The 144,179-nt window shown below is 46.4% G+C and overlaps 2 protein-coding genes across 3 annotated transcripts; one reads left to right on the forward strand and one right to left on the reverse strand.

Annotated features, from left to right (window-relative positions):
- Positions 1-860: 860 nt before the first annotated feature.
- On the reverse strand, positions 861-44,424 carry MEA1 (male-enhanced antigen 1). The gene is made up of 4 exons (XM_077281865.1): positions 44,287-44,424; positions 37,125-37,316; positions 2,681-2,771; positions 861-1,094 (listed from the first exon to the last, which is right to left on the reverse strand). The coding sequence occupies exons 2-4, from the start codon at positions 37,311-37,313 to the stop codon at positions 937-939; spliced, it is 438 nt and encodes a 145-aa protein (XP_077137980.1). The 5' UTR covers positions 37,314-37,316; positions 44,287-44,424; the 3' UTR covers positions 861-936.
- A 24-nt stretch (positions 44,425-44,448) lies between these two features.
- On the forward strand, positions 44,449-95,542 carry KLHDC3 (kelch domain containing 3). 2 transcript variants are annotated; one of them, XM_077281864.1, is made up of 12 exons: positions 44,480-44,579; positions 85,439-85,559; positions 87,061-87,268; positions 87,491-87,655; positions 87,725-87,840; positions 89,588-89,659; positions 90,103-90,316; positions 92,077-92,163; positions 92,236-92,344; positions 94,572-94,645; positions 95,069-95,147; positions 95,229-95,542. In XM_077281864.1, the coding sequence occupies exons 3-12, from the start codon at positions 87,115-87,117 to the stop codon at positions 95,293-95,295; spliced, it is 1,137 nt and encodes a 378-aa protein (XP_077137979.1). In that variant the 5' UTR covers positions 44,480-44,579; positions 85,439-85,559; positions 87,061-87,114; the 3' UTR covers positions 95,296-95,542. The 2 variants fall into 2 exon arrangements, with proteins under 2 accessions (XP_077137978.1, XP_077137979.1); XM_077281863.1 differs by lacking the exon at positions 85,439-85,559 and having other exon boundaries at positions 44,449-44,579; positions 95,229-95,389.
- Positions 95,543-144,179: the final 48,637 nt, after the last annotated feature.

Below are 144,179 nucleotides of genomic sequence, written 5' to 3' on the forward strand. Positions count from 1 at the left end.
CGAATACTGCAAAGAATTGTGGGAGTTTCCATGTGTATAAAAGGGATCAGTGAGCAGCAACAATGTGGAGAGTTGTGAGGTCTTGTCTGTGACCATGATAAAGGGATCTGCAACAGCCTGAAGGAAAAGGCTTAAGCTGAGCAAAATGTGGATTTTTACTGAGGAAAACAAACTCCTTGGGATGATTTTTGCATCTATCAATGACTTTCATTTTGATAAACCCCGTGCCTCACAGTTCTCTTTCTCACATGCTCAGACATCGCTCTAAACCTTTTACCATAAACTTCTATTTAGGAAAAATAAGACCTGAAATCATGTGAACAGAAAACACCAATGGGGTGTGAAAGAAGGAGAGGAGAGTCCACCGCATTCCCCCAAGTGGAGCAAACATCTCTCCATGCGGACTGTCTCCAATCTGTTCAGCACCAGGCCCAGCGCACCAGGCCCAGCCCCACGATATGTAATCTGCACTTAGTAGGATCAGATCCCTGCCACGCCAAGATTTCAGGCGTTGAGCCGTCATTGGTCGATACATAATCTTCACTTATTAGGGTCAGATCCCTGCCACGCCCAGATTTCAGGGGTTGAGCCGTCATTGGTAGATACATAATCTTCACTTACTAGGATCAGATCCCTGCCACGCCCAGATTTCAGGGGTTGAGCCGCCATTGGTCGATATATAATCTTCACTTAGTAGGATCAGATCCCTGCCACGCCCAGATTTCAGGAGTTGAGCCGCCATTGGTAGATGAATCTGCAGCCTCTGAATTCTTGCAATGACATTTTTTATATGATATGCGTGTCAGACTTAACCAATAATCAGGATGGCGGTGTGATGGGAGTAATGCGGAGCCCATAGGTCATAGTGCATTGTCAAAATGTATTTACATGGAAGGATTACACACAGATATCTACACAAATTCTGTAAGTAAAGACTTATTTCTTGCTGGGTGGAGACAGCGTAGAGCGAGACTGGATGGTCTGATGAACAAGATGCTCCCAGTCTGCATCTGAAAGCTTCTGAGCCCAAACAGGTACTGAAAGAGATGGAAGCTTCACCGCGGCCATCGTCTTCTTCACCAGCTCCACGTGATCTGCAAACGGTAACAGTCACAATTAACGGAGAACAGGAAATCAAAATCATCCCTTCCTTCCCCCAACCCAAACACCTTATAAACCACCAAAGTGTGAGGGTGAAACCATATCTGAGCAAATATTGTACAGCACTGACCCTCAGGAATCTTACACCTATAACATCCTAACACTGACTGTCATAGAAACAAACTAAAAACCATCACACAACTCCAGCAGGAGAAGGAGCGGACAATCCAAACTGCTTTTGGTAGTAGGACAAGAGCTTACACTTAAAACTCTGAAATAGACCTCACTGGACATTTGTAAAGTGAGGAAATTATGAGTAGCTTGGAAGTGAGAAAAATTCATTAAAATAGTCAGTGAAGCTAGTGTGGACAGGTAAATAAAACTGGTATATTTGAGGGAATAGACATGAAGTCTGGGGTCTGTCTATTAAAAGGCGAACCAGCTTGTTCAGTTTAAAAGAATGCTTCATACACTTGGGCACCGGTGGGAAGTTATCAATATTGGGTTTTGTGTAGATCCGATATTGATGGGATATAAATTTTCAACTTCAGGACTGATAGGGGAAGAATATGCATATTTGTTCATAACAGTGAGACATGCCAATCAGCCCAAAATCAATAGTGGTGTCACGGGGTTACCGCAACGGAGCAGAGCCAGAAGACCGCAGCGTCTGGTGGCTCTTCCTACTCCGCCGCTGAGAAGAAGCACGTCTTCCTGTATTAAACGTGTTTATTTCTTTCAGCAGGACAGGGGTTAATCGGCCATGTTGGAAACTCCTGCATTCAGCTGTGCTCGGTTAGCCACTCCTTTCCCCTATAAAATCTAGGCTCGATTACCAAGTCCTTGCCAGAGTTAGCTCTTGCTGCAAGACATAGGAGTGGGAGAAGATGGTTTTGTGAAGGAGTGCTGGAGGAATTTATTAGCGACTGTCGCCTGTTTTGTATTCTTGGAAATTCTTTATCCTTTCCTGTTTTGCTTTCTTCCCCCTCCCTACGCACCCTGGTGAATACCTCTGTTATATGTGAGTGTATATTTGGTGTGTATGGAGTTTTCAGTTTACCCTTGTCTGTGTTACCCTGTCAGGTTGGTGTACTGCGGTGCACAGTAGTGCCGTCTCTTCCCTGGGTGGGGGAAGGGCTAATCTATGAGATAGAGCAGGGGCCCTGGCGTTTTCGCCATCTGAAGTATCCTGGGGAATAGGGCGAGCTAGTGTTAGGGCCAGGAAGGGTGTCCCTGGTCACTCGCCAGTCGAATCATGACAAGATAGCTGACAATAGCCATGCTTCCTATGTAGGAACAGATAAAATTGTGATAGGAAAGATGACTAATCTCTCCAGCGCACACAGCCCCGGCAGCGAGTGTCCACAGACCTCCTGCATGACCCATGAGTGTATCCGGTGTATTTCCACAGCTGACTGTCAGGTGTCCACAGTTCGTCCCCATCTTTCTGTTCTCATTTTAGAGCCAATGTCTGTCCAGGCTACAGTCTCTCCCCTATACAGCCTGAGAACGTTACGAGGGGTCTGCACCTTCAGCATTGCTCAAATGGGAAGTCACCTGGCACCACGCTGATAAATACCTGCATCCATGGGAATAGAGTTCTGTGTGGCTGGGCCGTCGTCCTCATCATCACTGTCCGCAGGGGGATCCGGTAGGTGCAGACGCATGGCCTAAAAGAGAGCACATCACTTTCACTGGAGCAATGTAGCATTCAGCATGGGGGGACCCAGAGCTACACTGTCAATCTGCGGAAAGCACTCCTGCTCGTAACAGTGCACACAGACACAACAACGGGCCAGCAGCCATATTGTGCTAGCTGCACGCCGCCCCTTTTATGTTGTACGATTCAACAAACCAGCAGCACCTTCCAGTTCTGAGTGAGAGACAAAGTGACAGGAGTGACTAGCAGCAACAACAGTCATGAGAAATAGTAAAAAGCAAAAATAATCACCGCACTGCTCTATATGAATGTGATTACATCAGTGATAGAACTTCTGTGAATATATGGGATATATATATATATATATATAATGAGAAAAACTTACTGTTGTTGAGCCAGAAATCCGGCTTTGATGCAGGGTGCTTCGTCAGGACTACCCTGACGAAGAGGGCTGGCGTCCCTCAAAACGCGTTGGTTAATTGTCCCTTCTGCGCACCCGTCCTTCTGTAACCGGTGACGTCACCCCAAAACAACCTAGCGGTCGCCCTCTACAGCACAGCGGCCATCTCCCTGGACCCGAGGTACATCACACGCTTCTCTACACCAGCGTTTAAAGCAGTGAGTACCATTAATCCTCAGTCCCTATTATTAGCTATATACTCACCGTTTCAAATCCCTATTTTGTCAACTTACTGCTACAGTCTAATGCTCAATAGATCTACATCTACACAAAAGGTACAGTCATACCAGTGAGCATACTGACCACAGAGCTTAGAGCAAATAACTATCCTGCTCAATTAGGGAAAATCCATCGGAAACTACATCTCCTACCACTACCATCACGAACAGTGTAGTCTATACACGGACGATCCACGGACTACACCATCAACTATATATTGATACGGATCATCAATGTGTTACACCATCTATTGTCACCCCAGTAAGTATAACTGTATAGCCATCATCATATGTCATCGCTCTGAACCAGTGGCATCACCAAGTCTCACGAAAGTCCTGTCAGTGAAATTCTCCTCTATATAGTGGAGAACACATTAACCCTCGGGACCATTACATCTTTAGCACCCTGCATCAACTCTGGATTTCTGGCTCAACAACAGTACGTTTCTCTCTGTATATATAGCCCATATATTCACACAATCCCTTTTCTATCACTGATGTTATCACATGCATATAGAGCAGCGCGGTGATTAGTTTTGCTTTTTACTAGTTCTTGGATTTTAGCAGGTCTACACAGACCCTGTTCTCACCAGCAGCAGCTCCTCTCTATATAGATCCTAACCACGTGGAGCGCCAGTGTTTATCCGTACTAGTCATGAGAAAGGTTTCTGGTTTTAAGGACACGCACCTATAAATCTGGCATGATTACCGGACCCTCGGTCTACATGGGGTCTCGTGTCAGACTGATATATAAATTGCTTTGGAGCAGCAACTACCCTAATGGGATATCTATCTGGGGATCCATGATGCCTTTATGGGTAAATAATGAGCATCTAAAATTCTTCTCTCTAATGACTCATTAGAATTTCACCACCCCTCCCTCGAGAGTCACAGGTAGTGCTGTATTCCCCTTTCTCCTCCTCCTGTAATCTGCAGCTCAATGTGCTGCTACTAATAGTGATGTCTGGCCGGAGAGAGGTCACTGAGCACAGCCGAGGCGCCACCTCTCCTCCCTCAAGTCACAGGTAGTGCTGTATTCCCCTTTCTCCTCCTCCTGTAATCTGCTGCTACTAATAATGATGTCTGGCCGGAGAGAGGTCACTGAGCACAGCCGAGGCTCCACCTCTCCTCCCTCGAGTCACAGGTAGTGCTGTATTCCCCTTTCTCCTCCCCCTGCAATCTGCAGCTCAATGTGCTGCTACTAATAATGATGTCTGGCCGGAGAGAGGTCACTGAGCACAGCCGAGGCGCCACCTCTCCTCCCTCGAGTCACAGGTAGTGCTGTATTCCCCTTTCTCCTCCCCCTGCAATCTGCAGCTCAATGTGCTGCTACTAATAGTGATGTCTGGCCGGAGAGAGGTCACTGAGCACAGCCGAGGCGCCACCTCTCCTCCCTCGAGTCACAGGTAGTGCTGTATTCCCCTTTCTCCTCCCCCTGCAATCTGCAGCTCAATGTGCTGCTACTAATAATGATGTCTGGCCGGAGAGAGGTCACTGAGCACAGCCGAGGCGCCACCTCTCCTCCCTCGAGTCACAGGTAGTGCTGTATTCCCCTTTCTCCTCCCCCTGCAATCTGCAGCTCAATGTGCTGCTACTAATAGTGATGTCTGGCCGGAGAGAGGTCACTGAGCACAGCCGAGGCGCCACCTCTCCTCCCTCGAGTCACAGGTAGTGCTGTATTCCCCTTTCTCCTCCTCCTGTAATCTGCTGCTACTAATAATGATGTCTGGCCGGAGAGAGGTCACTGAGCACAGCCGAGGCTCCACCTCTCCTCCCTCGAGTCACAGGTAGTGCTGTATTCCCCTTTCTCCTCCCCCTGCAATCTGCAGCTCAATGTGCTGCTACTAATAATGATGTCTGGCCGGAGAGAGGTCACTGAGCACAGCCGAGGCGCCACCTCTCCTCCCTCAAGTCACAGGTAGTGCTGTATTCCCCTTTCTCCTCCTCCTGTAATCTGCTGCTACTAATAATGATGTCTGGCCGGAGAGAGGTCACTGAGCACAGCCGAGGCTCCACCTCTCCTCCCTCGAGTCACAGGTAGTGCTGTATTCCCCTTTCTCCTCCCCCTGCAATCTGCAGCTCAATGTGCTGCTACTAATAGTGATGTCTGGCCGGAGAGAGGTCACTGAGCACAGCCGAGGCTCCACCTCTCCTCCCTCGAGTCACAGGTAGTGCTGTATTCCCCTTTCTCCTCCCCCTGCAATCTGCAGCTCAATGTGCTGCTACTAATAGTGATGTCTGGCCGGAGAGAGGTCACTGAGCACAGCCGAGGCGCCACCTCTCCTCCCTCGAGTCACAGGTAGTGCTGTATTCCCCTTTCTCCTCCCCCTGCAATCTGCAGCTCAATGTGCTGCTACTAATAGTGATGTCTGGCCGGAGAGAGGTCACTGAGCACAGCCGAGGCGCCACCTCTCCTCCCTCGAGTCACAGGTAGTGCTGTATTCCCCTTTCTCCTCCCCCTGCAATCTGCAGCTCAATGTGCTGCTACTAATAATGATGTCTGGCCGGAGAGAGGTCACTGAGCACAGCCGAGGCGCCACCTCTCCTCCCTCGAGTCACAGGTAGTGCTGTATTCCCCTTTCTCCTCCCCCTGCAATCTGCAGCTCAATGTGCTGCTACTAATAGTGATGTCTGGCCGGAGAGGGGTCACTGAGCACAGCCGAGGCGCCACCTCTCCTCCCTCGAGTCACAGGTAGTGCTGTATTCCCCTTTCTTCTCCTCCTGTAAAATGCAGCTCAAACTGCGTATACTATTGTGGATCACACATGGGAGTCACTGAACACAGCCAAGGCGTCACCTCCCAAGAGATGCTTACATAGAGAGGTGGTTGCTATGATCAGCCAGGATGATACTACAAGGTAGGTGTGCACACAGGAAGTGTACAGGGTGTCATGACAATGACCGAAAGTGGCGAACACATAACCACGACGAACAGGAACTCACTGAGAGCACTATGGGAGACACACATGACCAGGACATGACATCTCGGAGCTAAGGGTAGAAATCAAACTTGCCCACGTATATGACTCAAACAGAGAAAAGGATAACTTGGGAAAAAGCTGGTAAACAATATAAAATCCACTGAGAAAGGAAACTGAAAACCTTAAAGAGGAGCAGAGAAAGTGAAGAAATTCTGCCCCCACCTCCCCGGAGGTGAGGTAGGACGCCCTCCAAGAAGAGGGAAAGCTAGACGTAGGACGCCCTCCGAGAAGAGGGAAAGCTAGACGTAGGACGCCCTCCGAGAAGAGGGAAAGCTAGACGTAGGACGCCCTCCGAGAAGAGGGAAAGCTAGACGTAGGACGCCCTCCGAGAAGAGGGAAAGCCAGACGTAGGACGCCCTCCGAGAAGAGGGAAAGCTAGACGTAGGACGCCCTCCGAGAAGAGGGAAAGCTAGACGTAGGACGCCCTCCGAGAAGAGGGAAAGCTAGACGTAGGATGCCCTCCGAGAAGAGGGAAAGCTAGACGTAGGACGCCCTCCGAGAAGAGGGAAAGCTAGACGTAGGAGGCCCTCCGAGAAGAGGCAAAGCTAGACGTAGGATGCCCTCCAAGAAGAGGGAAAGCAATCCGGTGGGAGGAACCTAGTGGTTGTGATGCCATCCGGTGGGAGGAGCCTAGTGGCTGTGATGCCATCCGGTGGGAGGAGCCTAGTGGCTGTGATGCCATCCGGTGGGAGGAGCCTAGTGGCTGTGATGCCATCAGGGGGAGGAGTGTAGGGGCTGTGATGCCATCATGTGGGAGGAGTGTAGGGGCTGTGATGCCATCCGGTGGGAGGAGTCTAGCGGTTGTGATGCCATCAGGTGGGAGGAGTGTAGGGGCTGTGATGCCATCAGGGGGAGGAGTGTAGGGGCTGTGATGCCATCCGGTGGGAGGAGCCTAGGGGCTGTGATGCCATTCGGTGGGAGGAGTGTCGGGGCTGTGATGCCATCCGGTGGGAGGAGTGTCGGGGCTGTGATGCCATCCGGTGGGAGGAGTGTAGGGGCTGTGATGCCATCATGTGGGAGGAGTGTAGGGGCTGTGATGCCATCATGTGGGAGGAGTGTAGGGGCTGTGATGCCATCCGGTGGGAGGAGTCTAGCGGTTGTGATGCCATCAGGTGGGAGGAGTGTAGGGGCTGTGATGCCATCAGGGGGAGGAGTGTAGGGGCTAGGTCAGCTGCCCGGTAGGATGTAGCAGAGCTCTGCAATTAGGGATGAGCGAGTACTAAAGGATTTTTTAAAAATTACACTGTTACAAAAGGTTTTGTCCCTCAGACAATTTTGAGTGCTCCTGATAGATTTTTTCATGCTGATTTCAGAAATGACTTCAGATTTTTCCTATCATGTAAGGTTTTTGAGAAATGATACGAAACATTATAATAGTCTGTTATAATTCTAAAAACAAGGATTACACTGCACAAGTTTCAGGGAAATTTCCTGAGAAAATGGTATTGTATCCTATAGATTTTGATCTGCTGAACACGAATCTGTGCCCCAAAAGTCTGTATCACGTAAGGTTTTTAATCCCTTCCTGACCAGAGCCGTTTTCGATTTTTCATTTTCGTTTTTCGCTCCCCTCCTTCCCAGAGCTATAACTTTTTTACTTTTCTGTCAATATGGCCGTGTGAGGCTTATTTTTTGCGGGATGAGCTGACGTTTTTCATCATACCACTTTAGTGCAGATACGTTCTTTTGATTGCCAATTATTGCATTTTAATGCAATGTCGTAGCGACAATGTAGTGGTGAAGATACGAGGGTTGTGAAGTCGCCAGTTTAGCAGAGGTGAGAGCAGATTTGATAGCGAGTGATGCCTGTGTGAATGCAGAGAAGTCTACTGAAATACTTAATAGGCACGGGCAGATCGAGATTCTGCTTGCGCCTATTGCGGGCACATGTGAACTGTTAAAAACAGCTGACATGTCGCGGCTTTGAGGTGGGCTCACCGCTGGAGCTACCTCAAAGTGGGGGATAATGCAACTGACGTACTATTCCTTCAGCTGGCAGGAAGGGGTTAAGAAACCACAGTTTATAGTCTACTTCAGGGCTCCCCAACCTGTAGCTCGGGAGACATGTGGCTCGCGGTCCCATGAATTGTGGCTCGCGACTGTCTGCCAATTTGTTGCATTAGGTCCAGGTCTAGCAAACAGGTATGAAGAGCACATCTCAAAATGGTGAATTTTGTGAGTAGCCCTGCACAGAAGGGCAGATCTGGATGCACACTTACTGGTCTTTGGGGTTTAGAGATGTTTTTTAGGTATGGTACGCTGGAGGATGGTACTACCTGTTAGAGGAGGTGCTCAAAGCTGGATGTGACAGTGTGTTGGGAGTCCTTGCTGGGAGAATACTAAATGGGGGTATCGTGGGAACCCCTAGATCTCAGTCTACTGCTTAGGAGTGATTTCTGTGGAAAAGCTTCGGTTATCAATATACCTGTAATGGGGGCTTTGGTTGACACTACTTTGAAGGGGGTGGGGAGCTAGATGTGGCTCACGACCCTCTCTCAGTGCTGTATGTGGCTCGCGACCCTCTCTCTTAGCTGAATGTGGCTCTCAAGGTCAGAAAGGTTGGGGACCACTGGTCTACATTATGACGTCCGAGACACAACATACAGGTGCACCGATGTCAGGAGCCATTGTTCAAAAGGGTTTTGCAGACGACTTTCATTTATAATATTTGAGTAAGCAAAATAGATTTTTTTTAAATTAAAAAATATGAAATTTCAGTGTAATTTATGAAGGAAGCAAGAACAGCCAAAAATAAGGGAGTCAGATCCACCCTGTATTAGACAGAGGAGGCCTCATACACACTCTAGTCATATTTTATTGGTCTCCTAAAGGCTTCTGAGGGTTATATACTGAGGAAATGTCCTCCAGACCCATAAGTGCCGATAATGTGCACTTCTGAGGGTTATATACTGAGGAAATGTCCTCCAGACCCCAGAATAGTCTATGGGGGAGAAATAAATGCCGATAATGTGCACTTCTGAGGGTTATATACTGAGGAAATGTCCTCCAGACCCCGGAATACTCTATGGGGGGCAATAAATACCGATAATGAGCACTTCTGAGGGTTATATACTGAGGTAACGTCCTCCAGACCCCGGAATACTCTATGGGGGGCAATAAATGCCGATAATGTGCACTTCTGAGGGTTATATACTGAGGAAATGTCCTCCAGACCCCGGAATACTCTATGGGGGAGCAATAAATACCGATAATGTGCACTTCTGAGGGTTATATACTGAGGAAATGTCCTCCAGACCCCGGAATACTCTATGGGGGAGCAATAAATGCCGATAATGTGCACTTCTGAGGGTTATATACTGAGGAAATGTCCTCCAGACCCCGGAATACTCTATGGGGGGCAATAAATGCCGATAATGTGCACTTCTGAGGGTTATATACTGAGGAAATGTCCTCCAGACCCCGGAATAGTCTATGGGGGGCAATAAATGCCGATAATGTGCACTTCTGAGGGTTATATACTGAGGAAATGTCCTCCAGACCCCGGAATAGTCTATGGGGGGCAATAAATGCCGATAATGTGCACTTCTGAGGGTTATATACTGAGGAAATGTCCTCCAGACCCCGGAATAGTCTATGGGGGAGTAATAAATGCCGATAATGTGCACTTCTGAGGGTTATATACTGAGGAAATGTCCTCCAGACCCCGGAATACTCTATGGGGGAGCAATAAATGCCGATAATGTGCACTTCTGAGGGTTATATACTGAGGAAATGTCCTCCAGACCCCGGAATAGTCTATGGGGGGCAATAAATGCCGATACTGAGCACTTCTGAGGGTTACATACTGAGGAAATGTCCTCCAGACCCCGGAATAGTCTATGGGGGAGCAATAAATGCAGATAATGTGCACTTCTGAGGGTTACATACTGAGGAAATGTCCTCCAGACCCCGGAATAGTCTATGGGGGAGCAATAAATGCCGATAATGTGCACTTCTGAGGGTTATATACTGAGGAAATGTCCTCCAGACCCCGGAATACTCTATGGGGGAGCAATAAATGCCGATACTGAGCACTTCTGAGGGTTACATACTGAGGTAACGTCCTCCAGACCCCGGAATACTCTATGGGGGGCAATAAATGCCGATAATGTGCACTTCTGAGGGTTATATACTGAGGAAATGTCCTCCAGACCCCGGAATACTCTATGGGGGGCAATAAATGCCGATAATGTGCACTTCTGAGGGTTATATACTGAGGTAACGTCCTCCAGACCCCGGAATACTCTATGGGGGAGTAATAAATGCCGATACTGAGCACTTCTGAGGGATATATACTGAGGAAATGTCCTCCAGACCCCGGAATACTCTATGGGGGAGCAATAAATGCCGATAATGTGCACTTCTGAGGGTTATATACTGAGGAAATGTCCTCCAGACCCCGGAATACTCTATGGGGGGCAATAAATGCCGATAATGTGCACTTCTGAGGGATATATACTGAGGAAATGTCCTCCAGACCCCGGAATACTCTATGGGGGAGCAATAAATGCCGATAATGTGCACTTCTGAGGGTTACATACTGAGGAAATGTCCTCCAGACCCCGGAATACTCTATGGGGGAGTAATAAATGCCGATAATGTGCACTTCTGAGGGTTATATACTGAGGAAATGTCCTCCAGACCCCGGAATACTCTATGGGGGGCAATAAATGCCGATAATGTGCACTTCTGAGGGTTATATACTGAGGAAATGTCCTCCAGACCCCGGAATAGTCTATGGGGGGCAATAAATGCCGATAATGTGCACTTCTGAGGGTTATATACTGAGGAAATGTCCTCCAGACCCCGGAATAGTCTATGGGGGGCAATAAATGCCGATAATGTGCACTTCTGAGGGTTATATACTGAGGAAATGTCCTCCAGACCCCGGAATAGTCTATGGGGGAGTAATAAATGCCGATAATGTGCACTTCTGAGGGTTATATACTGAGGAAATGTCCTCCAGACCCCGGAATAGTCTATGGGGGGCAATAAATGCCGATACTGAGCACTTCTGAGGGTTACATACTGAGGAAATGTCCTCCAGACCCCGGAATAGTCTATGGGGGAGCAATAAATGCAGATAATGTGCACTTCTGAGGGTTACATACTGAGGAAATGTCCTCCAGACCCCGGAATAGTCTATGGGGGAGCAATAAATGCCGATAATGTGCACTTCTGAGGGTTATATACTGAGGAAATGTCCTCCAGACCCCGGAATACTCTATGGGGGGCAATAAATGCCGATAATGTGCACTTCTGAGGGTTATATACTGAGGTAACGTCCTCCAGACCCCGGAATACTCTATGGGGGGCAATAAATGCCGATAATGTGCACTTCTGAGGGTTATATACTGAGGAAATGTCCTCCAGACCCCGGAATACTCTATGGGGGAGCAATAAATGCCGATAATGTGCACTTCTGAGGGTTACATACTGAGGAAATGTCCTCCAGACCCCGGAATACTCTATGGGGGAGCAATAAATGCCGATACTGAGCACTTCTGAGGGTTATATACTGAGGAAATGTCCTCCAGACCCCGGAATACTCTATGGGGGAGCAATAAATGCCGATAATGTGCACTTCTGAGGGTTACATACTGAGGAAATGTCCTCCAGACCCCGGAATACTCTATGGGGGAGCAATAGATGCAGATAATGTGCACTTCTGAGGGTTATATACTGAGGAAATGTCCTCCAGACCCCGGAATACTCTATGGGGGGCAATAAATGCCGATAATGTGCACTTCTGAGGGTTATATACTGAGGTAACGTCCTCCAGACCCCGGAATACTCTATGGGGGAGCAATAAATACCGATAATGAGCACTTCTGAGGGTTATATACTGAGGAAATGTCCTCCAGACCCCCGAATAGTCTATGGGGGAGTAATAAATGCAGATAATGTGCACTTCTGAGGGTTATATACTGAGGAAATGTCCTCCAGACCCCCGAATAGTCTATGGGGGAGTAATAAATGCAGATAATGTGCACTTCTGAGGGTTATATACTGAGGAAATGTCCTCCAGACCCCCGAATAGTCTATGGGGGAGTAATAAATGCCGATAATGAGCACTTCTGAGGGTTATATACTGAGGAAATGTCCTCCAGACCCCGGAATACTCTATGGGGGGCAATAAATGCCGATAATGTGCACTTCTGAGGGTTATATACTGAGGTAATGTCCTCCAGACCCCGGAATACTCTATGGGGGAGTAATAAATGCCGATAATGTGCACTTCTGAGGGTTATATACTGAGGAAATGTCCCCCAGACCCCGGAATACTCTATGGGGGGCAATAAATGCCGATAATGTGCACTTCTGAGGGTTATATACTGAGGAAATGTCCTCCAGACCCCGGAATAGTCTATGGGGGGCAATAAATGCCGATAATGTGCACTTCTGAGGGTTATATACTGAGGAAACGTCCTCCAGACCCCGGAATACTCTATGGGGGAGCAATAAATACCGATAATGAGCACTTCTGAGGGTTATATACTGAGGTAACGTCCTCCAGACCCCGGATTACTCTATGGGGGGCAATAAATGCCGATAATGTGCACTTCTGAGGGTTATATACTGAGGAAATGTCCTCCAGACCCCGGAATACTCTATGGGGGGCAATAAATGCCGATAATGTGCACTTCTGAGGGTTATATACTGAGGAAATGTCCTCCAGACCCCGGAATACTCTATGGGGGAGCAATAAATGCAGATAATGTGCACTTCTGAGGGTTATATACTGAGGAAATGTCCTCCAGACCCCGGAATACTCTATGGGGGGCAATAAATGCCGATAATGTGCACTTCTGAGGGTTATATACTGAGGTAACGTCCTCCAGACCCCGGAATACTCTATGGGGGAGCAATAAATGCAGATAATGAGCACTTCTGAGGGTTATATACTGAGGAAATGTCCTCCAGACCCCGGAATACTCTATGGGGGAGCAATAAATGCAGATAATGTGCACTTCTGAGGGTTATATACTGAGGTAACGTCCTCCAGACCCCGGAATACTCTATGGGGGGCAATAAATGCCGATAATGTGCACTTCTGAGGGTTATATACTGAGGAAATGTCCCCCAGACCCCGGAATACTCTATGGGGGAGCAATAAATGCCGATAATGTGCACTTCTGAGGGTTATATACTGAGGAAATGTCCTCCAGACCCCGGAATACTCTATGGGGGGCAATAAATGCAGATAATGTGCACTTCTGAGGGTTATATACTGAGGTAACGTCCTCCAGACCCCGGAATACTCTATGGGGGAGCAATAAATGCAGATAATGAGCACTTCTGAGGGTTATATACTGAGGAAATGTCCTCCAGACCACGGAATACTCTATGGGGGGCAATAAATGCCGATAATGTGCACTTCGGAGGGTTATATACTGAGGTAACGTCCTCCAGACCCCGGAATACTCTATGGGGGAGCAATAAATGCCGATAATGTGCACTTCTGAGGGTTATATACTGAGGAAATGTCCTCCAGACCCCGGAATACTCTATGGGGGAGTAATAAATGCCGATACTGAGCACTTCTGAGGGTTACATACTGAGGAAATGTCCTCCAGACCCCGGAATACTCTATGGGGGAGTAATAAATGCCGATAATGTGCACTTCTGAGGGTTATATACTGAGGAAATGTCCTCCAGACCCCGGAATACTCTATGGGGGAGCAATAGATGCAGATAATGTGCACTTCTGAGGGTTATATACTGAGGAAATGTCCTCCAGACCCCGGAATACTCTATGGGGAGCAATAAATGCCGATAATGTGCACTTCTGAGGGTTATATACTGAGGTAACGTCCTCCAGACCCCGGAATAGTCTATGGGGGGCAATAAATGCCGATAATGTGCACTTCTGAGGGTTATATACTGAGGTAACGTCCTCCAGACCCCGGAATACTCTATGGGGGAGCAATAAATGCCGATAATGTGCACTTCTGAGGGTTATATACTGAGGAAATGTCCTCCAGACCCCGGAATACTCTATGGGGGAGTAATAAATGCCGATAATGTGCACTTCTGAGGGTTATATACTGAGGAAATGTCCTCCAGACCCCGGAATACTCTATGGGGGAGCAATAAATGCCGATACTGAGCACTTCTGAGGGTTATATACTGAGGAAATGTCCTCCAGACCCCGGAATACTCTATGGGGGAGCAATAGATGCAGATAATGTGCACTTCTGAGGGTTATATACTGAGGAAATGTCCTCCAGACCCCGGAATACTCTATGGGGGGCAATAAATGCCGATAATGTGCACTTCTGAGGGTTATATACTGAGGAAATGTCCTCCAGACCCCGGAATACTCTATGGGGGAGCAATAAATGCCGATAATGTGCACTTCTGAGGGTTATATACTGAGGAAATGTCCTCCAGACCCCGGAATACTCTATGGGGGGCAATAAATGCCGATAATGTGCACTTCTGAGGGTTATATACTGAGGAAATGTCCTCCAGACCCCGGAATACTCTATGGGGGAGTAATAAATGCCGATACTGAGCACTTCTGAGGGTTATATACTGAGGAAATGTCCTCCAGACCCCGGAATACTCTATGGGGGAGCAATAGATGCAGATAATGTGCACTTCTGAGGGTTATATACTGAGGAAATGTCCTCCAGACCCCGGAATACTCTATGGGGGAGCAATAAATGCCGATAATGTGCACTTCTGAGGGTTATATACTGAGGAAATGTCCTCCAGACCCCGGAATACTCTATGGGGAGCAATAAATGCCGATACTGAGCACTTCTGAGGGTTATATACTGAGGAAATGTCCTCCAGACCACGGCATACTCTATGGGGGGCAATAAATGCCGATAATGTGCACTTCTGAGGGTTATATACTGAGGAAATGTCCTCCAGACCCCGGAATACTCTATGGGGGAGCAATAAATGCCGATAATGTGCACTTCTGAGGGTTATATACTGAGGAAATGTCCTCCAGACCCCGGAATACTCTATGGGGGAGTAATAAATGCCGATAATGTGCACTTCTGAGGGTTATATACTGAGGAAATGTCCTCCAGACCCCGGAATACTCTATGGGGGGCAATAAATGCCGATAATGTGCACTTCTGAGGGTTATATACTGAGGAAATGTCCTCCAGACCCCAGAAATGTCTATGGGGGAGTAATAAATGCCGATAATGTGCACTTCTGAGGGTTATATACTGAGGTAACGTCCCCCAGACCCCGGAATACTCTATGGGGGGCAATAAATGCCGATAATGTGCACTTCTGAGGGTTATATACTGAGGAAATGTCCTCCAGACCCCGGAATAGTCTATGGGGAGCAATAAATGCCGATAATGTGCACTTCTGAGGGTTATATACTGAGGAAATGTCCTCCAGACCCCGGAATACTCTATGGGGGAGCAATAAATGCCGATAATGTGCACTTCTGAGGGTTATATACTGAGGAAATGTCCTCCAGACCCCGGAATACTCTATGGGGGGCAATAAATGCCGATAATGTGCACTTCTGAGGGTTATATACTGAGGAAATGTCCTCCAGACCCCGGAATACTCTATGGGGGAGCAATAAATGCCGATAATGTGCACTTCTGAGGGTTATATACTGAGGAAATGTCCTCCAGACCCCGGAATACTCTATGGGGGGCAATAAATGCCGATAATGTGCACTTCTGAGGGTTATATACTGAGGTAACGTCCTCCAGACCCCGGAATACTCTATGGGGGAGCAATAAATGCCGATAATGTGCACTTCTGAGGGTTATATACTGAGGAAATGTCCTCCAGACCCCGGAATAGTCTATGGGGGGCAATAAATGCCGATAATGTGCACTTCTGAGGGTTACATACTGAGGAAATGTCCTCCAGACCCCGGAATACTCTATGGGGGAGCAATAAATGCCGATAATGTGCACTTCTGAGGGTTATATACTGAGGTAACGTCCTCCAGACCCCAGAATAGTCTATGGGGGAGTAATAAATGCCGATACTGAGCACTTCTGAGGGTTATATACTGAGGAAATGTCCTCCAGACCCCGGAATAGTCTATGGGGGAGTAATAAATGCCGATACTGAGCACTTCTGAGGGTTATATACTGAGGAAATGTCCTCCAGACCCCAGAATAGTCTATGGGGGAGTAATAAATGCCGATAATGTGCACTTCTGAGGGTTATATACTGAGGAAATGTCCTCCAGACCCCGGAATACTCTATGGGGGAGCAATAAATGCCGATACTGAGCACTTCTGAGGGTTATATACTGAGGTAATGTCCTCCAGACCCCGGAATACTCTATGGGGGAGCAATAAATGCCGATAATGTGCACTTCTGAGGGTTATATACTGAGGTAATGTCCTCCAGACCCCGGAATACTCTATGGGGGAGCAATAAATGCCGATAATGTGCACTTCTGAGGGTTATATACTGAGGAAATGTCCTCCAGACCCCGGAATACTCTATGGGGGAGTAATAAATGCCGATAATGTGCACTTCTGAGGGTTATATACTGAGGAAATGTCCTCCAGACCCCGGAATACTCTATGGGGGGCAATAAATGCCGATAATGTGCACTTCTGAGGGTTATATACTGAGGAAACGTCCTCCAGACCCCGGAATACTCTATGGGGGAGCAATAAATGCCGATAATGTGCACTTCTGAGGGTTATATACTGAGGAAATGTCCTCCAGACCCCGGAATACTCTATGGGGGAGCAATAAATGCCGATAATGAGCACTTCTGAGGGTTATATACTGAGGAAATGTCCTCCAGACCCCGGAATACTCTATGGGGGGCAATAAATGCCGATAATGTGCACTTCTGAGGGTTATATACTGAGGAAATGTCCTCCAGACCCCGGAATACTCTATGGGGGGCAATAAATGCCGATAATGTGCACTTCTGAGGGTTATATACTGAGGAAACGTCCTCCAGACCCCGGAATACTCTATGGGGGAGCAATAAATGCCGATAATGTGCACTTCTGAGGGTTATATACTGAGGAAATGTCCTCCAGACCCCGGAATACTCTATGGGGGGCAATAAATGCCGATAATGAGCACTTCTGAGGGTTATATACTGAGGAAATGTCCTCCAGACCCCGGAATACTCTATGGGGGGCAATAAATGCCGATAATGTGCACTTCTGAGGGTTATATACTGAGGAAATGTCCTCCAGACCCCGGAATAGTCTATGGGGGGCAATAAATGCCGATAATGTGCACTTCTGAGGGTTACATACTGAGGAAATGTCCTCCAGACCCCGGAATACTCTATGGGGGAGCAATAAATGCCGATAATGTGCACTTCTGAGGGTTATATACTGAGGTAACGTCCTCCAGACCCCAGAATAGTCTATGGGGGAGTAATAAATGCCGATACTGAGCACTTCTGAGGGTTATATACTGAGGAAATGTCCTCCAGACCCCGGAATAGTCTATGGGGGAGTAATAAATGCCGATACTGAGCACTTCTGAGGGTTATATACTGAGGAAATGTCCTCCAGACCCCGGAATACTCTATGGGGGAGCAATAAATGCCGATAATGTGCACTTCTAAGGGTTATATACTGAGGAAATGTACTCCAGACCCCAGAATAGTCTATGGGGGAGCAATAAATGCCGATAATGTGCACTTCTGAGGGTTATATACTGAGGAAATGTCCTCCAGACCCCAGAATACTCTATGGGGGAGCAATAAATGCCGATACTGAGCACTTCTGAGGGTTATATACTGAGGAAATGTCCTCCAGACCCCGGAATACTCTATGGGGGAGTAATAAATGCCGATAATGTGCACTTCTGAGGGTTATATACTGAGGAAATGTCCTCCAGACCCCGGAATACTCTATGGGGGAGCAATAAATGCCGATAATGTGCACTTCTGAGGGTTATATACTGAGGAAATGTCCTCCAGACCCCGGAATACTCTATGGGGGAGCAATAAATGCCGATAATGAGCACTTCTGAGGGTTATATACTGAGGAAATGTCCTCCAGACCCCGGAATACTCTATGGGGGGCAATAAATGCCGATAATGTGCACTTCTGAGGGTTATATACTGAGGAAATGTCCTCCAGACCCCGGAATACTCTATGGGGGGCAATAAATGCCGATAATGTGCACTTCTGAGGGTTATATACTGAGGAAACGTCCTCCAGACCCCGGAATACTCTATGGGGGAGTAATAAATGCCGATAATGAGCACTTCTGAGGGTTATATACTGAGGTAATGTCCTCCAGACCCCGGAATACTCTATGGGGGAGTAATAAATGCCGATAATGTGCACTTCTGAGGGTTATATACTGAGGAAATGTCCTCCAGACCCCGGAATACTCTATGGGGGGCAATAAATGCCGATAATGTGCACTTCTGAGGGTTATATACTGAGGAAACGTCCTCCAGACCCCGGAATACTCTATGGGGGAGTAATAAATGCCGATAATGTGCACTTCTGAGGGTTATATACTGAGGAAATGTCCTCCAGACCCCGGAATACTCTATGGGGGGCAATAAATGCCGATAATGTGCACTTCTGAGGGTTATATACTGAGGAAATGTCCTCCAGACCCCGGAATACTCTATGGGGAGCAATAGATGCAGATAATGTGCACTTCTGAGGGTTATATACTGAGGAAATGTCCTCCAGACCCCGGAATACTCTATGGGGGGCAATAAATGCCGATAATGTGCACTTCTGAGGGTTATATACTGAGGAAATGTCCTCCAGACCCCGGAATAGTCTATGGGGGAGCAATAAATGCCGATAATGTGCACTTCTGAGGGTTATATACTGAGGAAATGTCCTCCAGACCCCGGAATACTCTATGGGGGAGCAATAAATGCCGATAATGTGCACTTCTGAGGGTTATATACTGAGGAAATGTCCTCCAGACCCCGGAATAGTCTATGGGGGAGCAATAAATGCCGATAATGTGCACTTCTGAGGGTTATATACTGAGGAAATGTCCTCCAGACCCCGGAATAGTCTATGGGGGAGCAATAAATGCCGATAATGTGCACTTCTGAGGGTTATATACTGAGGAAATGTCCTCCAGACCCCGGAATACTCTATGGGGGAGCAATAAATGCCGATAATGTGCACTTCTGAGGGTTATATACTGAGGAAATGTCCTCCAGACCCCGGAATACTCTATGGGGGAGCAATAAATGCCGATAATGTGCACTTCTGAGGGTTATATACTGAGGAAACGTCCTCCAGACCCCGGAATACTCTATGGGGGGCAATAAATGCCGATAATGTGCACTTCTGAGGGTTATATACTGAGGAAATGTCCTCCAGACCCCGGAATAGTCTATGGGGGAGCAATAAATGCCGATAATGTGCACTTCTGAGGGTTATATACTGAGGAAATGTCCTCCAGACCCCGGAATACTCTATGGGGGAGCAATAAATGCCGATAATGTGCACTTCTGAGGGTTATATACTGAGGAAATGTCCTCCAGACCCCGGAATAGTCTATGGGGGAGCAATAAATGCCGATAATGTGCACTTCTGAGGGTTATATACTGAGGAAATGTCCTCCAGACCCCGGAATACTCTATGGGGGAGCAATAAATGCCGATAATGTGCACTTCTGAGGGTTATATACTGAGGAAATGTCCTCCAGACCCCGGAATACTCTATGGGGGAGCAATAAATGCCGATAATGTGCACTTCTGAGGGTTATATACTGAGGAAACGTCCTCCAGACCCCGGAATACTCTATGGGGGGCAATAAATGCCGATAATGTGCACTTCTGAGGGTTATATACTGAGGAAATGTCCTCCAGACCCCGGAATAGTCTATGGGGGAGCAATAAATGCCGATAATGTGCACTTCTGAGGGTTATATACTGAGGAAATGTCCTCCAGACCCCGGAATACTCTATGGGGGAGCAATAAATGCCGATAATGTGCACTTCTGAGGGTTATATACTGAGGAAATGTCCTCCAGACCCCGGAATACTCTATGGGGGAGTAATAAGTGCCGATAATGTGCACTTCTGAGGGTTATATACTGAGGAAATGTCCTCCAGACCCCGGAATACTCTATGGGGGAGCAATAAATGCCGATAATGTGCACTTCTGAGGGTTATATACTGAGGAAATGTCCTCCAGACCCCGGAATACTCTATGGGGGAGCAATAAATGCCGATAATGTGCACTTCTGAGGGTTATATACTGAGGAAATGTCCTCCAGACCCCGGAATACTCTATGGGGGGCAATAAATGCCGATAATGTGCACTTCTGAGGGTTATATACTGAGGAAATGTCCTCCAGACCCCGGAATACTCTATGGGGGAGCAATAAGTGCCGATAATGTGCACTTCTGAGGGTTATATACTGAGGAAATGTCCTCGAGACCCCGGAATACTCTATGGGGGAGCAATAGATGCAGATAATGTGCACTTCTGAGGGTTATATACTGAGGAAATGTCCTCCAGACCCCGGAATACTCTATGGGGGGCAATAAATGCCGATAATGTGCACTTCTGAGGGTTATATACTGAGGTAACGTCCTCCAGACCCCGGAATACTCTATGGGGGGCAATAAATGCAGATAATGTGCACTTCTGAGGGTTATATACTGAGGAAATGTCCTCCAGACCCCGGAATAGTCTATGGGGGAGCAATAAATGCCGATAATGTGCACTTCTGAGGGTTACATACTGAGGAAATGTCCTCCAGACCCCGGAATACTCTATGGGGGAGAAATAAATGCAGATAATGTGCACTTCTGAGGGTTATATACTGAGGAAATGTCCTCCAGACCCCGGAATAGTCTATGGGGGAGCAATAAATGCCGATAATGTGCACTTCTGAGGGTTACATACTGAGGAAATGTCCTCCAGACCCCGGAATACTCTATGGGGGAGCAATAAATGCCGATACTGAGCACTTCTGAGGGTTATATACTGAGGTAATGTCCTCCAGACCCCGGAATACTCTATGGGGGGCAATAAATGCAGATAATGTGCACTTCTGAGGGTTATATACTGAGGAAATGTCCTCCAGACCCCGGAATACTCTATGGGGGAGCAATAAATGCCGATACTGAGCACTTCTGAGGGTTATATACTGAGGAAATGTACTCCAGACCCCGGAATACTCTATGGGGGGCAATAAATACCGATAATGAGCACTTCTGAGGGTTATATACTGAGGAAATGTCCTCCAGACCCCGGAATACTCTATGGGGGAGCAATAGATGCAGATAATGTGCACTTCTGAGGGTTATATACTGAGGAAATGTCCTCCAGACCCCGGAATACTCTATGGGGGGCAATAAATGCCGATAATGTGCACTTCTGAGGGTTATATACTGAGGTAACGTCCCCCAGACCCCGGAATACTCTATGGGGGAGCAATAGATGCAGATAATGTGCACTTCTGAGGGTTATATACTGAGGAAATGTCCTCCAGACCCCGGAATACTCTATGGGGGGCAATAAATGCCGATAATGAGCACTTCTGAGGGTTATATACTGAGGTAACGTCCTCCAGACCCCAGAATAGTCTATGGGGGAGCAATAAATGCCGATAATGTGCACTTCTGAGGGTTATATACTGAGGAAATGTCCTCCAGACCCCGGAATACTCTATGGGGGAGTAATAAATGCCGATAATGAGCACTTCTGAGGGTTATATACTGAGGAAATGTCCTCCAGACCCCGGAATAGTCTATGGGGGAGCAATAAATGCCGATAATGTGCACTTCTGAGAGTTATATACTGAGGTAACGTCCTCCAGACCCCGGAATACTCTATGGGGGAGCAATAAATGCCGATAATGTGCACTTCTGAGGGTTATATACTGAGGTAACGTCCTCCAGACCCCGGAATACTCTATGGGGGAGCAATAGATGCAGATAATGTGCACTTCTGAGGGTTATATACTGAGGAAATGTCCTCCAGACCCCGGAATAGTCTATGGGGGAGCAATAAATGCCGATAATGTGCACTTCTGAGAGTTATATACTGAGGTAACGTCCTCCAGACCCCGGAATACTCTATGGGGGAGCAATAGATGCAGATAATGTGCACTTCTGAGGGTTATATACTGAGGAAATGTCCTCCAGACCCCGGAATAGTCTATGGGGGAGCAATAAATGCCGATAATGTGCACTTCTGAGGGTTATATACTGAGGTAATGTCCTCCAGACCCCGGAATACTCTATGGGGGAGTAATAAGTGCCGATAATGTGCACTTCTGAGGGTTATATACTGAGGAAATGTCCTCCAGACCCCGGAATACTCTATGGGGGGCAATAAATGCCGATAATGAGCACTTCTGAGGGTTATATACTGAGGAAATGTCCTCCAGACCCCGGAATACTCTATGGGGGGCAATAAATGCCGATAATGTGCACTTCTGAGGGTTATATACTGAGGAAATGTCCCCCAGACCCCGGAATACTCTATGGGGGGCAAAAAATGCCGATAATGTGCACTTCTGAGGGTTATATACTGAGGTAACGTCCCCCAGACCCCGGAATACTCTATGGGGGAGTAATAAATGCCGATAATGTGCACTTCTGAGGGTTATATACTGAGGAAATGTCCTCCAGACCCCGGAATACTCTATGGGGGGCAATAAATGCCGATAATGAGCACTTCTGAGGGTTATATACTGAGGAAACGTCCTCCAGACCCCGGAATACTCTATGGGGGAGCAATAAGTGCCGATACTGAGCACTTCTGAGGGTTATATACTGAGGAAATGTCCTCCAGACCCCGGAATAGTCTATGGGGGAGCAATAAATGCCGATAATGTGCACTTCTGAGGGTTATATACTGAGGAAATGTCCTCCAGACCCCGGAATAGTCTATGGGGGAGTAATAAATGCCGATAATGTGCACTTCTGAGGGTTATATACTGAGGTAACGTCCTCCAGACCCCAGAATAGTCTATGGGGGAGCAATAAATGCCGATAATGTGCACTTCTGAGGGTTACATACTGAGGAAATGTCCTCCAGACCCCGGAATACTCTATGGGGGAGCAATAAATGCCGATAATGTGCACTTCTGAGGGTTATATACTGAGGAAATGTCCTCCAGACCCCGGAATACTCTATGGGGGGCAATAAGTGCCGATAATGTGCACTTCTGAGGGTTATATACTGAGGAAATGTCCTCCAGACCCCGGAATACTCTATGGGGGGCAATAAATGCCGATAATGTGCACTTCTGAGGGTTATATACTGAGGAAATGTCCTCCAGACCCCGGAATACTCTATGGGGGGCAATAAGTGCCGATAATGTGCACTTCTGAGGGTTATATACTGAGGAAATGTCCTCCAGACCCCGGAATACTCTATGGGGGGCAATAAATGCCGATACTGAGGACTTCTGAGGGTTATATACTGAGGTAACGTCCTCCAGACCCCGGAATACTCTATGGGGGAGCAATAAATGCCGATACTGAGCACTTCTGAGGGTTATATACTGAGGAAATGTCCTCCAGACCCCGGAATACTCTATGGGGGAGCAATAAATGCCGATACTGAGCACTTCTGAGGGTTACATACTGAGGAAATGTCCTCTAGACCCCGGAATAGTCTATGGGGGAGCAATAAATGCCGATAATGTGCACTTCTGAGGGTTATATACTGAGGTAAAGTCCTCCAGACCCCGGAATACTCTATGGGGGGCAATAAATGCCGATAATGTGCACTTCTGAGGGTTATATACTGAGGAAATGTCCTCCAGACCCCGGAATACTCTATGGGGGGCAATAAATGCAGATAATGTGCACTTCTGAGGGTTATATACTGAGGTAACGTCCTCCAGACTCCGGAATACTCTATGGGGGAGCAATAAATGCCGATAATGTGCACTTCTGAGGGTTATATACTGAGGAAATGTCCTCCAGACCCCGGAATAGTCTATGGGGGGCAATAAATACCGATAATGAGCACTTCTGAGGGTTATATACTGAGGAAACGTCCTCCAGACCCCGGAATACTCTATGGGGGGCAATAAATGCCGATAATGTGCACTTCTGAGGGTTATATACTGAGGAAATGTCCTCCAGACCCCGGAATACTCTATGGGGGGCAATAAATACCGATAATGAGCACTTCTGAGGGTTATATACTGAGGAAATGTCCTCCAGACCCCGGAATACTCTATGGGGGGCAATAAATACCGATAATGAGCACTTCTGAGGGTTATATACTGAGGAAATGTCCTCCAGACCCCGGAATACTCTATGGGGGGCAATAAATGCCGATAATGTGCACTTCTGAGGGTTATATACTGAGGAAATGTCCTCCAGACCCCGGAATACTCTATGGGGGGCAATAAATGCAGATAATGTGCACTTCTGAGGGTTATATACTGAGGTAACGTCCTCCAGACTCCGGAATACTCTATGGGGGAGCAATAAATGCCGATAATGTGCACTTCTGAGGGTTATATACTGAGGAAATGTCCTCCAGACCCCGGAATACTCTATGGGGGGCAATAAATGCCGATAATGTGCACTTCTGAGGGTTATATACTGAGGTAATGTCCTCCAGACCCCGGAATACTCTATGGGGGAGCAATAAATACCGATAATGTGCACTTCTGAGGGTTATATACTGAGGAAATGTCCTCCAGACCCCGGAATACTCTATGGGGGGCAATAAATGCCGATAATGTGCACTTCTGAGGGTTATATACTGAGGAAATGTCCTCCAGACCCCGGAATACTCTATGGGGGGCAATAAATGCCGATAATGTGCACTTCTGAGGGTTATATACTGAGGAAATGTCCTCCAGACCCCGGAATACTCTATGGGGGGCAATAAATGCCGATAATGTGCACTTCTGAGGGTTATATACTGAGGAAATGTCCTCCAGACCCCGGAATACTCTATGGGGGAGCAATAAATACCGATAATGTGCACTTCTGAGGGTTATATACTGAGGAAATGTCCTCCAGACCCCGGAATACTCTATGGGGGGCAATAAATGCCGATAATGTGCACTTCTGAGGGTTATATACTGAGGAAATGTCCTCCAGACCCCGGAATACTCTATGGGGGGCAATAAATGCCGATAATGTGCACTTCTGAGGGTTATATACTGAGGAAATGTCCTCCAGACCCCGGAATACTCTATGGGGGAGTAATAAATGCCGATAATGAGCACTTCTGAGGGTTATATACTGAGGTAATGTCCTCCAGACCCCGGAATACTCTATGGGGGAGCAATAAATGCCGATAATGTGCACTTCTGAGGGTTATATACTGAGGAAATGTCCTCCAGACCCCGGAATACTCTATGGGGGGCAATAAATGCCGATAATGTGCACTTCTGAGGGTTATATACTGAGGAAATGTCCTCCAGACCCCGGAATACTCTATGGGGGGCAATAAATGCCGATAATGTGCACTTCTGAGGGTTATATACTGAGGAAATGTCCTCCAGACCCCGGAATACTCTATGGGGAGCAATAAATGCCGATAATGTGCACTTCTGAGGGTTATATACTGAGGAAATGTCCTCCGGACCCCGGAATACTCTATGGGGGGCAATAAATACCGATAATGAGCACTTCTGAGGGTTATATACTGAGGTAATGTCCTCCAGACCCCGGAATACTCTATGGGGGGCAATAAATGCCGATAATGTGCACTTCTGAGGGTTATATACTGAGGAAATGTCCTCCAGACCACGGAATACTCTATGGGGGAGCAATAAATGCCGATAATGTGCACTTCTGAGGGTTATATACTGAGGAAATGTCCTCCAGACCCCGGAATACTCTATGGGGGAGCAATAAATGCCGATAATGAGCACTTCTGAGGGTTATATACTGAGGTAACGTCCTCCAGACCCCGGAATACTCTATGGGGGGCAATAAATGCCGATAATGTGCACTTCTGAGGGTTATATACTGAGGTAACGTCCTCCAGACCCCGGAATACTCTATGGGGGAGCAATAAATGCCGATAATGTGCACTTCTGAGGGTTATATACTGAGGTAACGTCCTCCAGACTCCGGAATACTCTATGGGGGAGCAATAAATGCCGATACTGAGCACTTCTGAGGGTTACATACTGAGGAAATGTCCTCCAGACCCCGGAATACTCTATGGGGGGCAATAAATGCCGATAATGTGCACTTCTGAGGGTTATATACTGAGGAAACGTCCTCCAGACCCCGGAATAGTCTATGGGGGAGTAATAAATGCCGATAATGTGCACTTCTGAGGGTTATATACTGAGGAAATGTCCTCCAGACCCCGGAATACTCTATGGGGGAGCAATAAATGCCGATACTGAGCACTTCTGAGGGTTATATACTGAGGAAATGTCCTCCAGACCCCGGAATAGTCTATGGGGGAGTAATAAATGCCGATAATGTGCACTTCTGAGGGTTATATACTGAGGAAATGTCCTCCAGACCCCGGAATACTCTATGGGGGAGCAATAAATGCCGATACTGAGCACTTCTGAGGGTTACATACTGAGGAAATGTCCTCTAGACCCCGGAATAGTCTATGGGGGAGCAATAAATGCCGATAATGTGCACTTCTGAGGGTTATATACTGAGGAAATGTCCTCCAGACCCCGGAATACTCTATGGGGAGCAATAAATGCCGATAATGTGCACTTCTGAGGGTTATATACTGAGGTAATGTCCTCCAGACCCCGGAATACTCTATGGGGGGCAATAAATGCCGATAATGTGCACTTCTGAGGGTTATATACTGAGGAAATGTCCTCTAGACCCCGGAATAGTCTATGGGGGAGCAATAAATGCCGATAATGTGCACTTCTGAGGGTTATATACTGAGGTAACGTCCCCCAGACCCCGGAATACTCTATGGGGGGCAATAAATGCCGATAATGTGCACTTCTGAGGGTTATATACTGAGGAAATGTCCTCCAGACCCCGGAATACTCTATGGGGGAGCAATAAATGCCGATAATGTGCACTTCTGAGGGTTATATACTGAGGAAATGTCCTCCAGACCCCGGAATACTCTATGGGGGGCAATAAATGCCGATAATGTGCACTTCTGAGGGTTATATACTGAGGAAACGTCCTCCAGACCCCGGAATACTCTATGGGGGAGTAATAAATGCCGATAATGTGCACTTCTGAGGGTTATATACTGAGGAAATGTCCTCCAGACCCCGGAATACTCTATGGGGGAGCAATAAATGCCGATAATGTGCACTTCTGAGGGTTATATACTGAGGAAATGTCCTCCAGACCCCGGAATACTCTATGGGGGGCAATAAATGCCGATAATGTGCACTTCTGAGGGTTATATACTGAGGAAATGTCCTCCAGACCCCGGAATACTCTATGGGGGGCAATAAATACCGATAATGAGCACTTCTGAGGGTTATATACTGAGGAAATGTCCTCCAGACTCCGGAATACTCTATGGGGAGCAATAAATGCCGATAATGTGCACTTCTGAGGGTTATATACTGAGGAAATGTCCTCCAGACCCCGGAATACTCTATGGGGGAGCAATAAATGCCGATAATGTGCACTTCTGAGGGTTACATACTGAGGAAATGTCCTCTAGACCCCGGAATAGTCTATGGGGGAGCAATAAATGCAGATAATGTGCACTTCTGAGGGTTACATACTGAGGAAATGTCCTCCAGACCCCGGAATAGTCTATGGGGGAGCAATAAATGCCGATAATGAGCACTTCTGAGGGTTATATACTGAGGAAATGTCCTCCAGACCCCGGAATACTCTATGGGGGGCAATAAATGCCGATAATGTGCACTTCTGAGGGTTATATACTGAGGAAATGTCCTCCAGACCCCGGCATATTCTGCGGGAGCAATAAATGCCGATAATGTGTGTTATGATCCGGTGACCTTGGAGCCGCATGAGAGACTTTCTCAGGAGTAGGTGGAACCTGTACTGACCACAAACCCTAAACTGACACCGCAACTAGAAGTAGCCGTGGGGTGTACCTAACACATCCTAGACACCTCGACACAGCCGGAGGACTAAATACCCCTATAGATGGAAATGGGAATCCTATCTTGCCTCAGAGCAGAACCCCAAAGGATAGGCAGCCCCCCACACATATTGACTGTGAGTATTAGAGGAAAGACACACGCAGGCAGAAAACAGGGTTTAGCAAAAGAGGCCACTCTAGCTAAATAGAAAAAGGATAGGACAGAATGCTAAGCGGTCAGTATTAAAACCCTGAAAATATCCACAGCAGATAATACAAAAATTCCACCATCTAACTAAAGACATGGAACGTATATCTGTATCTCCTGAGAATCCAACTTGACTGGAAAAATCCTGACACAGTCTAAGCTGGACAAGAAAATACAATGAATAGCACTGATCTGTAAAGCACACAGCATGTGTGCTGAAGAAACAAAAACCAGACACTTATCTTTGCTGATTTGGTAGCAGGGCAGGAGGACCAGACTGAGATCCAAAACTTCCAAGAACAATGGACAACTAGCAAGGACTAACGAATCCAGCAACCTTAAATACCCCAGTCAGCACTGTAATCAGCAGGGACACCTGCCCAGGATTGCAAGCCAGGGACAACTGCATTACCACCAACAACCACCGGAGAGAACCCAAGAGCAGAATTCACAACAGTACCCCCCTTGAGGAGGGGTCACCGAACCCTCACCAGAGCCCCCAGGCCGATCAGGACGAGCCAGATGAAAGGCACGAACCAAATCAGCAGCATGGACATCAGAGGCAAAAACACAAGAACTATCCTCCTGGCCATAACCCTTCCATTTGACAAGGTACTGAAGCCTCCGCCTCGAAAAGCGAGAATCCAAAATCTTCTCAACCACATACTCCAACTCCCCATCAACCAACACAGGGGCCGGAGGGTCAACAGAGGGAACAACGGGCACCACATATTTCCGCAATAAAGATCTATGGAAGACATTATGGATAGCAAAAAAGGTCGGAAGCGCCAATCGAAAAGACACCGGATTAATAATCTCAGAAATCCTGTAAGGACCAGTAAACCGAGCCTTAAACTTAGGGGAAGAAACCTTCATAGGAACATGACGGGAAGACAACCAATCCAGATCCCCCACCCGAAGCCGGGAACCAACACACCGACGACGGTTAGCAAAACGTTGAGCCTCCTCCTGAGACAACACCAAATTGTCCACCACATGAGCCCAAATCTGCTGTAACCTGTCAACCACAGAATCCACACCAGGACAGTCAGAAGGCTCAACCTGCCCCGAAGAAAAACGAGGATGAAAACCAAAATTACAAAAGAAGGGCGAAACCAAAGTAGCCGAACTAGCCCGATTATTAAGGGCAAACTCGGCCAATGGCAAGAAAGCCACCCAATCATCCTGATCGGCAGACACAAAGCATCTCAAATAAGTCTCCAAAGTCTGATTAGTTCGCTCGGTCTGGCCATTTGTCTGAGGATGAAATGCGGAAGAAAAAGACAAATCAATGCCCAGCCTAGCACAAAAGGCCCGCCAAAACCTAGAAACAAACTGGGAACCTCTGTCGGACACAATATTCTCCGGAATACCATGCAAACGAACCACATGCTGAAAAACAACGGAACCAAATCAGAAGAGGAAGGCAACTTAGGCAAAGGTACCAAATGAACCATCTTAGAGAATTGGTCACAAACCACCCAGATAACCGACATCCTCTGGGAAACCGGAAGATCAGAAATAAAATCCATAGAAATATGCGTCCAGGGCCTCTCAGGGACCGGCAATGGCAAAAGCAACCCACAAGCACGGAAACAACAAGGCTTGGCCCGCGCACACGTCCCACAGGACTGCAGAAAAGAACGCACATCACGTGACAAAGAAGGCCACCAAAAAGACCTACCAACCAAATCTCTGGTACCAAAAATACCAGGATGTCCAGCCAACACAGAACAATGGACCTCAGAAATCACTCTACTAGTCCATCTGTCAGGAACAAACAGTTTCCCCACCGGACAGCGGTCAGGTTTGTCAGCCTGAAATTCCTGAAGAACCCGTCGTAAATCAGGGGAAATGGCAGACAGAACCACCCCTTCTTTCAGAATGCCGACCGGTTCAAGGACCCCAGGAGAATCAGGCAAAAAACTTCTAGAGAGGGCATCAGCCTTAATATTCTTAGAAACCGGAAGATACGAGACCACGAAATCAAAACGGGAAAAAAAACAAGGACCATCGAGCCTGTCTAGGATTCAGCCGTCTGGCAGACTCGAGGTAAATCAAATTCTTATGATCGGTCAAGACCACAATACGATGCTTAGCTCCCTCAAGCCAATGTCACCACTCCTCAAACGCCCACTTCATAGCCAACAATTCCCAATTGCCGACATCATAATTGCGTTCGGCAGGCGAACACTTACGGGAAAAGAATGCACACGGTTTCATCAAGGAACCAACAGGATCCCTCTGGGACAAAACGGCCCCTGCGCCAATCTCAGAAGCGTCAACCTCAACCTGAAACGGAAGAGAAACATCCGGTTGACGCAACACCGGGGCAGAAGTAAATCGGCGTTTAAGCTCCTGAAGGCAGAGACAGCCGCAGAGGACCAATTCGCCACATCAGCGCCTTTCTTCGTCAAATCGGTCAAGGGTTTAACCACGCTGGAGAAGTTAGCAATGAAACGGCGATAAAAATTAGTAAAGCCCAAAACTTTCTGAAGGCTCTTCACGGATGTGGGTTGAATCCAATCATGAATGGCCTGAACCTTAACCGGATCCATCTCTATAGATGAGGGAGAAAAAATGAAGCCCAAAAAAGAAACCTTCTGCACTCCAAAGAGACACTTAGACCCCTTCACAAACAAAGCATTATCACAAAGGATCTGAAATATCATCCTGACCTGCTTCACATGAGACTCCCAATCATCAGAAAAAATCAAAATGTCATCCAAATATATAATCATGAATTTATCAAGATAAGTCCGGAAGATAAGATTATATGCCCCCCGAAGGTCAATTTTAGTAAACCAACTAGCCCCCTTAATCCTAGCAAACAAATCGGAAAGCAGAGGTAAAGGGTATTGAAACTTGACCGTGATCTTATTCAAGAGGCAATAATCAATACAGGGTCTCAAGGAGCCATCCTTCTTAGCCACAAAAAAAAATCCTGCTCCCAACGGTGAAGAAGATGGCCGAATATGCCCTTTCTCCAAAGACTCCTTAACATAACTCCGCATAGCGTTATGTGCAGGCACAGACAGGTTGAAAAGTCGGCCCTTAGGAAACTTACAGCCTGGAATCAAGTCAATAGCACAATCACAGTCCCTATGCGGTGGAAGGGAACTGGACTTGGGCTCATCGAATACATCCTGAAAATCAGACAAAAACTCTGGAATTTCAGAAGAGGAAGAAGAGGAGACTGACATCAAAGGAACGTCATCATGAACCCCCTGACAACCCCAACTAGTCACAGACATAGACTTCCAATCCAACACAGGATTATGTACCTGCAACCAAGGAAACCCCAGCACGATAGCATCATGCAAATTATGCAACACCAGAAATCGACACTCTTCCTGATGGGCCTCTTTGTACGCTTAGGGCAGACTGAAATGACATGAGAAGCATCGCCACAATAAAAACACAACCTATTCTGATGTCTGAATCCTTGTTGTTCCGTTCTAGACAGAATCCTATCACATTGCATTGGCTCAGGCATCTGCTCTGAGGACAACGCCACAGCGCGCACAGTTCTGCGCTCTCGCAAACGCCGATCAATCTGAATGGTGGGAGACATAGAATCACTCAGACCAGAAGGCGTGGGAAACCCCACCATAACATCTTTAACGGATTCAGAAAGACCCTTTCTGAAAATTGCCGCCAAAGCATCATCATTCCATTTAGTCAACACAGACCATTTTCTAAATTTCTGACAATACAATTCTGCCGCCTCTTGACGCTGAGACAGGGCCAACAAGGTCTTCTCCGCTTGATCCACAGAATTCGGTTCATCATATAATAATCCTAAAGCCTGAAAAAAGGAGTCTACATTAAGCAAGGCCGGATTCCCAGATTCCAGGGAAAATGCCCAATCCTGTGGATCACCACGCAGCAGGGAGATGACAATTTTAACCTGCTGCATGGAATCACCGGAGGATCGAGGTCTCAGAGCAAAAAACAGTTTACAGTTGTTTTTAAAACTCAAAAATTTGGACCTGTCACCAAAAAACAAATCAGGAGTAGGAATCTTCGGCTCTAAAACTGGAGTCTGAACAATATAATCAGAAATACCCTGTACCCTAGCAGCAAGCTGGTCTACACGAGAAGCAAATCCCTGAACATCCATGCTAGCACCAGACTCCTCAGCCACCCAGAGAAAAAGAGGGAAGAAAAGACAAAGCAGGCTACAGAAAAAAAAATGGCTCAACACCTTTCTTCCCTTCTTCTGAGATGCATTTAACTCATTGTTGGCCAGTTGTACTGTTATGATCCGGTGACCTTGGAGCCGCATGAGACGTTCTCAGGAGTAGGTGGAATCTATACTGACCGCAAACCCTAAACTGACACCGCAACTAGAAGTAGCCGTGGGGTGTACCTAACACATCCTAGACACCTCGACACAGCCGGAGGACTAAATACCCCTATAGATGGAAATGGGAATCCTATCTTGCCTCAGAGCAGAACCCCAAAGGATAGGCAGCACCCCACAAATATTGACTATTAGAGGAAAGACACACGCAGGCAGAAAACAGGGTTTAGCAAAAGAGGCCACTCTAGCTAAATAGAAAAAGGATAGGACAGAATGCTAAGCGGTCAGTATTTAAACCCTGAAAATATCCACAGCAGATAATACAAAAATTCCACCATCTAACTAAAGACATGGAATGTATATCTGCATCTCCTGAGAATCCAACTTGACTGGAAAAATCCTGACAGTCTAAGCTGGACAAGAAAATACAACGAATAGCACTGATCTGTAAAGCACACAGCATGTGTGCTGAAGAAGCAAAAACCAGACACTTATCTTTGCTGATTTGGTAGCAGGGCAGGAGGACCAGACTGAGATCCAAAACTTCCAAGAACAATGGACAACTGGCAAGGACTAATGAATCCAGCAACCTTAAATACCCCAGTCAGCACTGTAATCAGCAGGGACACCTGCCCAGGATTGCAAGCCAGGGACAACTGCATTACCACCAACAACCACCGGAGGGAACCCAAGAGCAGAATTCACAACAAATGTGCACTTCTGAGGGTTATATACTGAGGAAATGTCCTCCAGACCCCGGAATACTCTATGGGGGAGCAATAAATGCCGTTAACATGCACTTGTGGAGTAACATTTCTGCATAATTTCTCCAACTCTTGGCAGGAAAAACGCACAGACAATTGATGCTGAAGATTACTTTCTGCACCAAATCTGCAAGTCTAAAATACTGAATGTGTGCACGACACTAAGGTTCTCATTCACTCTGCAGCATTATGTTTTGCCTTGGGTTTTGTCAGAAATCCACAGAAAAAACGCAACACAACGCACCAAATCTGCAATGCGTGCACACAGTCTAAAGTGTTGAACAAGTTTTTTGAGGGTTATGTAACACTACAATCTACCTAAGAATATGCAGAAGTCTATGGAGGAGCAGTAGAATACGGATATATTTTGTAAACAATTTTTTAGGCCGATAGCAACGAAATGTCCTCCAATGTACTAATAATTAGTGAGAGTGCGCCGGTCCGCATTCTGTGCTGCGTATGCTTGGAGAAAGATCCAGCGGGTGCAATTAAGCATTTTCTGCTGCGACAATAGGTAATAACGACCAGTATGGTAGAAAGAATGAGGAGCTGGACGCGTTTCAGACACTGCCGCTGTTCTTAGACTCAGTCCAGAATCAGTCTGGAAATGTGCCCGTCGAGCCTTTGGGCTTGTGGGTGGGTGGGACCTTTCTTTTTCGTTCTATGGCCTGGGACAAGGAAATGGAAGTCCCTGATGATGGCAAGTCAGAATGTGTAAGAATGGGTGCAGGGCAGGAGGCATCAGCGCCAGTGTCATGGACAGGGAATTGGGAGGCACCGAGCACAGGGGAAGAGGCGGTGGTGTTACCAGTCATGGTCCAAGGTGTTCTGCCCACTGAGCCGGGTGCTGAGATGACGTGTGATCATGTTGGTGGTGGTTAGGTCCTTAGTGGGGGTTAGGTCCTTAGTGGTCAGGCCCCCGCTGATCTTCACATGGCACAGGTTGCAAATGGCAATTGTTGGTCTTAGAACGCTCTTTAAAAAAAAAAAAAAAAAAAGTCCCAGACTGGGGAACACCTAACTCCTGGACGTAGAAATTCAGCAGTGTCGGTGCTCTGCAGAACAGTTTCCCGCCTTCTCCCTGTAGTCACCCCACTGCCTCTTCCTGTCTTTTTCGGTGCCGCCGATCTCTCCTCCGCAGCACAGCTGGCCTCGCTCTGCATGCCAGCTTCTTAGGCTGGGTCAGTGCTTCGTCGTCCACCACCGCTCCCTGGTTCTCCTGACTTTGTGACTTAATAACAACAAGATTTAGCGAAAACTATGTCTCATCATCTTCCTCCTTATCCCAAATTTGCCTTTCCCCACGTTCATCTTCTTGTGGCCGTGGCTGCTCCATGTTTTGTGCATCACTAAGCAGTATGTCCTCCTTTCCCTCATGGAACATACAGGGTGATTGGTCACAATCAAGAAAGGTTGTGGTAAAGAGCTCCTCGGAGTGTACTAGTATGGGATCAATGATCTCCTGGGGCTCTACATGGGGAGGAGGAGGATCGGGGTGAGGATTAAGTGATCCAGACTGTAGGCTGGTGAGACTGGACTGTGTGGAAGACTGGGTGGTGCTGCCAAGCCTGCTGTTATCTGCTATCCATCTGACCACCTGTTCGCAGTTGTCTGGCTTCAGAAGTGGTGTACCATGCCTTCCTGCAAAGTGGAACAGGAACCTACAGGTGTTTCTCACAAAATTAGAATATCATCAAAAAAAGTGAATTTATTTCAGTTCTTCAATACAAAAGTGCATCTCCTATATTCTATAGTCATTACACAGAGTGATCTATTTCACGTGTTTATTTCTGTTAAAGTTGATGATTATGGCTTACAGCCAATGAAAACCCAAAAGTCATTATCTCAGTAAATTAGAATACTTTATAACACCAGCTTGAAAAATGATTGTAAAATCCGAGATGTCGTCCTACTGAAATGTATGATCAGTAAATGCACTCAATACTTGGTCGGGCTCCTTTTGCATCAATTCCTGCATCAATGCGGCGTGGCATGGAGGCGATCAGCCTGTGGCGCTGCTGAGGGGTTATGGAAGCCCAGGTTGCTTTGATAGCAGCCTTCAGCTCGTCTGCATTGTTGGGTCTGGTGTCTCATCTTCCTCTTGACACTACTCCATAGATTCTCTATGGGGTTAAGGTCAGGCGAGTTTGCTTCCAATCGAGCCCAGTGATACTGTTGTTTTTACACCAGGTATTGGTACTTTTGGCAGTGTGGACAGGGGCCAAGTCCTGCTGGAGAACGACATTTCCATCTCCATCACTGTGTCAAGCCACTCATGACCAATAGACATCGCCAGAAGCGTCTTACCTGGGCCAAGGAGAAGAAGAACCGGACTCTTGTCAGTGGTCCAAGGTGTTGTGTTCAGATGAATGTAAATGTTGCATTTCATTTGGAAATCAAGGTCCCAGAGTCTGGAGGAAGAGTGGAGGCCACAATCCAAGCTGCTGGAGGTCTGGTGTGAAGTCTCCACAATCAATGATGGTTTGGGGAGCCATGTCATCTGCTGGTGTAGGTCCACTGTGTTTTATCAAGACCAAAGTCCACCAGGACATTGTAGAGCACTTCATGCTTCCCTCTGCCGACAAGCTTTTTGGAGATAGAAATGTCATTCTCCAGCAGGACTTGGCCCCTGTCCACACTGCCAAATTACCAATGACAATCAAATTCAATCCAGAAAAATGTTGCAACGCTTTTTCTCAGATTTACAGATCACAGGAATGTTCACAGACCACATAACACTGTATGTCTGAGAAATGGAGGTCTTCGACATTTTTAAAAGCTTTTTAGCAGTTTAAGAAAACACAGAAATATACTCCACACTATGGAATAATGTATGGCTGAGAAGTGTAGCCCAGGAAAATGTTTCAACGATTTTTGATGGAACAAAATATGTTCAATTTTTTGTGTTTCCTGTCCCTATAAGGATAAGAAGCACAACCTCCATGGTGCTGTCAGGAGGGACGTCCTGGAAAATGCAGCTATATATTTGGCAATGGACTGTACAGCCTTAATCCCTGTCTACAGACTGCACTCAGCCACTTTCTCCACTCCTGCGACTCTCTCCCTCGGCTATATGCAGATTGTATGTGATACAGATGATTACACCTTAGAAGTGCTCTCAGTATGATGGCTCAGCTTCAGCTCCAGTATCATCACTACAGACCTCTGATCCATTATACTGTGCACACACAGACCTGGACAAGCACTCTCTCCCTCCAATATGGACTGTCACAGAGCTGTGCATTAGGGTGCCGAGCCGGGCGCCGCCTGTCCTGTTATATCCCCTGATGATGTCACATAGCCAGCCAGTCACAGTAATGCCACAACCAAGATGGCTACGGCACTACAGTGACTCACAGGCAATCCCCGCATGCTTATTGGCTGCATAACAGGCGCCAAAGATGCGGAGCGTGGATTCGAGTTTTACATAGAACACCGCGACACCCCAGTGACGGCCCGGCACCGCGACACCCCAGTGACGGCCCAGCACGTTCGCTCATTCCTACCTGCAATCTCTCCTGCAGGTCAGTTTCGGTCTGCGCTCCATCTTCTGGATCTTGGTTCAGTGGTTGATACTGGTATCCACTTTGTAGCTCTTCATCTTCCTCTTCCTCCCCACCACTCCACTCTATTGGGGGATCCTGCGGTTCCCCGAGATCCTCACTCTGGTTTGGCAAGATTCTCTCTGGACCCATTCTCTGCAAAAATACAAGTCATGTAAGCGAATAAGGAAAACACATAACACAAGTAGCAAAACCCCAGGAGAGCGAGCAGAGAAAAAAGCCAAAGAACAGGTGGGGGGAACAGCAAAAAGCTATGAAGTAATAAACAGTATGTAACCGAGCAGAGACAGGAGGGCCAGTGCAGAAATCAGCCATGCAGTAACCGAGCCGGGGAGGTCTATAGGGGGGCACAGACACCACCATAGCCGGGGGAGGTCTATAGGAGGGGCACAGACACCACCATAGCCGGGGGAGGTCAATGGGGGGGGGCCACAGACACCACCATAGCCGGGGGAGGTCTATAGGGGGGCACTGAAACCACCATAGCCGGGAGAGGTCTATAGGGGGGCACTGAAACCACCATAGCCGGGAGAGGTCTATAGGGGGGCACAGACACCACCATAGCCGGGGGAGGTCAATGGGGTGGCCACAGACACCACCATAGCAGGGAGGAGTCTATTGGGGGGCACAGACACCACCATAGCCGAGGAGGTCAATGGGGGGGCACAGACACCACCATAGCCGGGGGAGGTCTATAGGGGGGCACAGACACCACCATAGCAGGGAGGAGTCTATTGGGGGGCACAGACACCACCATAGCCGGGGGAGGTCTATAGGGGGGCACAGACACCACCATAGCCGGGGGAAGTAAATGGGGGGGGGGCACAGACACCACCATAGCCGAGGAGGTCAATGGGGGGGCACAGACACCACCATAGCCGGGGGAGGTCTATAGGGGGGCACAGACACCACCATAGCCGGGGGAGGTCAATGGGGGGGCACAGACACCACCATAGCCGGGTGTAATAATTATAGGGGATAACTCAGGAGACTCTTCGCGTGGAACAAGACAACTACAGGACACAGTTTTATACATGGTAAAGTCTATATTGTCACACGGTGATTCAAACAGGTGCAGAGAGAAACTCAAGTCCACAACACTTGGTGCAAATATTAAATGCAGCTCAGCAGTCTATAGGAAACTTCAGAGGAAAATGCAATCAAGCAGAAAGTCTATGAAGCACAATTATTCTTGAGGATACTTGACACGAACAAGTCCTTGCTTAGTCCAAAACACAGATAGATATGCTTATAAGGCAGTTCAAATAATATCTTAGCTCAACCAGGGAGGCCCGGTTAATAGTCTCAGGTTCTTGCAGAGCAGAAACATCTTACATGTCCAGCAAATGCAGATGGAAGTAACACGAGCAGCAGATGAAAGAGGATTACTGGAACTGGTGTATGCAGCAGGAACTCAGAGCAGAGTAGCAGGATCACCACACAGGTTCACAGGAGCAGGTGTATAGCCAGGGAGTCACCAGAGGTCAGGAGCTGGATGCAAGGCAGAATACTCTAGCACAGACTGAAGACTGGGGTGGAGTTTTATAGCAGGAAGACACAGTGCACATGAGACCAAAGACACCATCTTGAGAAAGGGCAGTAATGCACAAAAGGTAATAAAAAATGATCAGAGTCCTGACACCGGGAGAGGTCTATAGGGCGACACTGAAACCACCATAGCGGGGAGAGGTCTATAGGGGGGCACAGACACCACCATAGCCGGGGTGGCCTATAGGGGGGCACAGACACCACCATAGCCGGGAGAGGTCAATAGGGGGGGGCACAGACACCACCATTGTCGGGTGAGGTCTATGGAGGGGGCACAAACACCACCATAGCCGGGGGAGGTCTATAGGGGACACAAACCACCATAGCCGGGGAGGTCTATAGGGGGGCACAGACACCACCATAGCCGGAGAGGTCTACAGGGGGACAGACACCACCATAGCCGGAGAGGTCTACAGGGGGACAGACACCACCATAGCCGGAGAGGTCTACAGGGGGACAGACACCACCATAGTCAGGGGAGGTCTATAGGGGACAGAGACACCACCATAGCCGGGGAGGTCTATAGGGGACAGAGACAACACCATAGCCGGGGGAGGTCTATAGGGGACACTGACACTACAATAGCCGGGGAGGTCTATAGGGGGACACAGACACCACCATAGCCGGAGAGGTCTATAGGGGGGCACAGACACCAACATAGCCGGGAGAGTTCAATGGGGGGGGCACAGACACCACCATTGTCGGGGGAGGTCTATGGAGGGGGCACAAACACCACCATAGCCGGGGGAGGTCACACAAACCACCATAGCCGGAAAGGTCTATAGGGGGACACAGGCACCACCATAGCCGGAGAGGTCTATAGGGGGGCACAGACACTACCATAGCCGGGGGAGGTCTACAGGGGGGCACAGACACCACCATAGCCGGGGAGGTCTACAGGGGGACAGACACCACCATAGTCGGGGGAGGTCTATAGGGGACAGAGAAAACACCATAGCCGGGGAGGTCTATAGGGGACACTGACACTACCATAGCCGGGGAGGTCTATAGGGGGACACATACACCACCATAGCCGGAGAGGTCTATAGGGGGGCACAGACACCACCATAGCCGGGAGAGTTCAATGGGGGGGGGCACAGACACCACCATTGTCGGGGGAGGTCTATGGAGGGGGCACAAACACCACCATAGCCGGGGGAGGTCACACAAACCACCATAGCCGGAAAGGTCTATAGGGGGACACAGGCACCACCATAGCCGGAGAGGTCTATAGGAGGGCACAGACACCACCATAGCCGGGGGAGGTCTACAGGGGGGCACAGACACCACCATAGCCGGGGGAGGTCTATAGGGGACAGAGACACCACCATAGCTGGGGAGGTCTATAGGGGACAGAGACACCACCATAGCCGGGGATGTCTATAGGGGTACACAGACACCACCATAGCCGGAGAGGTCTATAGGGGGGAACAGACACCACCATAGTCAGGGAAGGTCTATAGGGGACAGAGACGCCACCATAGCTGGGGAGGTCTATAGGGGACAGAGACAACACCATAGCCGGGGAGGTCTATAGGGGGACACAGACACCACCATAGCTGGGGAGGTCTATAGGGGGGCACAGACACCACCATAGCCGGGGAGGTCTATAGGGGTACACAGACACCACCATAGCGGGGGAGGTCTATAGGGGAGCACAGACACTACCATAGCCGGGGGAGGTCTATAGGGGAGCACAGAGACTAACATAGCCGGGGAAGGTCTATAGGGGGCACAGACACCACCATTGTCGGGGGAGGTCTATAGGGGGTCACAAACACCACCATAGCCGGGGGAGGTCTATAGGGGGACACAGACACCACCATAGCAGGGGGAGATCTATAGAGGGGCACAGACACCACAATAGCCGGGGGAGGTCTATAGGGGGCACAGACACCACCATTGTCGGGCGAGGTCTATAGGGGACACTGAAACCACCATAACCAAGAGGGGTCTATAGGGGGCACAGACACCACCATAGCCGGGAGAGTTCAATGGGGGGGGGCACAGACACCACCATTGCCGGGGAGGTCTATAGGGGGCACAGACACCACCATAGCCGGGGAGGTCTATAGGGTGCACAGACACTACCATAGCCGGGGGAGGTCTATAGGGGGCACAGACACAACCATAGCCGGGGGAGGTCTATAGGGGGCACAGACACAACCATAGCCGGGGGAGGTCTATAGGGGGCACAGACACAACCATAGCCGGGGGAGATCTATAGAGGGGCACAGACACCACAATAGCCGGGGGAGGTCTATAGGGGGCACAGACACCACCATTGTCGGGGGAGGTCTATAGGGGGCACAGACACCACCATAGCCGGGGGAGGTCTATAGGGACACAGACACTACCATAGCCGGGGTGGTCTATAGGGGGCACAGACACCACCATAGCCGGAGAGGTCTATAGGGGGGCACAGACACCAACATAGCCGGGAGAGTTCAATGGGGGGGGCACAGACACCACCATTGTCGGGGGAGGTCTATAGGGGGCACAGACACCACCATAGCCGGGGGAGGTCTATAGGGACACAGACACTACCATAGCCGGGGTGGTCTATAGGGGGCACAGACACCACCATAGCCGGGCGAGGTCTATAGGGGACACTGAAACCACCATAACCAAGAGGGGTCTATAGGGGGCACAGACACCACCATAGCCGGGGGAGGTATATAGGGGGGGCACAGACACCACCATAGCCAGAGGAGCTCTATAGGGGGCACAGACACCACCATAGCCGGGAGAGGTCTATAGGGGGCACAGACACCACCATAGCTGGGGGAGGTCTATAGGGGGGCACAGACACCACCATTGCCGGGGAGGTCTATAGGGGGCACAGACACCACCATTGCCGGGGAGGTCTATAGGGGGCACAGACACCACCATAGCCGGGGGAGGTCTATAGGGGGCACAGGCACCACCATAGCCGGGGAGGTCTATAGGGGGCACAGACACTACCATAGCCGGGGGAGGTCTATAGGGGGCACAGACACAACCATAGCCGGGGGAGGTCTATAGGGGACACAGACACCACCATAGCCGGGGGAGGTCTATAGGGGCACAGACACCACCATAGCCGGGGAGGTCTATAGGGGGCACAGACACCACCATAGCCGGGGAGGTCTATAGGGGGCAAATACACCACCATAGCCGGGGAGGTCTATAGGGGGCAAATACACCACCATAGCCGGGGAGGTCTATAGGGGCACAGACACCACCATAGTCGGGGAGGTCTATAGGGGCACAGACACCACCATAGCCGGGGGAGGTCTATAGGGGCACAGACACCACCATAGCCGGGGGAGGTCTATAGGGGGCACAGACACCACCATAGCCGGGGGAGGTCTATAGGGGCACAGACACTACCATAGCCGGGGGAGGTCTATAGGGGGCAAAGACACCACCATAGCCGGGGGAGGTCTATAGGGATACAGACACCACCATAGCCGGGGAGGTCTATAGGGGCAGACACCACCATAGCCGGGGAGGTCTATAGGGGGCACATACACCACCATAGCCGGGGGAGGTCTATAGGGGGCACAGACACCACCATAGCCGGGGAGGTCTATAGGGGGCACAGACACCACCATAGCCGGGGGAGGTATATAGGGGGGGCACAGACACCACCATAGCCGGAGGAGCTCTATAGGGGCACAGACACCACCATAGCCGGAGGAGCTCTATAGGGGCACAGACACCACCATAGCCGGGAGAGGTCTATAGGGGCACAGACACCACCATAGCTGGGGGAGGTCTATAGGGGGGACACAGACACCACCATAGCCGGGGGAGGTCTATAGGGGGCACAGACACTACCATAGCCGGGGAAGGTCTATAGGGGGCACAGACACCACCATAGCCAGGGGAGGTCTATAGGGATAAAGACACCACCATAGCCGGGAGGTCTATAGGGGCACAGACACCACCATAGCCGGGGAGGTCTATAGGGGGCACAGACACCACCATAGCCGGGGGAGGTCTATAGGGATACAGACACCACCATAGCCGGGGAGGTCTATAGGGGGCACAGACACCATCATAGCCGGGGAGGTCTATAGGGGACACATACACCACCATATCCGGGGGAGGTCTATAGGGACACAGACACCACCATACCCGGGGGAGGTCTATAGGGGGCACAGACACCACCATAGCCGGGGAGGTCTATAGGGGCAGACACCACCATAGCCGGGGAGGTCTATAGGGGGCACATACACCACCATAGCCGGGGGAGATCTATAGGGGGCACAGACACCACCATACCCGGGGGAGGTCTATAGGGGGCACATACACCACCATAGCCGGGGAGGTCTATAGGGGGGCACAGACACCACCATAGCCGGGGGAGGTATATAGGGGCACAGACACCACCATAGCCGGGGGAAGTCTATAGGGGGCACAGACACCACCATACCCGGGGGAGGTCTATAGGGGGCACATACACCACCATAGCCGGGGGAGGTCTATAGGGGCACAGACACCACCATAGCCGGGGGAGGTCTATAGGGGCACAGACACCACCATAGCCGGGGGAAGTCTATAGGGGGCACAGACACCACCATACCCGGGGGAGGTCTATAGGGGGCACAGACACCACCATAGCCGGGGAGGTCTATAGGGGCACAGACACCACCATAGCCGGGGAGGTCTATAGGGGCACAGACACCACCATAGCCGGGGAGGTCTATAGGGGGCACAGACACCACCATAGCCGGGGAGGTCTATAGGGGCACAGACACCACCATACCCGGGGGAGGTCTATAGGGGGCACAGACACCACCATAGCCGGGGGAGGTCTATAGGGGGCACAGACACCACCATAGCCGGGGGAGGTCTATAGGGGCACAGACACCACCATAGCCGGGGGAGGTCTATAGGGGCACAGACACCACCATAGCCGGGGAGGTCTATAGGGGGCACATACACCACCATAGCCGGGGGAGGTCTATAGGGATACAGACACCACCATAGGCGGGGAGGTCTATAGGGGACACAGACACCACCATACCCGGGGGAGGTCTATAGGGGGCACAGACACCACCATAGCCAGGGGAGGTCTATAGGGGGCACAGACACCACCATAGCCAGGGGAGGTCTATAGGGGGCACAGACACCACCATAGCCGGGGGAAGTCTATAGGGGCCACAGACACCACCATAGCCGGGGGAGGTCTATAGGGGGCACATACACCACCATAGCCGGGGAGGTCTATAGGGGGCACAGACACCACCATAGCCGGGGGAAGTCTATAGGGGGCACAGACACCACCATAGCCGGGGGAAGTCTATAGGGGGCACATACACCACCATAGCCGGGGAGGTCTATAGGGGGGCACATACACCACCATAGCCGGGGAGGTCTATAGGGGGCACAGACACCACCATAGCCGGGGAGGTCTATAGGGGGGCACAGACACCACCATAGCTGGGGAGGTCTATAGGGGGCACAGACACCACCATAGCCGGGGAGGTCTATAGGGGGGCACAGACACCACCATAGCCGGGGAGGTCTATAGGGGGCAGAGATACAAGTAACACTGAGGTCCGACTACCTGCGTTGTGTGAAAGAACCAGACAGACTCAATAAAAGCAGCTGCTTCATTCACTTCCGGCAGAGAGTGTCAGCACAACACGTTTACTTCCGGCAGAGTGTGTCTGTCCAGCGGGATTACTTCCGGCAGAGAGTGTCTTTCTAGCAGGAGAAGTTCCGGAAGAGTTTGTCTTTTCAGCATGGTCACTTCCGGCAGAGTGTGGCTTTCTATCGGGGTGACTTCCGGCAGAGTGTGGCGGAAGTGGAAGTGAAATAGTCCTGAGCTCAGGCTCGTGCTGTTCCTAGTGAGGTCAGGTGGGTACAGGGAGCCGGCGGGTCAGTGACAGGGAGATGTCTGCAGTCGGGTCGGGCGCTGTGTGTGTGTACATCCAGCAATCAGCTAATGACTCCTTCTAGTTATAAGGAGGGGGCACAGCTGGTGCTCTGGGGGTCTTCTCTCTCTCTGTCCCCCCTCTGGGGTTTGTTGGAGGAGGAGGGGGGCACACCTGATGCTTCGGGGGTTGTCCGTCTACATCCTTTGGGGTTTAATAAACATTTTATTTCTATAGCGCTCACATATTCCACAGCACTGTACATTCGAGTGAACAAGGACAACACGAGTCAGATACAGGCGCAGTAATAATAAGGGTCCGCAAGCTAAAGTCTATGAGGACATGGGGGGGGCACGAGAGATGGATGGTAAAATGTGCTTATATTGTAGAATCCAGCCATGTTATATAGATAATATCTGCACATAACACTACATGATCCGGTCACCACCAGTGTATATACAGTACAGACATAATATACTAGATAATATCTGCACATAACACTACATGATCCGGTCACCACCAGTGTATGTACCGTACAGACATAATATACTAGATAATATCTGCACATAACACTACATGATCCGGTCACCACCAGTGTATATACAGTACAGACATAATATACTAGATAATATCTGCACATAACACTACATGATCCGGTCACCACCAGTGTATATACAGTACAGACATAATATACTAGATAATATCTGCACATAACACTACATGATCCGGTCACCACCAGTGTATATACAGTACAGACATAATATACTAGATAATGTCTGCACATAACACTACATGATCCGGTCACCACCAGTGTATATACAGTACAGACATAATATACTAGATAATATCTGCACATAACACTACATGATCCGGTCACCACCAGTGTATATACAGTACAGACATAATATACTGGATAATATCTGCACATAACACTACATGATCCGGTCACCACCAGTGTATATACAGTACAGACATAATATACTAGATAATATCTGCACATAACACTACATGATCCGGTCACCACCAGTGTATATACAGTACAGACATAATATACTAGATAATATCTGCACATAACACTACATGATCCGGTCACCACCAGTGTATATACAGTACAGACATAATATACTAGATAATATCTGCACATAACACTACATGATCCGGTCACCACCAGTGTATATACAGTACAGACATAATATACTAGATAATATCTGCACATAACACTACATGATCCGGTCACCACCAGTGTATATACAGTACAGACATAATATACTAGATAATATCTGCACATAACACTACATGATCCGGTCACCACCAGTGTATATACAGTACAGACATAATATACTAGATAATATCTGCACATATCACTACATGATCCGGTCACCACCAGTGTATATACAGTACAGACATAATATACTAGATAATATCTGCACATAACACTACATGATCCGCCCACCACCAGTGTATATACAGTACAGACATAATATACTAGATAATATCTGCAGATAACACTACATGATCCGGTCACCACCAGTGTATGTACAGTACAGACATAATATACTAGATAATATCTGCACATAACACTACATGATCCGGTCACCACCAGTGTATATACAGTACAGACATAATATACTAGATAATATCTGCACATAACACTACATGATCCGGTCACCACCAGTGTATATACAGTACAGACATAATATACTAGATAATATCTGCACATAACACTACATGATCCGATCACCACCAGTGTATATACAGTACAGACATAATATACTAGATAATATCTGCACATAACACTACATGATCCGGTCACCACCAGTGTATATACAGTACAGACATAATATACTAGATAATATCTGCACATAACACTACATGATCCGGTCACCACCAGTGTATATACAGTACAGACATAATATACTAGATAATATCTGCACATAACACTACATGATCCGCCCACCACCAGTGTATATACAGTACAGACATAATATACTAGATAATATCTGCACATAACACTGCATGATCCGGTCACCACCAGTGTATATACAGTACAGACATAACATACTAGATAATATCTGCACATAACACTACATGATCCGGTCACCACCAGTGTATATACAGTACAGACATAATATACTAGATAATATCTGCACATAACACTACATGATCCGGTCACCACCAGTGTATATACAGTACAGACATAATATACTAGATAATATCTGCACATAACAGTACATGATCCTGTCACCACCAGTGTATATACAGTACAGACATAATATACTAGATAATATCTGCACATAACAGTACATGATCTGGTCACCACCAGTGTATATACAGTACAGACATAATATACTAGATAATATCTGCACATAACACTACATGATCCGGTCACCACCAATGTAAATACAGTACAGACATAATATACTAGATAATATCTGCACATAACACTACATGATCCGGTCACCACCAGTGTATATACAGTACAGACATAATATACTAGATAATATCTGCACATAACACTACATGATCCGGTCACCACCAGTGTATATACAGTACAGACATAATATACTAGATAATATCTGCACATAACACTACATGATCCGATCACCACCAGTGTATATACAGTACAGACATAATATACTAGATAATATCTGCACATAACACTACATGATCCGGTCACCACCAGTGTATATACAGTACAGACATAATATACTAGATAATATCTGCACATAACACTACATGATCCGGTCACCACCAGTGTATATACAGTACAGACATAATATACTAGATAATATCTGCACATAACACTACGTGATCCGGTCACCACCAGTGTATATACAGTACAGACATAATATACTAGATAATATCTGCACATATCACTACATGATCCGGTCACCACCAGTGTATATACAGTACAGACATAATATACTAGATAATATCTGCACATAACACTACATGATCCGGTCACCACCAGTGTATATACAGTACAGACATAATATACTAGATAATATCTGCACATAACACTACGTGATCCGGTCACCACCAGTGTATATACAGTACAGACATAATATACTAGATAATATCTGCACATATCACTACATGATCCGGTCACCACCAGTGTATATACAGTACAGACATAATATACTAGATAATATCTGCACATAACACTACATGATCCGGTCACCACCAGTGTATATACAGTACAGACATAATATACTAGATAATATCTGCACATAACACTACATGATCCGGTCACCACCAGTGTATATACAGTACAGACATAATATACTAGATAATATCTGCACATAACACTACATGATCCGGTCACCACCAGTGTATATACAGTACAGACATAATATACTAGATAATATCTGCACATAACAGTACATGATCCTGTCACCACCAGTGTATATACAGTACAGACATAATATACTAGATAATATCTGCACATAACAGTACATGATCTGGTCACCACCAGTGTATATACAGTACAGACATAATATCTGCACATAACACTACGTGATCTGGTCACCACCAGTGTATATACAGTACAGACATAATATCTGCACATAACACTACATGATCCGGTCACCACCAGTGTATGTACCGTACAGACATAATATACTAGATAATATCTGCACATAACACTACATGATCCGGTCACCACCAGTGTATATACAGTACAGACATAATATACTAGATAATATCTGCACATAACACTACATGATCCGGTCACCACCAGTGTATATACAGTACAGACATAATATACTAGATAATATCTGCACATAACACTGCATGATCCGATCACCACCAGTGTATATACAGTACAGACATAATATACTAGACAATATCTGCACATATCACTACATGATCCGGTCACCACCAGTGTGTATACAGTACAGACATAATATACTAGATAATATCTGCACATAACACTACATGATCCGGTCACCACCAGTGTATATACAGTACAGACATAATATACTACATAATATCTGCACATAACACTACATGATCCTGTCACCACCAGTGTATATACAGTACAGACATAATATACTAGATAATATCTGCACATAACACTGCATGATCCGATCACCACCAGTGTATATACAGTACAGACATAATATACTAGATAATATCTGCACATAACAGTACATGATCCTGTCACCACCAGTGTATATACAGTACAGACATAATATACTAGATAATATCTGCACATAACACTACATGATCCGACCACCACCAGTGTATATACAGTACAGACATAATATACTAGATAATATCTGCACATAACACTACATGATCCGGTCACCACCAGTGTATATACAGTACAGACATAATATACTAGATAATATCTGCACATAACACTACATGATCCGGTCACCACCAGTGTATATACAGTACAGACATAATATACTAGATAATATCTGCACATTACAGTACATGATCCGGTCACCACCAGTGTATATACAGTACAGACATAATATACTAGATAATATCTGCACATAACACTACGTGATCCGATCACCACCAGTGTATATACAGTACAGACATAATATACTAGATAATATCTGCACATAACACTACGTGATCCGATCACCACCAGTGTATATACAGTACAGACATAATATACTAGATAATATCTGCACATAACACTACGTGATCCGATCACCACCAGTGTATATACAGTACAGACATAATATACTAGATAATATCTGCACATAACACTACATGATCCGGTCACCACCAGTGTATGTACAGTACAGACATAATATACTAGATAATATCTGCACATAACACTACATGATCCGGTCACCACCAGTGTATATACAGTACAGACATAATATACTACATAATATCTGCACATAACACTGCATGATCCGGTCACCACCAGTGTATATACAGTACAGACATAATATACTAGATAATATCTGCAGATAACACTACGTGATCCTGTCACCACCAGTGTATATACAGAACAGACATAATATACTAGATAATATCTGCACATAACACTACATGATCCGGACACCACCAGTGTATATACAGTACAGACATAATATACTAGATAATATCTGCACATAACACTACATGATCCGGTCACCACCAGTGTATATACAGTACAGACATAATATACTACATAATATCTGCACATAACACTACATGATCCGGACACCACCAGTGTATATACAGTACAGACATAATATACTAGATAATATCTGCACATAACACTACATGATCCGGTCACCACCAGTGTATATACAGTACAGACATAATATACTAGATAATATCTGCACATAACACTACATGATCCGGTCACCACCAGTGTATATACAGTACAGACATAATATACTAGATAATATCTGCACATAACACTACATGATCCGGTCACCACCAGTGTATATACAGTACAGACATAATATACTAGATAATATCTGCACATAACACTACATGATCCGGTCACCACCAGTGTATATACAGTACAGACATAATATACTAGATAATATCTGCACATAACACTACATGATCCGATCACCACCAGTGTATATACAGTACAGACATAATATACTAGATAATATCTGCACATAACACTACATGATCCGGTCACCACCAGTGTATATACAGTACAGACATAATATACTAGATAATATCTGCACATAACACTACATGATCCGGTCACCACCAGTGTATATACAGTACAGACATAATATACTAGATAATATCTGCACATAACACTACGTGATCCGGTCACCACCAGTGTATATACAGTACAGACATAATATACTAGATAATATCTGCACATATCACTACATGATCCGGTCACCACCAGTGTATATACAGTACAGACATAATATACTAGATAATATCTGCACATAACACTACATGATCCGGTCACCACCAGTGTATATACAGTACAGACATAATATACTAGATAATATCTGCACATAACACTACGTGATCCGGTCACCACCAGTGTATATACAGTACAGACATAATATACTAGATAATATCTGCACATATCACTACATGATCCGGTCACCACCAGTGTATATACAGTACAGACATAATATACTAGATAATATCTGCACATAACACTACATGATCCGGTCACCACCAGTGTATATACAGTACAGACATAATATACTAGATAATATCTGCACATAACACTACATGATCCGGTCACCACCAGTGTATATACAGTACAGACATAATATACTAGATAATATCTGCACATAACACTACATGATCCGGTCACCACCAGTGTATATACAGTACAGACATAATATACTAGATAATATCTGCACATAACACTACATGATCCGGTCACCACCAGTGTATATACAGTACAGACATAATATACTAGATAATATCTGCACATAACAGTACATGATCCTGTCACCACCAGTGTATATACAGTACAGACATAATATACTAGATAATATCTGCACATAACAGTACATGATCTGGTCACCACCAGTGTATATACAGTACAGACATAATATCTGCACATAACACTACGTGATCTGGTCACCACCAGTGTATATACAGTACAGACATAATATCTGCACATAACACTACATGATCCGGTCACCACCAGTGTATGTACCGTACAGACATAATATACTAGATAATATCTGCACATAACACTACATGATCCGGTCACCACCAGTGTATATACAGTACAGACATAATATACTAGATAATATCTGCACATAACACTACATGATCCGGTCACCACCAGTGTATATACAGTACAGACATAATATACTAGATAATATCTGCACATAACACTGCATGATCCGATCACCACCAGTGTATATACAGTACAGACATAATATACTAGACAATATCTGCACATATCACTACATGATCCGGTCACCACCAGTGTGTATACAGTACAGACATAATATACTAGATAATATCTGCACATAACACTACATGATCCGGTCACCACCAGTGTATATACAGTACAGACATAATATACTACATAATATCTGCACATAACACTACATGATCCTGTCACCACCAGTGTATATACAGTACAGACATAATATACTAGATAATATCTGCACATAACACTGCATGATCCGATCACCACCAGTGTATATACAGTACAGACATAATATACTAGATAATATCTGCACATAACAGTACATGATCCTGTCACCACCAGTGTATATACAGTACAGACATAATATACTAGATAATATCTGCACATAACACTACATGATCCGACCACCACCAGTGTATATACAGTACAGACATAATATACTAGATAATATCTGCACATAACACTACATGATCCGGTCACCACCAGTGTATATACAGTACAGACATAATATACTAGATAATATCTGCACATAACACTACATGATCCGGTCACCACCAGTGTATATACAGTACAGACATAATATACTAGATAATATCTGCACATTACAGTACATGATCCGGTCACCACCAGTGTATATACAGTACAGACATAATATACTAGATAATATCTGCACATAACACTACGTGATCCGATCACCACCAGTGTATATACAGTACAGACATAATATACTAGATAATATCTGCACATAACACTACGTGATCCGATCACCACCAGTGTATATACAGTACAGACATAATATACTAGATAATATCTGCACATAACACTACGTGATCCGATCACCACCAGTGTATATACAGTACAGACATAATATACTAGATAATATCTGCACATAACACTACATGATCCGGTCACCACCAGTGTATGTACAGTACAGACATAATATACTAGATAATATCTGCACATAACACTACATGATCCGGTCACCACCAGTGTATATACAGTACAGACATAATATACTACATAATATCTGCACATAACACTGCATGATCCGGTCACCACCAGTGTATATACAGTACAGACATAATATACTAGATAATATCTGCAGATAACACTACGTGATCCTGTCACCACCAGTGTATATACAGAACAGACATAATATACTAGATAATATCTGCACATAACACTACATGATCCGGACACCACCAGTGTATATACAGTACAGACATAATATACTAGATAATATCTGCACATAACACTACATGATCCGGTCACCACCAGTGTATATACAGTACAGACATAATATACTACATAATATCTGCACATAACACTACATGATCCGGACACCACCAGTGTATATACAGTACAGACATAATATACTAGATAATATCTGCACATAACACTACATGATCCGGTCACCACCAGTGTATATACAGTACAGACATAATATACTAGATAATATCTGCACATAACACTACATGATCCGGTCACCACCAGTGTATATACAGTACAGACATAATATACTAGATAATATCTGCACATAACACTACATGATCCGGTCACCACCAGTGTATATACAGTACAGACATAATATACTAGATAATATCTGCACATAACACTACATGATCCGGTCACCACCAGTGTATGTACAGTACAGACATAATATACTAGATAATATCTGCACATAACACTACATGATCCGGTCACCACCAGTGTATATACAGTACAGACATAATATACTAGATAATATCTGCACATAACACTACATGATCCACCCACCACCAGTGTATATACAGTACAGACATAATATACTAGATAATATCTGCACATAACACTACATGATCCGGTCACCACCAGTGTATATACAGTACAGACATAATATACTAGATAATATCTGCACATAACACTGCATGATCCGGTCACCACCAGTGTATATACAGTACAGACATAATATACTAGATAATATCTGCACATAACACTACATGATCCGGTCACCACCAGTGTATGTACCGTACAGACATAATATACTAGATAATATCTGCACATAACACTACATGATCCGGTCACCACCAGAGTATGTACAGTACAGACATAATATACTAGATAATATCTGCACATAGCACTGCATGATCCGGTCACCACCAGTGTATATACAGTACAGACGTAATATACTAGATAATATCTGCACATAACACTACATGATCCGGTCACCACCAGTGTATATACAGTACAGACGTAATATACTAGATAATATCTGCACATAACACTACATGATCCGGTCACCACCAGTGTATATACAGTACAGACATAATATACTAGATAATATCTGCACATAACACTACATGATCCGGTCACCACCAGTGTGTATACAGTACAGACATAATATACTAGATAATATCTGCACATAACACTACATGATCCTGTCACCACCAGTGTATATACAGTACAGACATAATATACTAGATAATATCTGCACATAACACTACATGATCCGGTCACCACCAGTGTATATACAGTACAGACATAATATACTAGACAATATCTGCACATAACATTACATGATCCGGTCACCCTCACCACCAGTGTATATACAGTACAGACATAATATACTAGATAATATCTGCACATAACACTACATGATCCGGTCACCACCAGTGTATGTACAGTACAGACATAATATACTAGACAATATCTGCACATAACACTACATGATCCGGTCACCACCAGTGTATATACAGTACAGACATAATATACTAGATAATATCTGCACATAACACTACATGATCCGGTCACCACCAGTGTATATACAGTACAGACATAATATACTAGATAATATCTGCACATAACACTACGTGATCCTGTCACCACCAGTGTATATACAGTACAGACATAATATACTAGACAATATCTGCACATAACATTACATGATCCGGTCACCCTCACCACCAGTGTATATACAGTACAGACATAATATACTAGATAATATCTGCACATAACACTACATGATCCGCCCACCACCAGTGTATATACAGTACAGACATAATATACTAGATAATATCTGCACATAACACTACATGATCCGGTCACCACCAGTGTATGTACAGTACAGACATAATATACTAGACAATATCTGCACATAACACTACATGATCCGGTCACCACCAGTGTATATACAGTACAGACATAATATACTAGATAATATCTGCACATAACACTACATGATCCGGTCACCACCAGTGTATATACAGTACAGACATAATATACTAGATAATATCTGCACATAACACTACGTGATCCGGTCACCACCAGTGTATATACAGTACAGACATAATATACTACATAATATCTGCACATAACACTGCATGATCCGGTCACCACCAGTGTATATACAGTACAGACATAATATACTAGATAATATCTGCAGATAACACTACGTGATCCGGTCACCACCAGTGTATATACAGTACAGACATAATATACTAGATAATATCTGCACATAACACTACATGATCCGGTCACCACCAGTGTATATACAGTACAGACATAATATACTAGATAATATCTGCACATAACACTACGTGATCCGATCACCACCAGTGTATATACAGTACAGACATAATATACTAGATAATATCTGCACATAACACTACATGATCCGGTCACCACCAGTGTATATACAGTACAGACATAATATACTAGATAATATCTGCACATAACACTACGTGATCCGATCACCACCAGTGTATATACAGTACAGACATAATATACTAGATAATATCTGCACATAACACTACGTGATCCGATCACCACCAGTGTATATACAGTACAGACATAATATACTAGATAATATCTGCACATAACACTACGTGATCCGATCACCACCAGTGTATATACAGTACAGACATAATATACTAGATAATATCTGCACATAACACTACATGATCCGGTCACCACCAGTGTATATACAGTACAGACATAATATACTAGATAATATCTGCACATAACACTACATGATCCGGTCACCACCAGTGTATTTACAGTACAGACATAATATACTAGATAATATCTGCACATAACACTGCATGATCCTGTCACCACCAGTGTATATACAGTACAGACATAATATACTAGATAATATCTGCACATAACACTACATGATCCGGTCACCACCAGTGTATATACAGTACAGACATAATATACTAGATAATATCTGCACATAACACTACATGATCCGGTCACCACCAGTGTGTATACAGTACAGACATAATATACTAGATAATATCTGCACATAACACTACATGATCCGGTCACCACCAGTGTATATACAGTACAGACATAATATACTAGAGAATATCTGCACATAACACTACATGATCCGATCACCACCAGTGTATATACAGTACAGACATAATATACTAGATAATATCTGCACATAACACTACATGATCCGGTCACCACCAGTGTATATACAGTACAGACATAATATACTAGATAATATCTGCACATAACACTACATGATCCGGTCACCACCAGTGTATATACAGTACAGACATAATATACTAGATAATATCTGCACATAACACTACATGATCCGGTCACCACCAGTGTATATACAGTACAGACATAATATACTAGATAATGTCTGCACATAACACTACATGATCCGGTCACCACCAGTGTGTATACAGTACAGACATAATATACTTTATAATATCTGCACATAACACTACATGATCCGGTCACCACCAGTGTATATACAGTACAGACATAATATACTAGATAATATCTGCACATAACACTACATGATCCGGTCACCACCAGTGTATATACAGTACAGACATAATATACTAGATAATATCTGCACATAACACTACATGATCCGGTCACCACCAGTGTATATACAGTACAGACATAATATACTAGATAATATCTGCACATAACACTACATGATCCGGTCACCACCAGTGTATATACAGTACAGACATAATATACTAGATAATATCTGCACATAACACTACATGATCCGGTCACCACCAGTGTATATACAGTACAGACATAATATACTAGATAATATCTGCACATAACACTACATGATCCGGTCACCACCAGTGTATATACAGTACAGACATAATACACTAGATAATATCTGCACATAACACTACATGATCCACCCACCACCAGTGTATATACAGTACAGACATAATATACTAGATAATATCTGCACATAACACTACATGATCCACCCACCACCAGTGTATATACAGTACAGACATAATATACTAGATAATATCTGCACATAACACTACATGATCCGATCACCACCAGTGTATATACAGTACAGACATAATATACTGGATAATATCTGCACATAACACTACATGATCCTGTCACCACCAGTGTGTATACAGTACAGACATAATATACTAGATAATATCTGCACATAACACTACATGATCCGGTCACCACCAGTGTATATACAGTACAGACATAATATACTAGATAATATCTGCACATAACACTACATGATCCTGTCACCACCAGTGTATATACAGTACAGACATAATATACTAGATAATATCTGCACATAACACTACATGATCCTGTCACCACCAGTGTATATACAGTACAGACATAATATACTAGATAATATCTGCACATAACACTACGTGATCCGGTCACCACCAGTGTATGTACAGTACAGACATAATATACTAGATAATATCTGCACATAACACTACATGATCCGGTCACCACCAGTGTATATACAGTACAGACATAATATACTAGATAATATCTGCACATAACACTACGTGATCCGATCACCACCAGTGTATATACAGTACAGACATAATATACTAGATAATATCTGCACATAACACTACATGATCCGGTCACCACCAGTGTATATACAGTACAGACATAATATACTAGATAATGTCTGCACATAACACTACATGATCCGGTCACCACCAGTGTATATACAGACATAATATACTAGATAATATCTGCACATAACACTGCATGATCCGGTCACCACCAGTGTATATACAGTACAGACATAATATACTAGATAATATCTGCACATAACACTACATGATCCGATCACCACCAGTGTATATACAGTACAGACATAATATACTAGATAATATCTGCACATAACACTACATGATCCTGTCACCACCAGTGTATATACAGTACAGACATAATATACTAGATAATATCTGCACATAACACTACGTGATCCGATCACCACCAGTGTATATACAGTACAGACATAATATACTAGATAATATCTGCAGATAACACTACGTGATCCTGTCACCACCAGTGTATATACAGTACAGACATAATATACTAGATAATATCTGCACATAACACTACATGATCCGGTCACCACCAGTGTATGTACAGTACAGACATAATATACTAGATAATATCTGCACATAACACTACGTGATCCGATCACCACCAGTGTATATACAGTACAGACATAATATACTAGATAATATCTGCACATAACACTGCATGATCCGGTCACCACCAGTGTATATACAGTACAGACATAATATACTAGATAATATCTGCACATAACACTACATGATCCGGTCACCACCAGTGTATATACAGTACAGACATAATATACTAGATAATATCTGCACATAACACTACGTGATCCGATCACCACCAGTGTATATACAGTACAGACATAATATACTAGATAATATCTGCACATAACACTACATGATCCGGTCACCACCAGTGTATATACTGTACAGACATAATATACTAGATAATATCTGCACATAGCACTGCATGATCCGGTCACCACCAGTGTATATACAGTACAGACATAATATACTAGATAATATCTGCACATAACACTACATGATCCGGTCACCACCAATGTATATACAGTACAGACATAATATACTAGATAATATCTGCACATAACACTACATGATCCGGTCACCACCAGTATATATACAGTACAGACATAATATACTAGATAATATCTGCACATAACATTACATGATCCGGTCACCACCAGTGTATATACAGTACAGACATAATATACTAGATAATATCTGCACATAACAGTACATGATCCGGTCACCACCAGTGTATATACAGTACAGACATAATATACTAGACAATATCTGCACATATCACTACATGATCCGGTCACCACCAGTGTGTATACAGTACAGACATAATATACTAGATAATATCTGCACATAACACTACATGATCCGGTCACCACCAGTGTATATACAGTACAGACATAATATACTAGATAATATCTGCACATAACACTACATGATCCACCCACCACCAGTGTATATACAGTACAGACATAATATACTAGATAATATCTGCACATAACACTACATGATCCGGTCACCACCAGTGTATATACAGTACAGACATAATATACTAGATAATATCTGCACATAACACTACATGATCCGGTCACCACCAGTGTATATACAGTACAGACATAATACACTAGATAATATCTGCACATAACACTGCATGATCCGGTCACCACCAGTGTATATACAGTACAGACATAATATACTAGATAATATCTGCACATAACACTACATGATCCGGTCACCACCAGTGTATATACAGTACAGACATAATATACTAGATAATATCTGCACATAACACTACATGATCCGGTCACCACCAGTGTATATACAGTACAGACATAATATACTAGATAATATCTGCACATAACACTACATGATCCACCCACCACCAGTGTATATACAGTACAGACATAATATACTAGATAATATCTGCACATAACACTACATGATCCACCCACCACCAGTGTATATACAGTACAGACATAATATACTAGATAATATCTGCACATAACACTACATGATCCGATCACCACCAGTGTATATACAGTACAGACATAATATACTGGATAATATCTGCACATAACACTACATGATCCTGTCACCACCAGTGTGTATACAGTACAGACATAATATACTAGATAATATCTGCACATAACACTACATGATCCGGTCACCACCAGTGTATATACAGTACAGACATAATATACTAGATAATATCTGCACATAACACTACATGATCCTGTCACCACCAGTGTATATACAGTACAGACATAATATACTAGATAATATCTGCACATAACACTACATGATCCTGTCACCACCAGTGTATATACAGTACAGACATAATATACTAGATAATATCTGCACATAACACTACATGATCCGGTCACCACCAGTGTATATACAGTACAGACATAATATACTAGATAATATCTGCACATAACACTACATGATCCGGTCACCACCAGTGTATATACAGTACAGACATAATATACTAGATAATATCTGCACATAACATGATCCGGTCACCACCAGTGTATATACAGTACAGACATAATATACTAGATAATATCTGCACATAACACTACATGATCCGGTCACCACCAGTGTATATACAGTACAGACATAATATACTAGATAATATCTGCACATAACACTACATGATCCGGTCACCACCAGTGTATATACAGTACAGACATAATATACTAGATAATATCTGCACATAACACTACATGATCCGGTCACCACCAGTGTATATACAGTACAGACATAATATACTAGATAATATCTGCACATAACACTACATGATCCACCCACCACCAGTGTATATACAGTACAGACATAATATACTAGATAATATCTGCACATAACACTACATGATCCGGTCACCACCAGTGTATATACAGTACAGACATAATATACTAGATAATATCTGCACATAACACTACATGATCCTGTCACCACCAGTGTATATACAGTACAGACATAATATACTAGATAATATCTGCACATAACACTACGTGATCCGATCACCACCAGTGTATATACAGTACAGACATAATATACTAGATAATATCTGCAGATAACACTACGTGATCCTGTCACCACCAGTGTATATACAGTACAGACATAATATACTAGATAATATCTGCACATAACAGTACATGATCCTGTCACCACCAGTGTGTATACAGTACAGACATAATATACTAGATAATATCTGCACATAACACTACATGATCCTGTCACCACCAGTGTATATACAGTACAGACATAATATACTAGATAATATCTGCACATAACACTACATGATCCGGTCACCACCAGTGTATATACAGTACAGACATAATATACTAGATAATATCTGCACATAACACTACATGATCCGGTCACCACCAGTGTATATACAGTACAGACATAATATACTAGATAATATCTGCACATAACACTACATGATCCGGTCACCACCAGTGTATATACAGTACAGACATAATATACTAGATAATATCTGCAAATAACACTACATGATCCGGTCACCACCAGTGTATATACAGTACAGACATAATATACTAGATAATATCTGCACATAACACTACATGATCCGGTCACCACCAGTGTATATACAGTACAGACATAATATACTAGATAATATCTGCACATAACACTACGTGATCCGATCACCACCAGTGTATATACAGTACAGACATAATATACTAGATAATATCTGCACATAACACTGCATGATCCGGTCACCACCAGTGTATATACAGTACAGACATAATATACTAGATAATATCTGCACATAACACTACATGATCCGGTCACCACCAGTGTATATACAGTACAGACATAATATACTAGATAATATCTGCACATAACACTACGTGATCCGATCACCACCAGTGTATATACAGTACAGACATAATATACTAGATAATATCTGCACATAACACTACATGATCCGGTCACCACCAGTGTATATACAGTACAGACGTAATATACTAGATAATATCTGCACATAACACTACATGATCCGGTCACCACCAGTGTATATACAGTACAGACATAATATACTAGATAATATCTGCACATAACACTACGTGATCCGGTCACCACCAGTGTTTATACAGTACAGACATAATATACTAGATAATATCTGCACATAACACTACATGATCCGGTCACCACCAGTGTATATACTGTACAGACATAATATACTAGATAATATCTGCACATAGCACTGCATGATCCGGTCACCACCAGTGTATATACAGTACAGACATAATATACTAGATAATATCTGCACATAACACTACATGATCCGGTCACCACCAATGTATATACAGTACAGACATAATATACTAGATAATATCTGCACATAACACTACATGATCCGGTCACCACCAGTGTATATACAGTACAGACATAATATACTAGATAATATCTGCACATAACAGTACATGATCCGGTCACCACCAGTGTATATACAGTACAGACATAATATACTAGACAATATCTGCACATATCACTACATGATCCGGTCACCACCAGTGTGTATACAGTACAGACATAATATACTAGATAATATCTGCACATAACACTACATGATCCGGTCACCACCAGTGTATATACAGTACAGACATAATATACTAGATAATATCTGCACATAACACTACATGATCCTGTCACCACCAGTGTATATACAGTACAGACATAATATACTACATAATATCTGCACATAACACTACGTGATCCGGTCACCACCAGTGTATATACAGTACAGACATAATATACTAGATAATATCTGCACATAACACTGCGTGATCCGGTCACCACCAGTGTATATACAGTACAGACATAATATACTAGATAATATCTGCACATAACACTACATGATCCGGTCACCACCAGTGTATATACAGTACAGACATAATATACTAGATAATATCTGCACATAACACTACATGATCCGGTCACCACCAGTGTATATACAGTACAGACATAATATACTAGATAATATCTGCACATAACACTACGTGATCCGATCACCACCAGTGTATATACAGTACAGACATAATATACTAGATAATATCTGCACATAACACTACATGATCCGGTCACCACCAGTGTATATACAGTACAGACATAATATACTAGATAATATCTGCACATAACACTACATGATCCACCCACCACCAGTGTATATACAGTACAGACATAATATACTAGACAATATCTGCACATATCACTACATGATCTGGTCACCACCAGTGTGTATACAGTACAGACATAATATACTAGATAATATCTGCACATAACACTACATGATCCGGTCACCACCAGTGTATATACAGTACAGACATAATATACTAGATAATATCTGCACATAACAGTACATGATCCGGTCACCACCAGTGTATATACAGTACAGACATAATATACTAGATAATATCTGCACATAACACTACGTGATCCGGTCACCACCAGTGTATATACAGTACAGACATAATATACTAGATAATATCTGCACATAACACTACATGATCCGGTCACCACCAGTGTATATACAGTACAGACATAATATACTAGATAATATCTGCACATAACACTACGTGATCCGGTCACCACCAGTGTATATACAGTACAGACATAATATACTAGATAATATCTGCACATAACACTACATGATCCGGTCACCACCAGTGTATATACAGTACAGACATAATATACTAGATAATATCTGCACATAACACTACATGATCCGGTCACCACCAGTGTATATACAGTACAGACATAATATACTAGATAATATCTGCACATAACACTACATGATCCGGTCACCACCAGTGTATATACAGTACAGACATAATATACTAGATAATATCTGCACATATCACTACATGATCCGCCCACCACCAGTGTATATACAGTACAGACATAATATACTAGATAATATCTGCACATAACACTACATGATCCTGTCACCACCAGTGTATATACAGTACAGACATAATATACTAGATAATATCTGCACATAACAGTACATGATCCGGTCACCACCAGTGTATATACTGTACAGACATAATATACTAGATAATATCTGCACATAACACTACATGATCCGGTCACCACCAGTGTATATACAGTACAGACATAATATACTAGATAATATCTGCAGATAACACTACATGATCCGGTCACCACCAGTGTATATACAGTACAGACATAATATACTAGATAATATCTGCACATAACACTACATGATCCGGTCACCACCAGTGTATATACAGTACAGACATAATATACTAGATAATATCTGCACATAACACTACATGATCCGGTCACCACCAGTGTATATACAGTACAGACATAATATACTAGATAATATCTGCACATAACACTACATGATCCGGACACCACCAGTGTATATACAGTACAGACATAATATACTACATAATATCTGCACATAACAGTACATGATCCGGTCACCACCAGTGTATATACAGTACAGACATAATATACTAGATAATATCTGCACATAACACTACGTAATCCGGTCACCACCAGTGTATATACAGTACAGACATAATATACTAGATAATATCTGCACATAACACTACATGATCCGGTCACCACCAGTGTATATACAGTACAGACATAATATACTACATAATATCTGCACATAACACTACATGATCCGGTCACCACCAGTGTATATACAGTACAGACATAATATACTAGATAATATCTGCACATAACACTACATGATCCGGTCACCACCAGTGTATATACAGTACAGACATAATATACTAGATAATATCTACACATAACACTACATGATCCGGTCACCACCAGTGTATATACAGTACAGACATAATATACTACATAATATCTGCACATAACACTACATGATCCTGTCACCACCAGTGTGTATACAGTACAGACGTAATATACTAGACAATATCTGCACATAACACTACATGATCCGGTCACCACCAGTGTGTATACAGTACAGACATAATATACTAGATAATATCTGCACATAACACTACATGATCCGGTCACCACCAGTGTGTATACAGTACAGACATAATATACTAGATAATATCTGCACATAACACTACATGATCCGGTCACCACCAGTGTATATACAGTACAGACATAATATACTAGATAATATCTGCACATAACACTACATGATCCGGTCACCACCAGTGTATATACAGTACAGACATAATATACTACATAATATCTGCACATAATACTACATGATCCGGTCACCACCAGTGTATATACAGTACAGACATAATATACTACATAATATCTGCACATAATACTACATGATCCGGTCACCACCAGTGTATATACAGTACAGACATAATATACTAGATAATATCTGCACATAACACTACATGATCCGGTCACCACCAGTGTATATACAGTACAGACATAATATACTAGATAATATCTACACATAACACTACATGATCCGGTCACCACCAGTGTATATACAGTACAGACATAATATACTACATAATATCTGCACATAACACTACATGATCCTGTCACCACCAGTGTGTATACAGTACAGACGTAATATACTAGACAATATCTGCACATAACACTACATGATCCGGTCACCACCAGTGTGTATACAGTACAGACATAATATACTAGATAATATCTGCACATAACACTACATGATCCGGTCACCACCAGTGTGTATACAGTACAGACATAATATACTAGATAATATCTGCACATAACACTACATGATCCGGTCACCACCAGTGTATATACAGTACAGACATAATATACTAGATAATATCTGCACATAACACTACATGATCCGGTCACCACCAGTGTATATACAGTACAGACATAATATACTAGATAATATCTGCACATAACACTACGTGATCCTGTCACCACCAGTGTATGTACAGTACAGACATAATATACTAGATAATATCTGCACATAACACTACATGATCCGACCACCACCAGTGTATATACAGTACAGACATAATATACTAGATAATATCTGCACATAACACTACATGATCCGACCACCACCAGTGTATATACAGTACAGACATAATATACTAGATAATATCTGCACATAACACTACATGATCCTGTCACCACCAGTGTATATACAGTACAGACATAATATACTAGATAATATCTGCACATAACACTACATGATCCGGTCACCACCAGTGTATATACAGTACAGACATAATATACTAGATAATATCTGCACATAACACTACATGATCCGGTCACCACCAGTGTATATACAGTACAGACATAATATACTAGATAATATCTGCACATAACACTACATGATCCGGTCACCACCAGTGTATATACAGTACAGACATAATATACTAGATAATATCTGCACATAACACTGCATGATCCGGTCACCACCAGTGTATATACAGTACAGACATAATATACTAGATAATATCTGCACATAACACTACATGATCCGGTCACCACCAGTGTATATACAGTACAGACATAATATACTAGATAATATCTGCACATAACACTACATGATCCGGTCACCACCAGTGTATATACAGTACAGACATAATATACTAGATAATATCTGCACATAACACTACATGATCCGGTCACCACCAGTGTATATACAGTACAGACATAATATACTAGATAATATCTGCACATAACACTACATGATCCGGTCACCACCAGTGTATATACAGTACAGACATAATATACTAGATAATATCTGCACATAACACTGCATGATCCGGTCACCACCAGTGTATATACAGTACAGACATAATATACTAGATAATATCTGCACATAACACTACATGATCCTGTCACCACCAGTGTATATACAGTACAGACATAATATACTAGATAATATCTGCACATAACACTACATGATCCGGTCACCACCAGTGTATATACAGTACAGACATAATATACTAGATAATATCTGCACATAACACTACATGATCCGGTCACCACCAGTGTATATACAGTACAGACATAATATACTAGATAATATCTGCACATAACACTACATGATCCGGTCACCACCAGTGTATATACAGTACAGACATAATATACTAGATAATATCTGCACATAACACTACATGATCCGATCACCACCAGTGTATATACAGTACAGACATAATATACTAGATAATATCTGCACATAACACTACATGATCCGGTCACCACCAGTGTATATACAGTACAGACATAATATACTAGATAATATCTGCACATAACACTACATGATCCGGTCACCACCAGTGTATATACAGTACAGACATAATATACTAGATAATATCTGCACATAACACTACATGATCCGGACACCACCAGTGTATATACAGTACAGACATAATATACTAGATAATATCTGCACATAACACTACATGATCCGGTCACCACCAGTGTGTATACAGTACAGACATAATATACTAGATAATATCTGCACATAACACTACATGATCCGGTCACCACCAGTGTATACAGTACAGAAATAATATACTAGATAATATCTGCACATAACACTACATGATCCTGTCACCACCAGTGTATATACAGTACAGACATAACATACTAGACAATATCTGCACATATCACTACATGATCCTGTCACCACCAGTGTATATACAGTACAGACATAATATACTAGATAATATCTGCACATAACACTACATGATCCGGTCACCACCAGTGTATATACAGTACAGACATAATATACTAGATAATATCTGCACATAACACTACATGATCCGGTCACCACCAGTGTATATACAGTACAGACATAATATACTAGATAATATCTGCACATAACACTACATGATCCGGTCACCACCAGTGTATGTACAGTACAGACATAATATACTAGACAATATCTGCACATATCACTACATGATCCTGTCACCACCAGTGTATATACAGTACAGACATAATATACTAGACAATATCTGCACATAACACTACATGATCCGGTCACCACCAGTGTATATACAGTACAGACATAATATACTAGATAATGTCTGCACATAACACTACATGATCCGGTCACCACCAGTGTATGTACAGTACAGACATAATATACTAGATAATATCTGCACATAACACTGCATGATCCGGTCACCACCAGTGTATGTACAGTACAGACATAATATACTAGATAATATCTGCACATAACAGTACATGATCCGGTCACCACCAGTGTATATACAGTACAGACATAATATACTAGATAATATCTGCACATAACACTACATGATCCGGTCACCACCAGTGTATATACAGTACAGACATAATATACTAGATAATGTCTGCACATAACACTACATGATCCGGTCACCACCAGTGTATATACAGTACAGACATAATATACTAGATAATATCTGCACATAACACTTCATGATCCGGTCACCACCAGTGTATATACAGTACAGACATAATATACTAGATAATATCTGCACATAACACTACATGATCCGGTCACCACCAGTGTATATACAGTACAGACATAATATACTAGATAATATCTGCACATAACACTACATGATCCGGTCACCACCAGTGTATGTACCGTACAGACATAATATACTAGATTATATCTGCACATAACACTACATGATCCGGTCACCACCAGTGTATATACAGTACAGACATAATATACTAGATAATATCTGCACATAACACTACATGATCCGGTCACCACCAGTGTATATACAGTACAGACATAATATACTAGATAATATCTGCACATAACACTACATGATCCTGTCACCACCAGTGTATATACAGTACAGACATAATATACTAGATAATATCTGCACATAACACTACATGATCCGGTCACCACCAGTGTATATACAGTACAGACATAATATACTAGATAATATCTGCACATAACACTACATGATCCGGTCACCACCAGTGTATATACAGTACAGACATAATATACTAGATAATATCTGCACATAACACTACATGATCCGGTCACCACCAGTGTATATACAGTACAGACATAATATACTAGATAATATCTGCACATAACAGTACATGATCCGGTCACCACCAGTGTATATACAGTACAGACATAACATACTAGATGATATCTGCATATAACACTATAGGATCCTGTCACCACCAGTGTATATACAGTACAGAACTAATAACTGTGGTATTTGGGATTATTCTAATTGTCCTGGGTAGTGCATTTCAAAGAATTGGCACAGCACAGGAGAAGTCTTGCAGACTAGAGTGGGAAATTTGAATTATTGAGGATTTTAGTTTTAAGTCAGCAGAACGGAGGACTCGGGTAGAGTGGTAGACTGAGACTATGGAGGAGATGTAGGTGGTGCTGAAATGTAAATAGCTTTGTGGGTGAGAGAGATGAGTTTATATTGAACTCTGTAGTGGAGGAGTAACCAGTGTAATTATTATTATTATTCATTTTTATAGCGCCTTTTATTCCATAGCGCTTTACATGTGAAAAAAGGGCGTACATTGACAAGTACAATAAACATGAGCAATACAAGGCACACCCAAGTACAAAAGGAGAGAGGACCCTGCCCGCGAGGGCTCACAGTCTACAGGGGATGGCTGAGGATACACTAGGAGAGGGTCTTGCGGCGGTTCAGTAGGTTAAAGGGCCACTGTCACCCCCTCCAGCCGTTTTAAACTAAAAGAGCCACCTTGTGCAGCAGTAATGCTGCAGTCTAACAAGGTGGCTCTTTTAGTTTTTGATTCAGTTATTACCTCAATAAAGCGTTTTAAAAATTGGCCACAAATACCCGATTTTGTACCTGGAGGCGGTCCGAATCGTCCTCTATGAATCTCCCAACTGCCGTCACTCTTCTCTTCAGGGGCGATGGTCGCCGCCCCCTGAGCGCTGTTTCTTCTTAAATCCGGCGCCTGCGCTGTGCGTGCCTGTCTGGGGCCTGCGCAGTCTTCATTGTCAGTCACAGCTCAGATGCAGGGTGCCTGACTGCGCCTGTGCGGGCAGTGCGGCCACCCTGTTGCTGAATCCCCGCCCCGCACTGTGTTATTCATTATGCACAGTGCGGGGCTGGGGTTCCTGGGCATGCGCAGTGCGCTGTTTAGACGCTCCCCAGCTCAGACGCTCCCCCAGCTCAGACGCTCCCCCAGCTCAGACGCTCCCCCAGCTCAGACGCTCCCCCAGCTCAGACGCTCCCCCAGCTCAGACGCTCCCCCAGCTCAGATGCTCCCCAGCTCAGACGCTCCCCCAGCTCCCCCGCCTTCCCAGGAACCCCAGCCCCGCACTGTGCATAATGAATAACACAGTGCGGGGCGGGGATTCAGCAACAGGGTGGCCGCACTGCCCGCACAGGCGCAGTCAGGCACCCGGCATCTGAGCTGTGACTGACAATGAAGACTGCGCAGGCCCCAGGCAGGCACGCACAGCGCAGGCGCCGGATTTAAGAAGAAACAGCGCTCAGGGGGCGGCGACCATCGCCCCTGAAGAGAAGAGTGACGGCAGTTGGGAGATTCATAGACGAAGCTCCGGACCGCCTCCAGGTACAAAATCTGGTATTTGTGGCCAATTTTTAAAACGCTTTATTGAGGTAATAACTGAATCAAAAACTAAAAGAGCCACCTTGTTAGACTGCAGCATTACTGCTGCACGAGGTGGCTCTTTTAGTTTATAACGGCTGGAGGGGGTGACAGTGGCCCTTTAAGGATCACTGTAGGCTTGTCGGAAGAGGTGAGTCTTCAGGGTCCTTTTCAAAGTTTCTGTGGTAGGCGAAAGTCTGATGTGTTGCGGTAGAGAGTTCCAGAGTATGGGGGAAGCACGGGAGAAGTCTTGTATGCGGTTGTGGGAAGAAGAGATGAGAGGGGAGTAGAGGAGATCTTGAGAGGATCGAAGGTTGTGTGTAGGTAAGTAATGACTGGCACTGGATGGAGGCATCGTTATAAAGGTTGGAAAGGAATATGATCCTGGCTGCTGCATTCATGATGGATTGGAGAGGGGCAAGTATAATACGAGAGTTACAATATTTCAGACGAGAATGAATAAGAACGACAGTAAGAGTTTTTACAGAGTCGAAAGATAAAAAAGGGGCGGATTCTGGAGATGGTTTTGAGGTGTAGGTAAGAAGAGCGAGCCAGTGATCGGATGTGGGGGGTGAATAAAAGCTCTGAATCAAGGATGACCCCAAGGCAGCGGGCATGCTGCTGGGGAGCGATGGTCGAACCACACACAGAAATGGCAACGTCAGGCATAGGTAGGTTGGTGGCGAGAAGAAACACAAGGAGTTCAGTTTCTGGTAAAGGGAGGACATAATGTTAAAGACAGCTGTAAGACGATCACTGGTATTTTATAATAATGCAGGGGTGATGTCAGGAGAAGGTGTATAATTGGGTGTCATCAGCATAGAGATGGTACTGGAAACCAAATCTACTGATTGTCCAATAGGGGCAGTGTAGAAAAAGAACAAGAGGGGCCTAGGACTGATCCTTGAGGAACCCTGACAGTAAGGGGAAGATGAAAGGAGGAGGAACCAGCAAAACATACAGTGAAGGATCGGTCAGAGAGGTAGGAGGAGAATCAGGAGAGAACGGTGTCCTTGAGGCCGATGGAGCGGAGCACAGTGAGGAGGAGCTGGTGATCCACAGTGCCGAATGCTGCAGAGAGATCCAGGAGAATCCGCACAGAGCAGGATCCATTAGATTTAGCTGTTAGTAGATCATTATTATTATTATTTATTTATATAGCACCATTAATTCCATGGTGCTGTACATGAGGAGGGGTTTACATCAAAATACAAATATCAATTACAGTAAACAAACTAACAATGACAGACTGGTACAGAGGGGCGAGGACCCTGCCCTTGCGGGCTTACATTCTATAGGATTATGGGGAAGGAGACAGTAAGTCGAGGGTTGCAGTAGCTCTGATGGTTTGTTGAGGTGGCCGTGTGGTTATTACAGGCTGTAAGCTTATTTGAAGAGGTGGGGTTTTCAGGTTTCTTTTGAAGGATCCAAATATGGTGGATAACCGGACATGTTGGGGCACAGAATTCGAGGATGGGGGATTTTCGGGAGAAGTCTTGGAGGCGATTGGGTGAGGAGCGAATAAGTGTGGAGGAGAGAAGGAGGTCTTGGGAGGACCGGAGATTACGTGAGGGAAGATAGAGATTAGTTTGGAAATGTACGGAGGAGAAAGGTTATGGATGGCTTTGTAGGTCAGTGTTAGTAGTTTAAACTGGATACGCTGGGAAATTGGGAGCCAGTGAAGGGATCTGCAAAGAGGGGAAGCAGGAGTGTAGCGAGGAGAGAGATTAATTAGTCGGGCAGCAGAGTTAATGATGGACTGGAGGGGTACGAGAGTGTTAGAAGGTAGGCCACAGAGGAGGATGTTGCAGTAGTCGAGGCGGGAGATGATTAGGGCATGCACAAGCATTTTGGTAGAGTGAGAGTTGAGGAAAGGACGGATTCTGGAAATATTTTTCAGCTGGAGGCGACAGGAGGTGGCGAGAGCTTGGATGTGCGGTTTGAAGGACAGGGCAGAGTCAAGGGTTACTCCGAGGCAGCGGATTTTGGGGACAGGGGAAAGTGTGATTTCATTTATTTTGATAGATCAGGTAGGGAAGATATGCGAGATGGAGGAAAGATAATTAGTTCAGATTTTTCCACATTGAGCTTGAGGAAGCGAGAGGAGAAAAAGGAGGATATGGCTGATAGACACTCTGGGATTCTGGAGAGCAGAGAGGTGACATCTGGGCCAGAGAGGTAGATTTGAGGGTCATCAGTATATAGATGGTACTGGAAGCCATAGGACCTTATGAGTTGTCCCAGGCCGAGTGTATAGATTGAGAAGAGTAAGGGCCCAAGGATAGAGCCTTGAGGGACACCAACGGAGAGGGGGTGAGATGAAGAGGTAGTATGGGAGTAGGAAACGCTAAATGTGCGGTTGGTAAGGTAAGAGGAGATCCAAGATAGGGCAAGGTCTTTGGCACCAAAGGAAGAGAGCATATGTAGTAGGAAGCAGTGGTCAACTGTGTCGAAGGCAGAGGACTGGTCTAGAAGGAGGAGTATAGAGAATTGTCAGTTAGCTTTGGCTGCAAGTAAGTCGTTAGTAATTTTGGTCAGGGCAGTCACAGTGGTATGGTGGGGACGGAAGCCAGATTGTAGGTTGTTGAAGAGAGAGTTAGATGCAAAGTGAGAGGAAAGTTCAGCATGGACATGCTGCTCAAGGAGTTTGGAAGCAAATGGGAGCAAAGATATGGGGCGATAGCTGGACATAGCGCTTGGGTCAAGGGAAGGCTTTTTGTGATTGTGGCATGTTTGAAAGCAGTGGGGAAGGTACCAGAAGTTAGTGATAGGTTGAAGAGATGAGTTAGGAATGGGATTAGTGTGGTGGTGAGGTTGGGGAGGAGGTGGGATGGGATGGGGTGAAGTACATAAGTGGTGAGGTGTGATTTGGAGAAAAGATGAGCAAGCTCCTCGTCAGTGATTTTGGAGAGGGAAGTTATGGGGTTTGGGCATTGGTCTGGTGTACAAAGGGGTTGTGGTGGCTTGACCGCAAAGACTTACCTTGTTTGGTCTATCTTATTTGTGAAGTGCGTGGCAAAGTCCTCGGCAACTATTTGGGAACACGGAGAAGGGAGTTAAGTGTTGAATAACTTTTTGGGGTTGTGGGATAAGTAAGATAGGAGGGTTGTGAAGTCGCCTATTTAGCAGAGGTGAGAGCTGATTTGAATGCGAGTGTTGCTTGTTTGAGTGCAGTGAAATCATCTTGCGAATGCATTTTCTTCCAACGCCGTTCTGCAATTCTGGATACTTGCCGAAGCTTTTTAGTGATGTTACTGTGCAAGGGTTGTCTATTGGTTCGTCGCACTCTGCTATGCATGACAGGGGCGACTGTGTCAATAGCTGATGCAAGAGTGGCATTGTAGAAAGCAGTGGCAGTGTCTGTGTCGTGGAGTGAGGATATGGATGCTAGTTGTAGGATAGTCAGAGAGTGTGTGGGTGTCTAGGTGTGCGAGGTTCCTGTGTGGGGGTGCGCATGTTGCTGCACATGGGTGACAGGTGAGGAGGACAGGAATGAGAAAGTGAGTAGATGGTGGTCAGATAGAGGGAGAGGGGAGGTTGTGAAGTTAGATAGGGAGCAGAGACGGGTGAAGACCAGGTCTAATATGTGTCCGTCTGTGTGGGTGGCTGAGGAGGAAGACTGAGTAAGTTCAAAGGATGAAGTAAGGGACAGGAGTTTGGAGGCTGCTGACTTGTGGGTGTCAATGGGGATGTTGAAGTCACCCATGATGACGGTGGGAATGTCAGCAGAGAGAAAGTGAAGGAACCAGGTGGAGAATTGGTCAATAAAGGCAGTGGTCGGGCCCGGAGGTCGGTATATGATGGCCATTTGGAGGTTGTAGGGGGATTAGATGCGGACCGAATGGACTTCAAAAGAAGGGAGTATGAGGTAGGGTAGAGGCTCCAGGGCAAGGATCATGGATGAAGTGGAGGCCACCGTAACATAGTGCATCAGGGGAGGCTGTGTCAGAGGATGTCAGCCATGTTTCGGTGATACCCAGAAAAAAGATAACGAGAGGTAAAAAGGTCGTGAATTACGTGGAGTTTATTGCAGATGGAGCAGGCATTCTGTCACGAACCCCTGACCGCTTTCACCAATATGTCAGGGATCCACACCGTGACCGTCACCCCTACGTCACGGATCGGGGTGACTTTAGACCAACAGACGGCTATCACAGGTGCAGGGGGGCTTATCTTAGTTATCCCTCCACTGCCACAATGTGATAAAAAAAACACACACAATGCTAGTGACCTCTTAGTTTACAGCAGGGGCTTATTTTAGGTATCCCACTGCTCTTCCATATACCATGAACTGCAGGGATTTGTGTATATCCCGCTTACAGTTCCACTTAAACCTTGCAGCTCTCTGGCGCCCCCCTTACTGTCAGGTCAGATTAGGTACTGCACCTAGGGTAGTCGCCAGAAAGGCTGCCTGCTATGTACTGGCTATTGGGCACGCTGCAGCGACGCGATAAACTACTCCCACTCAGGCAGGAACAATAATTATCAATGCCGCAATCGTTGCAAAGTCACCCAAAGGCCTGCACACAGTAGTGCCGCCACCAGCTTCAATTAAACGGGTCCGAAGCTAACCCAAAACAGTAGCGTAAATTCCCTTCAAGAGACAGGGTACGTTTTTAGAGCAGGAGAACGAGTCTAGTATTAATTATTATACTCAAAGTTTATGCAGTATTTATAAAAAGTTCTATAAAGATGTTACAACATGAGACAATTGCAAATATGTACAAGGTAATTATAACATAAAGAGGATTAAAGGAGAAAAGATAACACTCACATGTTCTTAGTTCATATCAGTTCAGGCAAAAACCATGCTGGTGGGCGGAGCTCCCAAAAATCCCAATGCATGAGGTACAGCTCTTCAGATCAGACTCATATGTTCTTCAGGCAGCAGACTGACTCCTTGAGTCTGGCCAAAACAGTTATAGCTCAGCTTGGTGACATCACCAAAAAGGGCTGGCTATCCCAGACCCTCCTACCTTTTCAGTCTAACTAAATGTAAGCTAAATTAGTCTAAGACTTGTAATTCCGCTACAAAACATGTCATAGTCCTAACAAACCCAGCATTCATCTCGTGTTATCGCTGGCATTCTAGTGAGATCAAATATGTCCTATGTGGGATGTATATTTACAGAGAAATCCCTACTTCTTCACCTGATGGAGTTATAAGCTCCTGTTTAGAGTGCTGGATAGATGCTCCGATGGGGATTAAGAATATATATTTTCGTGTTCTTAACTTAAATGATTTGCCTAATATCTTACAACAACAGAACAAAAGACTTTCATGATTCTGGAAGTTTCTAATCCAGTTGAAGCTGGTCACTTTCCACTACAGGAAATGCCGGTCGTAAATACCTTGGCGAGGGGTGAGGGCTTGTGAGCTGAAAGTCAGGAATTTGCAGCTACAAGCTGCAGAATCACTCCAAGAAGGGGGGCTTAGCCCACAGCATGCTAGCAAGAGAACTAAACTTATATGATATTTCATACCATATCGTGACACATTCCATAGTGATCCAGAGAGAGGGTGCAGGGGGGTGGGCTTCATGGACATGGATTTGAGGTGGGCAAAATATCTGGTATTGGGTTGGGAGCGATAGGAGGGGGTAGTAATGGGAGGTATGAACTGTGGGGGTGCAGGATTGGGATATATATCGCCAGCAGTGAGGAGAAGCAGAGAGAGGGAGAGCAGGTGGGAGAAGGAGAGTGGGCGGCTTGTTTTGTGATTTATTAGGAGAGATCTGAGGTTGAGGAGCAGGTCAGCGGAGGAGGTCAGGTGGGGAGGCAGGAGGGAAGGAGAGATTATTACTTGGTTAGAGGGTGCTGGGGTTTGGGGATAGTGAGGAGGCTGAGGAGTAATGGAGCCAAAACTGTTAGAGCGTATGTTAGCATGATGAGAGTAAGTGTCGTGGAAAGGGAAAGAAAAATATTGTTTTAGATTATTAGAGACTTTAGTAAGGGCAGGTCCAGTAGAGTGTAAAGAGCGGAAACAGGATTGTAGAGGGTTAATAAGAGAGTTATCTGAGAGATAGCGGTTTAGATGGCAGTGGACCAAACGTTCCAGGAGTTTAGAGATGAAGGGAAGATTAGAGACAGATCTGTGGCTAGCAGTGCAACGCTGGTCCAGGGATGGTTTTTAAGTAATGGATGTATGTTGGCATGTTTAAATGAGGAGGGAAATATACCAGAGGAGAGGGAGAGATTAAATATTTTTGTTAGGTGAGTAGAGACAGTAGGTGCAAGGGACAGGAGGAGATGTGAGGAAATAGAGTAACTGGTGCAAGTAGTAGGATGAGAAGATTCAAGGAGCCTGATCGCTTCTTCCGTGACTGGTTCAAAGACAAAAAAGTGAGCAAGATGCAGTGCAGGAGAGAGGAGAGTGCATGATGTTAGGGAATTGGGAGAAAATTTCCTGTTGGATATGGTCAGTTTTTTCTTTGAAATAATTAGCCAGATCATCAGCGCTAAGATTGGTGGTTGGGGCCTGCACTTTTTGAGAAGCGAAAAAGTGTCAAGTCGTTTAGGATTCTTGGACAGTGAGGTGATGAGGGCGGTGAAGTTGCATGTTGGAGAGGTGAAGGGCAGAGTTGTATGTTTTAAGCATAAATTTATGATGGATGAAATCTTCGAGCAGATTGGATTTTCTCCACAGACGTTCGTTGTACCTGGAGCACTGCTGTAGGAAACGTGTTTGCAGCGTGTGCCAGGGTTGTCGCCGTCTGTGCTGAGTTGTTCTACAGTGCTGTGCAAATTAATTGGGACAAAGCAAAAATATAAAATGTTATAATGCACTGTTACATACTAATTCTGAAAATACCTTTTTCCTCTGGCTAGTTGACCAAGATTTATTTATTATATATTAAAACTGGTTTGAATCACTGACTGGTAACCAACTTACGATTTTACTTAAAAAAGTGCTTTGTCCCAATTAATTTGCACAGCAATGTATGTATAGGAGGTGCAGCTTCATCCAGGGCACTTTGCAGTGTTTCATTATGTTTCAGTGCAGAGTCAGGACATGAGAGGGAGGAGATTGGGGCCAATGAGGACTGCTAATTCTTCATGAGTTTCTGGATGTTAATGGCCTGGATGTTTCTATAAATGTGGAAAGTGGGGATGTCCTGAGCGGGATGACCGTTACTGAGAGAGAATGAAAGAAGGTTGTGGTCAGAGAGAGGAAGAGGGGAGTTAGTAAAATCATGCACTGAGCAGAACAGAAACAAAACCATGTCCAGGGAATTTCCATCTTCTTGCATAGGAGAGTTAGCTGTGAGGGGCTGAGAGGAGGTTAGTGATACAAGTTGGGAGGCAGATGGGGAGAGGGGATCACCAGTGGGGATGTTAAACTCCCCCATGATGAGTGGGGATGTCACAGGATAGAAAGCCAGGTGACAAAATGATCGAGGAACCAACTGCAGGATGCTAGTCGTCGATACACAACCGCCACTCACAGGGAGAAGGGGATATAGAGTCTGACTAGACAGTGTGCACCTCAAAAGAAGGGAAGATAAGGGGAGGGTACTGGGAGGAAACCTGAACAGTACATTTTGTTGAAAGGGGCAGACCAACGCCTCCACCTGATCTGTTGTCAGGCCTCAGGGTATGAAAAAAGTTTAGGCCACCATATGGGAGAGCAGCAGCGGTGGTGGTGTCCAATTGTTCAAGATTATTGTACTTGTTTTTATTATGTATACCCCTCCTCACTTGTAAAGCGCCATGGAATAAATGGCGCTATAACAATAAATAATAATAATAATAATAATAATTGCTGGATCCAGGTTTCAATAACAACCAGAAGGTTAAGGGAATTTGAAAGGAAAATGGACAGAAATGTCCAAGAAGGATGGGAGATTTTGCTAAATGAAATTCTCACTGCACAATCGGTAACAATCCTGAAAAGAAGGAAGAATTGGAAGCATTTAAAGAGACCAGGGTGAATAAACACAGAACTTAATCTCTTGTTAAAAAGGAAAAATGTATATCAAATGGAAAGAGGGGGACATATCTAAAGAAGAACATAATGTTGTCTGCGAGGAATGCAGGGCTAGAGTTAAAGAGCTACTAAAGCCAGTAATGAAGTGAGGCTTGTAAGCAGCAAAAATAGGATTTTAGGGGTATGTCAAAAGCAAAAGAAAAGTCAAAGATGCTATAGGATTTTTACAAGATGAAAAGGGTGAAGTGGTCAGAAATTATGTTGAGAAGCCAAACTTTCATATTCCTATTTTGCATCTGTATTCTCTAAGATAGCAAATGTAACATCAACTGATCTTCATGGTGCTATCAAACGAATAAAAGAATCCACACTATCCATAAATAGAGAGATGGTGAGGAAACACTTATCTAATTTACATGAATTTGCATCTCCTGGTCCAGATAAATTACATCCCAGGGTACTGAAAGAGTTAGCAGAGGAAATTGCAGAACCACTAGCAAGAATCTTTGAAAAATCCTGGAGAAAAGAAGTCCCAAAAGATTGGAGAAGGGCAAATTTTGTCCCTATCTTCAAAAAAGGAAAGAAGATGAAGCCACGAAATTACAGGCCAGTGAGCCTTGCTTCTATTCCAGAAGTGATCTGTGAACTATTATACAGCATGTATGTAAATACTTGGATAAGAATACAGTAGTTAACCAAAGCCAGCATGGGTTTGTAGCAAACAAGTCATGCCAGATTAAGCTAAATTCTTTCTATGATGGAATCACTGACTGAGTGGATCAGGGAAATGCAGTAGATATAGTGTATCTGGACTTGAGCAAAGCATTTGATACAGTATCTCATACTATTCTAATTGAAAAAATTACTAAGTATGGGATTGACAAAGCTATGGTTCGGTGGATTCATAAGTGAATCAGTGATCGTACTGAAAGAATGGTAATAAATGGTTGCGCATCCAATTAGAAAAGTGTTACAAGTGGGGTACCACAAGCCTCTGTCCTGGCCCCAGTGTTACGCCTGGCCTCAGTGTTGTTCAACATTTTTATAAATGATCTAGATAAGGGAACTGATAGTAAAATAATCAAATTTGCAAACGATGCAAAGCTAGGAGGGATAGCTAATACTAGAGTAGACAGAAAAAAGGATTCAGAAGGCTCTAGATAAGTTTGAACTATGAGCATAGACTAATAAAATGGTATGTAAAAGGGAGAAATGCAAGATTCCACATATGGGCAAGAAAAATGAAAATTATGTCTACAGGATGGGAGGAATAGAACTAAGCAACAGCACGTGTGAAAAAAGCATAGAGTCTAGATCACATGAAGTAATTATACCCCTCTACTCCTTGGTCAGGCCTTATCTGGAATACTGTGTCAATGCTGTAGATAAGCCCCCGATGTAACCTGAAAGATAAGAAAAACAAGTTAGATTATGCTCACCCAGGGGCGGTCCGCTGCGATTCGGATCCGAAGGGTGTCGCAGGTCCGGCGCCTCCCATCTTCATGCGATGACGTCCTCTTCCTTTCTTCTGTCGCGGCTCCGGCGCAGGCGTACTGCTCTGCCCTGTTGAGGGGAGCGTAAAGTACTGCAGTGCGCAGGCGCTGGGCCTCTCTGACCTTTCCCGGCGCCTGCGCACTGCAGTACATTGCTCTGCCCTCAACAGGGCAGAGTAGTACGTCTGCGCCGGAGCCGCGACAGAAGAAAGGAAGAGGACGTCATCGCATGAAGATGGGAGGCGCCGGACCCGGACCTGCGACACCCATCGGACCCGAACCGCACCGTACCGCCCCTGGGTGAGTGTGATCTAACTTGTTTTTCTTATCTTTCAGGTTACACCGGGGGCTTAGCTACAGCATTACAGAATGCATTAAAGAATGCTGTAGATAAGCCCCTGATGACCCTGCACTTTGAAAAATATGGCACTTGGACAAAATCTGCACAAAGTGTCTTCCCCTTGGCTAGGTCTAAATATATAGGAAAGTACAGTGGGTACGGAAAGTTTGCAGACCCCTTTAAATTTTTCATTCTCTGTTTCATTGCAGCCATTTGGTAAATTCAAAAAAGTTCATTTTTTTCTCATTAATGTGCACTCTGCACCTCATCTTCACTGAAAAATACAGAAATGTAGAAATTTTTGCTAATTTATTAAAAAAAGAAAAACTGAAATCTCACATGGTCATAAGTCTTCAGCCCCTTTGCTCAGACACTCATATTTAAATCACATGCTGTCCATTTCCTTGTGATCCTCCTTGAGATGGTTCTACTCCCTCATTGAAGTCCAGCTGTGTGTAATTACACTGATAGGACTTGATTTGGAAAGGCGCACACCTGTCTATATAAGACCTCACAGCTCACAGTGCATGTCAGACCCAATGAGAATCAAGAGGTCAAAGGAACTGGGCAAGGAGCTCAGAGACAGAATTGTGGCAAGGCACAGATCTGAACAAGGTTACAACAGAATTTCTGCAGGACTCAAGGTTCCTAAGAGCACAGTGGCCTCCATAATCCTTAAATGGAAGAAGTTTGGGATCACCAGAAGTCTTCCTAGACCTGGCCGTCCTGCCAAACCGAGCAATTGTGGGAGAAGAGCCTTGGTGAGAGAGGTGAAGAAGAACCCCAAGATCACTGTGGCTGACCTCCAGAGAAGCAGTAGGGAGATGGGAGAAAGTTCCACAAAGTCACCTATCACTGCAGCCTCCACCAGTCAGGCCTTTATGGCAGAGTGGCCCGACAGGAGCCTCTCCTTAGTGCAAGACATATAAAAGCCGCATAGAGTTTGCTAAAAAACACATGAAGGACTCCCAGACTATGAGAAATAAGATTCTCTGGTCTGATGAGATGAAGATAGACCTTTTTGGTGTTAAGTCTAAGCAATATGTGTGGAGAAAACCAGGCACTGCTCATCACCTGCCCAATACAATCCCAACAGTGAAACATGGTGGTGGCTGCATCATGCTATGGGTGTTTTTCAGCTGCAGGGACAGGACGACTGGTTGCCTTTGAAGGAAACATGAATGCGGCCAAGTACAGAGAGATCCTGGATGAAAACCTCTTCCAGAATGCTCTGGACCTCAGACTTGGCCGAAGGTTCACGATCCAACAAGACAATGACCCTAAGCACACAGCTAAAATAACAAAGGAGCGGCTTCAGAACAACTCTGTGACCATTCCTGACCGGCCCAGCCAGAGCCCTGACCTAAACCCAATGGAGCATCTCTGGAGAGACCTGAAAATGACTGTTCACCATCCAACCTGACGGAACTGGAGATGATCTGCAAGGAAGAATGGAAGAGGATCCCCAAATCCAGGGGTGAAAAACTTGTTGCATCATTCCCAAGAAGACTCATGGCTGCACTAGATCAAAAGGGGCTTCTACTCAATACTGAGCGAAGGGGTTGAAGACTTATGGCCATGGGATAGTTCAGTTTTTCTTTTCTAATAAATTTGCAAAAATTACTACATTTCTGTTTTTTTCAGTCAAGATGGGGTGTAGAGTGTACATTAATGAGGAAAAATGAACTTTACTGAATTTACCAAATGGCTGCAATGAAACAAAGAGTGAAAAATGTAAAGGGGTCTGAATATTTTCCGTACCCACTGTATGTGCTTAGATCTAAGGCCATGTTCACACTTTGCGGTTTTTACCGCGGATCCGCGGCGATTTTGATGCTGCGGGTCCGCAGCAGTTTCCATAGCGTTTACATTAACATGTAAACCATATGGAAACCGCAAACCGCAGTGCACATGCTGCGGGAAAAAGCGCGCAGAAACGCAGCGGTTTACATTCCGCAGCATGTCACTTCTTTGTGCAAAATCGCAGCGATTCTGCACCCATAGAAATGCATTGTTCCGCTTACTTCCCGCATGGGGCTGTGCCCACAATGCGGGAAGTAAGCGGATAATGTGCGGCTGCTACCCGGGGTGGAGGAGAGGAGACTCTCCTCCAGGCCCTGGGAAGCATAAATAGTGTAAAAAAAAAAGAATTAAAATAAAAAATGCTATACTCGCCTCTCAGCGCTGCACGCGGCCGTCCGGTCTGGGTTGCTGTGCGAGCAGGACCTGCGGTGACGTCGCGGTCACATGACCGTGACGTCACGAAGGTCCTTCTCGGCACAGCATCTTTGGAACCGGAGCGCCGCGTGCAGCGCTGAGGAGATCCGGACATCAGAGGTTGAGTATAGCCAATTTTTATTATTTTTTACATTACTATTGATGCTGCATATTGCTGCATATGCAGCATCAAAAGTATAGGAGTAATCCCGCAGCGGAAACCGAGGAACAAACCGCGATAAATCTGCAGGGATAACCGCAGCGGTTTTACCCTGCAGATTTATCAAATCCGCTGTGGGAGAACCCGCAGAGGACCCCGCAAAATGTGAACATGGCCTAACACAAATTTTTCTTGTTAGTAAATAATCAACTAAAGACAGCAGGAGACAATAAACTACAGAGACCACAAACAGACTTGCAGATCGACATGGATCATAAACTGTTAGGCCATGTGCACACGTTCAGTATTTTTCGCGTTCTTTTCGCGTTTTTTCGCTATAAAAACATGATAAAAACGCGAAAAAAACGCTTACATATGCCTCCTATTATTTACAGTGTATTCCACATTTCTTGTGCAAATGTAGCCTTTTTTTCCGTGAAAAAATCGCATTGCGGAAAAAAAAGCAACATGTTCATTAAAATGCGGAATTGCGGGGATTCCGTACACCTAGGAGTGCATTGATCTGTATACTTTCCGCACGGGGCTGTGCACACCATGCGGGAAGTAAGCAGATTATGTGCGGTTGGTACCCAGGGTGGAGCAGAGGAGACTCTCCTCCACGGACTGGGCACCATATAATTGGTCAAAAAAAAAGAATTAAAATAAAAAAAAGTCCTATACTCACCCTCTGATGGCCCCCGAAGTGTTCCCGCCTCTCCGGTGCATGCTTTCTCTTCCGTTCCTATAGATGGTGTGGTTCAGGACCTGTGATGACGTCGCTGTCTTGTGATTGGTCACGTGACCACTCACGCGACCAATCACAAGCCGCGACGTCATCGAAGGTCCTGAACCACACCGGCATCTATAGGAACGGACGCCGCTGAGGATATCGGCTGTCTGCAGGTGAGTATAACCATTTTTTTTTTTTTTTATTACTTTTAAACATTCTATCTTTTACTATTGATGCTGCATAAGCTGCATCTATAGTAAAAAGTTGGTCACACTTGTCAAACGCTATGTTTGACAAGTGTGACCAACCTGTCAGTCAGTTTTCCAAGCGATGCCACAGATCGCTTGGAAAACTTTAGCATTCTGCAAGCTAATTACGCTTGCAGAATGCTAAAAAAAACGCAAAAAAAAAATGCAGATTTCTTGCAGAAAATTTCCGGTTTTCTTCAGGAAAGTTCTGCAAGAAATCCGGACGTGTGCACATACCCTTAGAGTGGTGACCTTACAGCATCAAGTAGTAAACATGGTGAATGACATGTATGTACCAATGAGTAGCAGAGCTTTACAGTCATGGTAGTGGAATGGAGGCTTCCCAAGGGTTAACACACAGTAGATGAGATAAATATATATACCTATGTGGTTTGTTGTCTTTTCTGTGTTCCCTCTCTGGAGTCTGTTGGAGAGGGTCTTCTGTCCGATCATAATAATAGTAATAATAATAATCATTTTTATTTATATAGCGCCAACATATTCTGCAGCACTTTACAATTACGCGGGGACATGTACAGACAATAAATTCGGTACGGGTTAAGACAATTTAAACAGTGACATTAGGGGTGAGGTCCCTGCTCGCAAGCTTACAATCTACAAGGAAATGGGGGGACACAATAGGTGAACAGTGCTCGTTATTTCAGGTCTGGCAATTATAATAAATAGGGATTTTCATATAAAGCTGCATGATTCGGTCATCAGCCCGTGTGTTTAAGTGCAATAGTCAAGTAACAAGTGCAGTTATCATGTGCATGGAGGGTGTGGAGACAGATGAATAGTAGGGTGCAGATTCAGAATAATATTTGGAAGGTGGGAACAGGGCAAAGTCAGTTTACTGAGTAGTTGATTTGGTAGGCTTGTTTGAAGAGATGGGTTTTCAAAGCGCGCTTGAGTAGGTCGGGGCTAGGTATCAGTCTGATCGTCTGGGGAAGTGCATTCCAGAGAGCTGGCGCAGCACGAGAGAAGTCTTGGAGACGGAGGTGCGAGGTTCGGATTACAGGGGATGCTAGTCTTAAGGTACCTTCACACGAAGCGACACTGCAGCAATAGCGACAACGATGCCGATCGCTGCAGCGTCGCTGTTTGGTCGCTGGAGAGCTGTCACACAGACCGCTCTCCAGCGACCAACGATGCCGAGGTCCCCGGGTAACCAGGGTAAACATCGGGTTGCTAAGCGCAGGGCCGCGCTTAGTAACCCGATGTTTACTCTGGTTACCAGCGTAAAAGTAAAAATAACAAACAGTACATACTCACCTGCGCGTCCCCCGGCGTCCGCTTCCTGCACTGACTGAGCGCCGGCCCAAACAGCAGAGCGGTGACGTCACCGCTGTGCTTTTACTTTCACTTTCACAGTCAGAGCAGGAAGCGGCCGGCGGGGGACGCGCAGGTGAGTATGTACTGTTTGTTTTTTTTACTTTTACGCTGGTAACCAGGGTAAACATCGGGTTATTAAGCGCGGCCCTGCGCTTAGCAACCCGATATTTACCCTGGTTACCAGCGTAAAACATCGCTGGTATCGTTGCTTTTGCTGTCAAACATGACGATACACGGCGATCTGACGACCAAATAAAGTTCTGAACTTTATTCAACGACCAGCGATATCACAGCAGGATCCTGATCGCTGCTGCGTGTCAAACACAACGATATCGCTAGCCAGGACGCTGCAACGTCACGGATCGTTGTCGTTCTCGTTGTAAAGTCGTTTCGTGTGAAGGTACCTTTAGGTCATTTGTAGAACGGAGGGCACGTGTAGGGCGATAGACAGAGATGAGAGAAGAGATATAAGGCGGTGCAGAACTGTGGAGAGCTTTGTGGGTGAGAGAGATGAGATTATACTGGACCCTGTAGCGAATGGGTAGCCAGTGTAATGACTGGCACAAGCTGGAGGCATCGGTGAAGCGGCTGGACAGAAATATAACTCTGGCTGCTGCATTTAAGATGGATTGGAGAGGAGAAAGTTTGGTAAGAGGGAGACCGATCAGAAGAGAGTTGCAGTAGTCCAGATGAGAATGAATAAGAGCGAAAGTAAGATTCTTGGCAGTTTCAACGGTGAGAAAGGGTCGGATTCTGGAGATGTTTTTAAGATGCAGGTGACAAGAGCGAGTCAGTGATCAAGAATATGACCCCAAGACAGCGGGCATGCTGCTTGGGAGTTATGGTTGAACCCTCCAGGGTAATTTCGATGTTGGGAAGAGTGAGGTTAGTAGAAGGGAGAAACACAAGAAGTTCCGTTTTGGAGAGATTTAGTTTCAGTTAGAGGGAGGACATGATGTTAGAGACAGCAGACAGACAATCCTTGGTATTTTTAATTAGGGTAGGGGTGATGTCCGGGGAAGAAGTGTATAATTGGGTGTCATCAGCATAAAGAGCATGAGGAACCCAAATCTACTGATTGTTTGTCCAATAGGGGCCGTGTATAGAGCGAAGAGGAGGGGGCCTAGGACTGAGCCCTGCGGAACCCCGATAGTAAGGGGACGAGGAGAGGAAGAGGAGGCGGCAAAGGATACGGTGAAGGAGCGGTCAGAGAGGTAGGAAGAGAACCAGGAGAGGGCTGTGTCCTTGAGGCCTATGGAGCGGAGCATAGTGAGAAGGATCTGGTGATCCACAGTGTCAAATGCGGCAGAGAGATCCAGGAGAATCACCAGAGAGCAATGACCTTTGGATTTAGCTGTTATTAGATCATTAGAGACTTTAGTGAGGGCAGTTTCAGTGGAGTGTTAAGAGCGGAAACCAGATTGTAAGGGGTCGAGAAGAGAGTTATCCGAGAGATAGCGGATTAGACGGGAGTGGACCAAGCGTTCCAGGAGTTTAGAGATGAAGGAAAGGTTAGATACAGGTCTGTAGTTAGCAGTGCAGTTCTGGTCCAGGGATGGCTTTTTAAGTAAAGGGGTTATGATGGCATGTTTAAATGAGGAGGGAAAGATACCTGAAGAAAGAGAAAGGTTAAATATTTTAGTCAGGTGAGTGGTGACCACTGGTGAGAGAGACTGCAGGAGATGTGAAGGAATGGGGTCACTGTTGCAGGTTGTAGGCCAAGCAGAAGCGAGGAGCTTGGAAACTTCTTCTCAAACAGGCTCAAAGATGTCTAGTGAGCTTGAGGTGCGGCAGGGAAGGGGATCCAGGCACTGAGGAGATTGGGCTGAGATATCCTGATGGATGTGGTTGATTTTTTTCTAGGAAATAAGTGGCCAGATCCTCACCACTGAGATTGGTGATGGGGGCCTGTACTTTAGGTTTCAGGAGGGAGTTTAAGGTTTCAAAAAGTCATTTTGGGTTGTTGGATTGTGAGGTGATGAGGGTGCTGAAGTAGGATTGTTTGGCCATATAACAGGCAGATTTATAGGTTTTGAGCATGAAGTCTTCTGCTAAGAGAGATTTTCTCCACTGCCGCTCTGCACACCTTGAGCAACGTTGAAGAAAGCGTGTTTGCATAGTGTGCCAGGGCTGCCGTTGTCTGTGTCCGGTTTTTCTGCGTGTAGAAGGTGCTGCTTCATCTAGGGCATTCTTCAGTGTATTATTGAAGTGTGACAATGCTAAGTCTGGACAGGAGAGGGAGGTGATGGGGGCTAAAGATGTGTGGAGACTGTCCATAAGCTGCTGGGTGTTAATGGTACGTGTATTCCGATAAGTGTGGTAAGTGGGGTTGTCCTGGGTGAGGAGACAATTCTTGACAGAGAAGGAAAGAAGGTTGTGGTCCGAGAGTGGGAGAGGGGAGTTAGTAAAGTCGTGCAGCGATCCGGGGCGGGAGAAAACCAGGTCCAGAGTCATGGCAGTGATCTAGTGGTTGTCGGTCCTCACACCTGTAATAATACTGTAATCTCCCTCTCCTCAGAATTGTGGACCCCACAGTTTCCCCCTTCCCATTGATGGACTCTGGTGTTGGGAGATTTCTGATGTTGTCTTGCTGGATATTAAACCACCTCCGCATTCCTCCTGTTCATTCCATGGGATTTTCTGAAATTTGGGTCTGATCCTGAGCTGGTCACCCCCCCCCCTGGCCCCTGTAACTTTGTGCTTCTCTTCCCGCAGGCTCTGGTGCAGTGACACCTCTGCCTCTCTTGTGCCTCGGCATGCATTGGGGGCATGCCTCGATGGACGGTGCACTTAGAGGGGGGACCACGACGGGTGAATCATGCAGCGGTGGCTGTGGGACATCGAGTCTTCTCCTTTGGTGGTTACTGCTCTGGAGAGGACTACGAGACTCTCCGGCAGATCGATGTGCATGTCTTCAATGCTGGTAAGAGGGAGTGTAAGCAGCTTGGGAGGTGGAGGTTGCAGGTGCGGTAACTGTGTCATTGGGTGGGTTCCACTATGGGCACCCAACAGGAATGGGTGTGGGAGGCTCCTCTGGTGGCATCCGACGGGAGGGGGTTTGAGAGTTTTGTCTGGGGGAACCTGATGTATGGGTCCACCTTCCAATGCGCTTGAGGCCACAGACATCTGGTCTCTCTTCTTACAGTGTCTCTCCGCTGGCGGAAGCTTCCACTGGCCGGATGTTTCCCGTCCAAGGTCCCTTACATGAGATATGGACACACGGCTGTTCTCGTCGATGATCTTATCTACATCTGGGGGGGCCGTAACGACACTGAGGGGGCCTGCAATGTCCTCTACACCTTCCACACAGGTGACAGACCCTCCTCCCAAAACATCCCCGACCCCCACTGCCTATTCCTGACACTCAGTCTTGTTACAGGCTCAGAGCAGTGGACGACTCCCTCTGTGAGTGGTCACATCCCTGGGGCCCGGGACGGTCACTCTGCCTGCGTGCTGGACAGGACCATGTATATCTTTGGGGGATTTGAGCAGCTGGTGAGACATCTGTTGTGTATTGAGGGGGGTTCTCCTAGCTTCTAGAGAAGGACTCATAGGGTTGCCCATCCCCTGTCTCGCCCACATTATTGATTGTCACTGTGGTCAGGCAGCGGCTCTGAGAATTGCATGTCCTATGTTGCATTACGCTGACTTAACACAGCCAGTCTTGGGCTGTCTCCCGGTGATGGGCACCTTCTGATTACAGGAAAGTAATAATTCTGGAAGTTTACATCTGTGGATGAAGGCAAGTGTAATGTAGCCATGAACTGGAGGAATAAGGGTGCACCAGGCTGTAAACCAAATATTAAATATAGAGAAAGGGTGCAGTGCCTAGTCCAATAATGTATAGAGTAACAAAACGAAGAAGAAAGAATTGGACTAAAACAGGCATGCACAACCATGAAGTATGGAAAAATATAGGAAACCTTTTTATTCAACACCACAACAGTTATCATAAAAACATTTAAAACAAGTGCATACACAACACCCCTATGTAACTGCAATAGTCATATGAATGTACACAAGGAACAGTATATATGATAAATTACAAAGACATGCTCCACCAAATCGACCGTTGGACCTAGCGCCGCCTGATGACCCATATAAACAGCATGGCTACATAGGACTTATACAGTGAGCCTAATGATGAGCCAGAAGAAGAAAGAGAGGTAATGCAATGCTACCTATACTGAAACCCTCAGTTACCAGTTGGAAAGAGGGAAAGGCGCCTGCATGAAAAGGTAACTACAACGCTGACTACCCGGTGCTCCTGTATATATGAAAGGCCAAAATTGCCATGAATACTCAACTGGATCAGGACTGGAGCAAGCCGTGGCCACAAAGTGGCTGAGTAGAAAAAGTCAGGTGGAGACACATGTCAGCAGGAATCGTAAAAATGAAGAGGGGGTGTGTAAGAAGAGAACCCCACGCGTATCGCCGCCGCCGCGTTTACGCCTCCCTGTCCCAGACGGCACACCGGTAAGCACTCAGGGCTTTCTTTAGACTTATATAAAATTGAGGTTGTTCAACATCATACCCACTTCCCCTGACGAAGCCGCTGTGGTGGCAATACGCGTGGGGTTCTCTTCTTACACACCCCCTCTTCATTTTTACGATTCCTGCTGACATGTGTCTCCACCTGACTTTTTCTACTCAGCCACTTTGTGGCCACGGCTTGCTCCAGTCCTGATCCAGTTGAGTATTCATGGCAATTTTGGCCTTTCATATATACAGGAGCACCGGGTAGTCAGCGTTGTAGTTACCTTTTCATGCAGGCGCCTTTCCCTCTTTCCAACTGGTAACTGAGGGTTTCAGTATAGGTAGCATTGCATTACCTCTCTTTCTTCTTCTGGCTCATCATTAGGCTCACTGTATAAGTCCTATGTAGCCATGCTGTTTATATGGGTCATCAGGCGGCGCTAGGTCCAACGGTCGATTTGGTGGAGCATGTCTTTGTAATTTATCATATATACTGTTCCTTGTGTACATTCATATGACTATTGCAGTTACATAGGGGTGTTGTGTATGCACTTGTTTTAAATGTTTTTATGATAACTGTTGTGGTGTTGAATAAAAAGGTTTCCTATATTTTTCCATACTTCATGGTTCTGCATGCCTGTTTTAGTCCAATTCTTTCTTCTTCGTTTTGTTAATGTAGCCATGAGACTCAGGGAAGGCTGCTTGTCTCCTCCACAGGACATGGTGGTCAGGACTGATCTCTGAAGTCTTCTGCTTTTCTTCACAGGCTGACTGCTTCTCCGATGAGATTCACAAACTGGACACCAAATCCATGATCTGGTCTCTGGTGAGAGCCAAGGTGAGAACCCTGCCATTGTTGCCTTATACCAAGCAGGTGTTAGGGTGGAGGGGGAGGAAGGACTTGGACAGCAGGGAAGGGGAAGGCGGCGGGGCCCGGAGGAGGGGGAGGCAGCGTCACAAGAACGGTGGGGCCTGGAGGAGGGGAGGCAGCGTCACAAGAACGGTGGGGCCTGGAGGAGGGGAGGCGGTGGCACAAGCATGGCAGGGCCTGGAGTAGGGGGAGGTGGCAGCGGCACTAGGACTGTGGGGCCCAGAGGAGGCGGCGGCACCAGGACGGTGGTACCAGAGAAGGAAGGGGTGACGAGACTAGAACTGCCCCTACCAGTGCCTATGTATGGGGAGACGAGGCGGACCATAGTCCGATGTGCTTGGTAGTTAAGGCTCCGTCATGCTTTTTGTTATACAAATCTGTAGTGATGCCTTCATCTTATTTGCCCACAGGGTGTGCCAGCTCGCTGGAGAGATTTCCACTCTGCCACAGTCATCGGGAGTAAAATGTTTGTGTTTGGCGGCCGCGCAGATCGGTCTGGTCAACACCACTCAAACAATGAAATCTACTGTAACCGAATCCGAGCGTTTGACTTACTAACAGAGACCTGGCTGGATGCCCCACAATGCTCGCCCCCACCCGAGGGGAGGCGCAGCCACTCTGCATGTGAGAGTATGGTATATGGAGGGGGGTCAGTGAGGGTGTGGTGTATGGTGGTCTGGGGGGTATGTGATGTTTATGGTGGGCTGGGTGTATGCTGTGTTATATGGGCTGGGAGGTAACAGAGGGTACATGTATATAGTGGGGCATGCGAGGGTGCGTTGTATAGTGGAGGGGGGGCACGGGAGGGTGCGGTGTATAGTGGAGAGGGGGCACGCGAGGGTGCGTTGTATAGTGGAGGGGGGGCAAGCGAAGGGTGCGTTGTATAGTGGAGGGGGGGCACGCGAGGGTGCGTTGTATAGTGGAGGGGGGGCATGGGAGGGTGCGGTGTATAGTGGAGGGGAGGCACACGAAGGGTGCGTTGTATAGTGGAGGGGGGGCACGCGAAGGGTGCGTTGTATAGTGGAGGAGGGGCACGCGAAGGGTGCGTTGTATAGTGGAGGGGGGGCACGCGAGGGTGCGTTGTATAGTGGAGTGGGGGCACGCGAGGGTGCGTTGTATAGTGGAGTGGGGGCACGCGAGGGTGCGTTGTATAGTAGAGGGGGGCACGCGAAGGGTGCGTTGTATAGTGGAGGAGGGGCACGCGAAGGGTGCGTTGTATAGTGGAGGAGGGGCACGCGAAGGGTGCGTTGTATAGTGGAGGGGGGGCACGCGAGGGTGCGTTGTATAGTGGAGTGGGGGCACGCGAGGGTGCGTTGTATAGTAGAGGGGGGCACGCAAGGGTGCGTTGTATAGTGGAGGGGGGCACGCGAGGGTGCGTTGTATAGTAGAGGGGGGGCACGCGAGGGTGCGGTGTATAGTGGAGTGGTGGCACGCGAGGGTGCGTTCTATAGTAGAGGGGGGCACGCGAGGGTGCGGTGTATAGTGGAGTGGGGCACGCGAGGGTGCGGTGTATAGTGGAGTGGGGCACGCGAGGGTGTGGTGTATAGTGGAGGGGGGGCACACGAGGGTGTGGTGTATAGTGGAGTGGGGCACGTAAAGGTGCGGTGTATAGTGGAGTAGGACACGTGAGGGTGGTGCGTCGTATAGTGGAGGGGGGCACACGAGGGTGTAGTGTATAGTGGAGTGGGGCACACGACGGTGCGTTGTATAGTGGAGGGGGCACGCGAGGGTGCGGTGTATAGTGGAGCACGCGAGGGTGCGGTGTATAGTGGAGCACGCGAGGGTGCGGTGTATAGTGGAGGGGGCACGCGAGGGTGCGGTGTATAGTGGAGCACGCGAGGGTGCGGTGTATAGTGGAGCACGCGAGGGTGCGGTGTATAGTGGAAGGGGCACGCGAGGGTGCGGTGTATAGTGGAGCACGCGAGGGTGCAGTCTATAGTGGAGAGGGGCATGCGAGGGTGTGTCGTATAATGGAGGGGGGGGCACGTGAGGGTGCGGTGTATATGGTGGGCTAGGGGGTACAGGCGACCACTTATTGCTGGGGTCAACTGACATGCATATGACCTGTATTGCTGCCTCCATATTCTGTTGTAACATCTAAAGCTGCCGTCACCTACTGATTGAGCAACTGCTGCAGATTGTAGGCTGTGGACTGTGGATAGGTTACAGTCGGCCAAGAATGCAGTGTAGAAGACACGTGCTCTGGGGGTCACTGGGGTTTTAATGGAGCGCTGCTCTGGGGGTCATTGGGGTTTTGTCGGAGTGTGGATCTGTGGGTTGCTGGGGTCTCGGTGGAGCCCGGCTCTGTGGGGTCTCGGTGAGGTGCAGCTCTGGGGGTCGCTGGAGTATCAGTGGTTGCAGCCAGTAACGCGGCTATCTTGCAGTCACCTACCGGGGGGAGCTGTATGTGTTTGGTGGCTACAACGCGCGGCTGAACCGTCACTTTCAGGACCTGTGGAGGTACACACCAGGTAGGTGCTGAGTGCTGACTATCCTGCTGTCGGGACCCCGTGTTTCCATCATTATGGTCTCTCTCTTCTTAGAGGCCGGCCGTTGGCAACGTGTGGAGGTGCAAGGAAAAGGCCCCTGCGCTCGGCGGCGGCAATGCTGCTGCATCGTGGGAGACAAAATCCTGCTGTTTGGAGGCACCAGGTAAAGGAGGCCGAGCTTGAGGAGTCTCTTAGGTACCAAGATATTCGTACACAAGGAGGGGATTGCGAGAGGGCCTTTGTGGGGGGATCAGTGGTGAGAATTGGGGGACGAGAGTGACTGGAGTGGACGTAATGAACATTTTATTATATTCCTACTGCAGTCCGAGCGAGAGACCAGGATGGATGAACACAGAACTTAATCACTTGTTATAACGGAAAAAAGAAATGTATATCAAATGGAAAGAGGGGGCATATCTAAACAAGAATATCATGCTGTCTGTGGGGAATGCAGGGCAAGAGTTAGAAGAGCTAAAGCCAGAAATGAAGTGAGGCTTGTGAGGGAGACCAAAAGCGGCAAAAAAGGATTTTAGGGGTATGTCAAAAGCAAGAGAAAAGTCAAAGATGCTATAGGATTTTTACAGGATGAAACGGGTGAAGTAGTCAAAAATGATGTTGAGAAGCCGAACTTTAAAATTCCTATTTTGCATCCATGTTCTCTAAGAAAGCAAATGTAACATCAACTGATCTTCACGGGGCCACCGAAGGAATAAAAATCCATACTATCCATAAACAGAGAGATGAGGGAACTCTGAGCTAATTTACATGAATTTACATCTCCTGGTCCAGATGAATTACATCCCAGGGTACTGAAAGAGTTAGCAGAGGAAATTGCAAAACCACTAGCCAGAATCTTTGAAAAATCCTGGAAAACAGGAGAAGTCCCAGAAGATTGGAAAAGGGCAAATGTCCTTATCTTCAAAAAAGGAAAGAAGATGGAGCCAGAAATATGCAAGACAGTGAGCCTTACTTCTATACCAGAAATGATCTTTGAACAAATTTGTTACACACCATGTATGTAAGTACTTGGATAAGAATACAGTAATTTACCAGAGCCAGCATGGGTTTGTAGCAAACAAGTCATGTCTGACAAATCTAATTTCCTTCTATGATGTAATCACTGACTGGGTGGATCAGGGAAATGCGGTAGATATAATATATCTCGACTTCAGCAAAGCATTTAATAAAGCATCTCATACTATTAAAAAAATGACCAAGTATGGGATTGACAACGCTACAGTTTGGTGGATAAATAAGTGGATCAGTGATCATACTCTAATAAATGGTTGCACATCCAATTAGAAAAGTGTTTCAAGTGGGGTACCACAAGGCTCTGTCCTGGAGCCAGTGGTGTTAAACATTTTTATAAATGATCTAGATAAGGGAACCGAATGTAAAGTAATCAAATTTGCAGACGATGCAAATTCTAGGGGGGATAGCAAACACTAAAGAAGATAGATGATTCAGAAGGATCTAGGTAAGTGTCAGCAATGGGCAGTGACTATTAGAATGGTATTTAACAGGGAGAAATGCAAGATTCTACATCTGGCCAAAAAAGACGAAAATTACAGAATGGGAGGAACAGAACTAAGCAACAGCACGTGTGACAAAGACTTGGGTATACTAATAGATCACAGACTGCACGAGTCAACAGTGTGATGCAGCAGCAAAAAAGGCAAACACAGTTCTAGGATGTATAAAGAGAAGCATAGAGTCTATATCACGTGAAGTAATTATCCCCCTCTACTCCTCCTTGATCAGGCCTCGTCTGGAATACTGGGTCCAGTTCTGGGCACATTTACAAAAAAAAAAGACATTGAAAAACTGGAGCAAGTTCAGAGTAGAGCTACCAGGATGGTGAGCGGACTGCAAAGTATGTCCTACGAGGAACGGTTAAAGCATCTGGGAATGTTTAGCTGCAAAAAAGAAGAATAAGAGGAGACCTAATAGCTGTCTACAAATATCTGAAGGGCTGTCACAGTGTAGAGGGATCATCATTATTCTCATTTGCACATGGAAACACGAGACGCAATGGGATGAAACTGAAAGGGAGAAGATACAGATTAGATATTAGAAAAATGTTTGACAGTGAGGATGATCAATGAGTGGGACAGGCGGCCACGAGCAGTGGTGAGTTGTCCTTCAGTGGAAGTCTTCAGAGGCTGGACAGACATCTGTCTGAGATGGTTTGTGAATCCTGCATTGAGCAGGGGGTTGGACAAGACGACCCTGGGGGTCCCTTCCAACTCTAGCAAGAAAAAATATATCTATATTCTTACACAAGGAGGGGATTGTGAGAGAGGCTTTGGGGGGGTGGGAGTGGTTAGAACTGGAGGGACGGGAGTGACTGGAGGGGACGTAATGAACATTTTATTATATTCCTCCTGCAGTCCGTCCCAGGACCAGAACCTCCAGGACGAGTTCTACCTGATGGATCACTCCGACCTCTACATCCTAGACTTCAGTAAGTTGTGGGGGAAGCGAGGGTCTGGGGCATTGTAGGTGGAGGTTGTGAAGGGTCTGTGCCATTGTAGGTGGAGGTTGTGAAGGGTCTGTGCCATTGTAGGTGGAGGTTGTGAAGGGTCTGTGCCATTGTAGGGGGAGGCTGTGGTATTGTAGGTAGGGGGTTGGGATAGGCAGTGGGCTGCTGATGGAAGGTGGTTGGGCCTCCTTTCCTGTTGCCACTGCTTTGTCCTTGGTCGCATTGGTGGGTGGTGGATGTTCTTTTCCAGAGTTAGTAGTCCCGCTGCATCGTGGGAAGCTTCAGCCCTTTATTAACCCTAAGAGGGGAGGTGACACATTGGTGTACTGGGAATGTGCTCCTGCCGCTCTGGAGGCCAGCTGCTGCCACCCAGCCGGGGCCGCTCACGTCTTCTGTCGATTCCAGGTCCTAGTCTGAAGACGCTGTGTAAGCTGGCCGTGCTGCGGTACAGTCTGGACCAGTCCTGGCTGCCACACGACATCAGGTGCGGGTACTGGGGGGCTCTTAGGATGTGCGGACCCTCATATTTTCGGACTCATTAACCTCTTTGTTCTCTGCTTTGCAGGTGGGAGCTGTCAGCCATGACCACAAACAGCAACATCAGCCGCCCCCTGCTCTCATCTCACGGATAAGACTGCGCCGCACGGAGCGTCTCTGGTGTCGTCTCTGGTGTGTGCGCCGCATGAGAATCTTATTTCATAAAAAATTAAAAATTAATTATCAACACTCTGCTCCATCCTGCCATATGTGAAAATAGATGCAATCCACAATGCAGAACTCAGTGTTGAAATCGCTACTGAAAAACAGCAGAATAGTGAGTGCAGCTCTGGGGTATAATACAGGAGGTAACTCAGGATCAGTAATGTATGTACACAGTGACTGCACCAGCAGAATAGTGAGTGCAGCTCATCATAGGTTTATGGGCACACCAAGTACATACCATATGTACATTTACCCCTTTCTTTCCTTAGTGTTTCACTCATAGCTGCTTTACAGCCTTCAACACCATCTTGGTATATTGTCTTGTTAACTCGTGCTTGATCATGAGTTATATACGGAAACAATTATTGTCCTCACCACAGGTATTTGTTCCAGCGTTTTGAAGACTGAACCATAATCCATCGTTGGGAATGGGGTCGGAACGAGGGATTTCAGTCCTCCTCCTGGCGACCACATCTCCAACGTCTGAATCATACTCCCGCCACCACATTTGTACTTTAGGCCGTGTTATGTTAAACTGGAACCAGGGATTAGCAGTCCATCCGATTATAGCCAATGAGGCAGATATATCATGGGGCACATCTTTTCCCCAGAACCTAGATTGAGTCCATGTCTCATTGTGTATGCAGTGTGGGGTTAGTACCTGCCATGGCTCCAGAGGTAAGGCTAAATCTGGCATAGTCCTTGCAGATACTGGGCTGTGTGTGCAGATCCAAGTCTTTTGGTTTCTGCCCCTCCATGTCCTTTATAAGCAGAGCATGATGTCGAATAAGCTTGTTGTCCCAGTCAACATTTAAAAGGTTATCCTGTGTCTTTGTAAAGTGCAGTAATCCTGTCACTGCCAGCAAGGTGATTAGGAGAACAGTCATTCTGCTTGTAACAGGACCTTCTTGCAGTGACTGGCGTGGATCCAGGTGGGCTTTCCCTCGAGTTTTACTGAGGTGGATGTGGTCAGCTGGACTTGGAAGGGGCCATCAAATCATGGGTCCAGGCTCCTTCTCACGTGTCTGCGTATAACCACCCAATCACCCGGATTCAGCTGATGCACATCTGCACTTTCATTAGGATCTGGAATGGATGAAAACACATGTTTATGAATCACCCTAAGTCTTTCCTGCAAGGCCTGGACATAGGCTGTCATTGCACCGTGTTGCATTTGTAGCACCTGTGGGAAGTACAGACCAGTCTTTGGGGCACTACCAAACAGGATTTCAAAAGGGGACAAGCCTGTGTTTCTATTTGGAGTGTGTCTAACTGAAAAGAGTGCAAGAGACAAGCACTCTATCCCGCTCTTTCCTGTGTCTGCCATGGCCTCTGAATTTCCAGTTTAAGTGTCCCACTTAGTCTCTCCACTTTCCCACTACTTTGTGGCCTGTATGGTGCATGATATGCTTGCTGTACTCCCAGGGCCTGCATGACTTCCCCCATTATTTCTCCCGTGAAGTGTGTGCCCCTATTGCTCTCTATGGTTTCTGGACACCATACCTGCAGATCAGTTCTTTCATCAGTTTGTCTGCAGTCGCTTTAGCATTTGCACATTTTACCAGATAGGCTTCCGGCCAACCAGAGAAGAGATCCACACATACTAGGACATTTTTCACACACTCCTACCTTAGGTAGCTGTATGTAGTCAATCTGCAGTCTCTGAAACGGGTAGAGAGGCCTGGGTGTCGCTTTCTTAGGGATTTTTACTGTTTTTCCTGGGTTGTGCTGTGCACAGATGAGGCATGACTGTACGAGCTTTGTGGCTGCGTAACTGAAACCAGGAGCGATCCAGAAGGCATTTACTATGGCACACATGTGACTTTTGGAGGCGTGAGTGGGGCCATGTGTTGCTTGCGCCATTATTAGGAACAGGGATCTTGGTAGGCACAATTTATCCTTATTCTCCCATACTCCATTTGAGTTCAACTCAGCTCCTGCTCTCCCCCATTGTTCCTTCTCTGAGGGGGAGGCTTGTTGCTGGAGGGATTTCAGGACATCCAGGCTCAGTGTGGCTGGAATACGTTGACTCCCCGCCACAGTCCACTGCTCCCTAGGCCGCCGTGCTGCTACTTTAGCAGCCTCGTCCGCTCTTCTGTTGCCCTCCACCTCCACAGAATTACCTTTCGTGTGTGCTTTCACCTTGATGATGCCAACCTGGACTGGTAACATCAATGCCTCCATCAATTGTTTCACCAGTTCTGCATTTTTAATGGGCTTACCGGCTGATGTTAGGAATGCTCTGCTTCTCCAGATAGGACCATAATCATGGGCTATTCCCCATGCACAATTCGAATCCGTGTAAATATTAGCAACTTTACCTGCAGCAGCTCTACACGCCTCAGTGAGCGCCTTCAACTCTGCCTCCTGTGCCGACATGTGAGGAGGGAGTGGTTCAGCTCGGATTACCTCATGTGAGGATACTACTGCATGTCCAGTGTAGAATCGCCCATCCTGGTGGTATCTGGAGCCATCTACAAAAAAACTCAAAATCTGCATTAGAAACAGGTCTCTCATGAACATGTGTAAAACCCACTGTCTCCTGACTCATCAGTTCTATGCAGTCATGTTCATGCGTCATGTCAAAGTACTCTTCTTCACTTGCTAAGACTGTCACCAATTCCCCCTTTTCTGAATCCACAGGCAGGAGAGTGGCTGGATTCAGAACATTGCATCTTTTTAGGGTGACACATTCAGGAATCAGTAGAGCACATTCAAGTCTGAGTTGTCTAGCCATCGACAAGTGTTTTGGTTGAACTTGTACAAGAATGGCATGGATGTCATGCGGGGAATAAATTGTCAAAGGAAAAGTCAGCGTGATCTCACATGCTTTTCCTAGTAGTGCAGCTGCTCCTACTGCACGGACACACGTAGGAGACCCTCTGATCACTGGATCTAATTGTGCTGAGTAGTAAGCTATTGGTCTTTGTTTTTCTCCATGTTGTTGCGTCAGTACTGCGGTAGCATGTCCTCCCTGCTCTGTACAAAACAAGAAAAATGGCCGATCATAGTTGGGAATGCCTAGGGCCGGGGCTGACACAATGAGCAACTTCAGAGAATAGAAGGAATCAATTGCTTCTTGAGTGAGATTGTAGGGATCTGATGGCAAACAGTCATAAAGTGGTTGCATCATTTGTGAAGCAGACCTTATCCAAGGTCTACAGTAGGTCACCAAACCTAGGATAATACGTAAATGATGGTGTGACCTGGGTAAAGGGAGATTTTGTATTGCCTGTTTTCTGTCTTCAGTCAGGTGTCTTGTACCTTCAGCAATACAATGTCCTAAAAATGTCACCTTTTGTTTGTAATACTGTAATTTGTCACGTGAGACCTTGCAACCCTTCTCTGCCAAAAAACACAGCAAGGAAACAGTAGCTTCCTTGCAGGACATCTGGTCCGGGCAGCAGAGCAAGAGGTCATCCACGTACTGCAATAGTACAGTCTGTGGATGAGGTAGTTGTCACTGCTCAAGAATCCCTGCCATCGCTGTTGAATAGATGGTTGGGGAGTTCTTTCCCCCTTGTGGGAGGACCGTCCAACAGTATTGTTTACCTTCATGAGTGAAAGAGAAAAGGTACTGACAGTCAGAATGCAGCGGTACAGAGAAGAATGCATTTGCCAAATCAATAACTGTGAAACATTTTGATGTCGCTGGAATCTGTGACAGTAAGGTGTGTGGATTAGGGACAATTGAGGTCATACTCTCTGTAACCTCATTAATGGCCCGTAAGTCATGAACCATTCTGTAAGCACTAGGGGAACCCTTGGGTCCTTTTTTCTTAATGGGATACAACGGGGTGTTGCAGGGGGAAGATTTTTGCACCAGAACCCCTGCCTTAACGTACTCTTCAATATCCCTACTCAGGGCCATTGATTTGGCCAGGCTTAAGGGGTATTGTTTTAAGCAAGGAGGAGTGGTTCCTACTTTCAATTTAATCATGACAGGCGGAATGGGCAGCCGACCCACATCAGTTTTCCCCTTTGCCCAAACTGTTTCTGGTACCTGATTCATTTCCCCATTCTCAGACATTTTGGTGTCATGTGTCACTTTCACTGTTTTTGTCATATACACCATTGCTGCAATCTTACATAAGTGTTTGTCTGAGAGGGGACTCGTGACTGTAATACCCTCAGGTGAGTACTGTATGGTGGCCTGGATAGCGCTCAGTACATCTGCTCCCAGCAGGTTCATAGGGGTATTGTCACTAACAATAAGTTTTGTAAGCACCTCTTGGCTGTCCCGTAATTTTAGTCTCATTTGTTTAGTCATTAGCGCTTCTGTCACTTATCCTTCCACCCCTACACATTCCACAGTCTCGTTAGTAATCATGTCTGGCATTATCAAGTTCTTGTGTACCACAGTCCCGGCTGCCCCAGTGTCAATCAAAAATTCTGCCTCCTTCCCTCCCGGCATTGTTATGGTGGTCATTAAGGCAGGACCAGGTCCGGAGGGGACAAGTACAGGGCACACATTTGTCACTGGGTTGCCAGTTTCCTAGTCTGAAGGAGGTGGAGGGTTGGTCTGTTTAGTCTCCTTTGTAGGATTTTTACAATGGTTGGCGTAGTGCCCATTTTCTCCACAGTTCCAACACTTTATTGTCTCTGGGTCCCTAGGCCCTTTTTTACGTCTCCACTGTTTTCCCTGTGTTTCAGCATACATGACAGATCGTTTTGTGGTCCGGGTTTGTTCAACTCCTTTAGCTACCTTCAGGAGGTCTTTTGGATCTACATTCCTCCATTCAGGTCTAGCTGTCTGTACTGCGTCTCGTAAGCCTTTGGTCATACGTCAATAAATGCATTTACCAGTATTTTAACATCAAGTGGATTTATTGGACTGTACCCCATGTCTGCCCATTTTAGCTGTAACCGTCCAAAGTACACCTCTACACTCTCTCCTTTTTGCTGTGTTACGTCAGTCAGGAGTACAGATTGTTCTGATTGTTTTACAGTCGCCCATTGTTTTAGTGATTCACAGTATGTCTCTCCAGACCGTGCAGATTTATCATCCATGCACCATGCTTGATCTTTTGCCACATCTGTATGTGTCTTAATTATGTGTCCTAGGACGTCACCTGCTTTTGAACTCACCAAGCTCTCTAGGTCTGCCCAGGTGCACTTATATGCCCGCTGTAAAGGTTGGGTCTCAGGATTAGGCAACTGTTTCAACATAGCCAGCTGGTCAGAGGGGCTCCAGGGATAATATTCCTGTATCTGTCTCACTCTAGTCACCCTCCTAGGTCTTGATGCAGATGCTTCTCTGGTGTTGGGTCTAGTGGAGGAGATGACTGGATGATGATCTATGGGGGTGACATGTTCTACATTTTCCTCTCCCTCAGAAACACTGTCAGCTTCCTCTCTAAAGGTCAATGCTCCCGCTACTGAGTCAGCTTCCTCTGTCACTACATGTGACCTTGTCCCGACAGGATTTAATGCAATTGGCTTAGGTCGGGTTGCAGCACAGGTCATACAAGTGTTTCTCCAGTCTGGGTTTGGCTGACCACAATGTTTACATGTCCATCTCTCTTGTCTCGGTCTCTGGTTACACAGAGGTGGGGCGCTAACAGTCATAATTTTCTGTGCATCAAAACAGTCATAATACACCTTGTGCCCCACTGTAGTCTCTCTACTTCCATACTGTTGCATTTCTTCTGCAACACGACACCATTTATTCACTTGTTGCTCTCTCCCCTTGTCTTTTATCCAACCTCTATTCTCTTCTCTGAATCTGTGCCATTTTTGTACATTCAAACATCCACACTCTGGCATTTTTGCCTTTTTCAATATTGGTCTCACATCTTTCACTGCTTCCTTTCCTTCTCTGTCTTTTACAATCTGTATAGCGGTTTTGGATCCCATTGGGGCCCCTGACTGCACACAGAATAAGTTGCCCATGGCTTCAACTTATCCGCTCAGACAACTCACCTGCAGTGTGAGTGTCAAGATTTAGAGGGAAGGTTATGCCACCTCTCACCCTGTAAACCTAAAGGATGTAACGAGAAGGCTAAAACTGCCTCTCACCCGTTAGATCAACTGGCTAGAAAAGGAAGGCCCAGATGTGTTAGGCCTCTGACCCACTAGCTCAGTTCCATGGACGGGAAGGTTATGCCACCTCTGACCCGTAAATTCACTGTAGAAGGAAGGCCCAGATGTGTTAGGCCTCTCACCTACTACATCAGCCGTGCAGTTGGCTACCTCCTCTGTTGATCCTCAATTTGCTATATCAATCACTCAACTTGAAGCAGGAGAATCTTTTACCAATCTTTCAAGCACTTACAAATTTTCCTCTGTAATAGGCACAATTCTTTTTCACTTTCAATTTCCAACTTCAATTGTACAGCATTCCCTTTTTCTTCAATACCTACTGTACTTATTGCTTTAACCACAAATCTCTCAGTGTGTACTAAACCAAGGACAGAGAAACTTTAGAATGCAGCTATGTGCCCCCTGCTTCCTCTGGCCCACAGCGCAAAGGGGAGAAATCTCAATCAAGTCGCGCAGGGGTGCACTTCCCTCCTCCCATCTGGTATTTCGCGCTGATAAGAGCTTGGTGCCTCACACACACAGAAACGGTCCCTTATACAGTAACAGCATGCAGCAGTTCTTAGATTTCAATCAGAATCGGACTCTGTCTCCTCAAAACCCTCATCCTCCTCTGGGGCTGGAAACCACGGAACTTCACTGAGAGAGCAAATAACTACATAATGTGAGAAGCCACACCCTGCCCTTTTCTGGCCAAATTCTTCCAGGAAACTCTCCAATGTCATGCCACATATAATACGAGCTATATCATTACTCAATTCATTCAATCTCAGATGTAAATTGAAATATCTGTAACGCACCCGTCCTGGGCCTTGCACAAGAATTGGAAAGGTAATAATATTAGGAGTCCATGAACAAATTCTGTAGGGCTCTGCCCCTTGACTCACTACACCTAAAACTCCTACGCAACCTTCACAAAATGGTCCAAATTGTGCTTCTTCTAATTCATTCATAAGTGCTTATTCACTCACCTCTTATCTCATTCAGAGGTTCTCCCAGCCTGCCTATTTTGTACTTTTGGAATTAACACAATTCTTATACGAATAAAACTGCAGCAGTGTCCACTGACACTCTGAAAACACTTTAAGGCCAAACAACAAAAACCAAGGCCTTACACCAAATACAGCTTTATATAATGTACTGTCAATCCAAAATGACAAAAATAACAACACAACACTGCAGAGAGTCTATCCCAGCTCTGTAAATAAAACTGCAGCAGTGTCCACTGACACTCTGAAAACACTTTAAGGCCAAACAACAAAAACCAAGGCCTTACACCAATACACAACCAATTAATATTTTGACAGATTTTACAGATGAGATCTTATTTCTCTATTATTCAACTCTCATACGGACATCAACAGACAAAAACACAAAAACTCACTGGTGATGTGTGGGTTCTTTGAACCGTGTTGTCCGCAGCCTTTTACCCAGAGGTATGGAGAAATCCGGAAGAGAGATTGCAGATACAAACAGATTATAAGAACAATATTTTCTCACCTTGCTGCAGCTGTTGTTTGCATGTCCAAACTCTCTGGAAGCTCCCCCATACGGATTCCGAATAGACGGCTGGTTACACGGTCCCCGTTCGGGCGCCAAACTGTCGGTGCCAAACTGTCGGCGCCAAACCTTCTGCCCCTCCTCGTAGGCCCTCAGTCTGGCATTACGGTCGTACCAGACCTTCTGGTTGATTTGGGCCTGGGTCACGTTCTCATGGGCCAGGTTGCTCAGTTTTTGCATTCTCTCTCTGAGCCTCAGTACATATTCAACCACTGAGACTCCCGTAGTTTTGTGGTCGCCCTCCCAACAGTCCTTAATCCAAACAAGTGGCCCCCTGACCCTCCTCCCATAAAGCAGTTCAAAGGGGGAGAATCCAGTAGACGCCTGGGGTACCTCTCTGTAGACAAACAACAGATGGGGGAGGTACTGCTCCCAGTCTCTCCCTTCTGTCTCCACCAGCATTTTGAGCATTTGCTTTAATGTTCCATTAAAACGCTTGCAGAGTCCGTTGGTTTGGGGATGATAGGCGCTGGCCACAACATGTTGTACTTGTATTCTTTCACAGAGGCTTTCCATCAGATCAGGCATGAACTGGGTTCCCTGATTGGTCAACATTTCCCTGGGGAAACCCACACGAGAGAACACAGTCAGTAAAGCATCCGCCACTTTGTCTGCTCGGATGGAGGACAGTGTCACAGCTTCCGGGTATCGTGTAGCATAGTCCACCACTGTGAGGATGTACTTTTTGCCAGAGCTGCTAGGGATTGCAAGTGGCCCTATGATATCAACAGCCACTCGCTGGAAAGGCTCATCGATCACAGGCAGTGGTATCAATGGAGCTTTCTGTATATTCCCGGACTTTCCAACCCTGTGACAAACTACGCAGGATCGACAGTAATTGGCAATATCTGTCCCCATCTTGGGCCAATAGAAGTTGTGTCAGGTGAGCTTTAGTCTTTTGTATTCCAAGGTGTCCGGCCAGAGGAATTTCATGAGCAATTCTCAATAATTGTTCCCTAAATAGATAAGGAACAACCAGCCGCTTTTCACAGTCCCAAGATTCAGTAGTATCCGTGGGGATAGTCTCTGTATACAGTCTGCCCTGGTCCCAGTATATTCTCTTTCTCAGAAGCAGTTTGGGGTTTGACTGCAAGACCTCTGAGCTCCTCCAGACCGACATCTGTCCGCAGGGCCTCCTGGAAGCTCTGACGGTCAGCCTGCAGGCCCTGGCCTAGTGTGACTGCCAGGCCCTGGTCTGAAGCTGAGTCTTCAGTGTCTGTTATCAGGGACCTTGGTGGGTCTGCCATGTATGGAGGCTCCGGGACCACAGTATGGGCCTCTTGTTCTGGCAGTTCTGTCTTAGAGTCATCCTCGAATCTCTGGACCTGAGTCTGAGCCGCAGCCTGACTCTGGGTCACAGCTGCCACGTATGTACAGTCCTGTGCATTAGTACATTCTCCCTCCTGGCACGGGATCTCAGGTGGGTCACTTGCTTCCACCTTCTCTGTAGCATTTACTTGTAAGGGAGGAACATAGTGGGACACCATCCTCCCCAGGTCCGTGCCTAGCAGCACATTGGTGGGAATAGCCTCTGATACTCCCACTTCCCTCAGTCCTTTCCCTTCTCCCCAGTCCAGGTACACAGGGGTCATGGGCACGGCAGGGCTGACCCCTCCAATCCCGGTTATAGACATAGTCCTTCCTGGTATGATATCGGCAGGGGTTATCATGGCTGGACGCACCAGGGTCACCTCTGCCCCAGTGTCTCTGAGACCAATGGTGACTTTATTGCAAACAGTATATAGCAAAAACTCAGCACTCAACGTAAGACAGGTGATTTAATGGTGTCCACAAAATAACAGAAACATTTCGGTCCTACATCCAGACCGTCATCAGTCACTCATGGGTCAAAAAATAAAATAAATAATATAACAAATAAACAAAGTGCATATGTGCATGAAATAACAAAAGTATATACAATGGAAAACAATGGTCAAATGAAATAACCTAAAATATAATAGAAAATAGCTATGACAAGAATTCTAGACCACAGCATAAGTAAGGAAAGTATGGAGCCTAGGAAAGTGGCAATGGACGTACCAGTTGATAAGTCGACCCACAGAATTGCTGATTGTGGAATGAAATCTGTCGGTAAAAATAGAGAAATGGAGCAATAGTGGCAGTGGAGGTTGTGAAGAAAAGGGGGGAAAAAAAGGGGGCCTGAGAAGTTGAAACCTACCACACTTGTGTGTGAGCGCTGCCTGTATGTGGGCAGTGTAGTCCCAAATGAAGCGATATACCTGGTGACAGATGCAGATGATTACAAGAATGAGGTGGCAGTGGAGTTCCGGAGTGGAAAAGAGGAGCGCATATAACTAACCTTAAAATATCAGGACAAATGTGCTGTGCCTGTGTAGGACGCGGAATCCACCGCTAGTCCATGCGGCCAGGCAGTGTGATGGACAGGGCTAGAGATAAGGAAGGGGCGAGAATAGGAACTGCCGAGAGCCAATGAGTGGCAGGGGCCACTCACATTTATCAACTGGTACGTCCATTGCCACTTTCCAAGGCTCCATACTTTCCTTACTTATGCTGTGGTCTAGAATTCTTGTCATAGCTATTTTCTATTATATTTTAGGTTATTTCATTTGACCATTGTTTTCCATTGTATATACTTTTGTTCTTTCATGCACATATGCCTTTTGTTTATTTGTTATATTATTTGTTAGTTTATTTTTTGACCCAGTAGTGACTGATGAAGGACCGGATGTAGGACCGAAACTTTTCTGTTATTTTGTGGACACCATTAAATCACCTGTCTTACGTTAAGTTGAGTGCCGAGTTTTTGCTATATACTACGGTGTGGGAACCTACTCCGGCACCTCTTTATGACTGTGCAAACGTCTACTTTTTCATTTTTATTGCCAACAGTGACAGATTGACAGTTCTCATTAGTCCTCGCATCAGAGCAGGCCACAAAGAGGACAGACGGTGGGGGCACTGATGGCAGCCTGATCCACAGTTTGTGGCTCACGATCACACACAAATTGTCGTACATCCGTGGGGCACATGTGAAGAAATTGATCCTTGACCATAAGATCCGTTAAGTCCTCAAAACTGTTAACAGAAAGTCCCCTGGTGGAACGTGGTCCTCAAAGGTGCTCACAACATCCGCATAGCTGTCAGTTGATCCACGTTGTAGGTTCCGGAACTTTCTCCAATACACTTCTGGTGTCAGGTTGTATTTCCTGATCAGAGCCTCTTTTATGGCCTCATAGTTCCCATCTAGGTCTGGTGGGAGGCCAGCAAAAACTTCCAGGGCTTTGTGTCATGATCTCTGCAGGCAGAGATCATAGCAAGCCTATAGAGGGACAAGCTCTCGGAAGATGGAACTATACTGACCATGAACTAAGCCTGCCGCGCAACTAGAAATAGCCAGGTAGCATTTCCTATTTATCGCTAGATGCCCAGCTCTGGCCTAAGACCTAAATAGCTAGCAGAGGGAAATATAAGACCTGGCTCACCTCTAGAGAAATATTCCAAAGAAGACAGTAGCCCCCCACATATAATGACGGTGAGTTCAGATGAAACAACAAACGCAGCAGGAAAATAGTCTTAGCAAATTTGAGGTCCGCTTACTAGATAGCAGAAGACAGATAGTATACTTTCATGGTCAGCAGAAAAACACTAACAAAACACCATCCAGAGATTACCTTAAACTCTGGCATTAACTCATAACGCCAGAGTAGCAATCCCTGATCAACGAGAGCTTTCCAGACACAGTAACAAAACTTCAGCTGTGAACTGGAACAAATAGGCAAAACAAAACATGGACAAAAGTCCAACTTATCTAGTAGTAGTCTAGAAGCAGGAACAAGCACTGAGAGGCATCAGATAACATTGTTGACCGGCAAGAAACCACCAGAGAAATGAGCTTAAATAGCGACACCCACTACTGATGGAACCAGGTGAAACAGGAAAGAGGATGACAAGTCCAATTCCACAAGCGGCCACCGGGGGAGCCCAGAATCCAAATTCACAACAGTACCCCCCCCTCAAGGAGGGGGCACCGAACCCTCACCAGATCCACCAGGGCGACCAGGATGAGCCCTATGGAAGGCACGAACAAGATCAGAAGCATGAACATCAGATGCATTGACCCAAGAATTATCCTCCTGGCCGTAACCCTTCCAGTTGACCAGATACTGGAGTCTCCGTCTGGAAACACGAGAGTCCAAAATTTTCTCCACAACGTACTCCAACTCACCCTCAACCAACACCGGAGCAGGAGGCTCAACTGAAGGTACCACAGGTACCTCATACCTGCGCAATAACGACCGATGAAAAACGTTATGAATGGAAAAGGACGCAGGGAGGTCCAAACGGAAAGAAACAGGATTAAGAATCTCCAATATTCTATAAGGGCCGATGAACCGAGGTTTAAACTTAGGAGAAGAGACCCTCATAGGGACAAAACGAGAAGACAACCACACCAAATCTCCAACACAAAGCCGAGAACCAACACGACGATGACGGTTGGCAAAACGCTGAGTCTTCTCCTGGGACAACTTCAAATTGTCCATAACCTGCCCCCAGATGTGATGCAATCTCTCCACCACCGCATCCACTCCAGGACAATCCGAGGATTCCACCTGACCGGAGGAAAATCGAGGGTGAAACCCCGAATTACAGAAAAACGGGGACACCAAGGTGGAAGAGCTGGCCCGATTATTGAGGGCGAACTCTGCCAATGGCAAAAAAGCAACCCAATCATCCTGGTCAGCAGAGACAAAACACCTCAGATATGTCTCCAGGGTCTGATTAGTCCGCTCGGTCTGGCCATTAGTCTGAGGGTGAAAAGCAGATGAAAAAGACAAATCTATGCCCATCCTAGCACAGAATGCCCGCCAAAATCTAGACACAAATTGGGTACCTCTGTCAGAAACAATATTCTCAGGAATACCGTGCAATCGGACAACATTCTGAAAAAACAGAGGAACCAACTCAGAAGAAGAAGGCAACTTGGGCAGAGGAACCAAATGGACCATTTTAGAGAAACGGTCACAGACCACCCAGATGACAGACATCTTCTGGGAAACAGGCAGATCTGAAATAAAATCCATCGAGATGTGTGTCCAAGGCCTCTTAGGAATAGGCAAGGGCAACAGCAGTCCGCTAGCCCGAGAACTACAAGACTTGGCCCGAGCACAAACGTCACATGACTGCACAAAGACTCGCACATCTCGTGACAGGGAAGGCCACCAGAAGGATCTTGCCACCAAATCCCTGGTACCAAAAATTCCGGGATGACCTGCCAATGCAGAAGAATGTACCTCAGAGATGACTCTGCTGGTCCAATCATCCGGAACAAACAGTCTATCAGGCGGACAACGATCCGGTCTATCCGCCTGAAACTCTTGCAAGGACCGCCGCAGATCAGGAGAAACGGCCGACAAAATTACTCCCTCCCTAAGAATACCTGTGGGTTCAGAATTACCAGGAGAGTCCGGGTCAAAACTCCTAGAAAGGGCATCTGCCTTAACATTCTTAGAACCCGGTAGGTATGACACCACAAAATTAAAGCGAGAAAAAAATAAAGACCAGCGCGCCTGTCTAGGATTCAGGCGTCTGGCAGTCTCAAGATAAATCAAATTTTTGTGGTCAGTCAATACCACCACCTGATGCCTAGCCCCCTCGAGCCAATGGCGCCACTCCTCAAACGCCCACTTCATGGCCAAAAGCTCCCGATTCCCAACATCATAATTCCGCTCTGCGGGCGAAAATTTGCGAGAAAAGAAGGCACAAGGCCTAATGACGGAGCAGTCGGAACCTTTCTGCGACAACACTGCCCCAGCTCCGATCTCCGAAGCGTCAACCTCAACCTGAAAAGGCAGATTCACATCAGGCTGACGCAACACAGGGGCAGAGGCAAAACGGCGCTTAAGCTCCTGAAAGGCCTCTACAGCATGAGGGGACCAATTAGCAACATCAGCGCCTTGTCTGGTCAAATCAGTCAGTGGTTTAACGACATCCGAAAAACCAGCAATAAATCGGCGGTAAAAGTTGGCAAAGCCCAAAAATCTCTGAAGACCCTTAAGAGAGGAGGGCTGAGTCCAGTCACAAATAGCTTGCACCTTGACGGGATCCATCTCAATGGAAGAGGGAGAAAAAATATACCCCAAAAAGGAAATTTTCTGGACCCCAAAAACGCACTTAGACCCCTTCACACATAAAGAATTAGACCGCAGAACCTGAAAAACTCTCCTGACCTGCTGGACATGAGAGTCCCAGTCATCAGAAAAAATCAGAATATCATCCAGATATATTATCATAAATTTATCCAGAAAATCGCGGAAAATATCATGCATAAAAGACTGGAAAACTGAAGGGGCATTAGAAAGACCAAAAGGCATGACCAAATACTCAAAGTGGCCCTCGGGCGTATTAAATGCGGTCTTCCACTCATCCCCCTGCCTGATCCGCACCAAATTATACGCCCCACGAAGATCAATTTTAGAGAACCACTTAGCACCCTCTATACGAGCAAACAAATCAGTAAGCAATGGCAATGGGTATTGATACTTAACAGTGATCTTATTCAGAAGCCGATAATCAATACATGGTCTCAAAGAGCCGTCTTTTTTTGAGACAAAGAAAAACCCAGCTCCCAAGGGAGAAGAAGATGGACGAATATGTCCCTTTTCCAAAGACTCCTTTATATATTCCCGCATAGCAGCATGTTCCGGCACAGACAGATTAAACAAACGACCCTTGGGATATTTACAACCCGGTATCAAATCTATGGCACAATCGCACTCACGGTGCGGAGGTAACGACCCAAGCTTGGGTTCGTCAAAGACATCTTGATAATCAGAGAGGAACTCAGGGACTTCAGAGGGAATGGACGACGAAATAGAAACCAAAGGTAAGTCCCCATGAATACCCTTACATCCCCAGCTCAACACAGACATTGCTCTCCAGTCCAAGACTGGGTTGTGAGACTGCAACCATGGCAATCCCAGTACCAAATCGTCATGTAAATTATACAGCACCAGGAAACGAATAATCTCCTGGTGATCCGGATTGATACGCATGGTTACTTGTGTCCAGTATTGTGGTTTATTATTAGCCAATGGGGTGGAGTCAATCCCCTTCAGAGGAATAAGAGTCTCCAAAGGCTCTAAATCAAAACCACAACGATTGGCAAAGGACCAATCCATAAGACTCAGAGCGGCGCCAGAGTCAACATAGGCGTCCGTGGCAATGGATGACAAAGAGCAAATCAGGGTTACAGACAAAATAAACTTAGACTGAATGGTGCCAATGGAAACAGACTTATCAAGCTTCTTTGTACGCCTAGAGCATGCTGATATAACATGAGTAGAATCCCCACAATAGAAACACAATCCATTCTTCCGTCTAAAATTCTGTCGCTCGCTCCTGGACAGAATTCTATCACACTGCATACTTTCTGGCGTCTTTTCCATAGACACCGCCAGATGGTGCACCGGTTTGCGCTCCCGCAGACGCCTATCAATCTGAATAGCCATTGTCATGGACTCATTCAGACCTGCAGGCACAGGGAACCCCACCATAACATCCTTAACGGCATCAGAGAGACCTTCTCTGAAAGTTGCCGCCAAGGCGCACTCATTCCACTGAGTAAGCACAGACCATTTACGGAATTTTTGGCAGAAAACTTCAGCTTCGTCTTGCCCCTGAGATAGTGCCATCAAAGTTTTTTCTGCCTGAAGTTCCAAATGAGGTTCCTCATAAAGCAAGCCCAAGGCCAGAAAAAACGCATCCACATCGCGTAACGCAGGATCCCCTGCTGGCAATGAGAAGGCCCAATCTTGAGGGTCACCCCTGAGCAAGGAAATCACAATCCTAACCTGCTGAGCAGGGTCTCCAGCTGAACGAGACTTCAGGGACAAATAAAGCTTACAATTATTTCGGAAATTCTGGAAGCTAGCTCTATTCCCTGTGAAGAACTCCGGCAAAGGAATTCTCGGCTCAGATACCGGAGCATGTACCACAAAATCTTGTAAATTTTGTACTTTCGTGATGAGATTATTCAAACCCGCAGTTACACTCTGGAGATCCATTATTGTCAGGTGCACACAGAGCCATACAGAGATTAGGAGGAGAGAGAGAAAAAAGACTGCAGCAAGGCAGACTGGAGGAAAAAAAAAAAAAAATTCCAGCAGACTTCTTATAACTCTCCTTTCTCAACCTGGGTCTTTAACACTTTATTGGTCCGGTCAAACTGTCATGATCTCTGCAGGCAGAGATCATAGCAAGCCTATAGAGGGACAAGCTCTCGGAAGATGGAACTATACTGACCATGAACTAAGCCTGCCGCGCAACTAGAAATAGCCAGGTAGCATTTCCTATTTATCGCTAGATGCCCAGCTCTGGCCTAAGACCTAAATAGCTAGCAGAGGGAAATATAAGACCTGGCTCACCTCTAGAGAAATATTCCAAAGAAGACAGTAGCCCCCCACATATAATGACGGTGAGTTCAGATGAAACAACAAACGCAGCAGGAAAATAGTCTTAGCAAATTTGAGGTCCGCTTACTAGATAGCAGAAGACAGATAGTATACTTTCATGGTCAGCAGAAAAACACTAACAAAACACCATCCAGAGATTACCTTAAACTCTGGCATTAACTCATAACGCCAGAGTAGCAATCCCTGATCAACGAGAGCTTTCCAGACACAGTAACAAAACTTCAGCTGTGAACTGGAACAAATAGGCAAAACAAAACATGGACAAAAGTCCAACTTATCTAGTAGTAGTCTAGAAGCAGGAACAAGCACTGAGAGGCATCAGATAACATTGTTGACCGGCAAGAAACCACCAGAGAAATGAGCTTAAATAGCGACACCCACTACTGATGGAACCAGGTGAAACAGGAAAGAGGATGACAAGTCCAATTCCACAAGCGGCCACCGGGGGAGCCCAGAATCCAAATTCACAACAGCTTTGCCTCTCAACCCTGGAGTTAGATACTGTGCCCACTGCTCATGGGGAAGATGGTATTGCCTGCAGGTTTTTTCAACACCCCCCCCCCCCCCCCCCCCAAGGAAAAGTAAGTCCATATCCTTCTCCATCACAGGGAAGTTTTCCAGGTGTGGCTTCCTTGGATTTATGTCTTGGAAGGGGGCTAGGTGAGGACTGATACCCCTTTCTATTTGAGCCATCTGAAGCTTGAAAGCTCTCTCCTCCTGACGTTCTGCAGACTCTCGGCCCGGTCCCGGCGTTCTGCAGCAGCAGCCTGTCGGTGCTGTAGAATAAGCTGCAGGCGCAGATTGGGATCACTTGTTCCCAGCTGTTGTAAGGCCATTTGTAAAGTAGAGTTCATAGGCTCCTCAGCACTGGCATTACTGGCATTTCTAGAAGGTATCTCCGGTGCAAGAGCTGGCATTGCTGGGTCTCTCCGAGGCAAACTCTCTCCTTGCCCAGATGCTCCAGTACTTTGTTCTATGTCCTGCTCGACCAAGGCGCGTATCAGCAGCTCCTTGGATCTGTCGGCCGTCTCTATTCCTCTCTGCTCACACAGGTCGGTCAGAACCCGGTCTTTGCTCTGCTTCTTGTACTGGGCTGCCATATCGATGAACAGCCTTTGCCAAATAAAAGATAGAAAAGAAAAACGGGGAGGGGAAACTGTTTGCAAGTATGTCTGAGTAAGCACTGAGTTGAACCTTGTAGAACTGGTGCACTCCTCGCAAGGATACCAATTCTTTAGTACAGGGAGTAATTGCTTACGCCATGCACTAATGCTCTAATAGAAATTACTTCTATCCCACCGCTCTGCCACCAATTTGTCATGTACCCGCTTCTCAGCACATGATTTGGGGTTGCGCCTGCAAGGATTAATCTATCTCCTCTCCTCTCAGTCCAGCATTCAACCTCTGTCCTATGCTGCAATGGGAGCCTAATTCACACCCAGACACACCCCACTGATATACGCTGCCACCACTCTCCGAACACACGGGCGATGAGTCCCGGAAATATTACTCAATTTGTCTGCCACTCAGCAGGATCACACACTCTAAGGCTCTGGATTCTTTAGAGCATACAAAATTCAAACTTATTAAAGTTTTAAACTTTAATAGAAAAGGTACAGTGTTTGCAATAAAGAGTATAAAATATGGGAATAAAAAGTGACATAGAAATATACAAAAACAGTGATAAAATAAAGGGATAAAACTTACAGAAATATCGAACTTTGCATTCTAGCACTCTGCCCCTGAGGGAGGGGGAAATATGGAACGGATCACACCAGCTTGGCTGTGTCTCACTGTGAACATCTTTCTATGTGTAAAGGCCTAAGTTATAAAGTTAGCTTGGAGGTCAGATTTCTAGACCAGCCTCTTGGGTTAATATTATAATCCTTGGTTTGGGACTTGATCCTGGCTATTTACCAATGAATACATTATTTCTTTTAAACACTTTGTGTAATCTTTCTTTCTCAGCATAAATATACAGTGTCTCTGCAATTGGCTTGTCTGTTTAAAGGAGTCAGAAGGTGTGAAGTTTGTCAGCAAGGCCCCCTAGGGTGACTGGAGCCAGGAAACTGCCTTTCTCAGCATAACATATGTTGTGACCTTTGTGAGCGCTGCAGTCTCAGGACTGATGTTGATTCTGCTGGTCATACACCCATATACAGAATATAACTCCAAGTAAATCAAACGTCTGTGAATTCAAACTGTCCACTTAGGAAGCATCCCTACTTGACAATCAATTTCACATGCTGTTGTGCAAAGAATAGGCAACAGATGGAAATTATTGCCAATTATCAAGACCCCTTCAATAAAGGAGGGTGTCAGGACTCTGAACAGATTTAATGGTGATCGCGACAAATTTCGTGGCTTTGTGAATCAATGTACGCTATATTTTGATGTGCATGCTGACTGTTTTCCCACTGATAGATCCAAAGTATTGTGTGTAATAATGCTACTGACCTCACGAGCGCTCGCCTGGGCAAATCCGATGATTGAGTCTCGTGACCCACGGTTAAATGACTTGGATGATTTCTTGGCCGCTATGGCATTAATGTTTGATGACCCTAATCGCCGTGCAACTCCTGAATCTGCTTTGTTGTCTTTACGCCAGGCTAAACGTTCTGTTATTGAGTATGCCACTGAATTCAGGAGATTAGCGGTAGATACCAATTGGGACAGTTATGCACAATTGCCTATTTTTAAAAGGGGTCTGTCTAGTATTGTAAAACATGAACTAGCCCGCTCCGAGTCACCACAAGAACTAGAGACATTTATACAGCATTGTGTGCGCATAGACATTCGCCTTACTGAGCGTAGGCAGGAGAAGTTTGCATATAACCGTATTTCTAACTTTTCCCTTCCTTCCAAAGAGCCTGCAGGTAAAACATCTCGGGAGGTGGAGGAGGTGCCCATGCAAATTGATTCCGTTCAGAGGCACGAGATCAATGAGCGCCGGGAGCATCGCCTTCGTGAAAGTCTATGTTTCTACTGCGGCCAGTCTAACCACTTTTTAATCAACTGTCCCAAGTGTCCCAAGCGGCCTAACAAGGTGCTAGCAGCAGTAGGGGAGTATGACAACTGTGATGATGAATCTGACATCTCTGAATGTAGCCTGCCTTTAAACGCTGTATTCCATTCACTTTCTATGACTTCACCCCCCAAGGAGCTGAAGGAAAAGAACTCTCACTGTTCTCTCTCTATTAAGATCCTGTGTTCAGGACAGTGGATTTCCAGTGCAGCTATGATTGACTCTGGTGCAGGTGGCAATTTCATGGATATCGCATTTGCCAAGGAACATGGTATTAAAATTTGGCAAAGAGCCTCTCCAATTACCATGGAAACAGTGGATGGGTCACCTTTAATCAGGAGACCGTACCCCTTGAAATTTTGTTGGAGCCTAATCATCAGGAGCAACTTTATTTCTTGCTAATTTCTTCTCCTCATTTTCCTGTGATTTTAGGCATTCCTTGGTTGCGTTCTCAGAACCCAATTATCAACTGGGAGACCAAGGAGATTATCTTTCCAACAAGGAGCAACTCAGCGTCAACAGAAGCTGTCCCTGAGTCCACGGCTACGGAACCACATGTACAGGTATTTTCTTTACCTCCAGCATATAAAGAGTTCTCTGACATCTGTGACAAGAAGAATGCAGATCAGCTTCCTCCACACAGGCATTATGACTGTCCCATTGAGTTGCTTCCTGGGGCAGCTATTCCTTTTGGTAACGTATACCCTTTGGCGGCACCTGAGCTTCAAGCCTTAAAGGAGTATATTGATGAAAATCTGGCCAAAGGCTTCATACGTCCTTCTTCCTCACCAGCAGGGGCACCTATCTTTTTTGTAAAGAAGAAGGATGGGACCCTGAGACCCTGTGTTGACTATCGGGAACTCAATAAGGTAACCGTACGAAACCGTTACCCTTTGCCTCTGATTCCTGAATTACTGGAAAGAGTCTGCCATGCCAAGGTGTTCTTTAAACTGGATCTTTGTGGGGCTTATAATTTGGTGCGTATTCATCCAGGGGATGAGTGGAAGACAGCATTCAGATGCCGGTATGGACACTTTGATGCCCTTGATGACTCTTGTGATGCCCTTCGGGCTTTGTAACGCCCCTGCAACATTTCAACACCTTGCTAATGACATTTTCAGAGATTTGTTGGACCAGTTTGTAGTGATCTATTTGGACGATATACTAATCTTTTCTGACTCTCTACAGGGACATGAAGAACATGTCAAAACTGTTTTAAGACGTCTGAAAGAGAACCATCTGTATATTAAGCCGGAGAAATGCGAGTTCCATCGTTCTGAGATACAGTTCTTAGGTTATATCATCTCTCCCCAGGGGCTGAACATGGAATCTGGTAAGATTCAGGCTATCCTTGACTGGCCGGTATCCAAGAACGTTAAGGAGGTCCAATGTTTTATTGGTTTTGCAAATTTCTACAGACGCTTCATTCGAAAATTTTCTGATATTGTCCGTCCCATTACTTCCTTGGTGCAGCGCCCCAGAGTCCTGGTCGTTGCAGTACTGTGGCTCCGCCACTAAGGGGAGCTATGGTACGTCTGATGGCACTGAAGGAGTTCATCTGATCAGGTATCACAGACACCAATACATTTCATAGTCGGGCCTCCGGGGGGAGCTAAGGGTTCTATTCACTAGGCCACTCCCCACCATAGTGGGTAAACTGGGGGTCAGGCAGGAAGTTAGATGAGAAAGCTGACTGGGTTGGAACCAGGCAACACCTTGTGGCAGAGGGTGTTGTGGGGGAAGACACAGTACGGTCTCTGTCAGGGGTGGGATCCTGACAGAGGCTTGGCAATTGGAACGAACGTAACGGGACCGTGCCTGCTCAGGATAGCGGCGGTGCCCAAGGAAGGATCAGAAGCGAGATAGATTGTGCTGAGTGAGAAACGAGATCAAAGCAATAGGAGAATACCAGTAGGAGTCGTGCTGTAAGACCGAGGCAACATCCTACTGAGGCGCACAACCGGTGGCCGAAACGCCGAGAGAGTATCACAATATTCAGCTTCAAGCAATACTCTAAACAGCGGCAGGACAGTCAGTCTAAGGCGGGCTGTCTAACTTAAATCACCTATGCAGTCTTGGGGGGCAACTTGTGGAGAGGGGCGACTCTAGGGTCCCGGAAGAGCTCCGAGCCTACCCGTCAAACGGGTGCCGTCTGTTGTGGATTCTGTTTTTGGGCTCCCTCTGGTGGTTACAACTGGTACTGGGTGACTTTGGTGGGTTGCGGTCTCTGGTTTCCACCTGTCCATCAGAGGCTGGGTGTTTCCTATTTAACCTGGCTTTCCTGTCATTCCCTTGCCGGCTATCAATGTACTCAGATGTGCTCAGTTTGGTTCTGACTACCTGCTTCCAGATCTCTCAGGATAAGCTAAGTTATGCTTTTCAGTTGTTTTGTTTTTTGTCCAGCTTGCTAAATATTACTCTATGCTAGTTGGAAGCTCTGGTGGGCTGAGGTGCTCCCCATGTGCCATGAGTTGGCACATGGGTGCTTGTAATCTCAGGATGGTTTTTGATTAGGGTTTTTTGCTGACCGCTCAGACCCCTTTTGTATCCTTCTGCTTTCTAGTTATAGCGGGCCTCGTTTTGCTAACTCTATTTTCATATCTATGTGCGTGCCTTCCTCTCATTTTCACCGTCAATACATGTGGGGGGCAACTATACCTTTGGGGTTTATTTCTCTGGAGGCAAGATAGGTCTTTATTTCCTCTGCAGTACTAGTTAGCTCTTAGGCTGGCGCGAGGCGTCTAGAATCAACGTAGGCACGCTCCCTGGCTATTTCTAGTTGTGTTTGTCAGGAGTAGGGCAGCGGTCAGCCCAGGTTCCATCATCCTAGAGCTCGTCCGTTATTTGAGTTATTTTTGCTTGTCCAGTGCGATCCCCTAGCCATTGGGATCCACAAACAGTATAGCCGGCCACAAAGTGTTAATTGTTTGGGCTGAAGCAGGAGAAGAAGTGGTGTTGAAGGGAAATTTTTTATTTTTTTTTTCCCCTCAGAGTTTTGCTGCCTAGCCCTTAATTGCTGTCTAGCTGCTTCTTACCTCCTCTTAACCCTTGAATGGCTCTGACCTTAGCTGTTTAACATGGATGTCCAGAGTTTGGCTTCCAGCCTGAATAATCTTGCTGCAAAAGTTCAAAACATACAGGATTTTGTTGTTTACACTCCTATGTCTGAACCTAGAATTCCTATTCCGGAGTTGTTTTCTGGAGATAGATCTACCTTCCTGAAGTTCAGGAACAATTGCAAATTGTTTCTTTCTTTGAAATCTCGCTCCTCTGGAGACCCTGCTCAGCAGGTCAAGATTGTAATATCTTTCCTGCGGGGCGACCCTCAGAATTGGGCATTTGCATTGGCACCAGGGGATCCTGCATTGCTCAGTGTGGATGCGTTTTTTCTGGCACTGGGATTGCACTATGAGGAACCTAACCTGGAGATTCAGGCTGAAAAGGCTTTATTAGCCCTCTCTCAGGGGCAAGATGAAGCGGAAGTATATTGTCAAAAATTTCGGAAATGGTCGGTGCTTACTCAGTGGAATGAGTGCGCCCTGGCTGCAAACTTCAGAGATGGTCTTTCTGAGGCCATTAAGGATATTATGGTGGGGTTCCCTGCGCCTACAGGTCTGAATGAGTCTATGACTATGGCCATTCAGATTGATCGGCGTCTGCGGGAGCGCAAACCTGTGCACCAGTTGGCGGTGTCTTCTGAACAGGCACCTGAGACTATGCAATGTGATAGAATTCAGTCCAGAAGTGAACGGCAAAATTATAGGCGGAAAAATGGATTGTGTTTTTATTGTGGTGATTCAGCTCATGTTATATCAGCATGCTCTAAACGCACAAAAAAGGTTGATAAATCTTTTGCCATTAGTACTCTACAGTCTAAGTTCATTTTGTCTGTAACTCTGATTTGTTCACTGTCATCCATTTCCGTCGAGGCCTATGTGGATTCGGGCGCTGCCCTGAGTCTTATGGATTGGTCATTTGCCAAACGCTGCGGTTTTAGTCTGGAGCCTCTGGAAGTTCCTATTCCTTTGAAGGGAATTGACTCTACACCATTGGCTATGAATAAACCGCAGTACTGGACACAAGTGACCATGCGCATGACTCCCGTTCATCAGGAGGTGATTCGCTTCCTTGTACTGTATAATTTACATGATGTACTAGTGCTTGGTCTGCCATGGTTACAGACTCATAATCCAGTCCTGGATTGGAAAACAATGTCTGTGTTAAGCTGGGGATGTCAGGGGGTTCATGATGATGCACCTCTGATTTCAATCGCTTCATCTACTCCTTCTGAGGTCCCTGCGTTTTTGTCTGACTATCGGGATGTTTTTGAGGAGCCTAAGCTCAATTCGCTCCCTCCTCATAGGGATTGTGACTGTGCTATAGAATTAATTCCTGGCAGTAAGTTCCCTAAGGGTCGTTTATTTAATCTGTCAGTGCCAGAGCATACTGCTATGCGGAATTATATTAAGGAGTCCTTGGAAAAGGGACATATTCGTCCATCTTTGTCCCCTCTGGGAGCAGGGGTTTTTTTCGTGGCTAAAAAAGATGGTTCCCTGAGGCCTTGTATAGATTATCGCCTTCTGAATAAGATTACAGTCAAATATCAGTATCCATTGCCATTATTGACTGATTTGTTTGCTCGCATTAAGGGGGCTAGGTGGTTCACTAAGATAGATCTTCGCGGTGCGTATAATCTTGTGCGGATAAAGCAGGGTGATGAGTGGAAAACCGCATTTAATACGCCTGAGGGCCATTTTGAGTATTTGGTAATGCCTTTTGGTCTTTCTAATGTTCCTTCAGTCTTTCAGTCCTTTATGCACAATATTTTCCGTGAATATCTGGATAGGTTTATGATTGTGTATTTGGATGATATTTTGGTGTTTTCTGATGACTGGGAGTCTCATGTTCTACAGGTCAGGAAGGTGTTTCAAGTCCTGCGGGCCAATTCTCTGTTTGTGAAGGGCTCGAAATGTCTCTTCGGAGTCCAGAAGATTTCTTTTTTGGGGTACATTTTTTCTCCTTCTACTATTGAGATGGATCCCGTCAAGGTTCAGGCGATTTGTGACTGGACACAACCTACATCTGTTAAGAGTCTTCAGAGGTTCTTGGGTTTTGCTAATTTTTATCGTCGGTTCATTGCTAATTTTTCCAGTGTTGTTAAACCTTTGACTGATTTGACTAAAAAGGGTGCTGATGTTGCTAATTGGTCTCCTACGGCTGTGGAGGCCTTTCAGGAACTTAAGCGCCGGTTTTCTTCTGCTCCTGTGTTATGTCAACCAGATGTTTCACTTCCTTTTCAGGTTGAGGTTGATGCTTCCGAGATTGGAGCGGGGGCGGTTTTGTCACAGAGAAGTTCCGATGGCTCGGTGATGAAGCCATGTGCGTTCTTTTCTAGAAAATTCTCGCCCGCCGAGCGGAATTATGATGTGGGTAATCGGGAGCTTTTGGCCATGAAGTGGGCATTTGAGGAGTGGCGTCATTGGCTTGAGGGTGCTAGACATCGTGTGGTGGTCTTGACTGATCACAAAAATCTGATTTACCTTGAGTCTGCCAGGCGTCTGAATCCTAGACAGGCTCGTTGGTCGTTGTTTTTTTCTCGTTTCAATTTTGTGGTTTCATACCTGCCAGGTTCAAAGAATGTGAAGGCAGATGCTCTTTCCAGGAGTTTTGTGCCTGACTCTCCTGGAGACTCTGGGCCTACTGGTATCCTTAGGGATGGGGTAATATTGTCCGCCGTCTCCCCAGACTTGCGACGTGCATTGCAGGAGTTTCAGGCGGATAAACCTGATCGTTGTCCACCAGAAAGACTGTTTGTTCCGGATGATTGGACCAGTAGAGTCATCTCCAAGGTCCATTCTTCTGTGTTGGCTGGTCATCCGGGAATATTTGGTACTAGAGACTTGGTGGCCAGGTCTTTTTGGTGGCCTTCCTTGTCAAGGGATGTGCGCACCTTTGTGCAGTCTTGTGAGGTGTGTGCTCGGGCTAAGCCTTGCTGTTCTCGGGCCAGTGGGTTGTTGTTATCCTTGCCTATCTCGAAGAGGCCTTGGATGCACATTTCCATGGATTTTATTTCAGATCTCCCTGTCTCACAGAAAATGTCCGTTATCTGGGTTGTGTGTGACCGCTTTTCTAAGATGGTTCATTTGGTACCCTTGCCTAAGTTGCCTTCTTCCTCTGAGTTGGTCCCTTTATTTTTTCAGAACGTGGTTCGTTTGCATGGGATTCCGGAGAATATCGTTTCTGACAGGGGATCCCAGTTTGTGTCTAGATTTTGGCGGACGTTTTGTGCTAAGATGGGCATTGATTTGTCTTTCTCGTCTGCATTCCATCCTCAGACGAATGGCCAGACGGAGCGAACTAATCAGACCTTGGAAACTTATTTAAGGTGTTTTGTTTCTGCTGATCAAGATGACTGGGTTGCCTTTTTGCCACTGGCCGAATTTGCCCTTAATAATCGGGCTAGTTCTGCTACTTTGGTTTCTCCTTTCTTTTGTAATTCGGGGTTTCATCCTCGTTTTTCCTCTGGTCAGGTGGAGCCTTCGGATTGTCCTGGAGTGGACGTGGTGGTGGACAGGCTACATCAGATTTGGAATCAGGTGGTGGACAATTTGAAGTTGTCTCAGGAGAAGGCTCAGCAGTTTGCTAATCGCCGTCGCCGCGTGGGTCCCCGACTTCGTGTTGGGGACTTGGTGTGGTTGTCTTCTCGTTTTGTCCCTATGAAGGTCTCTTCTCCCAAGTTCAAGCCTCGGTTCATCGGTCCTTATAAGATCTTGGAGATTCTTAACCCTGTATCTTTTCGTTTGGATCTCCCAGCATCGTTTGCTATTCATAACGTGTTCCATCGGTCGTTATTGCGGAGGTATGAGGTGCCCGTTGTTCCTTCGGTTGAGCCTCCTGCTCCGGTGCTGGTGGAGGGAGAATTGGAGTATGTTGTTGAGAAGATCTTGGATTCTCGTGTTTCCAGACGTAAACTCCAGTATTTGGTTAAGTGGAAGGGTTATGGTCAGGAAGATAATTCCTGGGTGGTCGCCTCTGATGTTCATGCGACTGATTTGGTCCGCGCCTTCCATAGAGCTCATCCTGATCGCCCTGGGGGTTCTCGTGAGGGTTCGGTGACCCCTCCTCAAGGGGGGGGTACTGTTGTGGATTCTGTTTTTGGGCTCCCTCTGGTGGTTACAACTGGTACTGGGTGACTTTGGTGGGTTGCGGTCTCTGGTTTCCACCTGTCCATCAGAGGCTGGGTGTTTCCTATTTAACCTGGCTTTCCTGTCATTCCCTTGCCGCTATCAATGTACTCAGATGTGCTCAGTTTGGTTCTGACTACCTGCTTCCAGATCTCTCAGGATAAGCTAAGTTATGCTTTTCAGTTGTTTTGTTTTTTGTCCAGCTTGCTAAATATTACTCTATGCTAGTTGGAAGCTCTGGTGGGCTGAGGTGCTCCCCATGTGCCATGAGTTGGCACATGGGTGCTTGTAATCTCAGGATGGTTTTTGATTAGGGTTTTTTGCTGACCGCTCAGACCCCTTTTGTATCCTTCTGCTTTCTAGTTATAGCGGGCCTCGTTTTGCTAACTCTATTTTCATATCTATGTGCGTGCCTTCCTCTCATTTTCACCGTCAATACATGTGGGGGGCAACTATACCTTTGGGGTTTATTTCTCTGGAGGCAAGATAGGTCTTTATTTCCTCTGCAGTACTAGTTAGCTCTTAGGCTGGCGCGAGGCGTCTAGAATCAACGTAGGCACGCTCCCTGGCTATTTCTAGTTGTGTTTGTCAGGAGTAGGGCAGCGGTCAGCCCAGGTTCCATCATCCTAGAGCTCGTCCGTTATTTGAGTTATTTTTGCTTGTCCAGTGCGATCCCCTAGCCATTGGGATCCATAACAGCCGTCCCAACCAGAACATCAGGGAGGGACGGAGGATTAGCAGAACATCATCTAATCGAGTTGTGAGGGAACTTAAGAAACAGACACAACAGTTGTGGGGACTTTCTGTAAGCACAGCAGGGAAGGACCACAACACATAGCGCTAGAGGGAAGGCACAGATTTCCACCTGTGAAGAGAACTCTGGAGGTGCCATTGGACCGGCCGGACTTGCGCAGCCTGGTGAACCGTGTTCCGGACTGAGGACCCAGAGATCTTCAGTAAAGAGGTAAAGAGACTGCAACCTGGTGTCCTCGTTATTTACCGCGACCTGCACCCCACAACTGCACCATTATCACCACACATCGCATCTATCATTGTGCGCCCCACGGCAGGGTCACGGACCGGGGCCTAGCCGCCGTGACAGCCCCAGAGCAGAGACTCAGAGGCCCGGTACTGGGTACCCCTCGGCCCTGCGGCGGTGGGGGCGCTGCAATTTGGCGTCACGAACAGGATCTACTTAAGCCTGAAGAATCAGGTCATGTGTGCCTTGGAACTGTGATTTACTGTGCTTGGACTGTGCTTTATTGTAAAGACTGTGTGTTGCAATTTACCGCCAAAATCCGCCGCCATTGCAGCGCTGAGGAGAGCGCAGGAGAAGAAGAGGGGCGTGGAGTAGGCGTAGACAAGCTGAAGGGCGCGAAGGACAATGGCCGCCCAGTCTAAATATTTCTGTGTCCTGAGGACGTGTCCGTCAACAGCCGAGGTCCGCCTCCTGATCCTGTTTGGAGGGTGGAGACCATGGAGACGGGGCCGCCCACGAAAGAGACCGCGGGAAGAAGACACTGGAGAGGAGATAAAGATGGCGACGCCGGAAGCACCGCGTGGGGATGACCTGACTCGGCATGGAGCCGCATCACCAGACACAGCCTCGGAGACGCCATCGTTGCGGGGACTGGCCCTTACGGAACCCCCGATGGGTCGACCCAACTGGCGGATGTCCGAGGAGTGTGTGGCCGCAGCCGAAGCCCGGCACATAGCGCACCGCCTGGAGGCGGATGCTCGTGTGCTTGCGCGGCTGGGCCAACCCACGGAGGTCCACCTATCGGTGGTGTCCCCCGCTCCTCCCAACCCGGCCGCGGCTGAAGCTGCGCTGCGGACGCAGGGCCTGAAGATCATGCCAGAGGCCGAACACCTGCGGCGCTTGATGGCTGCATGGCGAGACCGACCACAACCGGCAACCCAGGTTGATCTGACCAGCGTCGCAGAGGTCCCACCGTCCCACTGGGGTGTAGTGGTCTCCTTCAACTCCCGACATGGAAGGGGAGTTATACAGGAGATCGGGGAGCCCTTGCAAGTCCGTGTGGACCGGGAGGAAGTAGAGCCCTGCGGAGGAAGGTTCGCCCGCGACCTGGAGCCAGGTGACGCTGTAACCTACACCAGGTGGAGGAGGGAAACCGGTGAGGCCGGCTGGGTAGCTCGGGGCGCCCAGCGGTGCGTCGCACTCCAAGCCGCTGCTGGGGCATCAGAGGATGAACCCCCTGCTGCAAAAGCCACAGAATCTGTCCCTGCGGAGCAGCGGGGAACCCGGACCCACCATGCACCTTGGGGGCGTGCTGGTTCATCAGTAAGAAGAACATCACGGCGAGGGATCCTGTCGTTGCTGGGGCGGGACCCGCTCCTTGAATCGGCGCGACCCGTTGGTCTGGTGAGGCCCGGGAGGAAACCACCTTCTGTACCGAAAGATGAGTAAGCAGAAATGCTTTAAAATATGTATATAGTTACTGTTTCCTGTTTTGCTGCTAAACCCGTTCAGGGTTAACTTTTAAAGGGGATCCCTTTGTTGACCCGGGATCCCTATTGTTTTTGTTTATTTTTCTAAGTTTTGCACAAGTTTCTAGAACTGCCACAATCATGAACAGTGCATGATACAAACTTTTTGTAAATAGTTTGCACCTTATTAAAGGTGCTCCCTACTGGTTTTACTTCAAAAAGGACTCTTTGCGAAGATACCACACTGGAACCTTTGCTGAGTACGGACTGGTAGCTTGAGAAGATATGCTACCTCATAGAGACTTGGTCCCCTCTTAAAGGGGATGTTCATGTGTTGCACTTAAGAGTAATATTGCTTTAAGACCGAGAGATAGCAATAATGTTTTGATAAAGGGAACGTGATGATAATGTTTGTGTGAAAAAGTTATATGTATTCAACTAGTTAATTGTAAAGAAATGCTGATGATGTTCCCCGGAAGGAAGAGAAAGCTAGAAGAAGGATGCAGTGGACCCGTAGGGGTAGCCGTAGTGTCCAGTATACATGTCAGCAAGAAGAATAATGAGAAAGTTAACTGTTCTATAGAAAGTGTTTGATAATGTTGATAGACAATGAGGATAGAAGGTAAACCCTGAGTCCTCATAGGAGCCATATAGAGATGGCTCAGTGCTCTTAAACTGAAAGTAATGTTATGTTCTATACTGTGTATAGTAGTTGAAAAGACAGAAGGCTCGGGCTGAAAGGAGCGGTCCTGTGAGAAAGGAGAGGCAGTAGGTCTGGTGCCGATAGGACAGGCGGTCCTGCAGATTTAAAGAAGGAGAATGTAAAAGTTAAATTGCCTTATAATGTGATTATAAGAAGGTCTTTAGCGGATTCAGAGTGTACATCCTTAAGGACAATGTTAACTTATTATTCAGAAGTTTGCACTAAGTAGAATACCCGGTTGGGTGACAGGAGTTATTTATAGCCTGTAATTTATAATGTTAACTATGTTTGTAACGTTCAAGCGTCCTCACCTCCCATAAAGGGAAGCTCTGTTTAAATATGCCTACTGTTATTGCACTCACAAAAATTGTATGTCTTTTTGCTAACCTGTATTGTTGTTTTCTTCTCAGTCCCGGAGTACTGTGTTTAACCAGGGGGGAGTGCAGCGCCCCAGAGTCCTGGTCGTTGCAGTACTGTGGCTCCGCCACTAAGGGGAGCTATGGTACGTCTGATGGCACTGAAGGAGTTCATCTGATCAGGTATCACAGACACCAATACATTTCATAGTCGGGCCTCCGGGGGGAGCTAAGGGTTCTATTCACTAGGCCACTCCCCACCATAGTGGGTAAACTGGGGGTCAGGCAGGAAGTTAGATGAGAAAGCTGACTGGGTTGGAACCAGGCAACACCTTGTGGCAGAGGGTGTTGTGGGGGAAGACACAGTAGGGTCTCTGTCAGGGGTGGGATCCTGACAGAGGCTTGGCAATTGGAACGAACGTAACGGGACCGTGCCTGCTCAGGATAGCGGCGGTGCCCAAGGAAGGATCAGAAGCGAGATAGATTGTGCTGAGTGAGAAACGAGATCAAAGCAATAGGAGAATACCAGTAGGAGTCGTGCTGTAAGACCGAGACAACATCCTACTGAGGCGCACAACCGGTGGCCGGAACGCCGAGAGAGTATCACAATATTCAGCTTCAAGCAATACTCTAAACAGCGGCAGGACAGTCAGTCTAAGGCGGGCTGTCTAACTTAAATCACCTATGCAGTCTTGGGGGGCAACTTGTGGAGAGGGGCGACTCTAGGGTCCCGGAAGAGCTCCGAGCCTACCCGTCAAACGGGTGCCGTCCCAACCAGAACATCAGGGAGGGACGGAGGATTAGCAGAACATCATCTAATCGAGTTGTGAGGGAACTTAAGAAACAGACACAACAGTTGTGGGGACTTTCTGTAAGCACAGCAGGGAAGGACCACAACACATAGCGCTAGAGGGAAGGCACAGATTTCCACCTGTGAAGAGAACTCTGGAGGTGCCATTGGACCGGCCGGACTTGCGCAGCCTGGTGAACCGTGTTCCGGACTGAGGACCCAGAGATCTTCAGTAAAGAGGTAAAGAGACTGCAACCTGGTGTCCTCGTTATTTACCGCGACCTGCACCCCACAACTGCACCATTATCACCACACATCGCATCTATCATTGTGCGCCCCACGGCAGGGTCACGGACCGGGGCCTAGCCGCCGTGACAGCCCCAGAGCAGAGACTCAGAGGCCCGGTACCGGGTACCCCTCGGCCCTGCGGCGGTGGGGGCGCTGCACTTGACAAAGAAGGAAAAGCCCTTTAAGTGGTCATCACAGGCTCAAGAAGCTTTTGATCGGCTTAAGATCTGTTTCACATCAGCACCGCTGTTGATACACCCAGATCCAACACTTTCTTTCATTGTGGAGGTGGACGCTTCTGATAATGCTTTGGGGGCTATTCTCTCCCAAAGAACTGGAGAGAAGGGTCTGCTACATCCTTGTGCTTTCTTTTCCCGTAGACTAACCTCAGCAGAGAAGAATTACGACGTGGGAGACAAGGAATTGCTGGCTATTATTGCGGCTTTCAAAGAATGGAGGCATCATCTGCAAGGAGCTGCACAACAGATCATAGTGCTAACTGACCATCGCAATTTAGAGTTCCTTAGATCCGCTAGATAGTTACATAGTTATTAAGGTTGAAGGAAGACTTTAAGTCCATCTAGTTCAATCCATAGCCTTACATGCCCTAACATGTTGATCCAGAGGAAGGCAAAAAAAAACCATGTGGTAAGAGTAAGCTCCACCATGGGGAAAAAAATTCCTTCCCGACCCCACATACGGTAATCAGAATAGTTCCCTGGATCAACGCCTTATCAAGGAATCTAGTGTATATACCCTGTAACATTATACTTTTCAAGAAAGGTATCCAGTCCCCTCTTAAATTTAAGTAATGAATCGAGTTCCCACTTCCCAGAGCTTGTCCTGTCTTCTAGTTTAACCATCAGGTCATTCCAGGTGCACCTAACCACCAGGTCCATAACAATTATGTCCCTGACTCCCCTCTCCGATCGAATGCTGATGATAGCGATGGGAAATTGCATGTGTTACCTGACAATGCTTTACCGGTTAATGATGTACCTGATAACCATTTTTCTGAAAATGCTGAGGATAATACTGATGATGCTGATGATGAAAATATGCATGTTTTACCTGCTAACCATTTATTTCCTAAGAATGATGTTTTCACAGGTGCAGGAGTGCTCAGCCACGTAACTCTGAGGGGTGGGATGGCTGAGGAACCCCTAACAGGAGCAAGTGGTGGTGCTCAGGGAAATGGGGAGATGCATGGGAACCGTGAGGAAGATGATGCCGTGCAACTGATCAGTGCCACAGAGGAAGCTAACTGCCCCATAAGTAGTACTGCTTTTGGGAGGTTGGGGGTGGATGGGGAGGTAGTACCCATAGTATTGCCGGCTGATGGGTCTGTGGAAATCCCCGGGGAGACAGCCTACATAGCTGCTGTCACCCGCAGTCAGAGTGCCCAGAACGCAGATATGTTCTGCCTTCTAGACCCTCCTCAGTCACAGGCGTGACTGAACCAGAGATGGACCCAGAGCAGGTCCCAGAGGGTTCCTGTGGGGAAGGGACCCTGAAGTCGCTTCTGGCTGCCTGTAGCCAGGAGTTCCATGCCGCACTGCACTCAGATGCGAGCTTTGAGAATTTGAGACACCTTGCCGAGATGCCCTCCTCTGTGACTGATAAGAAGAGGGTGTTCTGGGAATGAGGGAGGTTGTATGGGGAGACAGTACAGGGAGACAGTACCCGGAAAATCCCAAAAGGAGTGGTTGAGGGAAAGGCAGCTGGTCATCCTGCACCAATTCAGGGGCGAGTTGTTGCAGATTGCCCATGAGATCCCACTCGCTGGACATTTGGGGATCAGCAAAACTAAGGCCCGGCTGTCTCAACACTTCTATTGGCCAAGATGGGGACAGATGTGACAAACTACTCCCGCTCCTGTGTCACCTGTCAAAGAGTGGGGAAGGCGGGGCCTGCTCTTAAGGCTCCCCTGTTCCCTTTGCCAGTAATAGAGGAGCCTTTCCAGAGGATCACGGTGGACATTATGGGCCCGCTGGCCATCCCCAGCATATCTGGAAAGCAATACGTCCTCACTGTGGTAGACTACGCTACCCGGTACCCAGAGGCAGTGGCTCTGTCCTCAACTAGGGCAGATAAGGTGGCAGATGCACTGTTGGCCATCTTTTCAAGGGTAGGATTTCCCAGGGAGATGCTTACCGATCAAGGGACCCAATTCACATCTTGTCTAATGGAGGCTCTCTGTAAGAGAATGCAGGTGAAGCGTCTGGTGTCGAGTGCATATCACCCACAGACCAATGGTTTGCGTAAGCCCTTCAACAGTACCCTCAAACAGATGCTACGCATGCTGGTTGAGACCCAAGGACGTGACTGGGAGCGGTACCTCCCACACCTGCTATTCGCTTACCTAGAGTTTCCGCAGGCCTCGACTGGGTTCTCCCCCTTCAATCTCCTGTACGGCAGGTGAGTCCGGGGACCCCTTGGGTTGGTAAGGGAATCCTGGGAAGAGGAGCCGAACTCTTCTGAAGTGTCCATAGTGGAGTATGTCATGCACTTCCGTGACAAAATGCAGACTTTGATGAAGTTGGTGCATGACAACATAATGCAGACTCAGGTTGATCAGAAGCACTGGTACGACCAGAATACCCGGGAGCGAACCTACCAGGTGGGTCAAAAGGTGTGAGTGCTGGTCCACGTACCAAAGGATAAGCTTCGGGCTGCCTGGGACGGCCCGTACGTCGTCCATCAACAGCTCAACCCAGTCGCCTACGTGGTCACACTGGACCATGCTCGGGGTAGGCGAAAGGCCTTTCACATCAATATGATGAAGGCTCATCACGAACGTGAAGCCTATGTCCTACCGGTCTGCACCCTGCCCAAAGACGAGGAGGAAGACCCCCTCCTGGACATGCTGGCCCAAGCCAAGGCCAGTGGGTCCATAAAGGATGTGGAGGTAAGCGCCTTGTTAACTGAACCCCAGCGGTCGCAGTTGCGGACCATGCTGGAACCCTCCCGGGCCATGTTTTCCAATCGACCTGGAAGGATTGAGTTAGCGGTCAACGAGGTTGACACAGGGAATCATGCCCCACTGCGGCGAGCACCCAATCGGATCTCCGAGGAGGTGCAGCAGGTTATGCGCCAGCAGATTGATGAGATGTTACATCTGGGAGTGATTTAACAGTCAAAGAGCGCATGGGCCTCACCTGTAGTTCTCGTGCCAAAGAAGGATCGGACCACCCAGTTCTGCGTGAACTACAGGGGGCTAAACGCCATCACAGCCTCTGATGCGCACCTAATGCCACGCATCAAGGAGCTGCTTGAGCGGTTAGCTGGCGCAAAATATCTGACCATAATGGATCTGAGTCGGGAATACTGGCAGATTCCCCTGAGCCCCGAGGCACAGGAAAAGTCCGCCTTTATCACACCCTTCAGACTATACGAGTCCACGGTCATGCCCTTTGGCATGAAGAATGCCCCTGTCACTTTCCAGCAGATGGTCAACCACCTGCTTCAGGGACTGGAGAAGTATGCGGTGGCATACTTGAATGACATTGCCATCTTCAGTTCCTCCTGGGACGAACACCTGCAGCATCTTCAGGAGATGCTCAGGCAAATTCACCAAGCCGGTCTGACCATCAAGAGGTCCACTGCTTGGGGCATTGGGTAGGCGGGAACTCCATGAGGCTAGAGCATAGCAAGGCAGCTGGGTTGTCCCACTGGGGAGAACTTGCAGAGATGCACATAGAGGGGTACCGAGAGGTCCTGCCTCCATAACGCAGTCCAAAAGGGGGAGTGTTATGGAAATATTTGGGTTGGATAAATATATCCCTGTGTGTGCTGTGGCCGCTCCCAATAAGACTGAGTATTTTGAGCGCTCAAGGAAGAATGAGACTGCACATCATTGTGTCAATAACATTCCATCAATACTGGTACTTTATTGTACATACATAGTTTTATATTTTCACATAGAAAGGAGTGGTTAGGGGTTGTCAGGGGTGGTTAGTTAATTACCATATTGTCTAGCTCCTCTGTCATTGGTTATCTAAACATATATGGAATATTGTGATTAATGCTCATATGACTGCTGATTAAGCTGATTAAGCAACTAGAATTGAGCTCTCTGCATGTAGGACAGAGTTGAGACATCTGACACTGTTGGTCTGCCGTTTCAGCAAGATTCAGCTATATTCTAGGCATTATTTCAGACATCTGACCCAACTTCCGCTTTTTGGGATGGAAAACCCCATATGATCTGTCTGGCTTATATCAGTTTGTGTCAGCCATTTTAAACCATTTATTATAATGTATATATTAGCTGTGAGCATATGAGTATATATGATTATAGAGGGGTATACATGCAAGTGAGATCTACATGATATATATATTTCTATCACAAGCCCCCCTTAGATATCACTTGCCCTAATCCTAGCCTCCTGTCCCAAAGCGCTGTAACTCTTTTGTGCTGTCGGTGAACGGACACAAGCCTAATGCCTGTGCCCCACTCCGTACAGACTTTTCGCAAATGGGCGGTCAGGAGATCTGTCCCTAATGGGGGTTCGTTGCAATCAGTCTCTTAGTCAATAGCAGGTGTAGTGCGCGATGTGTAGTCTTTATCAGGTAGGTCATCTATTCGGTCAGGCCGCAACATCATTCTGGCTTGGATGTCATCTTCTGGTAGGGGAGCTTTCTTGCAATGCGATGAGTGGATCCAAGTGGGTCTTCCCTCCAGTTTCACAGAGTTTGGTGTCATCAGCAGCACTTGAACAGGACCATCAAATCTGGGATCGAGTGGTGTTCTCCTTACAAACTTTTTCACCAACACCCAGTCTCCTGGCTTCTAGGAGTGCATACCGGACACTGAATCTGGATCTGGCAATGAAGAAAAAAACTCGAGAATGGATGTTAGCAAGTTTCTTGGTGATTTCAATTACATAAGCAGACAAAGTATCATATTACATAATCAGCTGCTGAGGGAAAGGATACCCCTAACCTGGGACTAGACCCAAATAAAACTTCATACGGTGACAGCTTTGCTGGGCCTCTGGAAGTATGCCTTACACTAAGTAGTGTGATTGGGAGTGTGTAGGCCTAAGTCTGACCCTACTGCTGACTAGATCTCTCATGTGAGGTTTGCTGTGAATGTGGGTCCCTGGTCACTCTCTATCACTTCTGGGACCCCATAGCTGCATATCTCGTCTCTGAGAGTAGCTTCTTTGCAGTAGTCTCTGCTGACTGGTTCCTCACTCACTGGAAAGCTTCTGGCCATCCTGAGAACACGTCCACGACCACAAGGGCATATTCGAATCCTTCACTTGGCGGAATTTGGATGTGGTCTATCTGGATCCTCTGGGAGGGGTACGGTGGTCTGGCAAGATGATGTATGGGAACTTTCTCCATTCTTCCAGGGTTGCATTGGCCACAGGTCAGACAGCTGTTTATGAACTTGGCTGTTAAGGTGGAGATTTCTGGAGCGAACCAGTAAGCACCAATCGGATCATTCATCTGTGTCTTTAATCTGTGTGTGGGCCCATGTGCCCACTGGACCACCATAGGGTACATGCTTTGGGGTAAACAGGGTTTGTAGTCCATTGAGTATACCCTTCCTTCTTCATGTGTTGCTCACTTCCGCATCCAGCATTCCTTCTTGTCCTTTGGCGCTTGCTCTTGCAGCTTTTTTGAGCAGATCCCAGGATGTCATCTTGTCAGATTTCCTGTCTTCAGCCGTCCTGTAGTAGCCGTCCGGCTCTACGCCCTCTTCCACTTTTCCATATTGTCTTCCTTTGACTGCTTCTTTGGTTGCCATATCCGCCATGTTGTTGCTTCGTGCCTCTACTGTGTTTAGTTTTCCATGCGCTTTGACTTTTAGTACTGCCACCACTTTTGGAAGTTGAAGTGCGTTCAGCAGGTCCTTAATGGCTCCATGATGCTTCACGGTTGTTCTACTTGCTGTGATGAAGTCCCTTGCAGCCCAGATGGGTCCGAAGTCGTGTGCTATGCCATGCAAGTACCTTGAATCGGTATACATTTTCTCAGTCTTGTCTTCTGCCATCTGGTAGGCCTTCATCAGCGCTATCAGTTCTGCTTCCTGGGCTGACAGACAGGGCGGCAGACTTCTGGACCACAGGATCTCTTGATTGCTGGTCACTGCACATCCCGTGTGGAATCTTCCTTCATCATCTGCAAATCTGGAGCCATCCACAGAGAGGATCAACTCTGGGTTGGTCAGTGGCTCTTCTGCCACCTTGGGTAGTCCTGCTGTTTCCTGTTGCATGATGCTGAAGCAATCATGGTCATCCGTCCGGAGCAAATTCAGATCCCATGCAGACTTTTTATCTGAGGGTCCATATCTGTATCCCCCCTTGGGAGTGGGAGTAGAGTGGACGGGTTGAGGACTGTGCATCTGGAGATGGTGACATTGTTGGGCAGGAGTAGAGAGCACTGAAGGCGAAGATGCCTGGCGGTGGAGAGATGTTTTACCTGGGTTTGGTTGACGATTACTGAGATGTCATGCAGAGCCAGGATTTCCAATGGTTTTTCCACTGATGTCAGTAGTCCTGTCCAGGAAGGGCGTGTGCTGCAACTGCTGCTCTCATGCGGGAGGAAGAGGCTTCCCTTGCAACTGGATCCAGGCAAGCTGAAAAGTAGTCCGAAAGTCTCTGCTTTCCCCCCTGAAGCTGTGTCAGGACTCCAGTAGCAAGGCCTTCTTTTCTCATCAAGTAGAGACGGAATGGCTTCTCGTAGTCAGATGGGCCTAGTGCTAGCGCTGAGACTACTGTGCCTTTTAACTTCTTGAACGAGCTGAAGGCTGCATCAGTCAGGAGGAACGGGGCCAAGGAAGGCCTGTAGAACCATCTTCTCCACTGTGGTCTTCCGGTCATCTGTCAGGTGTTTCGCCTGGTGAGCAATACAGTGTCTCTGGAACGTAACTTGCTTCAGACACCACTGGACTTTGTTCTTTGAGATCTTGCAGTGCTGCTCCGCCAGGTAGAGTAGGAGATACAAGGAATGGGCTTTACACGTGTCAAAGTCAACTGCACAAAGGAGTAGATCGTCCACGTATTGTAGCAGGGTTACTTCTGCATGTTCTGTGACCCAGTTGGTGAGGACTGTGGACATTGCTTTGGTGAACTGTGAAGGGCTGTTCCGGGCCCACTGTGGCATCACTGTCCATGTGTGGTGTCCCCCCTGGTGCATTAAGGCAAACAGGAACTGGTCTTCCGGATGAAGGGGAACACTGGAGAAAACATTAGCCAGGTTGTTCACTGTGAACACTTTTGCTGTGGCAGGCACATTTGAGCGCAGAGTGTACCATATACCATTCTGAACTTGGCTGGCTCTCCTTTTACAGTCTTTTTCTTGACGGGGAAAAGCGGGGTATTGCAAGGCGATGTGCGAGGAACAATGATTCCTATTTCCAGGTAGACCTTCAGTTGGTCAGAGGCAGCTTGACTCTAGGCCTGGCCTGGGCCTTACGAGGGTACGGGGTACATGGCTTGAGTGACACCCGTACTGGGGCAACTTGAGGTTTTCTCACGTGCCGGGGTCCCTTAGACCATAGACTTTCTGGTACTACGTCCAGTACCTCCTTCAGTAGGCCTCATCGGTTGCTTAAAGTTCTTGTAGGGCCGCCAGCATGATTCTTCTTGGGTCAGGGATGAAGAAAGTGTCACTGTCCCATCTTCGTGGAACACTGTGGTTGCCTTCAGCTTCTGCAGTAGGTTCGCTCCCAGCAGGTTGAGTGGAAGTTCCTTGACACCACAAACTGGGACAGGATAGAGTGTCCTGGCTGAGTGCACACGCTCAGTGAATTTGTAAGCTGAGAATGTCTGACTTGACCATCAATGCCCATGCGAGACACAGAGGATTCCAATAGGCAGGTGGGATCAGCGAGTTCCACAGGTGTCATCACACTTCTGGCTGCACCACTTTGGATCTGACAACGCCATCCACTTTAAGGGTAATTTGAGGTATTGGTCCTGCAGATGAAGTTTTACATGTCAGGAGCGTAGTGTCTTGAGGACCTGGCTTGCTTGCCTCTGTCCTATGGACTGGGTACTTTACTGCTTTCTGCACTTCTTCCTTGACCTGTTTCTCTGGACCAACTCTTGGATTGCATGGGTCCAGTCTCTTCGGGGGCGTGGGTGCCCTGCACTGGTTCTGGAAATGGCCAAACTTGCCACAGATGTAACTCTTGACACTTCTTCTGTCTTTGTAGGGTGGTTGCGCTTCCAGGTCAGTGGTCACCATGAGAGGGGCTGTCTTCTGCACCCCTGGTTGGGACTCAATCCCTTTGGCTACTGTGGACAACGGCATGATGGGTACTGTAGCGGCAGCGGGGTCCGGCCTGCTGATTGAAGCTGCGGTGGTAAGACGGGGCCTGCAGGTGCATTCGTGGCGAGGCCCGGGGTGCCATGAGACCGGCGGCTGCATCCAACCCAAGGTCTTGGGGCATTACAGGGGCTGTGGCTGCATCTGCCATCACTTCTTCTCTCCCGCTCTCCTTTTTCTCCACACTTTTCTCTCTCCCCACTCCTCTATTCTCCTCTCTATCTCTCTTCTCCTCCCTCCTTCTCCTCACCCTCCATCTTCTCCTCCCTCCTTCTCCACTCCCCCACCACACCTATCTCCTCCTTCTTTTCCTTCTCCACACCCATCCCTCCTCCTTTCTCCACCTCCTTCTGCACACCCTGATTCTCCCCGTTTCTCTTTACCACACCTTTCTATCTCTCTCTCTCTCTCTTCCTTTGTCCCACTCATCAACCCCTCCCTCTTCTTCCTCTTTTTTTTCCTCCTTGTTGCCGGCTGGGCCAACGCCCAATTCAAACAATATGGTGCTTACAGCACAAAGTTTCCCTCTATGCCCCTGGCACAAACCAGACATTGCCATTTGTGATATCGGGGAAAGAAAGTGAAAATCCCCCTAAACACAATGCAGTGGGCAGCCCCCAGACATATCAGGCAGCAGACAGCTCAGCCCTGGGTGCAGAGGGGGGAGGAATGATATCAGAACGAGCTCACTGACAGATCCTCCGTTACCTCATTTCACAGTCAACAATATTGTAACCCTTAAGGTTTTACATGAACTTTGATATCACCATGTATTGATAATGTACAACTTCAGCACCAGTCAGAGCTGCCTACATTCACACCAACATAGAACTATAAGCCTAATCCATCATAGCTTCAGCAAGGGGGGAGACATCCTCACATAAAAAAGCAACTTCTAAGTCCAAAATCAGTCAGTGTATGACCCCAGTACAAGCTATCACAACTATTCCTCTGATGAAGATGAAGAGGGAACATCATACATGCTGTCCAGTACTAGAAAAGAAACCCACAGGCACCAAGAATGCAGGGGCAGATAGAGGCACCACCATTACACTATGTGCACTGCACTTCAAGTCAGGTGACAATCTTCCAGACCCAGGGATGCATCCCATGCCATTTTACCGAAGAATGTAGCAGAACCAGTGAAAATATGCAGCCACCTGGAATGATCTCTGGGCCATGAATGAAAATAGAAGCAGGTGATGCACTCTGGCCAATCATGAAGGAACAATTCAAACTTCCAGCAGAATCAGACGTACACGCTTGGGAGTCAGGGCCACAGCTAATTGAACAGCTCAGAGAGTGGGCCAAAGGCAGATTGGCAGGACAAGCCATGACATGAGCCAAGATAAGACAGAGTCTGTAAAGAAGTTTCATTGCAGAGTAATGCAAGTATTCCAAAACTTGGGCTTCACCATTCATGACCAGATACACAGGTCTTTGGGCATGGACTGAGACAGCCAATCAGGAAACCACTGATAGTGGCTAGGCCTAGGAACAGGTCAATAGCAGTGGACTGACCCAGAAAAAATGTTTTATGTGCGCCTAGGAGACTGTTTATTGCCGATTGTCACCAAAATTGCCACCATTATAGCACCACAAAAGAGCACAAAGAAGGAAAAGGTTGCCGTGCTGCTGAGAACGCCGGAAGGGAAGCCAGAGGTGAAGACGCTGCAAAGTGCCGATCAACACACTGGAAGAACCGCTGCAGACTCCAGAGAGGAGACACCGACCTCAATAAGGTTAGCAAAGGGGAGAAGCTATGTCGGAGCAGGAGGAAGAAGTGATGGCAGATGCAGCCACAGCCCCTGTAATGCCCCAAGACCTTGGGTTGGATGCAGCCGCCGGTCTCATGGCACCCCGGGCCTCGCCACGAATGCACCTGCAGGCCCCGTCTTACCACCGCAGCTTCAATCAGCAGGCCGGACCCCGCTGCCGCTACAGTACCCATCATGCCGTTGTCCACAGTAGCCAAAGGGATTGAGTCCCAACCAGGGGTGCAGAAGACAGCCCCTCTCATGGTGACCACTGACCTGGAAGCGCAACCACCCTACGAAGACAGAAGAAGTGTCAAGAGTTACATCTGTGGCAAGTTTGGCCATTTCCAGAACCAGTGCAGGGCACCCACGCCCCCGGAGAGACTGGACCCATGCAATCCAAGAGTTGGTCCAGAGAAACAGGTCAAGGAAGAAGTGCAGAAAGCAGTAAAGTACCCAGTCCATAGGACAGAGGCAAGCAAGCCAGGTCCTCAAGACACTACGCTCCTGACATGTAAAACTTCATCTGCAGGACCAATACCTCAAATTACCCTTAAAGTGGATGGCGTTGTCAGATCCAAAGTGGTGCAGCCAGAAGTGTGATGACACCTGTGGAACTCGCTGATCCCACCTGCCTATTGGAATCCTCTGTGTCTCGCATGGGCATTGATGGTCAAGTCAGACATTCTCAGCTTACAAATTCACTGAGCGTGTGCACTCAGCCAGGACACTCTATCCTGTCCCAGTTTGTGGTGTCAAGGAACTTCCACTCAACCTGCTGGGAGCGAACCTACTGCAGAAGCTGAAGGCAACCACAGTGTTCCACGAAGATGGGACAGTGACACTTTCTTCATCCCTGACCAAAGAAGAATCATGCTGGCGGCCCTACAAGAACTTTAAGCAACCGATGAGGCCTACTCAAGGAGGTACTGGACGTAGTACCAGAAAGTCTATGGTCTAAGGGACCCCAGCACGTGAGAAAACCTCAAGTTGCCCCAGTACGGGTGTCACTCAAGCCATGTACCCCGTACCCTCGTAAGGCCCAGGCCAGGCCTAGAGTCAAGCTGCCTCTGACCAACTGAAGGTCTACCTGGAAATAGGAATCATTGTTCCTCGCACATCGCCTTGCAATACCCCGCTTTTCCCCATCAAGAAAAAGACTGTAAAAGGAGAGCCAGCCAAGTTCAGAATGGTATATGGTACACTCTGCACTCAAATGTGCCTGCCACAGCAAAAGTGTTCACAGTGAACAACCTGGCTAATGTTTTCTCCAGTGTTCCCCTTCATCCGGAAGACCAGTTCCTGTTTGCCTTAATGCACCAGGGGGGACACCACACATGGACAGTGATGCCACAGTGGGCCCGGAACAGCCCTTCACAGTTCACCAAAGCAATGTCCACAGTCCTCACCAACTGGGTCACAGAACATGCAGAAGTAACCCTGCTACAATACGTGGACGATCTACTCCTTTGTGCAGTTGACTTTGACACGTGTAAAGCCCATTCCTTGTATCTCCTACTCTACCTGGCGGAGCAGCACTGCAAGATCTCAAAGAACAAAGTCCAGTGGTGTCTGAAGCAAGTTACGTTCCAGAGACACTGTATTGCTCACCAGGCGAAACACCTGACAGATGACCGGAAGACCACAGTGGAGAAGATGGTTCTACAGGCCTTCCTTGGCCCCGTTCCTCCTGACTGATGCAGCCTTCAGCTCGTTCAAGAAGTTAAAAGGCACAGTAGTCTCAGCGCCAGCACTAGGCCCATCTGACTACGAGAAGCCATTCCGTCTCTACTTGATGAGAAAAGAAGGCCTTGCTACTGGAGTCCTGACACAGCTTCAGGGGGGAAAGCAGAGACTTTCGGACTACTTTTCAGCTTGCCTGGATCCAGTTGCAAGGGAAGCCTCTTCCTCCCGCATGAGAGCAGCAGTTGCAGCACACGCCCTTCCTGGACAGGACTACTGACATCAGTGGAAAAACCATTGGAAATCCTGGCTCTGCATGACATCTCAGCAATCCTCAACCAAACCCAGCTAAAACATCTCTCCACCTCCAGGCATCTTCGCCTCCAGTGCTCTCTACTCCTGCCCAACAATGTCACCATCTCCAGATGCACAGTCCTCAACCCGTCCACTCTACTCCCACTCCCAAGGGGGGATACAGATATGGACCCTCAGATAAAAAGTCTGCATGGGATCTGAATTTGCTCCGGACGGATGACCATGATTGCTTCAGCATCATGCAACAGGAAACAGCAGGACTACCCAAGGTGGCAGAAGAGCCACTGACCAACCCAGAGTTGATCCTCTCTGTGGATGGCTCCAGATTTGCAGATGATGAAGGAAGATTCCACACGGGATGTGCAGTGACCAGCAATCAAGAGATCCTGTGGTCCAGAAGTCTGCCGCCCTGTCTGTCAGCCCAGGAAGCAGAACTGATAGCGCTGATGAAGGCCTACCAGATGGCAGAAGACAAGACTGAGAAAATGTATACCGATTCAAGGTACTTGCATGGCATAGCACACGACTTTGGACCCATCTGGGCTGCAAGGGACTTCATCACAGCAAGTAGAACAACCGTGAAGCATCATGGAGCCATTAAGGACCTGCTGAACGCACTTCAACTTCCAAAAGTGGTGGCAGTACTAAAAGTCAAAGCGCATGGAAAACTAAACACAGTAGAGGCACGAGGCAACAACATGGCGGATATGGCAACCAAAGAAGCAGTCAAAGGAAGACAATATGGAAAAGTGGAAGAGGGCGTAGAGCCGGATGGCTACTACAGGACGGCTGAAGACAGGAAATCTGACAAGATGACATCCTGGGATCTGCTCAAAAAAGCTGCAAGAGCAAGCGCCAAAGGACAAGAAGGAATGCTGGATGCGGAAGTGAGCAACACATGAAGAAGGAAGGGTATACTCAATGGACTACAAACCCTGTTTACCCCAAAGCATGTACCCTATGGTGGTCCAGTGGGCACATGGGCCCACACACAGATTAAAGACACAGATGAATGATCCGATTGGTGCTTACTGGTTCGCTCCAGAAATCTCCACCCTAACATCCAAGTTCATAAACAGCTGTCTGACCTGTGGCCAATGCAACCCTGGAAGAATGGAGAAAGTTCCCATACATCATCTTGCCAGACCACCGTACCCCTCCCAGAGGATCCAGATAGACCACATCCAAATTCCGCCAAGTGAAGGATTCGAATATGCCCTTGTGGTCGTGGACGTGTTCTCAGGATGGCCAGAAGCTTTCCAGTGAGTGAGGAACCAGTCAGCAGAGACTACTGCAAAGAAGCTACTCTCAGAGACGAGATATGCAGCTATGGGGTCCCAGAAGTGATAGAGAGTGACCAGGGACCCACATTCACAGCAAACCTCACATGAGAGATCTAGTCAGCAGTAGGGTCAGACTTAGGCCTACACACTCCCAATCACACTACTTAGTGTAAGGCATACTTCCAGAGGCCCAGCAAAGCTGTCACCGTATGAAGTTTTATTTGGGTCTAGTCCCAGGTTAGGGGTATCCTTTCCCTCAGCAGCTGATTATGCAATATGATACTTTGTCTGCTTATGTAATTGAAATCACCAAGAAACTTGCTAACATCCATTCTCGAGTTTTTTTTTCTTCATTGCCAGATCCAGATTCAGTGTCCGGTATGCACTCCTAGAAGCCAGGAGACTGGGTGTTGGTGAAAAAGTTTGTAAGGAGAACACCACTCGATCCCAGATTTGATGGTCCTGTTCAAGTGCTGCTGATGACACCAAACTCTGTGAAACTGGAGGGAAGACCCACTTGGATCCACTCATCGCATTGCAAGAAAGCTCCCCTACCAGAAGATGACATCCAAGCCAGAATGATGTTGCGGCCTGACCGAATAGATGACCTACCTGATAAAGACTACACATCGCGCACTACACCTGCTATTGACTAAGAGACTGATTGCAACAAACCCCCATTAGGGACAGATCTCCTGACCGCCCATTTGCGAAAAGTCTGTACGGAGTGGGGCACAGGCATTAGGCTTGTGTCAGTTCGCCGACAGCACAAAAGAGTTGCAGCGCTTTGGGACAGGAGGCTAGGATTAGGGCAAGTGATATCTAAGGGGGGCTTGTGATAGAAATATATATATCATGTAGATCTCACTTGCATGTATACCCCTCTATAATCATATATACTCATATGCTCACAGCTAATATATACATTATAATAAATGGTTTAAAATGGCTGACACAAACTGATATAAGCCAGACAGATCATATGGGGTTTTCCATCCCAAAAAGCGGAAGTTGGGTCAGATGTCTGAAATAATGCCTAGAATATAGCTGAATCTTGCTGAAACGGCAGACCAACAGTGTCAGATGTCTCAACTCTGTCCTACATGCAGAGAGCTCAATTCTAGTTGCTTAATCAGCTTAATCAGCAGTCATATGAGCATTAATCACAATATTCCATATATGTTTAGATAATCAATGACAGAGGAGCTAGACAATATGGTAATTAACTAACCACCCCTGACAACCCCTAACCACTCCTTTCTATGTGAAAATATAAAACTATGTATGTACAATAAAGTACCAGTATTGATGGAATGTTATTGACACAATGATGTTGTGCAGTCTCATTCTTCCTTGAGCGCTCAAAATACTCAGTCTTATTGGGAGCGGCCACAGCACACACAGGGGTATATTTATCCAACCCAAATATTTCCATAACAGGAGGTTTCAGGAACATGAGGTATTTCATTGTCTATTATCACGCACACTGAGCTCTGCTACATCCAAGAGCGGAGGACAGACACCCTCTGCAGATTCGACCCCCCCTTCCTCCCTCTGCCTGTGTGTGAAATCCTATACTTCTTCCCCCTCCCTCAAGAATCTATATGGCTTTACACTGCACAGTTAGACTCTGTGAAAATCCCTCATTCCCCTCTCCCACCTGGTACTGGTTAATACTGGTACAGAAGCATGGGCTTCTAGTGTTTTTTGAAGGTTATAAATATTGGCACCAATCAGGGCTAGAGATATAAGGATTATGTATTCTGGATGTCCATCGAGAGATACATAACCCCCTGAAATTGCTGGAAGCTAAACCCAACGAGTGCAAGGAGTGGGTTTCTCAGTAAGCGGATTATGAAACTATGCCGTATTTACACTTAAAAGAATTGCCCTGACGTGGTGCACCTCCTGATCATTGTGGATTTCAAATACAAAATTCATAGAGTGAGCTAGGCATAAAAATGGTTATCATAACTCTAAGTAAAGGGGAGGTTTCAGCCTCTAAGTGAGGTCACCACAGGGGGAGTGCCTGGGTTTTAGGCTAGGAAATAAGTGAGTGAAGCAGCAGTCTTCACGTGTCTTTGGGGTCCTGCTGAGAGACAGGGGTGATGCATCTGGACATATGCTCTTCTTTCCCCCACAGCACATGGTCAGCCATCAGATGAGATGACATAACGAAATGTAAGTGATTTTTCAATGTTAATCCCATTTTATTTGTAATTGTATTGTACATACGATATTTGTCTTCTTTATAATATCTTTTTATACTTCTGTAAACACTGCCTATCTGTCATGTCGGACGCTGTTCACACTAGGGCGTCCGACAGACAGCAGTAATTCCACTTACGTCCACTACACGCTCAGTGGCATCAGCTAGATTTTATCCAGCTTGCTCGGGGTTAATCTAGCTGGTAATCAGGTTGGAGGCTGGGTCACGCCCACGGCCTTTAAATAGTCGTGCTGGACTTTGGGCGTCGCCGATTATAGCTTGTGCTTTGTCTGGTGATTCCGGTCTGGAGTGGTGGTCTTGTTGCAGGAATATCGTATCTGGTGGTGTATAATCCTTTGTCATATTCCTCCTTCCTATTTGTATTTGTTTTGCCCTGTGCACATTATAGTGTATTCCTGTGTGTCTGCGGCATGGTGCGTTTATTAGTTTTCCCTGTCTGTTCTTTCTGTGGGGATTGGTGTGTGGTCTCTTCACTGGGTGGCGGGTGGTGGTTTCAGCTTAGGGCTGAAACAGGAGTCAGGGTCAGGCCTGGCGGCCCAGACATGCACACCTTTAGTGTAACTTCTGGGAAAGGGACAGACAGGGTTTCCCTAGCCTGAGGGATATCGCAGGGGCCTGGGTAACCTACCTTAGTCTACCCAGTTCCCCCGTGACATTATAATCGGCCCAAAAGAGAAAAAAAATATATATATATTTTTTTTGTTTGTCATGGATCCCATGACTTCCATAAACCGCCAGTTGAGGGCGCTGTTTTTACAGGTCACTGAATTGAAGGGGGCAGTTCAGCAACAGGGTCTTGTGGTATCTAATGTGCAAGTGGAAACTGCAGGTAAAGTTGCAGAGCCAAAAATCCCTTTACCTGAGAGGTTTGCTGGGGAACGCAGTAAATTTGTTGTTTTTCGTGAGGCTTGCAAATTATATTTTCGTATGCGCTCACTTTCCTCAGGTAATGAGGCTCAGCGTGTGGGCTTGGTTTTGTCATTACTGAACGGAGACCCCCAAGCATGGGAGTTTTCATTACCTTCTGATTCAGCTGCATTTAACTCAGTAGAGTTTTTTTTTCTGCTCTTGGACTCATATATGATGATCCTGACAGATTGGCTCTAGCAGAATCTAAAATACGTGCTCTCCGCCAGGGGGAGCGAATGGCGGAGGATTACTGTTCTGAATTTCGCCGCTGGGCGGTGGACACACAATGGAATGACCCTGCGCTGCGGAGTCAGTTTGTACATGGGGTTTCGAGAAGGGTTTAACAAGCCCTCCTGATGTATGAGACTCCTGCTTCTCTAGAGTCTGCCATGAGTCTTGTTGTCCGCATTTATTGCCGTTTGCATCGGGGCGCTAGAGACGCCACCTATGGGGGAGGTTGTAGGTGCACGTGAGGTTGCTGCAGGTGAGCCCACAGAGCCTATGCAAATCGCAGGGGTGTCGCGTCATCAAGCCCCCCTCGCTCAGGAAGCAGGGACTCTGTTTTTGCTGTGGTAAAAAGGGGCATTATGTTATTGCTTGTCCTCTGTTTTCTAAAAAAAAGCGCAACGGCAGAAAACTACTAAGCTCAGAGGGTGTGGAGGAGGCCAATCTGAGCTTATGCATATCCTCCATGGTGGTCTCTCAATGTATGCTCCCTGCCAGAGTTATGGTCGCTGGCAGAGAGCTGCCAATCACTGTTTTTGTGGATAGTACCGTATTTTTCGGACTATAAGACGCACCGAACTATAAGGCGCACCCAGGTTTTAGAGGTGGAAAATAGAGAAAAAAATATTTGAAGCAAAAAAATGTGGTAAAATATTTAATAACATACTATTATATGTGGTGTTATTATATATAATAGGATGTTTTTATGTTGGAAGCTGCAGGACCAGTGTGGTGTCTGTGAAGTACTATATGAAGATGCTGGAGGGTGAGTATAAGAATGGGGGCACAGGGCTTATAGTGAAAGCACCACTCCAGCACTGCAAAATAACACTGGAGTGCTGCTTTAAAATCCCATGGAAGAACTATAACTCCCAGCATGTCCTGCAGATCCTATGACATGCTGGGAGTTATAGTTCACTAAAGGAGTGGCAGAGTGCTTTATTGTGTTTTGGAAAGACTGACCTCTTAATTGTGGCAGCCAGCCACACTGTGGTGAGGTAAAAGCATCTCATGACTGCACACGGAGCCCTCCCTCTTGTTGCCTTTCCACAGCACAGGTAATGGAAGCCTGCAGATTCTAGTGTTGGAGTCTGAAGGACCTGTGATGATGTCAAGAAGAGGGAGGGCTCTGTGCTGCCATGTGATGCTCCAGCCCGCCCAATTCTGACATCATCACAGGTCCTCTTGTGCACACTGCACAGCACTCAGCTCCAGCACAACCAGGCAGGTATGCAGCGATCTCCTCTCCCCCGGACCCTGCTGCTGCCTCCTCCTCCCCCGGA

Source organism: Ranitomeya variabilis, chromosome 2, assembly GCF_051348905.1.
Source record: "Ranitomeya variabilis isolate aRanVar5 chromosome 2, aRanVar5.hap1, whole genome shotgun sequence".
Taxonomy (NCBI): domain Eukaryota; kingdom Metazoa; phylum Chordata; class Amphibia; order Anura; family Dendrobatidae; genus Ranitomeya; species Ranitomeya variabilis.

What these genes read in the sequence shown, in the direction of transcription:
- MEA1 (XM_077281865.1), bottom strand. Translation starts at nt 37,313, where the DNA reads ATGGGTCCAGAGAGAATCTTGCCAAACCAGAGTGAGGATCTCGGGGAA. An exon ending in ACCTGCAGGAGAGATTGCAG is followed by an intron (nt 2,772 to 37,124) that starts GTAGGAATGAGC and finishes GCTCTCTTTTAG; the next exon opens with GCCATGCGTCTGCACCTACC. An exon ending in CTCTATTCCCATGGATGCAG is followed by an intron (nt 1,095 to 2,680) that starts GTATTTATCAGC and finishes TACCGTTTGCAG; the next exon opens with ATCACGTGGAGCTGGTGAAG.
- KLHDC3 (XM_077281863.1), top strand. Translation starts at nt 87,115, where the DNA reads ATGCCTCGATGGACGGTGCACTTAGAGGGGGGACCACGACGGGTGAAT. An exon ending in TGTGCATGTCTTCAATGCTG is followed by an intron (nt 87,269 to 87,490) that starts GTAAGAGGGAGT and finishes CTCTTCTTACAG; the next exon opens with TGTCTCTCCGCTGGCGGAAG. An exon ending in GAGGCGCAGCCACTCTGCAT is followed by an intron (nt 90,317 to 92,076) that starts GTGAGAGTATGG and finishes GCTATCTTGCAG; the next exon opens with TCACCTACCGGGGGGAGCTG.